Genomic DNA, 142764 nt, shown 5'->3' on the forward strand with positions numbered 1-142764 from the left:
TTCATCCTCATCTTCTCCTTGATTGGGTGGCCGGTAGTAGACTCCAACCACCATGTTCCTTTTATTCTTTGCTCCATTTATTTTAATCCAGATGCTCTCGACGGGGCTACCAAGCTCATCCTCCTGTATTTCTGTGCAGAGATAAGTATTTTTCACATACAGTGCAACCCCACCTCCTTTTCTTTTTGAACAAGTTATATCCTTCAGTTGCTGTATTCTAGTCATGAGAGTCATCCCACCAAGTCTCAGTTATAGCTATCAAGTCATAATTTCTCTCCTGTATTAAGAGTTCGTTCTGTTTGTTTCCCATACTCTGGGCATTAGTATATAGACATCGAAGACCATGTGCTTCATAGTCTGGCTTTCTTCCTACATATTTGGGAAGACTGTTATTGGGTGCTATTAGAGCTGTTCTCTCCATTGCGGTGCATGAGCCTTCGTCCATGGTTACCCCCCAACTTTACATCTCCCTTCCCCGTAGGATTCAGTTTAAAGCCCTCCTGATGAGGTTCTTCATGCTGTGGTCAAACACATTCTTCCCAGCCTTTGTGGGGCCTGTCCCTTGCCAACAGTCCATCTTCCAGGAAGTATAGCCTGTGGTCCCAGAATCCAAATCTCTCTCGGCACCATCTTCGTAGCTAGTCATTCACCTGGAGTATTTTTCTTTCCCTTTCTATCCGTCTCCTAACTAGTGGAAGGATGGATGAGAAAACTATCTGGGCCCCAAAGTTCTTGAGTTTCCTTCCCAAAGCTTCAAAGTCTGATGTGATTTCTTCATAGCTCCGCTTGGCGGTATCATTTGTTCCCACATGGATGAGAAGAAAGGGATAACTGTCAGTGGGCTTTATGAGTGCAGGCAGTCCTTCAGTGACACCTCTAATCTGTCCTCCCAGGAGACAGCATACCTGGCAAGTCCACGGGTCTTTGCGACGTACTTGGGTTTCGATCCCACGCAGCAAGGAATCTCCCATTACTACTACTCTTCTCTTCTTGTAGCTGTAGGCCTTGGTTTCATCGCCTCTGCTTGGCTGAACTTCAGCCTCTTGCTCACTCTCATGCAGGTTCCCCTGTAATTCTTCCTCTGCAGGCTGTCCTCCAGTCTCATCCGCAAGTACCTGGAAACGGTTCCATAGCTCCACTGCCTCCACTGGTGCCAAGTGTCTTCTAGTTCTGCTCCTAACTGTCACCCTTTTCCAAGGAGTATCCTCAACTTCATTTTTTCTCACCTCAGCAGTTGCCTCAGCTTGCTGTTGCTCTTCTAGCTTCTGTTCTTTGCTTTGCTGCTGTAGTTCCACCTTTCTGTCCAAGAACTCTTTGTGTTCTCTTATTCCCTGGAGGGTTGACACTCGCCGCTCCAGTCCTCTTACTTTTTCTTCCAGCAGCGTGATCAACTCGCACTTGTTGCAGATGTAGGCCATGTTGTTCTCAGGCAAGAAAACAAACATGACATACACCTTGCAGGTCACCACCACTGGAAAGTCTTGTCCTTCCATAGTCTCTTTTCCCTTTTTGTGTCTCACTTCCTGGTTGTTCTAGAGTAGCCTGTGCCTGGTCCTCTACTCATTGCAGGTTAAAAACAGAGTCCCACTGGTATGGAAGTGTGTGTAACAAGACAAATACATTTTTAAAAAAATGTTAGGGGCCTCCCCCTTGACTTCCCCTGCCAAACTCCCCTGGCCAACTCCTGTTTGCTCCCCTGTTTGCTCCCCCTGTTTGCTCGCTCTTTGGGAGCTTGCTTGCTTCTGTAGTCCCTTGACCAGCTGGAGCAGCTTCCTCTGCTCTGCTCAGCTGGGAGGCAGGAAACAGACTGACGCTTCCTGCCCACTCAGCTGTTGGGAATACTCAGGCCACACACACCCAATTCAGTTGGAGCTCTCAGGAGCTCACAGCCACTCAGAAGGACAAAGGACAGCCCTCTGGGCTTCCTCCAGCCACTTACCTCTTTGCCTTTGTCTCTTCTGCCACTGCAGCTCCCTTGGCCAACGCCTATTTGATCCCCCTGTTCGCTTGCTCTGATGGTTCGCTCTCTGGGAGCTTGCTTGCTTCTGTAGTCCCTAGACCAGGTGGAGCAGCTTCCTCTGCTCTGCTCTGCTCTGCTTACCTGGGAGACGGGAAACAGACTGGTTTTGTTTTACTTTTATTAAACTTAACAATTTCTTGGTGAGTTTAAAGAACTTGGTTGTTGTTTTTTGGAAAGAGGCTTGAACAGTTCCAAAATAACACCGTGGCGGCCAAGGTGGAGGGGAAACAAACCCATAAACAAACCTGTAAAATGTAGCAGTATTTTTCTTGTACTGCTAAGGGGCGTGTCCAACACTTGTTCATCATGAAAACCTACATTTAAACTAAGCCTTTTTCAACTCTCTGCCTGAGGTTTTCAAGAAGACTGGATGGTTTGACTACAACTCACAACATTCCTGACCATTGGCCTTGCTGACAGGTGTTGATGGGAGTTGAAGCCCAAAATAGCTGGAGGACACCCGGTTGGGGAAAACTGACCAACAACAACAAAAAGGCCATGTATTCCCTTTAAGGGAATAAATGAGTTTATTGAATGTCTAATATGGCACACAGGGTGAAAACACTGGGCCCAGTCTCATGAAACTTACTCCCAGTTCACACAAAATGCTAACCCACCATGGGTTATCGTGTTGTCTGCACACAGCATGTTTTCTGCAGGGTGGGTTAACATGTCTGAACACAGTGTGTTTTCCGCAGGGTGGATTACTGTGTTGTCTGAACACAGCATATTCCTTGCAGGGTGGCTTGTTAACCATGCAATGTAGTATTGTTCAGGGTGGTTAACAAGCCACACTGCGTGGTTAACAAGCCACCCTGCAGAAAAAGCACTGCGTTCAGACAGCACTATAACCCACAGTTCAACAACAGCCCACACTGGGTGGGTTAGCATGTTGTGTGAACCAATCCACTGTGTTGCTTTAAGTCCTGTTGAAATCACTGTGACTTAAAATTAGTCCCGAATAATTTAAGCCTTGTTGATTTTTACTGGAACTGAATGGATAGCATAACGCCATACATGTCTACTCAGAAGTAAGTTTCATTGTTTTTGTTGGTGCTTACTCCCAGGCAAGTGCAGGGGTGGGCAACCTGGTATCCACCAGGTGGTTTGGATGACAGTTGCCACAAGGTGGTTTGGACTACAGCTCCCATAAGCCCCAGCCAGTCAAGGATTATGGAGTTGTAGTTCAAAACATCTGGAGGGCAGTTGGTAGCCTAGCCCTGATGTATAGGATTGCAGCCTAAACTGACTTGAATCCAAGCCGACATTGTTCATTGCTGTTTTTAATCTGAGTGAAAGCTGTGTTCGTTGGATGATATATCAGCAAGTTGCCCCCCCCTCCACTTTCTGTTAATGATTTGATTTGCTTTTCTTCTGCTGTTTTTGTTTTAATTTTAAGTTTTCACTTCCCTTTTCCCGTTATTTACTTTTAAGGAATAAAAATATACAAATGGAGCAACATCATGTCCGTGTGACCATTCTGTGCCCGAGATTTATTTATCTGAAGTATTTTTTATGCTGCCCCTCAGCCGAGAAGGCTCCCATAGAGGCTGACGTATAATCAATTAAGCAAGACAGCCCCTGCCCACAGGCTTCCAATCTAAAAAGTCACAACACACAAGGAAAAAGGGATAGGAAGGGAAGCGGGGAGAAATATATATATGACTTTCAGCAGGGCTGGTGGAATGGCCTGGCTTCCCCCTGTCATCTCCCTCAGCCTGCTGGAATGGCTGCGAGTGGTAACAGGAGGGAGATGGTGGAGTATGGCATGCTCTATGGGGGGGAAGCAGAATGAGGTCGTGAAATGGACTGTAGTATTTGAGGCCCTTGGTGGGGGAATATATTTTGAATGCTCCCTCTGGTAAAAAAAAAAAAAACCAAAACTCCCCGCAGGTTGAAAAGTAGCACAGCAGGGAACAGGCTGGCTAGAACTTCCTTCCCTGATGAGCTTGGTTTTTTTATTTATTACATTTATATCCCACCTTTCTTCCATCATGGAAGTCAAGGTGGCTACATGTGGTTCCCAGGTAGTCTCCCCTCGAAGCTCTGCCCAGACAGACCCAAACCTGCTTAGCTTCAGCAAGGTGGCTGCCTCATGTGCCTTCAGACTATCCCCTGGGACCCTGTTTTTTAGTTGTAGGGAGCTTTTTTAAAAAAGGGGGAGGGAAGCACTCAAAAATAGAATTCTCCACCTGCAGTCTGACTTGGTACATCCAGTCCACCACCTTATTCCATTGACCAGGTCAATCGCTCTTGCGCCTCAGTTTTTAGGGGATGTTTGGCCCAGTCCACCATCCTCTTTCACACATGAGGCCAGGCTCCAGAAAACCAAACAGCGTGTTCCATGTACCTGAGGATGTCGGCTTTTGGTTTTCAAATATCAATCCTTCTGCCCCGTGTTATATGTATAGCAAATCATTTTTGGGAAAAAGAGCAGGAGGCTTTTGAAAGGATATTGTGATTTGGCAGTGGGAGGGCTGTGTGTGCACAAGCGTCTAAAGTGGAGATTAGACATTCTGAATTACATACAGTGCTCTGATATAGGTGCAAAAAAGAACTTTAGGAAAAGGAAAAATGTAAGCGTCTCTCCCCGCCCCCCAGCCCAATTAAGACTGAGCATGCTCAGCAGCTACAGAATACTGACTGATGGTTGTGGGGAAGGAACCAGAAAATTGGGGATGAGGGAATGGAGTGGTGGAAGCCTGAATGGAGGTGCTCCACACTCAGGCCCCACTTGTCGCTGGCTGCTGGCTGTGGCAGCTGAATGACACTGCCGTGGTCGGGAGTTTTACACTGCTGCATACTGGTTGCTGGGGGGCAAGCAACGAGAGGGGTCTGCTGTATTCATGCCCTGCTTGCTGGAAGCATCTGGCTGGCCATTGTTGGGACAGGATGCTGGGCCAGATCGAGCTTTGCATTTGATCCAACTAGGCTCAGCTTAAGAACGTTGTTGTGAACAGCCCAGAGAGCGTCAGCTATTGGGCAGTACAGAGATATTAATTAATTAATTGGGTAAAGAAGAGGAGCCATGCTGGATCAGTCCAAGGGTCCATCTAATCCAGCATTCTCTTCATACAGTGGCCAACCAGCTGTTGACTGGGAACTCGCAAGCGGGACAGGAGTGCAACACACCCTCTCAGCAACTGGTACTCATAGGCATATTGTCTCTGATACTGGAGGTAGCACAAAGCCATCAGGACTGGTAGCCATTGATACCTGCCTCCTCCAGGATTTGTCCAGCCTGCTTTTAAAGCCATCCAAGATGGGACTGCAACTCCCATCAGCTCTACCCAATGTCACCCTTGGGAGTTGCAGTCCAACAACATCTGGAGGTCATTCCCCACCACTGCTCTGGAAAGGCGCTGCCGATGTAGGCAGAAGAAGAGCTGTGCAGGATCAGACCACAGCTCCATCTAGTCCAGCATCCTGTTACCCAAAGTGGCCAAGCTGCATGCCTTTAGGGCAGGGTGGAGCCTCTTTCAGCCCAGGGGCCAAATTCCATTTTGGAGACGCTCTGGGGGGGGGTGCATTCCAGTGGCGGACGTGGCCAGAGGTGAAAGGGGAGGGGCCAAAACAGCCGATTGTAGCTTAAAGCTGTTCCTGCCAGTCACTATGTCTTGGGAGAGGCATTTCTATCAGAATGGGAGGAAAAACTGCCTTAACCCAGGGAACATACTAAACGGTGGGTGGTCGGGGGGAAGGGGGACCCATGGCCTGGTTGAAGTCCACCAGGAAAAGAGCCTTCAGCATGGTGGCCCCCTTCCTGTAGAATTCCCTGCCCTTGGTGGTCAGGCAAGCACCAACTTTGTGTTCCTTCCGGCGCCTCCTGAAGGCATTGTTATTTTGAGAGGCCTTCCCTCAGTGACCAGCTGAGGTTTATTAAATTCAACCTTATTGGAATTTGTCTTTTTTTAAAAAGCACATTTTAACTGTTTTAATCTGGTGTTTTATTCTTTTATCTTTGTTGTTCACCGCTCAGAAATATTCTGATGTGGAGAGGTATATAAATGTTATAAATAAATAAATGAGGTGGGTCCGTTTGGGGAATCCCAGAGGGCCAGATTTGGTTCCTGGGCCTGAGGTTGTGCACCCGTCTTCTAGGAAGCCCAAAAGCAGGACAGGAAAGCAACAGCCTCGCCTGCCTGTCCACCACAACTGGAGGCATATACAGCCTGGGAACCTTCAAAGCACCTTGGATAGCTCCTTTAGAGTTCTGACTGGTTCTGACAAACCCAGAGCAGATCCACCACCTCACTGCCATCGGAGCCACCAGCCTCCACTGGATACCAGGAGCCAGTTTTTGTAACAGACAGGCAGCACTGATGGAGAAGTACAGTCAGGGCCAGAAATATTGGAACAAGGATAACTGTTTTGGCAGTTGGCCTCTGTACACCACCATATTGAAGTTGAAAGGAAACACACCCAGATGGGAGAGAAGTCAGGACTGTCAGCTGTAATTCAAGGGGTTTGACAAAAGTGGGGCACGAACCATTCAGGAAGTACAGCCAGTGGCATACACATGCCCCCATCTTTGGTGGCTCATAAGTAATGGAATGAATGGCTGACAAGCAGCTGCATGGCCAGGGGTGGCCTGTTTCCTGGGTGCCCCATGACCAATCAAGCAGATAAAAGGCCTGGAGGTGGTTCTGAGTGTTACATTTGCATTTGGTAGCTGTTCACTGGAACTTCCAACATGAGGTCCAAAGAGGTGTCCTTGCGAGTGAAGGAGGCCATCATTAGGCTGAGGAAACAAAATAAACCCATCAGAGAGATGGCAAAAACAGTGGGAGTGGCAAGACAACAGTTTGGAACATCCTGAAAAAAGAAGGAATTAACTGGCAAGCTCAGCAACAGCAAAAGGCCTGGAAGTCCACGGAAGACAACTAAAGTGGATGACCGCAGAATTCTGCTCATGGTGAAGAGGAACCCTTTCACAACATCTAGCCAGGTCAAGAACGTTCTTGAGGAGGTAGGCATGTCATTGACAACATCTACAGTCAAGAGACGGCTTTATGAATGTAAATACGGAGGCGTCACAACAAGGTGCAAACCACTGGTAACGCTCATGAACAGAAAGGCCAGATTAGCCTTTGCCAGCAAACACCTAAGAAACCCTGCCCAGTTCTGGAATAAGATTCTTTGGACTGATGAGAAAAAGATTAACTTGTGCCAGAATGATGGGAAGAGAAAAGTATGGAGAAGGAAAGGAACAGCTCATGATCCAAAGCATACCACCTCATCTGTCAAACATGGTGGAGGCAGTGTTATGGCATGGGCATGTATGGCTGTCAATGGAACCGGGTCACTGGTGTTCATTGATGACCTGACTGCTGATAACAGCAGCAGGATGAATTCTGAAGTGTATAGGGCTATACTTTCTCCTCAGATTCAGCCAAATGCTGCCAAACTGATAGGACGCCGCTTCATATTGCAGATGGATAATGACCCAAAACATACAGCAAAAGCTACCCAAGAGTTTCTCAAGGCAAAGAAGTGGGATGTTCTTCAATGGCCAAGTCTGTCACTGATCTCAACCCAATAGAGTATGCTTTTCACTTACTGAAGACAAGACTGAAAGCAGAAAAACCCACAAACAAGCAGCAGCACAGTAAAGGCCTGGCAAAGCATCTCGAGGGAGGAAACTCAGCATTTGGGTTCCAGACTTCAGGCAGTCATTGACTGCAAAGGATTTTCATCCAGGTATTAAAGCGATCCTTAAGTTTGAAATGATGTTGGTTTGTTCCATTACTTATGAGCCACCAACGATGGGCGTGTGTGTATGCCACTGGCTGTCCTTCCTGAATGGTTAGTGCCCCACTTTTGTCAAACCCCTTGAATTACAGCTGGAAGTCCTGACTTAGCTCCCATCTGGGTGTGTTTCCTTTCAACTTCAATGTGGTGGCGTACGGAGGCCAACTGCCAAAACAGTTATCCTTGTTCCAATATTTCTGGCCCGGACTGTACGTTGTGAGCAGTGGGGGGAGAGATTTGCGTGCAAGCATCTGTTTGTGCCATTGTGGATATAGCATGGGAGTGTTCAGGCAGGTGGAAGCCTTGGTGGCACGTTTTGAGCTATCCAGGTGAAAAGTTCGGAGTAGAACAAAGGAATGCAGGGTCCTTTAGGATTTGGTTTGCTTATGTCTTTATTCATTAATATAAATTACACACATGCCTATTTAGCCAAAATGCACTTGTGGTGGACAACGCACAGCAAATAGAATTAAATACAACTAGCAGATGTTAAAATAGTTTCTCTCTCTCTCTCTCTCTCTCTCACACACACACACACACACACAGTCACTCTCATTCATACACACATCTACATGCCTTGGGTTAGATCTTGAATCTGCCTTCTCCAAGACAAAAGGCTCCACTTGCAGAATGTCCCTCTGGCCAATTTTTGGGATCATCCCATTCAGCAAGTGTCCTGACTCTCTTGTGTAGCCTTTTTAGGGAGTTGGAGGGGCTGCCATGGGGGGGGGGGAGGAAGTCCACTTCCATTAGCACAGTTGATCCAGCTTGAATCTAGCTCCAACCCCACACCAGCAATACAAGTTACCAGTGGTGTAGTGGTAAATTTGGAAGCGCAAGCACTCATCATGATGCCTCGAGAAGAGTCTGAACATTCAGGCAGCTGTGTTGATCCATAACAACAAACCAGTTCTAGTAGTTGTCAGCTCTGCCAGGACCAGATCTTTTGTAAAGCGAATGGATCTTCCTTGCCTATTCCAGACCAAGCACATTACAACAAGGAACAACATATAGTTGCTGGGAAAATTCATTCCCCCCCCCCCCTGCTATTGTGTGGATTGCTGCTAAGGTTGGAGGGAACTGGAAATCCATGGAGAAGTGGCAGATGACCTCAGCATTCCTGCTAATATAAAACGGCCAGCACTGCATCCCTACAAGTCCTGGCTCCACTACACCACTGCAAGTCACAGCAGGACCAATAGCCCAAGGGCCGAAAGCTGTTCCCCCAGAAGATCAGATGATCAGCCCGTGCTTTGCTCATGGTTCTCTTGCATTTATGTTTTTTTGCCCGCGTGGATTCTCTCATGTCTAAGAAGGTTTGACCTGCTCCTGAAGTTCTTCCCACAGTCGAAGCATTCATAGGGTTTTTCCCCCGTGTGGGTTCTCTCGTGACTAACGAGGTGTGATCGGCTATTGAAGCTTTTCTCACAGCCCGAGCACGGGTAAGGCTTCTCTCCCGTGTGAATCCTCTCGTGGATAATGAGGTTTGCTCTCCGATCAAAGCACTTCCCACAGTCCGAACATGTGTATGGTTTCTCTCCTGCTTGGTTTGCGCAGCGTGTGAGGGGGTCAGACCTGTTTCCACACCCAGCGCATGGGGACGGTTTCTCTCCTGTGTGCACCCTCTCATGTGCCAGAAGCCGTGAGCTCCGAATGAAGCCTTTCCCGCATTTTGAGCATTGGTATGGTTTCTCTCCCGTGTGTAGCCTCACATGCGCTCGGAGGCCTGTGCTGCGACTGAAGTTCTTCCCGCATTGTAAGCAGTGGTACGGTTTTTCCTTTTTATGGCTCCTCTGGTGTCTGAGGAGATCGGTACGCTGAACAAAGCTCTTCCCGCAGTCGGAGCATTTGTACGGCTTCTCTCCGGTATGGATTCTCTGATGCCTTAGAAGGGTTGAGCTCTGATAGAAGCTTTTCCCACAATCCGAGCATTTATATGGTTTGTCACTGACAGGGATTGGGATTCCCTCATCTGTAACAAGGCCATGGCTCTGGGTGAAGATTTTCCCACAGTTCGGACACACAGAAGTATTATCTGTGGTGCAGCTTGACCAGTGTTTAAGATGATTTGAGCTTTGGCTACAGTCGAGACATGTAATTTTCCTCACACCATCCTGGACTGGGGCTCTATGGATATCTTTGTTGCCTTCCTCACAAGGAAGTGTGATCTCAGTGTGATCTCCTTTTGGCTTCTCTATTTCCGATCCCTGATTACTTCCAGGCATCTCTTTCTTCTCACAATTTTGGGAAATGTTCTGGTTGGATCTTCCTGTCAGCATTCCAGTCTGTTCACTTCGCTTGGAACCTTTGTCCTCTTGGCTCTCCCTCTTGTGCCCATCACCTGCAGGAACAAAAATACAATCAAATGTTGTTTGTACTCTGAGCTCAGTAGAAAAAGCAGCGCTCAACTGGAAAGTTTGCTCTGACATTTCCGATTTCAAAAGGAGATGGAAATCTTAATAGCTGTCTGGAAGTCTTTAAGTGAGAGAGAGACCTGGTTCGGATGACACAACAGCCCATCATGGATTAATTTACCTGAGAATGGCTGCAGCATGGGCCATACAACATTTTGACTTGATGTGTCATCTGACCCTGGGCAGCAGGAGTTGAGGGCTAAACAACCCTCAAATAACGCATGGTCTGTTGTAGGGTTATTTGAAGGTTATTTAATCCTCAAACAACCCCTGCCGCCCAGGTTTGGATGTCATGACAAACCATGGCTACCCCTCACCAGGGGTTGAATATTCAAAACGGTCGCCTGCATCCACCACAACCCAATGTGGTGATCATGCAAACCAGGACGGAGAGTCGCTAAAGCTTTGTTGTTGCACTGATGCTACTTTCAAAACATAACACTCCCTGGCTTGGTGCTGCTCGCTCCTCCATGTTCAGCTTCATTTCATTTCATTTATTAGATTTGTATACTGTTTAACTGGCAAATGCCCTCAGGGCGGTTTATAATCATAAAACCAAACAACAAGAACAAGATAACCAAAAATAAATAAAAATAAAAGGTAAAGGTGTCCCCAACCAGTCGTGTCCAACTCTAGGGTGCGGTGCTCATCCCCATTTCTAAGCCGAAGAGCCAGCGCTGTCCGAAGACGCTTCCGTGGTCATGTGGCCGGCATGACTGAACACCAAGGTGCACGGAACGCTGTTACCTTTCCTGCCGAGGCGGTACCTGTTTATCTACTTGCAATTTCTTGCTTTCGAACTGCTAGGTTGGCAGGAGCTGGGACTGAAGACGGGAGCTCACTCCGTCACGCAGCACTCGGGTCTCGAACTGCTGACCTGCCAACCTTCCAGTCTGCAGTTCAGCATCTTAACCACTAAGCCACCGCGGCCCTCCAGAAAAAATAAAATACAGCAATACAATTATCAAAATAATACAATGTTAAATATTAAAAACATTAGCAAATATTAAAAACTTTGAGGGGCCAAAGTAAAATTAATAAAGCAACAAATTAAAAGTTAGATGCCTGCTTAAAGAGGAAACTCTTAACCTGGTATCTAAATGTATATAGTGAAGATGCTGGGCAGATCTCCTTGAGAGGGCATTGCAAAGGCTTTCCAAAGACAGGGGGCTAAGAGAATTCTCTTTCCCCAGTAGTCACCCCAGTAGTCACCCGTCATTGTGGGGGCTGCACCAGTGAAGAGCCTTCGAAGACGGGCTTAACAATTGGGAAGGAATGTATGGGAGAAGGTGCTCCTTCAGACTGGGTGCCTATAAATAATCTGTCACTGAAAAAACACCTCTAGGATTCTGTTCCACACAAGGTAACTGACTGAACATTCCTACGATTCTGAGAACTGAGAAGTTGCAGAACATTCTCTCATATGGCAAACTATTTCCTCTATGGGAAAATGGACTTATCGGGCCCATTGCAGAGAAAGAGGGGACAATCCTATTCACAACATCACGGGGAAAAGTCTTAAACAGGGGGCTTACTTTGAAGTAAACATGCATAAGAATGGCCTGCATGTAACATAAGGGGCTACTGTGAAACAGGGAGGTACCAGCATGCTTGAGGGAACCCCAAGATTTGCAGAAGCAGAAGAAATATTCATAATAATTTGTGATTATGAAGAACCATAAAGAAAATCTTCAAGCAGCCAATGGATTCCACCCATATTTTTGCCTGTAAAGAAGGTGTGAGGATGGGAATATATTAAATGTACTACCCTCAGTCAACAACTAGACTTAAACGTGATGTCATTTTCTTTTCTTTGCTTCTTTGTCTTTATATTTAGAAAATACACTTACATACATACATTCTCCGAGTAGGGTATGTGTCATTTGGGGAGCATTCCTGTCAGGGGAGACTTTCCGAAACTTCACATTCCCCACTCCACCTCAAATTAAAATTAGAGACACCCTTCACTCTTACACGCACACACACAAATGATTTAGAGTGTTAGACTCAGGTTGAAGTCCCACCATACAGCCATGAAGCTCCTATGGTGACCTTGGGTCAGTCACTGCCTCTCTCAGCCTAACCTACCTCACAGGAAGGGAGGAGAGAAAGAACCAAGCACCTTGGAGGAAACATAGGTGAGATAGAAATGAAAGACATCAAAGGTGTATCTTTTAAAAATTATAGACAGCAGCTATTACAATCAGGACCAGAGCAGGCTGGAGGGCGGAGTTTAACTCTTTCACTCCCTGTCAGGTTCCAGGCAGAAATCACAGCCACTGAAAGGGAGAGAAAGGGAAGGAGTTAAACTCTTTCTCCCTGCCTGCTGCGGGTCTAATCCTGAAAGGGGGCCCCTTTCAGCAGCTGCGATTTATTGGTTTTTTAAAAACTTATCAGTGACATTGAACCAACCAGTTTAACATGATGTGTAACTTGGACCAAACAGTCCATAAGAATTTCCCATACTCAAAGGAGCCGACACCAAGTAGTCACTGATTTACTAACTGAAGATGCAGAATGACAAAAGAGTTTAGAGATAAATAAATAATGGTAAAATCGACATTTAGTACTTGAATTAACACTCTGAATTCTTTACACGCCCTTCTGCTATGAAATCTTTCAACATGATACAATTAAAACATGAAGCGATTTCTTTAGCAATCAATATCTCAAGTTCCACTCAGCCAATTTAAATAATTTATTTTTAAAAATTAAAGCACTTAAATTAACCAGACTCAGCAAAAAACACCGAAAATAACTTTGGGGGCTAATTTCATCAAGATAATTGGAAAAAAATGTTTTTCCATTACATATAACTCTAAAACTGTGGGTCATAGTGATTTGGAGGTGGGGGGGGTGTTATTTTGAAAAAGCTGTAAAAACTGAACGACTTTCTCGGTTACCGTGCTAGTCTCAAATTTAATATGAAGTTGTCATATCTCAAGTTCGGGTAAAACAGCTGATCAGTGAAATTACGAAATCATAAGTTACACACACAGGGTTGTGAATTTTTTGCAACAGGTACAGGTAGTTACTCTTAATAAGAAATGAGTCGGCTTATTGAGCCTGTCGCTATCTCTACCCGTGTAGTAATAGGGGGCCCAACCCCCAACCCCCCCCGCCCCAATTGTTCTGTTTGGAGCGGCATCATTTTGCAAGTGCCGGCATTATGTTTTGGGGTAATAGAAGATGGATAAACAACATAGAAAGGAGGAAAAACACAAGACCACACCAACAAAAAATTACAAACTTTATTGAATAGTTTCAAAACTCGAGAGAAAAAAATTCATCCAAGAGAAAACCTAATTTAAAAGCCTGTTAAAACAACCTGATCACTTTGGAAACTACCACACGGCAAGAACGAGTTTTCCTCCGGGGGGGGGGGCGGCAGGGCAGAGGGGAATAGCCAAATTGTCCAGGTCAAGTAACTATATCACTTTGGAACAGTCTTGGTATAAAGCCACTTTGGCAGTGACTTTTCCCTAGATTGCTTGGGCTTGAGTAAAGATAACAGTCCAAGATGTTGGTTTTCAAATTTTTGGCCTGTGGTGAATAGTTTCCACATTGAAAGTTTAGCTGAGGACGGACGGACGCGCGCACATGCACGTGCGCACACACACACACACACAGTATCTGCGACAGAATCCCTGGGCATTGCAGGGGATTATGGGATATATTCTGTTGCAGAGGATTCTGCGGAAAAGTCCCAGGGCACGCAAGGCTCATTAAACGCTCATACATTTCCTGCAAGGCACTGGATGAGGCCTAACATTTCTTGTTAGGCCTCATCCAGTGCCCTTCCAGAAGAGAGAAGACAGAAACTACTCACTATATTAAATGTGCAGCATATCGCTGACTGTAATTTTGTCAACTTTACTGTAAGTACATGGCCCCCTAACCCAGATCAGGACCACCACACACAGGTGTGTGTGGGGGGGTAAATTTAGGTCACCCTAATTCCTCCCCACCTGCCGCCACCACTGCAGCTCACATGGGGGCTAAAGAAAGAAAACCTCCATTGGTACTAATGCAGGGTGCTTTTTCCCCGCTTTCATACATGCATGCAGTACTCTCAATCCAGATCAGGCCCCCGCATGCTTACACTAAAGTTTTTTCTAAAAGACGTTAGGATCATCTACACGCTATACATTTAACATAGTGTGTAGTTTAGCCCTCGATTTTCCCTGAATTGGCAAACTTGCGCCTTGGCGAACTTGTATGGTGGAATGCTCCCCCAGATAAAAAAAAAGATTCCCATTCAGATCAGAAGGGAGCCTTCCCCTTGATGCGCTAGTTTTCTAGATGCAGGGGATTTTTGTGCCTGGAGGCACGTTCCGTCATGCGAGCCCCCACCTGCAGTCTGAAAATAGTACATCCCAGGCTGCCTCAGGGAAAACAAAGCCTGAGTGTGGCCTCCACAGAAAATACACCCAGCAGTCCTCTGTGGCTCTGAGCGGCAGAGGAAGATGGGGGGGGAGGCATGGAAATGGTCTGTCATCTCCACCTTCACCTCCTCACTGCCTATGTGCTAGTTTCTCCCTCTGGTTCCAATCCGTAGCGCCTTCCAGAGAGGGAGCAAGTGAGCAGGCAGCAAAGAGTGAGGATGAGCAGCAGCAGCAGGGCCAGGGCGTGGTAGTGCAGGCCCCCTACTGGGGTATGGGCCTCAGCAGGTGCCCTGTCATGCCCACCTTTGCTTCCCTCCCTGTGTTTTGAAGCCAAAGAACAAGCAAGGCCCCAGCCCCAAATCTATTTCCCAGGGCCCTGGATCTATTCTACAGAGCCCTGAGTGTTGAATGGTGCTAATGAGCTTTCCTCAGCTTGATTGCTCTGCAAGGGGCATTTTTCAAGAGGGATTGCAGCTGGGGAGGAAAAAATTCATACTTCCCTTCCCACATATTGCAAACTCCCACCCCCACCCCCACCCCCATCTTCTCTCCCATGGCAACAAAACTTAGAAATAAACGTTTCCCATTGGTTTGGGATGATCTGGAGTTAGGGTGCAAATTAATGGAAGATTTTTTTATTTGAGATTATTTGGATGAGAAATTTATTTGAGATTATTTGGATGAGAGGGCTTTACTTCCTGTGAAATTTAAATAAAACCTAGTATTTTCTAAATTTGCATATACAAATGTAAATTGGCATCTGCAGATTTTATGCTGATTTGTGTCCTACAAGTCTGGGTCTGGAATATTTTAAGTGCTTAGCAATGCCCCTGAGCACACATAAAAATGGGCCAACGCTACAGGTCCCCCCCCTTCTTCATCCAGCCCCATCAGGTACGGTTTCCCCCAGTCCCCCCTCCCTCAAGCCCCACAATTCCTTATTCCTTTCTGACATGTAAAGCTCAAATACATTTACAAATAAATACATTTTCTTTTTCAGATATATATATGGAGTTCATTTAAAAATAGTACTTATTAAAAACAATTAAAAACTGAATGACATGTTCCAGGAGGCTCCAGAATATCAGGTCCCAAATGCCAGCCTTTAATAACAATTTTTAAAAAAAGATTTTAAAAGCAGATTGTTTACTGTTTCTGGCAGAGGAAGGGTTGATTTTACATATTCAATGCACTTCAGTGAAAAGGCCAGTTTTATTTAGGGCAGGTGTGAGGAACTTGTGGCCTGCCAGTTGTTGGACTCCAATTCCCATTAGCCCCAGCCAACTTGGCTAAGGGCTAAGGGTGATGGGACTGGTCTTCCAACATCTGGAAGGCCACAAATTCCTGATTTTGGGACTATCGAGCTCTGCTTGAATACAGAGTTGTCAACTGACCAGGAAAAAACAAAACTGAGCTACACCTTTTAAAGCAGCTGGATCTCCACAAGGAAAAAAAACACACCAAACTGGGCTATGTCTTAAAAGCAGCTGGATCCGCTTTTCATGACATGAAGATCAGCATTATTGCCATTTTAATGGCTGCCATTCATGCTGCTGTCAAAGGAACTGGTTAAAAGGGTGGAAATTGTATCCTTGCGGCTGGGGGCCCTGAATACAAGTCTTGCTCTCACCATGGACTCAGGGCTGATGAGGTACAGGTACAGATGTAGCAGCTTTTACATAGTCCTCCTGGACTGTACCACTTCAGGACAGAGCTGGGGGAAAGAGCATGCTTGAATGCTTACCCCAGTAAAGAAAAACTAACTGTGCTTGGGTAGCCAGTGTGTGGGGAGAAAATCCAAAGCCAGCCTTGGATTTAACAACTCGGCCTTGTACCGTTCCATGCACTAGCGAGTGGGCTAGTGGAGGGATGGATTGCTCCATTGCTTGGTTTTCATGCTAGCTTGGTTCCTCCACACCCAACACGGAAATGCAGTGTTGGCGGAGGAGGAGGATCAGAGCACAGTCCCTCTTCCTCCAGTCTGCTTGGTAGGAGGCAATTTTATTTATTTACTTACTTAGCCTACTAAGTGGCTTGCATTTTGGAGGCGGGAGACCTCCACTTCTCCACAGCCCTCAGGGAAATGCAGACTATTAGCTTCTTAGCAGGCTAGATTTTTTTTTCAGCACAGTAACTTTTGTCGGCTTATTTACAAGGTTTTGCTAGCTTAAATATTTTCTCCCTGACATGCTAGCTTTCCCCATGCAAGGAAGGTTTTTGTTTGTTTTCTTTACAAATGGGGGTGGTGGGGCAATCAAATAGGCAGTCCCCACCCCTATGGGCTAAAGTGGTGCAATCCAGGTTCCTCCTTCTGCATATCTCAGTCAGCCCCGATCTGGAGCTCCACCTCCTCCTTGATGGCATGAGGATGGAAGCTCCCTGCTCTCTGTTTCTTCCGAAGGCAGGGGCTGATGCATGCTTTTGGGATGCTCAGCTGCACTGGAGCACTTACAACAAAATGGCTGCGTTGTCCTTATTATAATTATAATTGTTATAAAGGATCGGAGTTTGGAACAAAAAGACAACCAATTCTCAGCCTCAGTCCCCCCGCCCTCCTTTCTGTAAAATGGGCGTAACAGCGATGTTCCTCATGGGCTAGCTCCAAGGATAGACTCAAGAGAGATTGTACAAGATTTTGCTTTGATGCACTGCTTTGTTTTTAAGTTTCTTGCTGGCTGCTGGTGCTTATTTTCTCTTTTCACATTATTGATTCTGTTATTTTATTGTATATTGCTGCAACATTGTGGTTCCAACTGCTGCTGGCTGACTTGGGGAACTAATATAGACAGGCTGGATACAGATTTTTTTTATAATAAATATAATAAATAAAAAGGTAACTGAGAAATAGTAGCATCAACCGGGCCTACATGGGGCTTGGGCTCTGACACAGCTTCACTTGAACACCTTTTGCTTGCTGCCCCCCTCTTTGATTGCTTGGAAAGTACAACAACCTTAATGGCGTATGCAAAATGGAGCTGAATCCATTTTGGAGAAGCTCTGCAGGGCTATATTCTAGCTCAAAGCTCTCACTGCCAGTAACTAAGACTTAGGAGAAGCATTTCAACCTTTTAGAAAAGGAAAAAAACTGTGCAAAGGCCTTTTGCACAGCTTCTGCACAAACGCTGGAAGACCAGATTGGAACCCCAGATGGGCAGGATTTGGCCCACAGGCTTCAACACCCCTGGACTACCAGAACACACTATTTCTTTGATTTCAACAGGTGAAAGAATCTTGCTTTTTCTTTGGGCAGAACTGTGTTCTGATACATTCGTTTTCAAGCTAAGAGCAGCTATTTTCAGGGCCAGGAGATTCAGCTGCAAAGCGACCCCCGCAATCTGACATTCAGAGGGTGGGCATGAAAAAGAGAGAGGGGCTTTGTTGGTGCTAGCTCCCCTGGCTGTGGAATACTCCCCCTAGGCAAGCTTTTTTGCCTCTCTAGCTGTGGTGCTTCGGAGAGGGAGGGAAGGAGGTAGGTAGAGGCTCAGAATAGCTCATATCCTGGCCTTTCCATTCCCCTCCCCTCCCCTCCCCACCCACCAAAATGCCTCCTTCTCCCTTTCTCCAAGGTTGAGTTCCCAAACTCAGAGAGCAGCTGGTGCAGCTTTTTCCGCACTGGCTGCAAGGGAGCAGGGGTTTCGAGCTCTGATTCCCAGTTCCAAAGTCGGAGACAGCGCTCCAACCTTGGAGCTGGGAATCCGAAATGTCCTATGCTGTCTAAGAGTCACAAGATTGCTCCTTATCCCTTTGACATCGATGGTGGTTTTAGCTCCTGTATTCACTGGCTATTTTTAAGTTCTTATGATCTGTATTGCATTTTACTTCGTTGATATTTGTATCATTCAGTTTTTATGCTTGGCTAGATTTTTAAGATTAATTGTTGGATTTTTAAAATTCTTATTATTGTTCTAGTTTTAATACAGTTTTTATGAAGCCTAGGGAACTTGTTTCCTGAGAGCTACAGGAAAACATAGATATACCTTTGCTTCTTCCCCCCACCATTCTAATAACTCTTCTCTATTTTATTGTATTTTAAATACATTATAAGCTGCCTTGATGACTTTGGTTAGTAGGCAGGGTAGAAATACTCCAAACAAACGAACAAGGAAGATACCTAGCTAGAGAGGTATCTACATACCCACTAGATACCTAGCAGACTGACCACCTTTCCCTATATACAGACAGCTGACCTCTAAGATCTTCAGAGGAACGCTTGCTGGTCACCCTGCAACCCACAGAAGGTTGCCATGTAACATCTCAAAAGCGTGGCCTTCTGAGTTGTGGCTCCTACCCTCTGGAACACCCTCCCCTGTACCGTTCGGGAGGCAGAAAATGTGGTGGGTTTTAAATGCCTCCTGAAGATGAACTCATTAATGCAGGCTTTCCCTGGCTTATAACTGATCATCATGACACTGCTCCATTTTACTGTTCCTTTTTATTGTTTTTTATTTTACCTTTGTTGTTGTATACTATAATTGTTATATTGTATTATATATGTATTTTAATAATTTTTTAACTGTTAAGTTCAGTTAAAAATTAAATTTTGTATGTAAACCGCTTAGAGAAGTTATTATATTAATACAATTAATAGTTATTATATCAATACAAGCACTACTAATAGATAAGAAAAACAGACAGACAGACAGACAGACGTGGGGAAGCATTCCATCCTGACTCCTATCTACAATGGTACAGCCTAGATATAGACTAGACCTCAGCCGTTCCCTCACACTCACTCTCAGTATGGATTTCTTCTGCAAAGACTTTGCCATATCACCCTGGCCTCACCCCACACTGCCACCTGACTCCCCTATGCGGCATCCCTCCTACATCTGTCAGCCCCCAGCTTCTCCCTTCACACTAATCCATAGTATTGCTCCGTACAGCTCCTAGCCTGCTGGATGCTAAACAAATATTAGCAGCCAGCAGTTGATGCCAACCCCGACAGCGCAAGAGCCATTGCAGTGCAGCTCCTCCGTGCTCCACTGAAGTAATACTTGAAGTCTACAGTCATGTCAGAAAGACTGCGAATTAAGTGACTCCCCTTCCCACTGCTGGTCCCTGTGAGGGGCGATGTTGACATGGGAAGCAGATGCATCGGCGCCCACGACTACAGGCCTCTGAGGCTACCAAGGTTACCTCAGAGGCACAGGAAGGAGCTTCCTGCACCTTTGTGCTTCCCATGCTGCTGAAGTAATGTCAGAAGGGACCCCTCTCAGGGCCAAGCAGCAACTCACCAGGTGTCATGGTTGCCATGGTTGGACAAAAAACACCGAAAATAACTTTGGGGGCTAATTTCATCAAGATAATTGGAAAAAAATGTTTTTCCATTACATATAACTCTAAAACTGTGGGTCATAGTGATTTGGAGGTGGGGGGGGTGTTATTTTGAAAAAGCTGTAAAAACTGAACGACTTTCTCGGTTACCGTGCTAGTCTCAAATTTAATATGAAGTTGTCATATCTCAAGTTCGGGTAAAACAGCTGATCAGTGAAATTACGAAATCACAAGTTACACACACAGGGTTGTGAATTTTTTGCAACAGGTACAGAGGTAGTTACTCTTAATAAGAAATGAGTCGGCTTATTGAGCCTGTCGCTATCTCTACCCGTGTAGTAATAGGGGGCCCAACCCCCAACCCCCCCCGCCCCAATTGTTCTGTTTGGAGCGGCATCATTTTGCAAGTGCCGGCATTATGTTTTGGGGTAATAGAAGATGGATAAACAACATAGAAAGGAGGAAAAACACAAGACCACACCAACAAAAAATTACAAACTTTATTGAATAGTTTCAAAACTTGAGAGAAAAAAATTCATCCAAGAGAAAACCTAATTTAAAAGCCTGTTAAAACAACCTGATCACTTTGGAAACTACCACACGGCAAGAACGAGTTTTCCTCCGGGGGGGGGGGCGGCAGGGCAGAGGGGAATAGCCAAATTGTCCAGGTCAAGTAACTATATCACTTTGGAACAGTCTTGGTATAAAGCCACTTTGGCAGTGACTTTTCCCTAGATTGCTTGGGCTTGAGTAAAGATAACAGTCCAAGATGTTGGTTTTCAAATTTTTGGCCTGTGGTGAATAGTTTCCACATTGAAAGTTTAGCTGAGGACGGACGGACGCGCGCACATGCACGTGCGCACACACACACACACACACACACACAGTATCTGCGACAGAATCCCTGGGCATTGCAGGGGATTATGGGATATATTCTGTTGCAGAGGATTCTGCGGAAAAGTCCCAGGGCACGCAAGGCTCATTAAACGCTCATACATTTCCTGCAAGGCACTGGATGAGGCCTAACATTTCTTGTTAGGCCTCATCCAGTGCCCTTCCAGAAGAGAGAAGACAGAAACTACTCACTATATTAAATGTGCAGCATATCGCTGACTGTAATTTTGTCAACTTTACTGTAAGTACATGGCCCCCTAACCCAGATCAGGACCACCACACACAGGTGTGTGTGGGGGGGTAAATTTAGGTCACCCTAATTCCTCCCCACCTGCCGCCACCACTGCAGCTCACATGGGGGCTAAAGAAAGAAAACCTCCATTGGTACTAATGCAGGGTGCTTTTTCCCCGCTTTCATACATGCATGCAGTACTCTCAATCCAGATCAGGCCCCCGCATGCTTACACTAAAGTTTTTTCTAAAAGACGTTAGGATCATCTACACGCTATACATTTAACATAGTGTGTAGTTTAGCCCTCGATTTTCCCTGAATTGGCAAACTTGCGCCTTGGCGAACTTGTATGGTGGAATGCTCCCCCAGATAAAAAAAAAGATTCCCATTCAGATCAGAAGGGAGCCTTCCCCTTGATGCGCTAGTTTTCTAGATGCAGGGGATTTTTGTGCCTGGAGGCACGTTCCGTCATGCGAGCCCCCACCTGCAGTCTGAAAATAGTACATCCCAGGCTGCCTCAGGGAAAACAAAGCCTGAGTGTGGCCTCCACAGAAAATACACCCAGCAGTCCTCTGTGGCTCTGAGCGGCAGAGGAAGATGGGGGGGGAGGCATGGAAATGGTCTGTCATCTCCACCTTCACCTCCTCACTGCCTATGTGCTAGTTTCTCCCTCTGGTTCCAATCCGTAGCGCCTTCCAGAGAGGGAGCAAGTGAGCAGGCAGCAAAGAGTGAGGATGAGCAGCAGCAGCAGGGCCAGGGCGTGGTAGTGCAGGCCCCCTACTGGGGTATGGGCCTCAGCAGGTGCCCTGTCATGCCCACCTTAGCTTCCCTCCCTGTGTTTTGAAGCCAAAGAACAAGCAAGGCCCCAGCCCCAAATCTATTTCCCAGGGCCCTGGATCTATTCTACAGAGCCCTGAGTGTTGAATGGTGCTAATGAGCTTTCCTCAGCTTGATTGCTCTGCAAGGGGCATTTTTCAAGAGGGATTGCAGCTGGGGAGGAAAAAATTCATACTTCCCTTCCCACATATTGCAAACTCCCACCCCCACCCCCACCCCCATCTTCTCTCCCATGGCAACAAAACTTAGAAATAAACGTTTCCCATTGGTTTGGGATGATCTGGAGTTAGGGTGCAAATTAATGGAAGATTTTTTTATTTGAGATTATTTGGATGAGAAATTTATTTGAGATTATTTGGATGAGAGGGCTTTACTTCCTGTGAAATTTAAATAAAACCTAGTATTTTCTAAATTTGCATATACAAATGTAAATTGGCATCTGCAGATTTTATGCTGATTTGTGTCCTACAAGTCTGGGTCTGGAATATTTTAAGTGCTTAGCAATGCCCCTGAGCACACATAAAAATGGGCCAACGCTACAGGTCCCCCCCCTTCTTCATCCAGCCCCATCAGGTACGGTTTCCCCCAGTCCCCCCTCCCTCAAGCCCCACAATTCCTTATTCCTTTCTGACATGTAAAGCTCAAATACATTTACAAATAAATACATTTTCTTTTTCAGATATATATATGGAGTTCATTTAAAAATAGTACTTATTAAAAACAATTAAAAACTGAATGACATGTTCCAGGAGGCTCCAGAATATCAGGTCCCAAATGCCAGCCTTTAATAACAATTTTTAAAAAAAGATTTTAAAAGCAGATTGTTTACTGTTTCTGGCAGAGGAAGGGTTGATTTTACATATTCAATGCACTTCAGTGAAAAGGCCAGTTTTATTTAGGGCAGGTGTGAGGAACTTGTGGCCTGCCAGTTGTTGGACTCCAATTCCCATTAGCCCCAGCCAACTTGGCTAAGGGCTAAGGGTGATGGGACTGGTCTTCCAACATCTGGAAGGCCACAAATTCCTGATTTTGGGACTATCGAGCTCTGCTTGAATACAGAGTTGTCAACTGACCAGGAAAAAACAAAACTGAGCTACACCTTTTAAAGCAGCTGGATCTCCACAAGGAAAAAAAACACACCAAACTGGGCTATGTCTTAAAAGCAGCTGGATCCGCTTTTCATGACATGAAGATCAGCATTATTGCCATTTTAATGGCTGCCATTCATGCTGCTGTCAAAGGAACTGGTTAAAAGGGTGGAAATTGTATCCTTGCGGCTGGGGGCCCTGAATACAAGTCTTGCTCTCACCATGGACTCAGGGCTGATGAGGTACAGGTACAGATGTAGCAGCTTTTACATAGTCCTCCTGGACTGTACCACTTCAGGACAGAGCTGGGGGAAAGAGCATGCTTGAATGCTTACCCCAGTAAAGAAAAACTAACTGTGCTTGGGTAGCCAGTGTGTGGGGAGAAAATCCAAAGCCAGCCTTGGATTTAACAACTCGGCCTTGTACCGTTCCATGCACTAGCGAGTGGGCTAGTGGAGGGATGGATTGCTCCATTGCTTGGTTTTCATGCTAGCTTGGTTCCTCCACACCCAACACGGAAATGCAGTGTTGGCGGAGGAGGAGGATCAGAGCACAGTCCCTCTTCCTCCAGTCTGCTTGGTAGGAGGCAATTTTATTTATTTACTTACTTAGCCTACTAAGTGGCTTGCATTTTGGAGGCGGGAGACCTCCACTTCTCCACAGCCCTCAGGGAAATGCAGACTATTAGCTTCTTAGCAGGCTAGATTTTTTTTTCAGCACAGTAACTTTTGTCGGCTTATTTACAAGGTTTTGCTAGCTTAAATATTTTCTCCCTGACATGCTAGCTTTCCCCATGCAAGGAAGGTTTTTGTTTGTTTTCTTTACAAATGGGGGTGGTGGGGCAATCAAATAGGCAGTCCCCACCCCTATGGGCTAAAGTGGTGCAATCCAGGTTCCTCCTTCTGCATATCTCAGTCAGCCCCGATCTGGAGCTCCACCTCCTCCTTGATGGCATGAGGATGGAAGCTCCCTGCTCTCTGTTTCTTCCGAAGGCAGGGGCTGATGCATGCTTTTGGGATGCTCAGCTGCACTGGAGCACTTACAACAAAATGGCTGCGTTGTCCTTATTATAATTATAATTGTTATAAAGGATCGGAGTTTGGAACAAAAAGACAACCAATTCTCAGCCTCAGTCCCCCCGCCCTCCTTTCTGTAAAATGGGCGTAACAGCGATGTTCCTCATGGGCTAGCTCCAAGGATAGACTCAAGAGAGATTGTACAAGATTTTGCTTTGATGCACTGCTTTGTTTTTAAGTTTCTTGCTGGCTGCTGGTGCTTATTTTCTCTTTTCACATTATTGATTCTGTTATTTTATTGTATATTGCTGCAACATTGTGGTTCCAACTGCTGCTGGCTGACTTGGGGAACTAATATAGACAGGCTGGATACAAATTTTTTTTATAATAAATATAATAAATAAAAAGGTAACTGAGAAATAGTAGCATCAACCGGGCCTACATGGGGCTTGGGCTCTGACACAGCTTCACTTGAACACCTTTTGCTTGCTGCCCCCCTCTTTGATTGCTTGGAAAGTACAACAACCTTAATGGCGTATGCATTTATGGTGCTTTGTGTCAGCAAAGTGCCCTGACAACCACCTTGTGAGGTAGGCTGATAATTCCCATTTTACAGATAGGCAGAGATGACTTCCCAAAGCTATGCAACGAATCCATCCCAGTGTCCTGGATCAATACAAGCTCTGGGCTATATAGGGTTCACAAGCTATCAGTGTGGGACTTTGCGTACACCTTCTTGCATAGATAGATGGGCCTTCCTGTTAAAACTGGAGGGGGGGGGGTGTCCTTGCAACCTTGCTGGCTGAGAAATGTTATGTCACAATTTGAGTACAAACTACAGTAGGGGGGAAGGAGAGTCAATGTTCATCATTCCCATGTCTTCCGTTTCATTCCTCTGTTCAGCCTTGTGCTGAGGGTACGGGAAGTGGCATCGGAGGTCGAAGGCGTGGGAGCATCTGGAGCAGCGTCCTCTCTAGGTCCGTCTGTAGGTGGTGGTTCAGGGACTGGGTCGCATATGCCGCCAGGGGGGGCCAGAGGAGGCACCGGGCATGGAATTACCGGGCCACTCATTGGCTCTGAAGGCATACCAGGCACGTGACCAGGCGGCAGGGGCGTTCCAGGCTCTGGTGGGACCCAAGGTGGGTTGTTGTACCCCTGGTAAGAACCGTAGCCAGGGTACGCCCCTTGGGGGGGAGACCTCTGGCCAGTGAATACTGCCGCGATGGCCGCCATGGTGGCGGTTTGTCTCCCCAGGAACTCCCCCAGGTCACTGTGGGAGCGTTCGATGGCATTGACCATCAGCTGGGCCGTGGCCCGGTCCTGCCGCCTCTCCTGTTTCCGGTGCTGCCTTTCCTCTTGCTGGGCCCGGTCGAAGGCCTTCAAGTCCTGCCGGTGCAGGCCCCGCATGGCGTCCAAAAGCATCGAGGGAGCCCGCGATGCCGACTCGACGAGCTGCATGCTGGTCTCCAGGCGCTGCTTCCGGTTCCGCATCCTCCGGTTCCGCATCCGCTCCGCGTTTGTGAGGGGTCTCCGGAACTCTTGGATGGGTCCTGCATGCGGAGGATTGGGGGGCAGAGGGGTGGAATATGGGGAGGGGGAGGGGGGAAAGTCACACAAATTAGGATTTCCTGTTTGAGACTCAGGTTTCGTGGCAGCATACATCACGGCACACCCAACTCTCCACCTGAAGAAAGGCACCGTCCCCTCACAACAGTGCAACGCAAGCCCTTCTAGACCAGAAGCAGAAGTGTGGGCCTCAGAGGGGGTGGAAGCGCCTATCTTCCTTTCTTCCTCCTGGGATCTCTGGATTGGGGCCCAACCCAGCCTTCTGATTGGCTGGGAGCCACGGGGTCCTTACCACGCTTCAAGACATTTCGTCCGCCAATTCAGAGCTTCTCAGCCAGTGTCTTGGCTTCAGCTCCCATCCTCCTCTGCCTTCATTTTGGCCTCCAGGAGGGACCCAATATGGATAACCAACCCAGTCATAACATAACGCAACACAGTAATGCTTCTGCTCACCCAAAGTAACACAGCCAGAAACCTCAAGTCCACACTTAGAAGATGGACAGACAGGCTGCATTTCCAACTAACACAGGTAAAGCTGACAAGCTACACCAATAACCCTCCCCTTCGCAGGTACATCCTATATCCAGTGCCATGTATATTTTAGGATTCCACAATCACACTATGCAAGGAATTGGTTATTTGGGGCAGAATGTAAAAGCATGACAATATTAGCTTTTTGTTTCTCTTTTCTAAGCATGTTTCTAGCCCTTAAGGTTGTCAGACATAGGCAGACCCCACATGCTTAGAAGCCAGAGGTGGGGGGATGGGTCTGAGCAGGACTTTCAGCAGACAGGCGACAGGAATAAAACCAACACTTCACATAGTTTTTGGGCCCTTCCAGCAACTAGCACAGTAATATCAGACCTGTTTCAGTCTAAGAGCTGAATCCATTTTGGAGAAGCTCTGCAGGGCTATATTCTAGCTCAAAGCTCTCACTGCCAGTAACTAAGACTTAGGAGAAGCATTTCAACCTTTTAGAAAAGGAAAAAAACTGTGCAAAGGCCTTTTGCACAGCTTCTGCACAAACGCTGGAAGACCAGATTGGAACCCCAGATGGGCAGGATTTGGCCCACAGGCTTCAACACCCCTGGACTACCAGAACACACTATTTCCTTGATTTCAACAGGTGAAAGAATCTTGCTTTTTCTTTGGGCAGAACTGTGTTCTGATACATTCGTTTTCAAGCTAAGAGCAGCTATTTTCAGGGCCAGGAGATTCAGCTGCAAAGCGACCCCCGCAATCTGACATTCAGAGGGTGGGCATGAAAAAGAGAGAGGGGCTTTGTTGGTGCTAGCTCCCCTGGCTGTGGAATACTCCCCCTAGGCAAGCTTTTTTGCCTCTCTAGCTGTGGTGCTTCGGAGAGGGAGGGAAGGAGGTAGGTAGAGGCTCAGAATAGCTCATATCCTGGCCTTTCCATTCCCCTCCCCTCCCCTCCCCACCCACCAAAATGCCTCCTTCTCCCTTTCTCCAAGGTTGAGTTCCCAAACTCAGAGAGCAGCTGGTGCAGCTTTTTCCGCACTGGCTGCAAGGGAGCAGGGGTTTCGAGCTCTGATTCCCAGTTCCAAAGTCGGAGACAGCGCTCCAACCTTGGAGCTGGGAATCCGAAATGTCCTATGCTGTCTAAGAGTCACAAGATTGCTCCTTATCCCTTTGACATCGATGGTGGTTTTAGCTCCTGTATTCACTGGCTATTTTTAAGTTCTTATGATCTGTATTGCATTTTACTTCGTTGATATTTGTATCATTCAGTTTTTATGCTTGGCTAGATTTTTAAGATTAATTGTTGGATTTTTAAAATTCTTATTATTGTTCTAGTTTTAATACAGTTTTTATGAAGCCTAGGGAACTTGTTTCCTGAGAGCTACAGGAAAACATAGATATACCTTTGCTTCTTCCCCCCACCATTCTAATAACTCTTCTCTATTTTATTGTATTTTAAATACATTATAAGCTGCCTTGATGACTTTGGTTAGTAGGCAGGGTAGAAATACTCCAAACAAACGAACAAGGAAGATACCTAGCTAGAGAGGTATCTACATACCCACTAGATACCTAGCAGACTGACCACCTTTCCCTATATACAGACAGCTGACCTCTAAGATCTTCAGAGGAACGCTTGCTGGTCACCCTGCAACCCACAGAAGGTTGCCATGTAACATCTCAAAAGCGTGGCCTTCTGAGTTGTGGCTCCTACCCTCTGGAACACCCTCCCCTGTACCGTTCGGGAGGCAGAAAATGTGGTGGGTTTTAAATGCCTCCTGAAGATGAACTCATTAATGCAGGCTTTCCCTGGCTTATAACTGATCATCATGACACTGCTCCATTTTACTGTTCCTTTTTATTGTTTTTTATTTTACCTTTGTTGTTGTATACTATAATTGTTATATTGTATTATATATGTATTTTAATAATTTTTTAACTGTTAAGTTCAGTTAAAAATTAAATTTTGTATGTAAACCGCTTAGAGAAGTTATTATATTAATACAATTAATAGTTATTATATCAATACAAGCACTACTAATAGATAAGAAAAACAGACAGACAGACAGACAGACGTGGGGAAGCATTCCATCCTGACTCCTATCTACAATGGTACAGCCTAGATATAGACTAGACCTCAGCCGTTCCCTCACACTCACTCTCAGTATGGATTTCTTCTGCAAAGACTTTGCCATATCACCCTGGCCTCACCCCACACTGCCACCTGACTCCCCTATGCGGCATCCCTCCTACATCTGTCAGCCCCCAGCTTCTCCCTTCACACTAATCCATAGTATTGCTCCGTACAGCTCCTAGCCTGCTGGATGCTAAACAAATATTAGCAGCCAGCAGTTGATGACAACCCCGACAGCGCAAGAGCCATTGCAGTGCAGCTCCTCCGTGCTCCACTGAAGTAATACTTGAAGTCTACAGTCATGTCAGAAAGACTGCGAATTAAGTGACTCCCCTTCCCACTGCTGGTCCCTGTGAGGGGCGATGTTGACATGGGAAGCAGATGCATCGGCGCCCACGACTACAGGCCTCTGAGGCTACCAAGGTTACCTCAGAGGCACAGGAAGGAGCTTCCTGCACCTTTGTGCTTCCCATGCTGCTGAAGTAATGTCAGAAGGGACCCCTCTCAGGGCCAAGCAGCAACTCACCAGGTGTCATGGTTGCCATGGTTGGACGAGAGCCCTTCTGTCTCGCTCTGTTGTCATAAAGCAGTAGCCACCATCTTGGTTTTCAAACTGTACCAGCAGGGCCCAACTACCAGCAAGCTGGTTATGTTAGTTGGAAGGAAGTTCTCACAGAGGGATCCATGCCCATTGGTGGACTTGGGGTTGGGGGTGTTGAGTCTTGGCGTCTGAAGTGGAGGAATGCATTTCCAGAGCCTATTGGGAAGGCTGGGAGTTAGGGGTGAACAACCTCCTCTGCCCATCATTCCTGTTCCCAGAAGAAAAGAAAGAACCCAGCCATTGCCTGAGGGGATCTACCCCTGCAAAGGGATCTGGAGGAGCAGAAATTGGGCAGGAGGATCAGTGGAAGAGAAAGAGAGAGATCTGCACAGTGAAGCCAGAAGTTGGGTCAGAAACTCCACTCGGGTGGCGGGGGGGAGAAAGTAGACTGGGATCTACTGGTAGATCCCTGGATGATTTACAATAGATTGGCAAGGATTTCCAATTCCCAATGGTTTAACAAGAACAACAAGGAAATGACTCCCCTGCTCCCCGCCCTAAATTAGACTGCTGAAATTAAGAAAGCACGGGGTAACTAGGAATGGATTTCTAGCTCTCAGCTCTGTTCTGGTACTGAAAACAAATGCTTATGACTGTTGTCCTTCTGCCGGCAAGCAAAGACGTTTTTATTCAGGCAGGCCTTTGGTATATATAAGCTGGTTTTAACTGGTTGGGTGCTGTTTATTGCTTTTATTGGTGTGTTTTTCATCGTGTTTTTAATTTATTTGTTATGTCATGTTTTAATGAAGGTTTTGCTTTTCATCTGTTTTTTAATGTTAGCAGCCATGAGCGCCATCTTTTGGCAGAAAGGTGGAATATACATTAATTTAATTAATTAATTACTTGGCAGATGCTTAGAGACACCACATTCTTTCATTTTAAGGGCGCAATCCTATGCATGTTTAGAAAGAAAGAAGTCTATGTTGGCTGGGGAATGCCGGGAGCTGTGGGACTTTTTCTGTCCAAATATGCATAGGATTATGCCCTAAGTGTATGTCTTTTGCTCCTGGCTCCAATTGGTGGATCTGGGGATTCCAGTAAAACACAAAGTAGACCCTGCAAGCTTGAACTTGGCTCTTCCCTGGTATACGCCAGGGCTGGTCAAAAGGTAGCTTGTTTTGGACTTCACCTCCCAGAAGCCCCTGCCAGCATAGCCAATCATCAGGAATGCTGGGAGATGACATCCAAAACATCTGGAGATCTACTTTCTGCACACCCCTGGTGTACACAAAACATGCAGAGTACCATAGAATCATAGAATAGTAGGTTTGGAAGGGGCCTACAAGTCCAACCCCCTGCTCCATGCAGGAGTCCATTGGCAGGACCATCAATTGACCACCTATAATCTGACCATAGTCTAATATTGTCAAATATTCCACGGGGTCAAGGACACTATTGCATGGGTGGGATCCTACCTCCACTTCCACCCAGTTATAGCATCCTCCAACAATCAGGGTGTCAGGCTCCTGGCTGACCCAAGCACAGGGGATATCTCTTCAGAGGCGGGAAACTGGGATTCCTCAGCAAACCCTATTCCCACAGAAGACAGGGGGCAACCTGAGCAGTCCTGTTGCAAGAAAGCTTTGCCTGAGGTCTCAAAAAAACCTTTCGACCCCCTCTTGAGTCCAGCCATGGTGCCTAACTCCCCCCATTCATCCCATGGCTTACCAGAGCACTGGCGGGCCAGGGAGCAGGGTGGGACACTCCGAGTCATCATTGGAGTGCCTGCTTGGTTGCCCGAAGAGTCTTTTGCCCAGGGTTTACCCAGGAGGAAGTCTCCTCGGGAACAAAGAGGAGGAAAACCCAGCTGCCCTCTGTCATTCCCCAGACTTTTGCTGGGTGAACAGCTCTCACTGAGCATCTTGTTCCAGCTGTGTGTTCAGGGCACAGGCTGGGGGAGATGGGGACGGATGGACAAAACTACCAGAGCATAGCAAAGCTTTTTCTGCTCATCACCTGTGATGACTGCAGGCATCTACAAACAGGCACCCAAGCTGCCCAGGATCCCAGACGTAGGTCCCTGGTGCCCTCCAGTTGTTCTGAGTGAATACTTTAAAACTCCCTAACCACTGGCCATGCTACCTGCAGCTGATGGGAGCTGTGTTCCCAAAGTATCTGGAAGGGACCAGGTTGCTTGCCCCTTGCCTAGGGAAAGGCCACAGATGGCCCTGGGCACAATGGCAAAAGTCACTGCCTAGGCCAGCCTTCCCCAACCTGGTGCACTCCAAATGAGTTGGACTACAATGCCCAGCATCCCCCAGCCAGCACGGCCATTTTAGAAAACCCGCACCTCAGGGCTAGGGTAAGCTAGAATTCCTCTCAATGACACATCTGTTTGTTCCAGCACATCTGGAAGGCAACAGTTGGGGAAAGCTGATTTAGGGACAAGGAAGCTGCCTTTTAACCAGTCAGCGCCTGGTATCGACGACTTCACCAGCAGCAGCTCTTCCCCATCATCACCTCCTATGACCTGACCCTAACTTTAACTGGAGATGCTGGGGATTGAGCCAGGGACTTTCTGCATGAAATGCATATGCTCTGCCACCAAACTACACCCCTTTCCTGTTCCTTGCCTCTTCAGTTTTGATCTTGCTGGCTCACCCCTCCCCTCCCTCCTTTTTCAGCACTGACGGAGCACCTCGACAGGCAAAGACTGAGATTCTCCGAGGCTCACGGAGAGCCCTGTGACGCGCGCCAGTCACGGGCTGAGAAGCCCCCGTCACAAGATGGCAGCCCAAAGGCTGCGTCTACTAGATTCTCATGGATGCTGCCCAACTTCTGCAGAGGAGGAGGATGAATGCGGGATAAGTGGCTGGGCCGGACTTGAGGCCTGCTTTGATTTCTCTTATCCATTGTCCTTTCGGGTTTTCTCTGAGGTCGCAGTTGGGGATGAAGGATGAGATCCCTGGGGCTCTCACTGTACATAAGAGTGTTGCTCTTGCATCTCTCCTGCGCTGTCACAACCTCGTTGACTATCCTCAATCCATGTTCTTCTTCCATATGCTCCTGGTGATCCATGCAAAGAGGCTGAGACGTCTTCGCAGACTCCCCCATTCCGCCTTCAGTACATCTACTGCCCTTCAAATGAAAACGACGATGAACATTTCCGCAGCAGGAGGAGGCGGTGGTGGTGGTGAGCCAGCCAGCCCACATGGGTTTGGGGATAAACAGCTGGTTGCTGTGTTGGGTTGGCGAGATTCTTCTTGCCGTGCGCAAGTCAATTTATCCCACAACTGCTTAGCAGGCAGCACCTATGGAAATATTTCACAGCAGGGAAGGGAGAAGCCAATGGAAAGGAAGTAGACATTTTGACAGACAATTTGCCGACAGCCCGTTGCAGATGGAATGCTCACAGGCTCCCTCAGCCAATCAGAATGCCGAACTCTGAGCCAAAAAAGGCTGGTGCGGTTCCTGTTGGAATATGGGGAAGTTCTACCTGTTGCAAAGTCTCCTATGCTGGCTTTAGCACTGAACAGGAAGCGAGGCTGTGGTTTCTGCAAGGGCCAGAACATCCCCAAAAGTTTTCCTTGTCCATCACCCATCCTTCTCCCTCAGCAGGGGAAAGAAGGCACTGACTCCCAGTTGTATCTACACTAATGCTCACAACTTCTCTGCAGTCTGCTGACAACTCTCCATAGCTACCACACTAGAATAACGGCCACACAAAATTGAGAACTCCCCCAATGGAGGAGGACCACCGAAAGGACGAGCCTACACCAGCCATACCACTCCCATCCAGAAGGAGAAATTCTGAATCATCAAAACAACGACCTGACCCACATGCCGCACTTGGACAACCGTATCTTGGGTTAACAAGCTGAGATGCTTGCAGGCCTTTTGCCCATGGGCACAGCCCCTTTGTGGGCCGCCTCAATAAGCTAGGAAGTCTCTGATTAACCACAGTTTTCTGTTTCTCTCAAGCCAGGAAATTATGGTTACCAGTTTCAGAACAAGCCAGGATCATAAACCAACTTCAAACTATGGTTTAAGATCCTGGCTTGTTCTGAAACTGAGTAACAAAAGGCTTGTGTATGTCTCAGCTTATTAAGCCAAGATATGGTAGTCCAAATACAGCCATTATCTTAATAAAACAACAACCATATAAGGTGGGTTAGTGTTATTATCTGTGCATTACAAATGAAGACTCAAATCGTGAAATGCACCTAGATTTTTTTTTCTTAGTGGGACAAACACGTATTTAGTACTCAGTACTTTTTGTCTGCTTTCATACACATTAATTCAGTTCCAATATGTGACAAGCAACTGCCAACTCCCTAAAGACTTTTTATCTATTTTTCAGTCCATCTCATAACTGTTTGCAATGTGTCAAGTTGTATGTAAGTACCCTCTGCCACATTTTCCTCTGCTACATTCTACCAAAAGAAAGTGCTGTTGTTGTCAATAAACACCACACGGCCTTAACCTGGGAGAATTCACCTGACTTCACTCATCCTCAGCAAATGCCACACTTGAAATATTCCATCTTCTCTGTGTTATAACTGCCACCTTGGCTATACGTCCCTTTGATCCATATCACAGCAACTGAAGAAGGTGGAAGCTGAAATGTTCTACTTTAAGATTTTAAGATTTCGGTTTTGTTAGTCACTAATAATATACTTCAAGTGATTACCTGCATCCTTCTGGGATCCAGAACAAACTTCTCTGAAGTGCTGTTTGATGGTTTAAAAATCATCCATCTATATATGACAAAAGCAAACCACACCCACAGGATATGGTTCAAATGCGTAAGCCGCTGCTCACCCCGTATTTCAAACTGACATCCTGATGTAATGCGTGACATGCCCCTAGAGGCTGTGTGGCCTGACCCCCAAGGTGGGGCAATTTCCCCCTTCCCTCCAAATTCAGCTCCCACAGATCTAGAGTCGAAGAGTCAGAAGATCATGTGGTTTAAAACCTGCCCAAAGCGGAGGACCAGGCACTCACCAGGACTAGCTCTGGACAGACTCTAATTATGCAGATTTAGGGGGTAGGTACCAGCAGGTGCCGCTAGCTCACAGAGCTTTATTTCATGAAGGAGAAAGCTGTCAGTGGCTATCAGACATAGCAGGTAAATGGATCCTCCATGTATAAAAGCAGTATGCCTCTGAGTACCATATGCTGGGGATGGACAAACATACTATGCTTGTGAGTACCTAGAGCAGAGGTGTTGAACCTGCTTTTGGCCTAGGGGCCAAATTCCAATTTAGGAAGGGTCTCGGGGGCTGCATCCCAGCAGTGGCTGGGCCCAAGGACAGAGAAAGCAAAGTGAAGAGGGCAAGATGAAATTCTGACTAATTTGGACATTTTCCCACCAAACATACAGAACACTGCTCAATTCTAAGCAAGTCTACTCAGGAGTAAGCCCCAGAGCAGCAGCTCTCATGCCTGCAAAAGCAACCGCTCAGTTACATGCAGGGCACTTAATAGATATCCTCTTATCTCGAATCACTGATTGGGTGTGGGGGCCTGAGGGGGAAATGCTGGGGACCACATTCGGCCCACAAGCTGGAGGTTTCTCATCCCTGACCTAGAGACATCTATAAAAGTAATGCTAGGCTAGAAAAACCTTGGTGCAACCCAGCAAAGTGGTACAGGATCACTTGAGAGCAGCTTATGTGTGGCTACATACCAGACCTGCTTAGCCGGTACTGGATGTACCATCTCAGCACTTCCTAGCTATATTACCCAGAAGTAATTATTTGTATCCCACCGTTCCTCAAGTGTGTCTTCAACTTCAGCACCACAACCCTGAAAGGTAGATTAAACTGAGACCACTGACATGCCCAGGGCCGTCTGATGAACTTCATGGGTGAGCAGGGATCTGAACCCATGCTATCTCGATCTAACATTCTATCTGCTACACCACTGGCTGTTGTTCTATAGAGTTTTATGAGATTTCACCAGGCCATACGCTTTCAAGTGTTAAGGACTAGAAACTTGCCTTCATTAAAAAAATAATAATGAAAAAGGTGGTTGTCAGAACGCTGCGCCTGGCAGCAGATTCTACATTGGACAGAGCAATCACAGTTGCATGAAATATGTCAGTTCTGGAGTAGGGGAACAATGGGAGCAAAACCTTATTTTGGAACTGGCAGTTTTGTGGAGGTAGTTGTCCTCTTGGCAGTTCCCTTTTCTTTAACCACCCACAATTCCATCTGGAATGAGGCTGCCTCATCACATAACACTGATCCAAAGGGAATTGTGGGTTTAAAGGAAGAGGACCTTTTCTGCTGTGGCGCCCCAGCTGTAGAATGACCTCCCTTGGGAGGTTCACCTGATGCCTACGTGGTACTCCTTTCAGCACCAGGTGAAGATCTTTTCATTTTCCCAGCATTTTAGCAGTCTAGTCTTATAGCTCTGCTGTTTTAAATCTGTATTTTAAATCTATGCATTGCTGCTGGGTTTTACTCTATTGTACTTTTATACTGTAGTCTTAAGCTTTCATATTTTATATTGTTTTATGCTATACCTTGTGGTTTTAATTTCTGTGTAATGCCCAGAAAGCTCAGGCTATTGGGCAGTATATAAATGAAATGAAATGAATATTTAAAGGTAGCCTCGAGTCACAAAGAGGAACAATGCTGGTGCTAGTAAGGTCCCCATTCCCCCCATCATCAAAATGCTCCCCACTATTTATCTACCTGAGAAAGGGGTGATGAAACTGGAGGAGGCTCATTTTTGTCTCAGCTATGTAACAGAGGAGTCTTTATACCCTTGAGCCTCAAGGCACAGAGACCAACGCAACCGGGGATCTGTAACAGGGTTTCCCTGGTCCAACATTTTATCCAATACAGCACAGGTGGTCAGAAAATAAATCTCCAGATGTTTTGGATGTTTTGTCATCTCCCAGCATTCCTGACCACTGGCCATGCTGGCAGGGGCTTCTAGGAGTTGAAGCCCAAAACATCTGGAGATCTACCTTCTGCTCATCCCTGCACTCCACCTTTGGATTTAAATACCCTCTTATCTCCAATCACTGATTGGCTCGCAGGCCCAATGGAGAACCCCCGGGGGCTGTATTCAGCCCACCGTCCAGAGGTTATTCATCCCCAAACTAGAGGCATCCGGAAAACTAAACCTGGACTAGAAGGCCTTTGGTGTGACCCAGCAAAGCAAGTCAGGATCAGCTCACAGCAGCTTCGGCATGGCTACTTACCAGACCCGTTTATCCTGAACAGGGAATGGCCACGTGTCACAGGCACAGGGCCATGCAGGCTGTGGCGGTGCCGCCCCCTCGGCTCTGCTTCCTGATCACACAGAGTACAGGTGGAACTCCTGTTCAGAGCTTGTCGCTCAGCGTGGCAAGGCTGGATCTGAGGGGGTGGGGACTGCGCCGTAGGAGGCAGAGCCAAAGTGCACAGCCCGTGCCCCTCCTCGCATGGTGCCATAGCCTGTCCAGGCTCCATGCCCCAGCAGGGCTTTCCATTTGCCAGCCTGTTCAAATGACCCACAGTAGGGAGGAGCCACAGAGAATTCTTACCATACGGCCGGAGACTCCTGCCGCCCTCTGGCACGGGCTCCCGGCAAATCAGCGTCCTCCCAGCATCCAGTGGGGCTCCGTCGGACACGATGGGATTGGGGGCCTGCTGCCCGATGGCGGGGTACTGCGTCTGCGGGGCCATGGGTGGGTACTGCATCGGCAAGGCCACAGCAGGGTAATGCACCTGCTGTGTCACAGCAGGATACGGCACCTGCTGGGCCATGGGCGGGTTCACCACCACCTCCTCGAAGGTCCACAGCACCTGGGAAGAGCAACGGGGAAGTCAGTCCAGGGCGGGCCTGGTGACTTAACTGAAAAACGCTGCATCACGAACAAGCTCTGCATCCACTCACCGCCAGATCTGCTTCAATGTGCCCTGAGGGATCAGGGAAGGGCTATCTAGCCCAGTGACCTGTTCCCAATGGGCCAGCAAGATGCTTCCGGGAAGCCCGAAACCCAGACATAGTGGAAACAGCCCTCGCCTGCTGTTCATCCTCCAGCTACTGGTATTCAGAGGTATACTGCCTCTGACACATGGAGGTTCCACAGCTATTACCACCAAGAGCAGTTTGCAGATCCGTCCCCTGTGAATTTGTCAAATCCCCTTAAAAGGTATAGGCCTGGCTTCCTCCAACTCTGGCAAATTTCCTGTCTGGAATTCAAAGCAGGGACTTCATCTGCACAGGAAGATGCCTCATACTGAGCCAGACCCGCAGTCCCTCTAGCTAGGTATTGTCTATACCACGGATGGGGAACTTCCAGCCCACTGGAGGTCCCCATCTCAGTCACCAGCTTCTCCCCCAGGCCTCACCCGCTATCCCCACAGGAGGGGAAATCTCTTATCTCTGGTCAGCAGCTGATCGGAGAGAAGAGTTTGTCCCTGCTCCCCACCAACACCCCCAAGATGCCTTTAGGATTTTTAAAAGCCTCCATTCACACCAATACAGACTTTTAAAATGCCTAATTGCATAGTGGAGGGGGGCGCATTTTCAGGAGTCTAACCCCCTTATAAAAACATAAAAAGAGCCGTGATGGATCAGACCAAGGGTCCATCTAGCTCAGCATTCCGTTCACACAGTGGCCAGCTAGCTGTCAACCAGGAACCCACAAGCAAGACACGAGCACAACAGCACCCTCCCACCCATGTTCCCCAGCAACTGGTGTACATAGGTCACTGCCTCTGGTACTGGAAGTAGCATAGAGCCATCAGGACCAATAGCCATTGATAGCCTTCTCCTCCAGGAATTTGGGTGGGTGAGAACTGCTGGGGAGAGAAGGGCTAGCCTTCCCCACCCCACTGCTGCGAACTCTCTTGAAAAATCCATTGGTGCCTCTGGAGACACTTAGAAACCCTGACAGCAGCAGGGGCATTTTCGGGAGGGTCACTGCTTGGGAAGGAAAGGCTAACCTTTGCCTCTCCAACACTGTGACCCCCTCTCAAAAAAATTGTCCCTCCCCTGCTGCATTCAGACTTTTTAAAAGCCTAATTGTAGCGGGGAGGGGCATTTTTGGGTGGGAGATTGGGAGTATGAGTGTGTATGTGTGTGTGAACATGAGTGTGTGAATGGCACCTGGGCGATCACATTGGTGGACACATGCCAGCAGTAGGACGGTCCTGCCCACGGCTAAAATGGCAGCCCCAAACATGCATGCCTGGAGCCATTTTGGCCTTCAGACCAAAAAAGGTTGCCCGCCCTGGTCTACACTGACCGGCAGCAGCTCCCCAGGGTTTCAGACTAGAGTCTTTCCCTGCCCTACCAGGAGATGCTGGAGGCTGAACCTGCGACCTTCTGCATGCCAAACAGGAGGTCCAGATGCTTTCCAGGGTTTCAAAGGAGCAGGCAAGAGGGTCAATCCCCCCGCAATGCAGTGGGGTACCACTGACCCTTTCCGCATGGACTTGTCTGCCGAGGAATCCTTACACGTTGCAGTGGATTCTGGGAAACATTGTCAGGCGGAGGTTTACAACCTCTTCCCCTCTCAGGGAAGGCCCAGCCTCATTGGCTTGTCTGTCACCATGGCGACCACCATGGAAACCCTCTTTTAAACAGCCCTCTTTTAAACGAGTCCATTAAAAGCCAGCTAAAGCAGGGGTGGGGAAACGGTGGCCTTCCAGATGTTGTTGGACATGAACTCCCATCAGCCCCAGACAGTATGGACAATGGTCAAGGATGATGGGGGTTGTAACCTAAAAAAATATTTGAGGGGCCATAGGTTCCCCACTGCCGAGCTAAAAGATCTTTATTGTTATTTTCCTCCTCAGTGCTTCAGCCAAGTTATTCATGCTTCTTACATTATTCTGCAGTAGCAAATGGGCCCGGTTTCACAGAGGTGGGAACAGCACTCACGTTTATACAGCAAAGCCTTCAAGCAAACCTACACAGCTGTCAGAGTTGGACACCTCATGCCTGCCCTGTCTGAGTAAAGCCACCCCACTGGCACTCCAAGACATGGCCCCTGCACCCTATAGGTGCACCCTATAGCCCCCTGAGGGAGGGGTCTGTCCACTGTATTCCCCTGAGGGGGGCTGTCCTATGCCAGGGGCAGGGGGACAGGCGTAGAACTGTCTCTTGACCTGCTAACCTCCCCTGGCTTCAGACTACATGGACTGCAAAGCTATGTGCTGGCTAGGGAAGTCTCCCTCCTCTGGTGGCTGAAGACGCTACTGCAAGCTTCAACCTCGCGGACACATTAAATTAATTAAAATGAATTAATCCACTTTGTAAACAAAATAACCCTGAAGTGCAGACCCATAGGTTTCCCTTAGTATAAATGCCAAGTCTCAGCTGTCTAGGTTTCATGGTGCTACGGCGCTGACGGACAGACCTTTTTTTTATTGCTATAGGTTTCTGCACCCCCATGTTTGTGTACAGTTGTTAACTGGAGCAATAAAGCCATTTCTGTACCTGCTGCTCTTTTCGCTGGGCCTCTCGCTGCCTCATCAGGAAATCTTCCGACAAGGCCACCGCCTGGGCGCAGGTCTCCGGCCCGTGCTCCCGGACCCAGTTCTGAATTTCCTGGGGCAGGATGGTCAGGAACTGCTCCAGAATCAGCAGCTCCAAGATCTGCTCCTTGGTGTGCCGCTCCGGCCTCAGCCACTGGTGGCAGAGCTCCTGGAGCTGCCGGCAAATCTCCCGGGGCCCCTCGGCCTCCTGGTAGCGGTGGTGCCGGAAGCGCTGGCGCCGGACCTCCGAGCTGACGGTGTTTTCGTTCGGAGCTTCTTCCTTCACATTCCTGTAGTTCCTTCGCTCTCGGTGGTCCGGGCCACTATAGATGGGCTGCGTGTCTCCAGTGAGGCACGGCAGGGCCTGAGTCATCCAGCCTCCTCCAGACGGCCACGGGCCAGCACTGGCTGCGGCCTCGTAGGGGGCCTGGAAAGAATTCGTGTCCCACTGCAGGGGTTTGTGCAGCGGTGGGTTTCTCCAGCCCGACTGGGGATACTGCACCGCCTTCGGGAATTCCTGCCTTGGGGGCGCCCACTGCTGCTGCTGCTGCTGCATCCCCTCGTCCGGCTCCTGCTTCACTTGCTGAGGAGATTCCCCGGCCAAAAACTCCCGCATGGACCCGACCTGAAGGAAACGTGGGACTCCTCCTCCCCCCGCGAGCTCATGGGGGGGCGGCTCTTGCGCCTCCATTTTCAGGGCCGGCTGTATCCCTGGGTCTGGAGCACCCTGGAACTGGAGGTGAAGGGCGGCCGTTTCCCCTCTCCCCGTCGCCATGTCGTTTGCCCCGAGAGAGGTCTCCGTCTTGGGTTAGGGATCGGCAGTGCAAGGCCCTTGGGCCAGATCTGGCCCTGCGAGGGCTGCCCCGTCCCAATGGCAAATGAGGAGTGTGCAGGAAAAGGGTTTTCTGGCTGGCTGCTTCAGGGGGCGGGAGGGCGGGGGCGCAGCCTTGGCCCACCCACCCCCGCTGATTTATCAAAGCGGCTCTCCGGGAGAAGGAGTTGCTGATCAGAAGTCCTCTCGCCTTCGGCCTCCTGGCTCTCTTACAGCAGCAGGGGGGAAAGGATCCAAGGTTGTGAAACTGGAGTGTCAGTATAACAAATCCGATGTGGCATAATCCAGATGGGAGTCCTCGAGGTCAGAAGAAGGAGACGTTTTCTGGTTCTTTTACACCTGGGGAATGCAAAACAATGGAGAGAACACACATTTATTTAATAGTATTTATTTACTAGGAAATGGACCCAGCTTTGTGTGGGTTGGAATTGCCCTTCATTCAGGGGTGTCGAACCTCTTTCAGCCTGAGAGCTGGATTCAATTTCAGAGAAGCTCTCAGGGGGCCACATTCCAGCAGTGGGCGAAGGCACAAGGGGCTCTGGCAAAGGCAGAAGAATGGGGCCAAAATTCCAAAAATACCAGCCTATTTTCACGTAACGCTCTTAATGCCAGTAACCAAGCCTTCAGAGAGGCATTTCAGCCTTTTAGAATGGGGGGAAAATGCACAAAAGCTGGAAAAAACCACCAAACCTTCACCAGCTGGGTGGGATGGCTACTAGTCTTGATGGCTGTGTGCTACCTCCAGTACCAGAGGTAGTAAGCCTAGGTACACCAGTTGCTGGGGAACATCGGTGGGAGGGTGCTGTTGCACTCATGTCCTGCTTGTGGGTTTCCCATGGGCAGCTGGTTGGCCACAGTGTGAACAGAATGCTGGACTAGATGGAGCCTTGGTCTGATCCAGCAGGGCTCTTCTCATGTTCTTATGAAGGGGAAGGGGGTGTTGCTGTCTGGAGAACCCCAGAGGGCCATGTTGAGACCTCAGGCGGGCCAGATTTTGGTGCATGGTGAACCATGGTGCATGGTTCAACACCCCTGCCTTACAGCGAAGCCTTCAAGCCAACATACGCACCTATCGTATGGACAGGTTGGACATGTTGTGCCTTTCCCCTAGGCATGGCTGCTGCCATGATGCATCCCTATAGCCCTCTGCGGGGGCAGGGGGAACTGCCCCACAGCAGAGAGGAGGGGGCAAACACATAATTTTGTCCCTTTGCTTAATTAATCTCCCCTGCCTTCAAAGTGCATCAGCTGCAAAGCTATGCGCTGGTTAGGGAAGTCTGCCACCTAGGGACTGTAGATGTTCCTGCTGGCTTCAATCACACAGACACATTTAAGTTAATTAAAATAAATTACTCCATTTTGAAAACTGAATAATCTTGAGATGCGCACCTGTAGGGTCTCCTTAGTATGCATGCCACGCTTCAGATGTCTAGGGTCCATGGTCTTGGCACTATGGTATTGAGAGACAGACAGACACACTTTTTATTATTATAGATTTGTATTTAATTTTGCCATTTCTAGGTCGCCTTTTGAAACAAAACGAACATAAAACTATATTTTTCACAGAAAAATAAAGACCTATAAACACACAATATCAATGAAATGCCAGGAGTCAAAACAGAAACATTTCAAAAGTCCAACCAAGCAATCCATAAAACTAAACCATTTGAAGTACAATTTAAGAACAACAGCAAAACAGCCTCTTATAATCAAAAACCAGCCCAAGTTCTTAACTAAAAAACATCTCAGCTAAAAGCAATTTGACACAAATAGTCTTCAAAACCCATTTAAAAGCCAGCACTGATGGGGCCAAATGGGAGAGTTCCACAAATGCGGGGCCACCACTGAGAAGACCCCATCTCTAGTGCCCACCAATCTAACTGACCATAGAGGCGGGACATCAAGCAGGGCCTCTGAGGTTGACCTTTAAGTCTGGGCAGGTTCACGTGGGTGAAGGAGGTCCTTCGAATAACCTAGCCCCAAACTGTTTAGGGCTGCATACCACATCCATAAAATGTTGTTAAAATGCATACAAGGCAGTATACTAGAAGTCTAATGAAGGAAACCAGTACTGCAGGGCCTTCCAGATATTGTTGGTGAGGATGCAGTCCAACAAACTCAGGAGGGCCACATGTTGCCCACCCCTGCAGTACTGCCTTCTCCACAATGAATTTTCAGGGGAAGCCTGATTTGGAGCCTAGAGCAGCAACTCAGCCAGAGACATGAAGGGCAGCCTCATCTGAGATCAGGCCATTCTGCTGCATCAGGACTGATGGAATCACCCAGTCATGCCCAACACAGTGATTTGGCAGAATTAAGAAAAAGTTCTACAACTCCCAGCATTCAGGCCTACAACTCCCAGCATTCAGGCCTACAACTCCCAGCATTCCCTAGCCAGCCTACAACCCCCAGCATTCCCTCGCCTACAGCATGAGTTGTAGGCTGACTGGGGAATGCTGGGAGTTGTAGGACTCTCCCCTCTCTAAACATGCATAGGATTGCGCCCCCAGAAAAGCATTGCTGAGTCTGACCAAAGATTCATCTCCTCCAGCATCCTGTTTCCCACAGTGGCCAACCAGATGCTTCTGGAAAGGCCACAAGCAGAACTTGAATACAACAACCCTCTCCTTGTGCTGGATCCCAACAACGCCGGTTTGCAGTGTTACACTGCCTCGCAACCTGGAGGCTCGACCAAGCCAGCCAAGTCAGAACAGTGAGAACCACACAGAGTTGCAACAGGCAGCTTCCTCTTTCATCAGGTTCTGTGGATACCCAGGAGCCTTTAATTCGGCTGCAGTCCTATACATGCTTACCTGAGAGTAAGTTCCATTGCAGTCAATGGTGCTTACTCCTGCGTGGACTTGCACGGGATTGGTCTGTTACCGTACTGATCTCCTGCCTTTCCAGTTCACAAACGAGGCATCCAAGGAGGAGGCCCTCGACGTCAGTTGAACAACAGAGAAAGAGGAGATCCACACAGACAGAACAAACCACAGCACGCAGCAAATGAGCCGCAACATACACAGGAACACAGAAAGCTTCCATATATCAGGTACGACCATTTGTCCATCTACCCTGCTATCGTCTATTCCAGCCTTCCCCAACCTGACCCCTCCAGATGTGTTGCACAACAACTCTCACTCTCTCCCAGCCAGCATGGGTGGGGGATGTTGGGAGTTGTAATCCAACACATCTGGAGGGGGTCAGGTTGGGGAAGGCTGGTCTATTCTGACAGTGCTCTTTCACATCACTTGCTACTACCTGGCCCTTTCTAACTGGAAATGTTGGGGATCGAACCCGGGACCGTCTCCACGCAAAGCAGGTGTTCTACCACTGAGCTATGGCTCCTCGCATCATAAGTAATCATCAAACCATACAAGAACTGTGCTGATGTTAAGCACACTGCAGGAGAAACGCGTTAGCCTGGCATCCAAACACCATTGCAGAGGAGGCCCATCGGATCTCACGTTTGGGTTACTGTCATGCACTCTGTGCGGGGCTACCCTTGGAGACTGGTTCGGAAGTTGCGGCTAGTGCAGAATGCAGCGGCCAGGCTGTCGAGCAGGACACGCGGCCATGCACACTTGCGCAGAAAGAATGGCACAGAGCGGTCTATTCGCTACCAAGCCATGCTCAAGTTTTCACTGCTGCTGTATAAAGCGCTAAACAACTCGGGGCCAGGCGACCCGAAAGACCACCTGAAAGACCACCTTCCCATGTACAGATCCGTTAGATCACTGAGATCTTCAGAGGAGGCAGTGGTGGCCATGACCTGTAGACTGCCAACTAGTGGCTCAACTTTTAGCAGGCTGTTTTGTTATTTTGGATGTTATTTCTTGGGTAAGTTGCTTTGGGGTGGGAAAGCAGCCTACCAAGTCACAGTCATAGACAATTTATCTGTATACTGCATTTTCCACAATACACTGTGCTCAAAGCGCATCACAAAACAAATAGCCATACTTATAATACATTACAATACAACATTAAAGGTGCAACCTTGTGTATGTTTAGACAGAACAAACTCCTACGCACACAAAAACCCTACAGAAAAAAGCCAGCTGGGGAATACTGGAGTTGTAGGACTTTTTTCTGTCTAAACATGCATAAGAACATAAGAGGAGCCAATTTGGATCAGACCAAGGGTCCATCTACTCCAGCCTTCTGTTCACACAGTGGCCAACCAGCTGCCCCAATGGGAAGCCCACAAGCAGGACATGAGTGCAACAGCACCCTCCCACCCATGTTCCCCAGCCGCTGGTGTACCTAGGCACACTGCCTCTGATACTGAAGGCAGCCTATAGCCATCAGGACTAGTAGCCACTGACAGCTTTATCCTCCATGAATTTGTGTAACCTCCTTTTAAAGCCATCACTACATCCTGTGGAAGTGAATTCCATAGTTTAACTACGTGCTGTGTCAAGAAGTCCTTCCTTTGCTCTGTCCTCAATTAACTCAATAAATAACATCGATGAAATAAACATCTGACCAAGGCTACTCCCTTTCCTCGGGGGCACAGGGGGATGCATCAACCACAGCTGCGCATACACACCCCTCGCCACAGCCCCTCCCTGGCCACCTAGGAACAAAGACGGATCCAGCCGCAGTCCCAAGCTGCAAACTTCACTCTGCCAAGGGAGCACAACCTTGTCCAAAACAGGCAATCCTGTTTAAAAAGCGCGCCAGGGATTCTCTCGCTGCACAGCCTGCGCGAACAACTGCGCTGATGCTCCATTCCACATCTACGCTCACCGCTCCGCATCTGGCAGCTGAACCCATCAACTGGCTGCTCATGAGACAATGCGAGAGGGACACGGACGCTGCTCTGCCTGACCTGCCATCGCTGCATCACACACGCAAGTCCTGACTTGCCACTGCAGGGGCTGAGCGATGGTCATGCTCAGATGCGCTCACCCGTCAGCCTGTAAACAAGAGCCAGGCCTTGCCCAAGGAGGAGCAGGCGCTTTGGATGTAGGAGGTGAAGGCACGGGACTACCCACAATCCCTCCAAGACAGCCACCGGGTGTTGACAGGATGATGCCAGTCTCCATCCACTCATTCTGTAGTGTGGGAACGTTGAGTGGGGAGGGGAATGGGGCCTCCCTTTCTGTGTATGATGTGTCACAGGTTGGAGAATGAGGCCTCCTCATCTGCATTACAGTGTGTTGCAGTGGGGAGGGGATTTGGACCTCTGTGGCTCCCTTATGATGACACACTGGAGGGATTTGGGTCTTCCAACCCATATTGCAAGTCACGGAGGGGGACCTGGTCCACCATGTCTGCACCATGATGTGCTACGGGGAGGAGCTGGACCTCCACATCCATGTTATGCTGTGCTGTGGGGTGGGGATTTGGGCCTCCCCACCCATGTGTCTCAGTGGGGGAGATTTGAGTCTCCAGGCGCATATTATGTTGTGCCGCAAGGTGGGGATTTGGGTCTCCACGCCCTGTCATGATATGTCGTGGGGTGGGGATTTGCACCTCCCTGCATGTGTTACAATGTGTCATGGTGTGGGGAAAGGATGCATTTGGGCCTCCACACCTGCATTATGATGAGTAATTGGATAATGGAAACATGTAAAGGGAAACACCGCCTCATTGGATTGGACCAAAGGATCATCTCTTTCTGCTTCCAACACTATCCTACCAGTTGCCTCTGAAAGCATCCAAGCTGAGCCTAAAGGTGGCATCTTACCCTGTTGTTTGCAGCAACTTCCTTACAAGGAAAGGTTACAGCACTTGGGCTTTTTTATTTTCACAAAAGTTTATAAAACTCTGCATGGTGTGAAGCAAATGGACAGAGAAATGCTTTCCCCCTCTCTCTTAATACTGAAACTCATTGGGTCATCCGACGAAACTGATCTATTCTCTCAGTATGCTGTTTCCAAAAGTGGTCAGCCAAATACTTCCCTCTTCTTTGCCTCAGTAGAAATCGGTATTCAGAACTGCCATTTAGCTATCATGGCTAACAGCTGCTGATAGACCTCTTCTTCTCTCTGAATATGTTTAATCTGCTCCCAAAGCCGTCTAAAGCAGCTCTCCCTGAACTGGTGCCCTCCAGAGGGTTGGAACTACAACTCCCACCACCCTCAGCCAGCATGCTGTATCTAAAGCCGTGTTCGGGTGTTAGTCTCCATGCAATTCCAGTTGTGTGGTGAGACATGTAGGCTGTCCATCCGAACTGGAACCCTGTCTCTCTCCACACAATCTGAATCATGTGGGCACTAATGTCTGAATGGGGCTCAAGCTAGCGGCTAGCGGGACTTCTTGCAGTAGCAACTTCCATAAATGAATTACACACTATGTGAAGAAGTCCCTTCTTTTGCCTGTTCTGCCTTTCCTGTATGGTCCCCCTCTTATCCTCACAACAACCCTGTGAGGTAGGGTAGGCTCAGAGAGGGAGAATGGCCCCAAATCACCCAACAAGCTTTGGAGGTCAGTAGAGGTTGGAATCCAGGTCTCCCAGCTTTAAAACCAATATCCTAAGTACTACAGTACACTGGCTCCTAATGCAAACATTTCAGGGGGGGAGCGGGGAGATGGACACCTATTCTACATGACTATGGGTTCTGCCATGGTAGCAAACACTCCCAATGCCTCTTGGTTGGGATCTGGTAGTGAACTCAGGGAGAGGGCCAGCTCTAGGTTTGAAGGGGCCCTGGGCAAAGTGTCCTCCACTGGACCCCCCTCCTCTGCAAGGGGGCCCTGAGGGCTAGCCAGGCGACAGTGGCATCACTCCAAGCAGCAACAGCAGTGCTACCATTTTATTTTCCTACAGAGCTCCAAAGCGATGCTGGGTTGGGAGCATTATGGGCAATTACAAAAGTGGCTAAAACCAGCCACCTGGTGCTGCACAGAGTGTTGGACCAGAAAAAAAGAAGAATTAAGGAGGGTCAGAGCAGGCCCTAGCAGTGCCCTCCCCTTAAGGGCATTGGGACCCTGGCAGATGCCCAAGGATGCCAGGCACTGGTGCCAGACCTGGCCAGAGAAGCGCTGTACATTTTAATTGTGTGTGTGTGTTCTCTTCATATGGACAACCCAGGAAACACACTTTTCCCACACTCTGGGTCATAAATCAGGACAGATGCAAAAGTGATGTGGAGATGGAGGGGCGAGAAGAGACAGGAAAAAGGTGCACTCAGATATTGTGTGGAACGAGAAGAGAGGGTTGTGGTAGGAAGCAGCGGGGCTGAGAGGGTCATGGCAACCCAGGGTGGAGAACTGGATTGAACACTGTTGGGACAGACCAGGGCGGGGGAGAGGAAGTAACAGCAAAGAGAGGTCTGACAGGGGTGCATGGACTGACAGAAAGCGTAGGAGCAAGCACCAATATTTATTACCACACAAACAAATCAATAAAAATACGGAGGTGCAGGCTTTCAGCAAAACCTAGCAAAGAGCTGTCAAGGAATGACAAACGCTTCTGCTTATTTGCCTCCTCTTCTCGGAGCTTCAGGCCAGGAGGACATTTCGCGAAGCTGATGTTGGAGGAGGAGGCTGGCGGGGGAGAGAGGACCTGGAGAGGCCCTGGACAGCTCCCTTTCAAGCCACAGCACGGCTGCCTGCAGCCAGCCATCCCTCCGGGGAAGGGCCGCGCACTGTATCCCGGTGTCCGTCCTTTGTTCCCAACACGCTGTCATTCCCCGCCACTCAACGCAACCCTCCTCTTTGCGCGTCTCCCCCTGGCTGGGCTGCGATCGTGGCTCCTGCCGGGCTCAGCGCCGCGGGCACCCCTTCCCCTGAGCTGGGAGGGTCCTTCGGTGGGGAGGGGGCGATGCCTTGCGCCTTCGGGGCGACACGCGCGCCCCTCCCCTGCCCCCTTCCCTCCCCCGCCCAGAGATCTCTCGACTCACCTCTTGCCAGCTGCAGGCGCTGGAAACGCGCAGCCCGCCCCAGACGCCCAAGTTCAGGCAACCCCAAATGGCTCTGGCGGCGGCGGCTGCCGCTGCTCCTCTTGCTGCTGCGGCTGGGGCTGCTTCCTCCAAGCCCAGAGGGAAGGACAGGAAAAGGAAACACCCCGCACCGCGCACACTTCCGGGCTTGTCTAGGCGTCAGAGCTCGGTCAGGTTAACCCCGCAAGGAGCCGCAGCCGCGCCTGCTGCCGCGCTCTGCGCGCCCGGGTTTCCAAAAAGGGAGGGGTGCAGTCTTTGCGGGAGTCATGCCTCCTCAGCTCGGGAAGAAGCCTGCCTCCCTGAAGCGGGGAAAGCACTCGTAAAAAAGGGGAGGCGGCGTGCTTTGCTGGTAGGGCGCTCTGCCCATGGTCAGGGACACTCTTGGTGTGTGAGCTGTGGGTTTTGTGCTTTCTCAACGTGGCTGCTCTGCACGTGTTCCGGCGCACTCTCTGGACACAAAACTGTTTGATTTATACCCCGCCTTTCCATCAAGGAAATGGCGCTCATGGTGGTTAACAGTAATAAGAGCAGAAATATTAAGTAAAAATTTAGCTAAGGGAATCATAAAACAAAATTTTCTCAGTGTGGAGGCTGCCAGTAGGGCACTCTGCACATATTCAGGGATACTCTCGGTGTCCTTCCTTAACGTGGCTGCTGGTTCTGTACTCTGCACATGTTTAGGTGCAGCTCACTGTTCAGGCTGTTTTCTGTTTCCTCAGGGGGCAGTAGTAGGGCACTCTGCATATGTTCAGAGGGATGCAAGCTGTTCGGTGCTTCCTCAAGGAGGAGGCTGCTGGTATGGCACTCGGTACATGTTTGAGGCACTCTTGGTTTGGAGCCGCTTTTGTGCTTCCTCAGATTGGGGTGGTGCTGGGCATTCCACATATGTTCAGAGTACTATTGTCATTCTTCTTCTTCTTCTGCATTTCTATATGTATATCCACGCTCCCAACCCTTCAGACAGTGGCACAAATCAGAGTACAAAGGGTGAGGGCAGAGGGGCACAGGAAGGACCGGAAAGAACAGCAAGGGAATGTGGTAAAAAGGATGTACTTGTTCTCCGTTGCTCCAGAAGGCAGGGCTAGAATCAGTGGGTAGAAATTGAGGGAAGTAGATTTCGGCCAAACATTAGGAGAAACTTCCTAATGTTAAGAGCTCTTGGACATTGGAGCAGACTGCCTCAGGAAGTGGTGGGGTCTCCTTCACTGGATGTATTTAAGCAAGACATGGGCTGTCAGTGGTGCTGAAGCTGCATCCTGAATTGTAGGTCTTGCCAGTGGAGGCTGGTGGCTCCATAGTCAGTGGGGTGGTGAGTCTGCTGCAGCACCTTGGATAGCTACTTTAGAGTTCCGAGTGGTTCTGACTGAAACCCAGAGCGGATTCACTGCCCCACTGACTCTGGAGCCACTGGCCTCCACTGGTTCTTGCATTGAGCAGGGGGGCCTGGACGGCCAAGATCCTTTCCAATTCTAAACTTGCATGGTCCTACTTTGTATCTGCAGGGAAATTACTGTAATCCCCCTCCCTCAGCCTCAAGCCACCGCCAAACATGCACAGACATCCCTGCCAGGTCTGCGATGTGGGGATGATAATAATACTGATGTACCTTTCAGGGTTATTGTAAGGATTAGAGACCATATAGGAGAACAGCCTGGAGCTCCTAAAGCCCTTCTTTTTAAAAAATGGTGTTAGTGTGCTTTTAGATCTTTGCACTGCTGTCGGCTTTTATCTTGGTTACTACTTTGGTTTTGTTTTAGATGTATGGTTTTTATTAGAGCTGTGCACAAATGGCCCCTCAAAATATTCTACCCTATTTGTGGGCAGAGAAATTAGGGGAACAATTTCACCAAATTTCTCCCGGGAGAGGAGAAATTCTCAACAGTTTCTCACAGGCAGGGCTCAACATTGGCAGAGGTTGTAGCGCAGCTTCTTTCTTTTTGCATAAGATTTTTTTTGGGGAGGGAATATGCCACGACTGCAAGTGGCAACAGCATCAGCTGTGCTGGCAGGCTGGTCCCCATTTTGCACCCACCACAATGCAGGTGTGAGGGAGGCAGTGTTGCATCTAGCTCCAGAGAAGAGGTGGAGCTAGCGGTATGCCAAAATCTGTCCTCCAATTTCCCTCAAGTTTTCTTCCCCAGGAAAGAGGCTTCTGTTTTTCTGCTTCTTTCTCAGGGTGCTTTATATTTGGGTTGTGTTATCTGATAACTGTGAGGTGGCCAAGGATGCTGTGTGTTTTTTTTTTCTTTTTATTACACATCTGTCCATTAGGGATGTCCATTGCTGGGAAATCTGGTTCTTTTTAAGCTCAACAGCAGCATGTATGACCCGATTTGCCTTTGCAAGCCGAGCTGCAGGCTTTCCCCCAAACTCTGGGATTTTTTTTGCCCATTTTTGTTTTGGTCTCGAGCCCTAATTTGCCCAAATTTCTGAACCATTTGTGCAAATTCAGCTGTAATTTGCACAAATTGCACAGAAATTTGCACAAATTGCAGAACCTGTGGGGAAAAAATGTTCAACATTCCCAGAAAATCCGCGAAGTGGCCCAACTTGCTGGAGACCGATTTGGGTGCTGCAGCAGGAACCAGAACAAAGTCCAAGGAGTCGAACCTAGGAAAACGTATTGAATGGATTTCTTCAATATCCCTACTCTTCTTTTGCTTTGCAGCCTCCCAGACTGCCTGTACTTCCTGATTTGAAAAAGCCCTATGGCAGGAATTACCTCACCATGTCTTCCCCTGGGCTTTCATTGAAGTGTGGGAAGCCGAGGAGGCTACAGGCTGCTGCAGACATGATTGTACAATGAAAAACAAGACACTTGTGCATACTTTCTAAGTAAGGTAAGCACAAGAAACCCAAATTCAGCCCATGAGAATTTCTCCAGAATTTTCTTCACCATTGAAATTCTTTTTGAAAATATTTTTTCTGTCAAATTGAATGAGGATGGTAAAAAAAAAAAATGTGGGAGAAGTTTTCAGCACAGCACTGGTTTTGATATTACGTTAAGTTTTCTCTTGCAAACTACCCAGAGAGCTTCGGCTAATGGGCAGTATAGAAATGTAATAAATAAATAAGTGCAATGTACATATATCAGTACAAACAAAATACAGTTATGTGTTTCCTTAACAGCTAACCTATCCCTGAAGCAGTTGTTTTTCATGGGTTAGATTGCCTGCTTTCTCAGATGCAGAAATGATCCACAAAAGGTGCTGCCATAATAACGGTGCAATCCTTTGAACAATCTACTCAGAAGTCCATCCCATGGAGTACAGTGGGACTTACCCCCAGGTAAGTGTGTGTTGGATTTCAGCCTCAGGCATTACCTGACAGGCATTGCTTAACTGCGGGTTTTTGTATTTTCCTTAGGGATCAATGCGGTTTACTTTGTTTTATACCAAGATCAGTGGTTGAGTGTGGGTTGTTGTTGAACTGTGTGTTATCATGTTGTCTGAATGCAGCACGTTTCTGCAGTGTGGCTTGTTAACAACCTTGAACAACCCAACAACAAATCGTGGGTTCTCAAGGTGGGTGGTTTGAGAATAATAAGCCACACTGCATGATTAACAAGCCACCCTGCGAAAAACACACTGCGTTCAGACAACACAATAACCCACAGTACCCACTGAGTGTGGGTTAGCATGTTGTGTGAACCCAGTCAATGTATTTGAAATTTATATAAAAGTAATCAGATTATTTATACGTACAAATACCAAGATGCCCCCAAATGATGTGAACACAATATTAATCTGACTGTTGTTGTTGTTGTTGTAAGGATTACTGAAATAATGTATGTGAAGCATGCCAAACATTTATATTATGATGGACTTTTTTAGGCCCCCAGTGTTGATGTATGCAAGGCCACTATACTACCACAGAGGTAACTCTGGCCACATATCATCTATATAAGGCAAATGGGACCTGCAACATAATGTTGCAGTGTAGAGTGCTGCAGTGTAATGTTGCTGTGTATCCTCTGCAGGATACTACATTCCATTCCCCCTCCCTCCACATTTTCCGTCCCACCCCCCACCCCAAGTCAGTCAGTATTCCGTCACTACGGAGCAGGGTCAGTCCTCATTAGGCTGTTTGGGGGTGTCTTGCCCAAGGGCCCTCCAAAACCTGGAGCCACCACTGCTTTCATCCATGAATTTGCCTAATCTCCTTGTAAAGCCAGCAGCAATTGGCACATCTTGTGGCAACAAATTCTGTAAGTTAATTGTGTATCATGTTATATTATCTGTCCTGAATCTCCTGCCAGTCTCCCAGTTCCATCAGATGATGCCCAAGTTCTAATCTAGTATTTTGAAAGAGAAAATATCCACCTTCTCGATACCATGTACTATTTTATAAAATAGTACTATTTCACTATGTCACTTATTCTGATTTCCCCCCTAAATTAAAAAGCCCCCATGTCTTCTATGTTGTCCTCTTATGTTTTGTAAAGACAGCTTTTATGGTGATTTCCCCCCATGTAATAAAATGCAATTGCAGCACAAGCACATCAGGTCTGGACAGGCAAAGCACTACTGAGGCTTTTAAAGGCTTCTGTGCTTTTAATTAAATACTTCTTGTTTGGAGGTTCAGCCTGCTTTATTGCTTCTTGTTGATCACAGTTGGGGGTTTATTGATGAATTGCCCCTTCACTGCCCCTTGAATAGCCTCTCTGTCTGTTGCCTCAGTGTCTGTTTCTGTTCCCATGATGGTGAGGAGGCCTTAATTACTGGTTTCCTTGCATATTTTCTCTTTTCATTTCTATGGCAAAATAACCGTGATTAACAGGAAGCAATAAAAAAACTGAACCTGCAAACAGGAAACTTTTAACCAAAGTGACAGGGACCTTTGCTGAACAGGACTGAACTTGTGAATGAAAGCAGGATCTTGGTAATTGGGCAGGGCATTGCTGGATAATCAAGTGCTATTATAAGTGCTGTATAGAACCTTAGTTTTAAATCAAAAGGCTCTAGTAGAAAAGTGGTCTGAATTTTTTACAGCCATGTTGAACCCTATAATGTTCCATTCCATTGCATTAAACAAAGATTCATTGTTTGCCATTTTTTTACCCCTATGTTTGATTTCACCAGTGCTATGTGCTGAGAGCATAAATATTAATGCATATAATGCAATGGATCCAGATTTAAGATAGATTAACTGCGCTGGTGAAAGTGGATTTCTCCATCCCCTCCTTCCCAAGGCATTCCCTGCTGCCCCCTGAAAATGCTGCACAGAGAGTTACCCTGCCAAATGGGTTGAGCTGTGCTGTGGGGGTGGAGGGACCTTTTGTGAGCAGACCCTTTCTCTCTCATGGGAGGTCTCTTCCTTTCATGGAAGGCAGATCCTGGATCCAACCCAAAGTGTAATAAAATGTCAATGTAACTTTGTGGATGACACCAAATTATTCAAGATGGCAAAAACCCAAGCAGACTGAAAAAGCTCCAACAGGATGACTCCAAACAAACTGGAAGAATGGGCAACGAAGGCACAAATGAAAGTTTAGTGTAAGTGAAAAGTGATGTACATCGGGTCAAAAGAATCCTAACTTCACACATACACTGATAGACTCTAAACTGATGGTGATTAACTAAAATATTTGGGTCATGGTGGACAATTCAACAGAAACATCCACTCCATTTTTGGTGGTGGTGAAAAAGGTCAAATCTATACTAAGAATTAAATGAACTAAAACAACCTTCATTAAAAAAAATGTTTCCAGTCCTTATGAGTGCAAAGATATGCTTGAAGGTATGAGGGCAAAGCCTGCTGAGATCTCAAAAACTTGAAAAGTGGCAGAATAAGTTTTTCAGTGCTTGGCGAGTAGGGATTTGCCATGCAATCCTATACATATATACTCAGAAGTAAGTCCCATTGAGTTCAGAAGGATTTACTCCCAGGTAAGTGGGTATAGGATTGCAGCCTTAGTGTCCTGTATAGTATTCCTATTACTAGCAAAAACATAATACATGTTGGGATATAAGATAAATTATGCAAATGTGTATAATTTATGCAGGTTGTAGAATTCAGCTTTTCTTAGTGCAGAATTTGGATGGCCCAGTTACAGAATCTTAACTTAATTTACAGAGACAGAACCCATTCATTGGCTTCATTACTAGGAGCACCTTTTTGTGAAAAAATAAATTATACCCCCACCACCGCGCACATTGATCCATTCACATGGCTTTTCCTCTTGTGCTGAATATTGTGTCTTTTTACAGTGGGAAGCTTGGAGACAGTTTCTGAGCCTTTACATCAGGGGTGCAGAAACTCTTTTACTCTGAGGGCTGCATTCCATTTCGGAGAAGCTCTTGGGGGCTGCATTCCAGTGGCGGGCATTGTCAAAGGCAAAAGGGGCAGAGCCAAAAGTACCAGTGTATTTTAGCTTCAAGCTCTTACTGCCAGTAAGCCTGAGAAGCAGCATTTCAACCTTTTAGAATGGGGGGAAAACACACGCACACAAATGTTGGGAAACCACCAAATGATTGATGGTTGGAGGAAAGGGGATGGGGCCAGGGAACCCTGGAAGGCCAAACTGGGACCCCTAGTGGGACTCAACACCCCTGCTTCATGTGCTATTCCCTGCCGTGTGGGTTCTTCTCATGATTCAAAAGGGACATGTGACGAGCAAATTGTTTCCCACACTGTGCACATTTGTATGGTTTCTCTCTGGTGTGGATTCTCTTGTGAACCACGAGAGGCGTCCGCTGGCTGAACCTCTGCCCACAGTCTGGGCACTTGTACGGCCGTTCTCCCGTGTGGGTTCTCTCGTGCATGATCAAGTCTTGCTTCCGGCCGAACCTTTTCACGCAGAAGGAGCACCCGTGTGGCTTCTCTCCCGTGTGAATCTTCTCGTGCCGCTGATGAGCTGAGTGATGAGAGAACCTCTTCCCACACTGTGAGCACAAATAAGGTTTCTCCCCAGTGTGGGTCCTCCTGTGCCGGAGAAGGTTTCGTTTCAGGCTGAAGCTCTTGCCACAGTCCGGGCACTCGTGTGGCCTCTCTCCGGTGTGGGTTCCCATGTGCGTAATAAGATTTGACTTTCTGTTAAAGCTCTTGCCACAGTCTGAGCACTGATATGGCTTTGCACCCGTGTGGATTTTCTCGTGCCTCAGGAGTGCATAGCGCTGGGAGAAACATGCCCCGCATTGCAAGCACCGGTGTGGTTTCTCTCCCGTGTGCGTCCTTTTATGTTCATTCAGCTTGGAGCTGCTACTGTAGCTATTCCCGCAGTCCGAACATTTATACTGTATCTCGCCGCTGTGGACTTTTTGGTGGCTCATGAGCCGAGAGCTGGTGTGGAAGCTTTTCCCGCACTCAGAGCACGTGTATGGTTTCTCTCCCGTGTGGGTTCTCTGGTGTTGAATGAGGTTTGACTTCTGAGCAAAGCTTTTCCCACAGACGGAGCATTGGTGAGGTTTCTCGCCTGTGTGGATCCTCTCATGTCTCAGGAGGATGGAGGTCTGTGAGAACCATTTCCCACACTGCGTGCACTGGTACGGTTTCTCTCCCGTGTGCGTCCGTTTGTGTTCCATCAGTTTCGAATTGCTACCAAAGCCATTCCCACATTCTGAGCATTTGTACAGCTTGTTGACACCGTGGACTTTTCTGTGGTTTCCGAGCTGAGAACTGGTGGGGAACCTTTCCCTGCACTCCAAACATGTGTACAATTTCTCTCGTGCCTGGATTCTCTTGTGTTTATTAATATTTGTTTTCTGATGGAGGATTTTGCTGTACTGTAAGCATTTATGTTGTTTCTCCTCAGTAACCATCCCCTCACTGATAACTATGTGCGATCTATCCTGGAAACTTTCCTGAACATGGGAGCATTTGTACAGATTTTCTCCCATGTGTGTTTTCTGATTCTCAAGTAGGCTGAAACTCTGAAGGAGGCTTGGACTGCCTGTATCTTCCACTTTAATCATGCAAATTCCCTCTTGCGAGGTACTTTCATGGAAACTTTTGTCACTTTCCTCAGAAAGGAAGGGTTGTTTTGATCTCTTCGCCAGATGCTTTTCCTGGAGACAAACTGGTTCCTGCTGTCTTCTGAGTTTCTCTGCCAACTCTGAACCCTGAAAAAAAATCCCTTTGTCTCTTTCCAGCACTATTCTCTCCAGGCTCATTTCCTCAGTTCTTCTCAGCAGAAAACTCCCCTCCTCATTATCCCATACTTGGGCATCACCTTCTGGTACAAACAGAGAAGACCGACATGAATAAAGTATCACTGAGTACCAGCACTGGAAGAAATACCCTATGCATTTACAAAGGAGTGGGTTATCTCTGTGGTGGCCCCCAAATTTGGAATGCCCTCCCAAAGGAAATTCAATGGGCACCAACTTTGTTTTCTTTTCAGCGCAAAATTAAAATGTTTCTTTTCGCCCAGCCATTTAAAAAATGTTTTAAAAATAAAATGATTGTTATGCTTTTTCTTGGTTTGCGGCTTAAATAATTTTTTTTGCTTCCAAATTTGTAATTGTATAGATTTTTTAAATAATGGATTTGTTTGTTTTTTAAATGTTGTGTATGCCGCCCTGAGATCCCCTGTGGATGAAAGCTGGTTTATAAATTTAAAAAATGAGCAAATAAGAGAGCAATCCTATGGCCACTATACACCGTCTAGACAGCCATAGGATTTTTCGGTTTCTGGAAACCGCACTCCCCGCCCCCTTGTATCCAAGGTGGTTCTTTCCATGCTGCCGCCGTCTCTGCGCTCGTAAAACAAAGCACGGAGAGGGCAAAAAGGGGGCAGTTCTGGGGGTGGGGAGGGGAGGAGGCAGCGGAAGCCGCTTTTGACAGCTTCCTATCGGGTCTCCAGGCCCTTTCCTTCCCCCAAGCCATGGCTAGACATGCAAAAACACACAGCTAGCCACAAATGCTGGGCGACTGGAGCACGGAGAGGAGGATTCCCTCCATGCTCCATCAACCCTGCCTTGGATAGGCAGCAGCCTCCAAGTTCGGATGCTGACATCTATCTTGATAGGATCGCGCCCTAAATCAATAAAAGTATGGCAGCTTCAGACATAGAGAGAAGAGCTTCTGCTGGAGCTGATATCCTAACATCCAGTTAATTCTGTTTCTTTTAAAATGTTTTAATTGTTTTCATGTGCTGTTTTATTCTTTTACCCTGTTGTTCACCACTCCGAAATTTTTGATGTGGAGCAGTGTATAAATATTGTAAATAAAATAAATAAATGTCAGCCCAATTAAGCTTTACCAAAGAGGCTGGATTCCCCATTCTCCTCCTGTTTGTCCTTTGGGGTGAGTTGGATCTTCACAATGTCCGATAGGTCCTGATCATGCTCTAACTTGGGGGCATTAACAGATGCTCCCTTCAGCAGCCCTGGTACCTAAAGGAGAAGGAGAAGAAGGAAGAAGAAAGAAGAAGGAGCATCAAACATTCCTGTTCATAGAGATTTGGGAGAAGAGGATCTCTTTCCAGATGATCAAAGAGCATACTTTTCCTCCCTTAGCACCACACTTGTGCTACTGTGGATCTGACGCCAGTGGGGTGAAAGCCCATCGTACAGCCTTCCCCAACCCACTCCCATCATCCCCAGCCAGCACATCCAAGGGGCGCACTGGCTGGGAATGATGGGAGTTCTAGTCCAACACACCCACAGGATGAAGTGCTATGTTATGCAAAGCCGGCTAGTGAAGTCTGCTCCTGATTGCCATACGTGGATTTGTCTGTAGCCAGAGGCAGGCAATATCAGTCTGTCTGCAGTTTGCATAATAAAGGTGTTGAAGTAGAAATAGGACTGGGCATTTGACACAGGGCACCAAAGTTGAGAAAGGCTGCTGTAGAAAGTGGATAGGGAGACACTTTTTCCCCCCTTTCATAATACTAGAGCCCAACGGGGTCATCCTATGAAGCTGATTGGTGGGACATTCAGGACAGATAAAAGGAAGGACTTCTTCACACAGTGGAGAGTTAAACTGTGGAATTCACTTCCACAAGATGTAGTGATGGGCACCAACGTGGATGGCTTTAAAAGGAGGTTGGACAAATTCCTGGAGGAAAAGGCTATCAGTGGCTACTGGTCCTCATGGCTCTGTGCCACTTCCAGTATTAGAGGCAGTATGCCTGTGTACACCAGTTGCTGGGGTACATGGGCGGGAGGGTACTGTTGCACTCATGTCCTGCTTGTGGACTTCCCACTGGGGCATCTGGTTGACCACTGTGTGAACAGAATGCTGGACTAGATGGACCTGATCCAGCAGGGCTCTTCTTACGTCCTTATGTAGAACTTTTTTTGCATCTGTGCCTGATGAAGGGCCTGGGTGGCCAACAACATTCCTCAACCTAATACCCTCCGTGTGTTGGACTGCAAGTCCCAGCATCCCCAACCAGCAATAGCCATGCTGGAGGGCACTGGGTTGGGAAGGCTGGCTTAAAAGGTCCCAGGTGGGTCAACTGGCTAGGCCGCAGCCTGAGCCTGTAAAAGCCCCCGACCTGGGTGAGGGCTGTGCCACAAACCTGGAACCAGCTTGGCCCTTAAGATGACTCCAGTTACCCAAACTCTCACCTTTGGTTCCAGCCTCTCCGTTTCTTTCAGGCTCTGCTGGAAACCCTCAGCTAGGGCCACAGCCTGGGCCGTACTTTCTGGTCCCCATTCCCTGACCCAGCTCTGCACTTCCTGGGGCAGGATGGCCAGGAACTGCTCCAGGGTCACCAGCTCCAGGATCTGCTCCTTAGTGTGTCTCTCTGGCTTCAGCCACTGACAGCAAAGCACCCACAGCTGGTCGAAAGCCTCTCGAGGCCCCTCAGCCTCCTGGTAGCAGAACCGCCGAAAGCGCTGACGCCGGATCTCCAAGCCTTCCTGGTCCAGAGTCTCTTCCTTCACATTCACAGAAGAGGAATTCAAAAGGCTGTAGGCCTCATGGTTTGCTCCACTGTGGCCTGGAAGGGCTGGCGTCCTCCCCGTTCCCCTAGGCCACACGGAGGCCTCAGCGACTGCCTCGGAGGTTGCTTGTGAATCCTTTGCACCCTCCCCTGACTGGCGCTCAGGCCGTTGGGGGAGCCACCCTCCCAGCTGAGGGGCCTGCATTGACTTCAAGAACTCCTGCCACAGGGCTTCCCAGCACTGCTGCTGCCCCTCGTCCAGTTCCTGCTTAACGTGGGCTGGAGACGCTCCGAACCGGGTGCTGCGAGGGGCTAACCCCACACCCTCCTGTTGCTCCCTTGGGTTTGGTCTCTCCGGGTCCTGCGCCTCCTCCATCTCTGCCCCTGGCGGCAGCTCCTAAATCTGGAAAGCAATGGTAGGAACATAGGACGCTGCCTTATACAGAGTCAGGCCCTTGATCTATCTAGCCCAGTATTGTTGACACTGGGCCGGTTTGCACGATCACCACCGTGGCTTGTTAACTACGCTGTGGGTGCCAGTCACATGCAGGCCGGATTTGCATAATGACCCTCTCCAGCGCAACTTCTTGTGTCGTCTGAATCCGGTGAGGGTGGCTTGTTGCGGTGGGTAACAAACAACCCCACAACCCTACAACAGCCCATGGGTTCTGGATGGTTTCTTAACACCCCAACAAGCCACCCTCACTGAGTTCGGACGACACGAGAAGCCACGTGGGGAGGGCAATTCTTATTGCTTTTTAATTATTTTTATTATAAATTTCAACAGAACAAAACAAAACAAAACCATAAAAGAAAAAAAATTGACATGATTGAATGTATCAATTTCACTTAATACATGTGAAATGTATATGTGCATAGACAGACAGACAGACAGACAGACAAGTACAGCTTTCATAATAAAAACCAAGAGATTATACATAAACTTCAACAAAGGCAGACCAAATATCCCTATACGTATATATTCACAGGTGGCGCCTGTATACCACCCATTCAAATGTTGAAAGTGTTATTAAGTCCTTGATCCATTGCATTATAGGAGAGGATTTATCAAGGGTAATTATGCAAATCCAGCCAGTGTGCAACCAGCAGGCAAAGGATGGTTAACAAGCCATGGTGGCTTCTCAGGGTGCTATCCTATGCATGTTTAGACAGAATGAAGCCCTACAACTCTCAGCATCACCAAAAACAAGCTAGCTATGGCTGGCTGGGGAATGCTGGGAGTTGTACGACTTTGTTCTGTCTAAACATGCATAGGATTGCACCCTTAAACACCCTGTGATTGTGTAAACCCAGCCACTGAGTGGCAGCAGCTCTCCAGGGTTTCAGGCAGTTCTTTTTCCAGCTCTACTTGGAGATGCTGGGGATCGAACCGGGGACCTACTGCATCTAAAGCACATGCTCTACCACAGGGCTACAACCCATCCCTAAGGGCGCAATCCTATGCATGTTTAGACAGAAAAGAGTCCTATGATTCCCAGCATTCCCCAGCCAACCATGCTGGCTGGGGCATGCTGGGAGTTGTAGGACTTTTTTCTGTCTAGACATGCATAGCATTGTGCCCTAAACGTTGCTGGTTTTGCTCAGCGTAGAAAGGTGCACATTATATAGGGTGGCTGTTTACACATTGCCAAAATGAGGAAATGCATCACCAAAAAAGAGGACATAGATCTCATTGGCATAGACTATATGTATAGATGCAAATGTGGAAATAATTACTAAAATTGAAAGAGAAGTACAGTATGTAAGACCATTGTGAAGAAGGCTATGACCAGGTGACCTGTGTGCCCGGCTGTTCAGTCTGCTGTCCAGTTTCCACCTGTGGGTGGGCAACTTCAAGGCCCCGGCTTGCGCTCCCTCCCTTCTTCTGGTTCTTCCTCTTTATAACAGAATTGAACTACACAGCCGTTTCAATAGATGACTGGTCCTCTGTCAGCCCTCTCCTCTGTCAAGTAGGACGCATGGCCACCCTCCGCACATACCAGTGTGGTGTAATGGTTAGAGTGTTGGGCTGCAACTCCAGAGATCTGGGTCCTAGTCCCCAGTCGGCCATGAATTTCACTGGGTGACTTTGGGCCAGTCACTGACTCTCAGCCTAACCTACCTCACAGGGTTGTTGCTGTGAGGATAAAATGGAGAGGAGGAGGAGGGCCATGTGAGCCACCTTGCAAGAGGAAAAAAGGCAGGATAGAAATGTAATAAATAAATGAATAAATAAATAAATACCAGATAATATAAAACCCAAACAATATTGCATGGCTGTGTCAGGGAGGGGCGGGGCATCATCACAATGCTGCTCTCTCATTGGCACCCTTCAGCGGAATTGTCCTGGACCTTGGGGTGTGAGTGGCTGTTGGACCTGCGGTCATCTCTGCTGTTTGGCATTGCTGTTATGTCCTTGTCTAATGCTGCTGAGAATCCATAGGGCTCCCCACTAACAGACCAATCCTTGGGGCGGGGGGGGGGAGGCAGGGGAGAAAGAATCCGTGGTGGAAGAACCACCACATCCAAAGCCCAGCCAGACTTGCTCTGTGGTGAGCTGGTGTGGCGTAGTAGTTAGACCGTTGGACCGGGACTCGGGAGACCCAGGTTCTAGTCCCCGCTCAGCCATGAAGCTCACTGGGTGGCTCTGGGCCTTTCACCGACTCTCCGCCTAACCTCTACCTCACAGGGTTGTTGTGAGGATAAAAATGGAGAGGAGGACCACCATGTAAGCCCCCTTGGGTTCCTTGCAAGAAGAAAAGGTGAGAGATAAATAATAAATAAATAATATTATGAGGGGCTTTTTTGCTTTCCCTTTAAAAAAAAAGTTTTTCTGTCGGCCATGGGCAAGCTTTTCAAAAATTTCCCTCCAATTCTTCCCTAGGAGTGAGGAAACAGCTACATCAGCTAGTGTGGCCAGGTGTCCTACTTTACAGAGGACAGAGGTATTTATAGAGGTATTTGAAGGCCTCCTCACCTGATTGCAGTTCTTCCCCACTATGGTGAGATATACTGTATTTGTATTTAAATTCTAATAATTCTTTCTAAATTTGCATCTATACATATAAATAAGCATATGTAGATTGTATGCAAATCTATCTTCTCTTTTGTCCTCTATTCTGGCAATGGCTTTAAAAAGAAGTATTAAAGTGGGGACAAGATGCATAAAATTCCCGCCTATGTGTCTGTCAAAAATGTCTAAGGAGCAACCAAATCCAGGCCTATTAACAATGGTGTCATATTAGTCAATACACTAAGGGTGCAATCCTATGCATGTTTAGACAAAATAAAATCCTACAGTTCCCAGCATTCCCCAGCCAGCATAGCTGGCTGGGAAACGCTAGGAATTGTAGAACTTTTTTCTGTCTAAACATGCATAGGATTGCACCCTAACAGTGCATACGTTTACATGTCTACTCAGCAGTTATGTCCCATTGAACTCAATGGGGCTCAATCCCAGGCCAGTGGATGTAAGATGGCACCCTAAAAGTTTCAATCCTAGTTAAAAAATGTATTTATCTATTATTGATTGGTTGATTGACTGCATTTATATCCCAGCTTTCTACCAAACAATGGCACTCAAGGCAGAAAAACCGAGAGAACATTTTCTAAACATTCCCATTTTCTTTCAGAAATCAACAATTCCAGATGTTTCCCAGTTCTTTCCAAGTAGAGAGTACTCTTCACCCTGTCTCATGCCCTCAAAATAGCAGTCAGTTTCAATTTCCAGAGAGTAACTGTGTTAATCAACCACAGCAAAAAACAGCAACACAGAGTCTTGTGGCACCTTAAAAACTAACAAATTCATTTTGGCATTGAGCAGAAGCTTTTGTGGTGGACTATAGAGTTCACAAAAGCTTCTGCCAAAATAAATTTGTTAGGGTGTTTAGGCCATTAAGGGTGCAATCCTATGCATGTTTAGACAGAAAAAAGGTCCTGCAACTCCCAGCTGGCTTTTTTCTATAAAACGTGGGGGGGGGGGGGCTTATTTATGTCTGAACTTGCATAGGATCGTGTCGTTAATGTTACATTGGAATGTAGTATAATTATGGCTATTTGTTTTGTGATGCTGGCTGGGGCATGCTGGGAGCTGTAGGCCTTGTTTTTGCCTAAACGTGCATAGGATTACACCTTAAGCCCAGCATCTATGGTCACCTAACTGGCCCCGCTAAAGGGGTCCCACGTTACCTCTCTGCTCTGCCTTTCTTCCAGCCACAGAGAGTTCCAGCCTTGTCTCCAAGGTTTTTTTCTTCGTTCCCCCAAATCCTGAGCGTCACGTTTGGTCGCTGCTCACTCTGCCTATTTGTGGCTCCCCTTGCTTTCTAAACCTGGAGTCGGCAGCCCTCACAATTGCTCCAGCGCTGTGGGAACCCCAAAGGCAGTTTCTCTGGCTCTCAGTCCAGGAATGGAGAGACTCAGCAGGAGAGGGAGGCAGCTTCACATTTCCAGAACTCCCCTTCTCCAATTTCTTTTTTCTCTCTCCTTGGGCCTCTCTAGGCACAAGAGCTCAGCCTGTACATTTTAACCCCGTCGGCTGTGTGCCATCCTGTAAGAGAGTCGTAAATCCATCCTGCTATAATCTCCTCTGAGCTGATGGCACGCGACCCGCAGGAGAGGATGCCCGTTGCTTAATCGCGTGATTCATTGCTCCCTGGTCTTCGCTTTTTCTAGTCAGTCTCTGTTGGAGCCGGTGGTGCCATCAGGACAGGACTTATGGGGCAGACGTCCAGGGCCCGACTCAAGCAGAATGTGCAGGAGGGCCCCCCCAGTCACAACAAGACTAGCATACCACTTTTTTTTTTTAAAAAAAGGCAAAATCATACACATTACAATCTAAAGAGTAAGAACAGTAACCCCAGAGTCTTAATTTAGTGAACCGCAGCAATGACTTACAAAGCATAATGAGCCAACCTCAAAGGAGCTTGCCCGTTGCATCTCTGTGTGAACTGCTGTTCTTGGCTTGTCTCTTTCCAATTCGCCTCCACTAATGGGCATGTGATTCTGCCATTTCTCTGCATCAGGTATGATGGGCTCACTCAGTCATTTCCAGTGTAGAAACATGGACATCAGACTTAACTGTTCTCCGGGGAGGCTGCCTGTTGCATCTCTGTGTGATTCTGGGGGTGGCTCTTTCCAATCAACACCCACTGCAGGGGCAAGGGATTCTGCAGCATGTGTCATTAGTGGAATCAATCACTCCAGACAGGAGGCATGCAGCCAACACTGACTTACACAGAAATTTGGAGCGGGGGCAGCACTTTGAAGATGAATAATACTAAAAGTGAACCTCTCTCAGTATAAGAGTGATCTTTTTCTCCAGTTTTATTTCAAGAGAGGGGAAGGGATGCTTCAAGTTGAGTTCTCACTGAGGTAGTAAGCCTATATATGGACGGTACCACTCCAGGCTTCCGTGTGGGCGATCATAACAGTGAATGAACATGCATACAAAATGAAAATTCCTTGCATACAGAAACCTAGCATATCATGGTGGAAGGTTCTTCTACCCTATCTTTCTCCCTTGGCTGCTAGTTTTCTATGGGCAGGAATTTATTTTGCTTTACTAGTGTAGTGTGAGACTATTGTACAGTCCACAAAGAGCCTTACGGCCTCAGTGATGAGAGGTTTGGGGAACACTGTTCTAAGTTGCTTGTTCTAAGATCAGCCCTTATTTGTAAAAAAGAAGATGATGATGACGGACAATCTACACTGCCAGAGTTTTTCAATACATTTTAAGGAGCACATGCTGTTAACAAACACCTTGAATGGGTTAAATTCATAGAAATCACAGGCCTAGAGTGGAACAAGAAGGAATTTGAGAATATAAATCAGCCTACAGTACAGTTACCTCCTACCCCTGCCCACTCTTATTGGTAGGAAAGTCTGTGGTTTGTATCGGACTGTTGAAAGCTACAAAAGGGCTGAAGAAAAAACACATGTGTTATTCTTAAAAGTATTTCCACCTGATGCTCTGCAAATGTAACCATCTTCATCTGAGGCAATTATTTCTTCTTTATCTCTTGGTTGAGGAGTAACTTTGTTTTTGGACAGCATCCATTTTTTGTTTGAAATTGGTGCTGTCTGCAATTTCCCCAGATTTACTTCTTGCTGAAATTTCCCCTCCCTCTGTCATATGTAATATCTAACCACCTTTCATATGTAATTTCAAGACACCAACAACACCAAACTGCTCAGTTGAGCCACAGGATGCAGCCGGCTCACAATGTTTTGAGCGGGACAATAAAACTAGAGGATTTTTCTTTACTTCAGGAACAAGGGCTGAGGAAATGGGGAAAGCAGAAACATCTTCAACAACTCCTCCAGAAAAAAAGAGTGATGAATCTCAAAAGGTGTTCAAGAAAATGAAAATAAATTGGGTTTTTGGCAAAAGGTTACAAGTTGACAACCCTAATGCATTTTGAGATTATTGATGATTTCGGAGAAAAAGAGTTCAACAATAAAAAATTAGCCATTATCAAATTTACACTATACATTACTAACATTCAAAACAAATTTCACAGATATTTGTAAATAGGATTCTATCCAGTCTTAGTCCTACATGGAGACGACAGGTTGAAATGATTCAGACTTCAGTAAGACGGAAGGCATCAAACAAATTCAAATTCTTTATATGATATAAATAACACAATTTGCACTTCTAGGTTGCCTCCTTCCATCTGCCAACTTGTTTCCTCCACCTGACACCCATGTTGGCTTGTGTGCTTGATTTGGCCTGTCTGGGAGACAAAGGTTGAACAGGTTTGTCAATGTGGCTCAAGATGGCCTTGTCAAAGACCTCTGGGGCCAATTCTCTCTCTCTCTCAATCCAGTGGCTGAGGGACAACACACCCAAGGTGGGCAAGGTCCCATCTTCTTAGAAACCCATGGCTTGAAAGAAGACCAAGAATGATGCTGGAGGTCCCAGCCCTTCCATGCTGAGATATCTTCTAATGGGCAAGAGCAAAAGGGGGACAGGAGGAAGAGGACACTTGGAAAGGAAGGAGAAAGGGAAGGAACTGTCCTCACCTGGATTAAGCATTGAGGCCCTCTTCGTCGCTTGCAGGGGTTGCCTGGAGAAAACCTCTCCAGGTTCACACCTGCCTGGAAGGCAAACACACACATAGTAAGTGGGACAGCTCATCCGCTACTATCTGCCAGCATCACCCCAGGCACTTCCACAGGCTTCTGTCTGGCGACATCTTCTGCCAGGTACCACCAGCCGACTTCCACTGGCTTCCATCCATGAATATCTATCGGTTTCCTTGCACCCTGCATCAGGAGGCTGACTTCTGCCAGCCTCTGAATGCGTAATCCCCATCCACGCCACGTCTGGGGGCTGACCTCCACCAGCCCCTGAACGCACCAGCACTTGCCACGACCACATTCTCTGCTTCACAGGCATGCACACAAATACACCCCAGGCAACATCCGTTGAGGGACGTACACCAGATAACATCCACTCCATCAGACACTCTTCCATCCATTCACAGACGTGCCCCGGCTTCCATCCACAAATATCCACTGAGCTTCTGTCAGCTGGCTTCCACCAGGTCCGTCGGCCTGACATCAGCCAGCTTCCAGCCGTGGAATATCCGCCGGCTTCAGGCCGCAAACTCGCCTCCCACTTACCAAATCCACCTGCTTTCGCTAGTGAACTTGCCTTCTCACCACGGCCCCCGCATGACCCGCTTCGTGTTCTGCTCTGCTGGGCTCCTCCTTCCATCTGCCAACTCGCCTCCTCCACCTGACATCTACGTTCCTTTGTGTGCTCAACTCGGCCACTGTAGGAGGCAAAGGTTGAAGGCGAACGTCCATATGGCTCAAGATGGGCTTCTCAAAGACCTCTGGGGCCAGTTCTGCTCCAGTCCAGTGGCTGAGGGAAAAGACACCCAAGGTGGACAGGGTCCCAGTGCACCCATCTTCTCTGCAACCTGTGGCTTGGAAGAAGACCAAGAGGGACGATGGGTGTCCCAGCTGTTCCGTGGTGAGCTCTATTCTGTTGGGGAAGATTAGATGGGGATCAGGAAGGGGAAGGAGAAAGGGAACTCTCTTTACCTTCCTTCAGCCCTATTGTGCTCTTTTTCTTTCTCGAATTGCACCACTGTCCTTTCTTGTTTTTATTTGTTGTTCCACGACCAACACAGTGTTGTCCAGCAGCAGGATCTAACCGGGCCTTTTTGGTAGTGGCACTGGCACCACCCTCTGGAACACTCCCACATGTGGTTTGAGAGGTGGAAACTGTGGTTAGCTTTGCCCCTACTTAGGTTACGTGGTGGTTTTCTTGATTTCCCCTTTCTGCTTGCACAACCCCACTCTTCGACTTCATTTTTCCACCACTCATATTTGTCTGCAGGTAGATCACTCTCCAGGTGATCCATTGCCACCTGCTGTTGCTACGGCCCCTCCTCTGAAGTGGCAGTTAGCCAAGTGAGTAAGCCCTTCGCCATTGGCTGAGACGGGCCTGTGAGGTCACAAAGACCCAGTAGCATGAGCTACCAAGGCAGCATGAGCCACAGGGATTGGCTGAGCTCTAGTGATGTTAACAATCCCTCAAAATCAGGAGCCTGAGCTTCCCATGGTGTTCTTGGGACACTGGCATAAGTATGCAGCAAACACACAGCAAGAAATATTTATTCATTTCATTTCTATACTGCCCAATAGCCAAAGCTGTCTGGGCAGTTCACAAAAATATGGAGCCCAATCACACCATCTTGGCCTTTGACTCCAAGAAAACTTTTCTCTCTTCGACCACATTTCTCTGGCTACTGTCATGTATGCCTCAGTGTTTTGTGTAGCTAACCCCTGTGAGCTCTTTTCCTTTTCCCAGTTTGGTATTCCCGTTGCCCAAGCCTTTCTTTCCCTTTTTCCTAGTTTGCTCTGGGCTCCAACTTGCTTAGCCCCAACTCCTGTGATTCCCTTAGAAGCTTTGTCCAACTCATTCAGACCAGGATTTATTTTATTTTATGTATTTATTGAACATTTTTTATGAATCACATATATGAAAGGCATTTCTAAGTGATGCACAGAGGGCAAGATTACTTTCCTGGGAATGCCTGTTGGAAAATGCATGATTTAGTCAGCACCGAAAACCCGGAAGGGATGGTGCCTGGCTAATGTGTACTGATGGGACTTCCTGAGAGTGGGCACGGTGACACCAAAGGCCCTATTTGGAGCCATGATGTCCTGAACTGCTCAAATTTGGGTCCCACCAGGAGTGTATCTCCTTATCACGCAGGCCCTCTGTGTACAGCAGCCCTCAGTTTCGATGCTGAGAAAAACGGACACCAAAACTCAGGGTAGTTATGGTTTCAGATTTGGAAAGCAGGATGCTGGACTAGAAAGGGCTTTGGTCTGATCCAGTAGCTGAGCTCTTCTTATTTGTAGTCTCTGCATGCAGAAGATCCCAGGTTTGATCACTGCAGACGGTGACTGTAGCCATGAAATTCAAAGATGCTTGCTCCTTGGGAGGAAAGCTATGGCAAACCTAGGCAGCATAGTAAGAAGCAGAGACATCACCTTGCCGACAGAGGTCCGTCTAATCAGAGCTATGGTTTTCCCAGTAGTAACGTATGGCTGTGAGAGCTGGACTATAAGGAAGGCTGAGTGCCGAAGAATTGATGCTTTCGAACTGTGGTGCTGGAGAAGACTCTTACGAGTCCCCTGGACTGCAAGGAGGTCAAATCAGTCCATCCTAAAGGAAATCATCCCTGAGTGCTCATTGGAAGGACAGATACTGAAGCTGAAGCTCAAATATTTTGGCCACCAAATGCGAAGAGAAAAGTCACTGGAAAAGACCCTGATGCTGGGAAAGACTGAAGGCAAAAGGAGAAGGGGACGGCAGAGGATGAGATGGCTAGATAGCATCATGGATGCAATGAATATGGACTTGAGCATGCTCTGGGAGAGAGCGCAGGACAGGAAGGCCTGGCGTGCTATGGTCCATGGGGTCACGAAGAGTTGGACACGACTGAACGACTGAACAACAACAACGATCTCCAGGTAGCGCTGCGAAAGAGCCACTGGCTCAGACCCCGGGTAACCGCTGAAAATCAGTGTAGTTCAGCCTTCCCCGACTACAAGCCCCATCATCCCCACCCAGCACACCCACTGGCCCTGCTGGCTGGCGATGATTGGAGTTGGAGTCCCATATCTCTGGAAGGCACCAGGCTGGGGCAGCAATACTGGGCTAGCGGGCCTGCCTCAGCAGAAGGCAGCCTGCTGTGCTCCTCCGACCAGAGGAAGTGTGGCAAGGAGACACATGGAAGAGAAGCCAGGGCGGAGGCGGGCCGGGGGGATAGCCCCTCTGCCACAGGGGAGATGCTCCAGAATCAGCTCTTGCGCCTGGCCGGAGGGCTTGGTGCCATTCCCTCGGCTCGTGGGCATGGAGGCAGGCTGCTCCCTGTTCCCGCACAGGGTGCCGGGGGCACCGGGTGCCCAGAAAGAGGGGCTCCAGGTCCCGGGGGGCCTCCAGCCCGTGAACCGCCATCTCAGCCACTCAGCCAGGCCTGGGGGACCGTGGCCCTCCAGGCGCTGCTGGACTCCAGCTCTCGGCAGCCAGAGCCACCGCGGCCATTGGTCAGGGATGATGGGAGTGGTAGTCAAACATCCCCCGGAAGGTCGCACGTTCCCCATTCCTGGGCTAAGCTATGGGCCTTTCCGGGATCTGACTTTTAGGGCTCTGGCCACAAGATGGCAGCAAAGGCCCGGGCAAGTCTGTAGTGCTGCCACCGGGGCGAGTGGGGCAGGGTCTCCACCGGACTCAACCAGCCCGGGGGTGGCGGGTGGGCTTCAGGCTGCCGGAGGTGTCATGACAGAGCCTAGCCACGCCGGACAGGGGAGCAGCGGCACTGGCGATGTCTCCAATCAGAGCTGCGTAGCTGCTTGGACTCCAGGTACAGTGCCAGCAGACCAGCTGGCTCCGCTGCTGGGCATCTCCTCCTGCTCTCCGTGGCCCTCCAGGCGCTTCTGGACTCCAGCTCAGGGCAGCCCCGGCCACCGTAGCCAGTGGTCAGGGATTATCCTTTGTGTTATCTGAGTCTTCCCATAGACCCCTGTGCATCCTCATGTGAGATGTTTCCTAAGGGGTGTTTCCTTACTAAAGCCACCACCTGTCCACAGGTACCCTACATCTGCATGAAGTTCTCAAAGCTCTTACTAAGCCCCCTTTATAGCCTTTGCAATGGCTCTTGCTGACCTTTCTCGCCTGGAAGGTTCTTTTCTCTCATAGCCATCACATTGGCCTGCAGGATATTGGCTAGAAAGGAATTAAGCTTTTTCTAGCAGGATGCTGTCATACTTCACTTGGAGCTGACTTTCGTTCTTAATAATAATAATAATAATAATAATACTCCATGTTCCACAGGGCAAAGGAGGACTGTGAAGGTATCCACCAGCAGGATCGGCCACAACCTCCCTGCAAGAGAGGACCGCTCAGAACCTGATCCCGGGATCCCCTTCCCCAAAACAGGACTGGCCAAACCTGGCATTTCAGTCCTCCAGAATACCCAGTAGCCACCCTCCTAAGCCAAGAGGCACTGAAATTAGCACTGAGGTTATGCAGAAAGATAACACCAACTAAAGGTTGGATAAAGGTTTATTAAGGTTTATTAAGATCAAAATTGCGAAGAGAAAACTCCCTGGAAAAGACCCTGATGCTGGGAAAGACTGAAGGCAAAAGGAGAAGGGGACGGCAGAGGATGAGATGGCTAGATAGCATCACGGATGCAATGAATATGAACTTGAGCACGCTCCGGGAGAGAGCGCAGGACAGGAAGGCCTGGCGTGCTATGGTCCATGGGGTCATGAAGAGTCGGACACGACAACAAGATCAAAATAAAAGGGGTAGAGGGAAAGGGAAGAATGGAAGTAGCAAGTTACACAAGAAGGTAAAACAAAACAAAATCACTTAACTATAAACAGAGAGCTTCATGAATGCACACCCAAGCAAAAAAATAGATCTACCTGGCCTATCCTTACACACCTAAGTATGGATCTCCCTGGATAGCAAGCAGCCATGTACAGGTCCAGGACCACCAGGATGAAAGGAGACACCATGCCTTGACCTCAGCCCTCTTAAGGCCCAGCCCTGGCAACCCAAGGCAGATTTTCCTTCAGAACTTCTAAATAACACACAATCCCAGGTGGTTACATCTGACGTGACAGCCTGACCTAATCTTATGGTGGAAAACAGGCCGTTATTCTTGACACTCTCCCATTTGGGAAGATGAAATCTCAGGGTGCGTACCCCAGGTTTTCCATCTTCATCTAAATAATAAGCTCAACCCCAAACTTAAACCAATTAAAACTAAAAAAACAATAGAAGCACAATAAAAATGAAAAACATGTACAAGGCATACACAAATCTCTAGCATTACAGTTTTTCATGGACATACTAGTTAAAATCATCCCCTTCTTAGTTTAATAAAATTTATTTTATTTCTTTAACCAATCTAAGCCGAAGGGGGGAAAAAAACAATTATGACTACAACTCTCCCTTGGTAATAGCTAGAGCTTCTCTGGATTAAATAAAACATTTTGCTTTAACAAGCAACAGAATGAGGTTACCGGGCCAAAATAAAATTTAAACAGCAAAAGATCCCCGATCAGGACAGAATGCTGAGCCAAGGAGGCTCACTCAGGCCTGAAAAAGGGCACACTGTGGTGGTCCTTAGCCAATTCCCATAGCTGGCACAGCTGAGTGAATGACAGTGAGGAGAGGAAAGCAACACCGGCCCTTAACAGATCTAGTGGGCCCCAAAGCTCCCTCCCCAGCATCAATTAAGTGGGGGTGGGGGACTCGAACTCCCTAGAGGCACATCTTCATCAGCAAGAAGCAAAAACTGCAGGGCTGGGTCCCCATTGACAGGAAACCTCAGGAAACCTGGCAAGGCAATCTTGAATTACCTCGCCTAACGTCTGACAAGGCCATGCAACCAACACAGCAATCAAAAAATAAGAGGGGACACTGCGGGAGGTTCCCACCCACCCCTTTCACAGCAGCCCCCAAACAAACCCAGAGCCCTGATTTGAAACACTAGTCTGGGGCATTCCCAGGCGAGAACAAACAAAAAGCAAGGTTGTAGCCAGCAGCATCACAGTAACACAGAACAGAGGGACAAGTCCTTCCCTTGTTGACTGTCGTAGGGGCTAGAGGAAAACCCAACGTTCCGAGGGAACCTCAACCAGAGGGAGGAGGTAGAATAGTGCCTCCAAGTGATCACAAGTAAAGCCCCTGGGTGGGCAGCCCATGCCTGCAAAAGGCTGGAACTCCCCACCAACTCTAGCTGTTACCACTTCCTGGACTGTGCCTGGCCTTGAGCAAAGGGGCCAAGGAGACTCTAGGTAACACACAATCCCAGGTGGTTACATCCAACATGGCAGCCCGACCTAATCTTATGGTGGAACACAGGCCGTCATTCTTGACAAGGGCATTCCGCCGTCCTTTTGTTCTAGGCCAAGTCAGCTCCTGGAAAAGGAATAGCACGTGTTGGACGTAAAACGTGCAGTTAAGACCTTTCTCAAAAGGACTAAAGACTTCCCTGTCTTTGATTTCCTTTCTGTTTCATTTCAGCCTTCCACCGTGGGCAAGGAGGTCTCCTAGTCAACATTGGCACGGTGGATTACGGCGTGCATTTTCCTCCGTGTTTCACTTCTGGTTCTGCTTGGCCACCATTTTCTTCTTCCCCTTCTTTAGGTGCTCTGGGGCCCTCTGGAGGCAACTTTTAGGCACAGCAAGCTGTAGTCTCCTCGGAGGCTATCGCTCTAGGCAGCACTCAACCTTGACACAACTGTGTACAGAATAGCATTGCGGTTAGTATGTTTTTATACGAATGCACACCTGTGCGCTTGCTCTTTGGTAAAATCTGCACGAAAAGGATCAAGATTTCTTTTATTCTGTTTTGTGTAAGTGTACACATGAACATCGGTAATGTAGGGACAAGGGGGAGTGTTAGATAAAAAGTCCTTGCTTTCGGTTTAGAAGAAAAGAATGCCAGGCAGGCAGCAGTGGATCCAACACTATTTTATTGAACGTTTTGCAAAACGGGTGCAGAGCAGTCTGGACCCCGAGACACGTGTGCAAAAGCCCTTTATATCATATCGCTTCTATTGTTCTTACCAGTAACCAATGAAACAGTTAGTACATCGGCTCACTAAGTTAATATCCAATAAACAGTCACTATCAGCTTACCAAGCCGTTAGTCATGAGTGCGTCAGTATGATTCCCTTTTTGCTCCGCCTATATTTTCCCGCCACTCGGGCTCTTACGTAACTTGAGACGCCAATGGTTATGGAGTCTCCTTTTTTTTCTAACAATTCCCTCCTTTAAGTCTTTATTCACGTCTTAAAGCATTTAAAACGGAGTTTCTTTATCAGCACAATAAAGCAAGAGCATCTGTTTTGACAGAGCGGTTTCAATTAACCGCTGGGATAAGCCTCTAGCGCAGGGGATAATGCAACAACCAAATAACACTAAAACTCCTATCATCACTACAAGCGAAATAAGGATTGAGGCTGCTAGGTGTTTCCATTTTCCAAACCATCTCTCCAACCAGTCAGTCACGGGGTTGTTAATCCCTGAATTCTCGGCTAATTCTTCAGACAAGGCGGTGAGACCCTGCAAAGCCCTTGTTACCGTGCCATCTGGGGCAGTGTTGTTAGGGATGAAGGTGCAACACCGTCCACCTAGCATGACACAAACCCCTCCTTTTTCTGCTAACGTCATATCAAGAACACGCCGATTTTCCCAAGCCATTTGGCTGGTGGCATCTAGCTGCTCAGCCAATCCTTTTACAGCATCTCGAGTATAGTTTATAAACCTCTGTTGATTATAATAAACGTAACTGATCCAATCTACATTTTTGTTAATGGTCACCCACCAAAACAGGGTAGATTCAAATCCTGCAGAAATTTGATTTCTTCCTTTGAACTCATCTGGCACTCCCCTTGGTGCTCCTATGGAGTCAATATATATTTGATCATCAAAAGGGGTTACTGATCGTTTCTGCCGGGGTTGGCCAGTCTTCTCTGCTGGATGGTATGCAATTGAAAAGGGGACTGCCAACTGAACTAACCCACAAGCTCCGGACCAATTGGAGGGCAATACCTCATACAACTCTAGGCCACCACAATACCACCAGAGATCAGCTCGTGGGATTGAAAGGGAATTATTCCTAAAGCGGGTGGAATTAAGACATCTCACTTTACTCGTCAGGTTCCCTATACGCCCCTCTGTGTCTGCAAGGTTTCGGTGTATGCATCCGGTATGGTTTCTTCTTTGCAGGAAGACTGTGGAAGGTCTGACACGATCCTTTGATTTGAGGGTTTGGCATTCCTCCTCTCCCCATGCATCAGGGTGTTGGAACAAACGGATCACGCAGGTGAGGAGGGAAGGAGTGTCCCATCCCAGTGGAAAGGGCAGCACCTTTGCTACAGATCTCCCTGTGGCACAAACAAAACAGTCAGACTTATTTAAAGACTTGGCTGTATACTTTATCCACTCTAACCACACATTATCAGTTTCCTCTGTTATTGGGATCCCTAACCTGGTTCTCCAGGGACGCCTCTCTTTCTCAGGGATCTGTACCAGAAGTGGTCTGAGGGGTGTTGGTGTGACATTTCGGGGTTTTATCTTAAAGCTGTCAAGCCCAAGTCCTTGAGGTATCACCATCCACGTTAATATTTCTTTAACCAACATTACCAACACCACCCACAATACTTGCTTCATATTACAAGTTTTTTGTAATTCGAACCCGAGCTTTTCCCAGATGTTGTGACTTGTATATTACAGGCGATTGTGGCTCCTGGATGGCTTCTTCGCCTGTGTCCTTGGCAGCTTCCAGAGGGGTGCCAGGGAGCAAAGGACCGTTGCCTGTGTCCTCCTGTTCTTTCCAAGTGACAGAAGGAAGCGAGGGTCGCTTAAATGGCTTTATCCGGCTGCAATGTGTCCATTTACTAGAACCCACAAGCTTTACACACGAGTGGCTGGTTGGTCCCACCAAATAAGGCCCCTCCCACCCTTCCTTTAAAGCTTCTTTATTCCACTTTTTCAGCAACACCTCGTCTCCCGTCTGGAAGAGATGGATAGGTGCATCTAACGGCAGTCTCTGAAACGGAACGGAATAAGCTCGTAGCTGTGAAAGAACAGACTGTAGAGAAGTCAACTGATCCCTTAGCATCTGATCACCCACCTCCCACTTGACTTCCTCCCTCCTTCCGCAGTGTACCCGAGGCGGGAACCCAAACATCAGTTCAAAGGGGGACAATTTTATGTCCTTTCTTGGCATCCTTCGAAGCTTCGTTAAAGCTATTGGCAGAGCCTCAACCCAAGTGAGCTTCACCCCTCGTTGGAGTTTGGTTAAAGTCTCCTTGAGGCTCCGATTGATTCTTTCAACCTGTCCACTTGCCTGGGGCCTCCAGGGGCAATGTAAATGCCACTCTACTCCCAGAGCTTGTGCCAGCCCCCGTGTAATAACTGAGGTGAAATGTGAGCCCTGATCGGACTCTATAACTTCGGGCAGGGAGAACCGGGGCACCACCTCCTGTAACAATTTAGCAACAACAGTTTTAGCTTGGCAGTTCCTACATGGAAACGCCTCTACCCACCCTGTCATTTGACATACTATTACAAGCAAATACCTGTAACCCCTACATGGTGGCATCTCAGCAAAATCAATCTGCGCCCTCTGGAAAGGATAGTAGGCCCATGGTCGCCCTCCTTTTGGAGGAGGGGGTGCCCTGGGAGGGTTGGTTTTCTGGCAGACTTCACAGGTTGCGGCTAGTCGGTGGGCGCATACAGTTAAGCCAGGGGAGACAAACAGCCTCTTGCAATAGTCGATCATGGCTGATGCTCCAGGGTGTCCAAGAGAATGGTGAACTTGCTCTAGAACAACCCTCTGCAGGGTCTGTGGAAGAAGCAGTCTTCCATCTGTCATCTGGATCCATCCGTCATCGCAGGGACTTATTCCGTGTTCTTGTGCCATCCGTAACTCAGCAGGGGAGTATGTGGGGCGCTCTTTTCTTTTGGGTAGAATGAGGAATGTTCCTTGGATTCCCTCTCTGGCTGCTCTTTTTGCGGCCTCATCTGCCTTCTGGTTTCCCTGTCTCCATTTTTCCTCTTTTTCTTTCCCATGGGCTCGGACGTGGACAACAGCTACTTGTGAGGGTAGCTGGAGGGCATCCAGAAGATCCACTATTAGGCCGCCATTAGCCACTGGAGATCCGTTTGCTGTAAGGAATCCCCTCTCTTTCCACAGTTGCCCATGAGCATGCACAACGGCAAAGGCATTTTTGCTATCGGTATAAATATTTACTCGCTTTCCCTTGCTGGCTTGCAGGGCTCTTGTCAGGGCTACCAGTTCAGCGGATTGGGCGGAGAAATGAGGAGGCAGCCTTTCCTCACGCACACTCTCCTCTAGAGTAACGACAGCCGCGCCTGTGTAGTGCCTTCCATCCAGCATATAGCTAGATCCATCTACAAACAGATCTCTGGCTCCCTCTATTGGTTCATCCTCAAGGTCCGGTCGGCCTTTGGTGTCTAGGTCTAATACTTCAAGGCAGTCATGATCTGGGAGTCCTGATCCGTTTGTGCCCAGTAATGTTGGCAGTAGTGTGGCGATATTAAAGCTGGAGCAAGCCTTAAAAGTGAGGTTTTCGTTTGTTAGTAAACCTATTTCATATCGGGAATGCCGGGCTGGGTTGAGAAATTTGCTTCCTCCTCCTGATCCCAAAATTTGTGGCACTCCATGTGGCACTCAAACTTCAATGGGTCCTCCCATTGTCATTTTCTCGGCTTCGGTACAGATCAGAGCTGTTGCCGCTACTGCCCTCAGGCAACTTGGCCATCCTCGTGCTACGACATCTAGGACCTTGGAGTAATATCCCACTGGTCTCCAAGAGGGCCCTTTTCGCTGGCAAAGCACTCCCGAAGCTATGCCCTTGTTTTCATGCACATAAAGTCTAAATGGCCGGCTGGGATTTGGTATGGCTAGAGCAGGTGGTGACACAAGAGCAGCTTTAAGACTGAGAAAAGACTTATTCATTTCCTTAGTCCATTTCCATTTATCCAGTCTATCTTTCTGCAGCGCCTCATACAGCGGCCGCGCTGTCTCCCCATAGTTTGCTATCCATAGTCGGCAGAATCCGGTCAACCCCAGGTAGGCCCTCAATTCGCGGGGGGACTTAGGGACAGGAGTGTTACGGATGACTTCAACTCTTTCTTGCCCTAGGCTCCGAGTCCCTGTAGTTATGTGGTAGCCTAGGAATTTTACAGTTGGTTGGGCCAACTGTACTTTTTCTTTTGACACTTTATACCCCCCCCCCCGCTAGATAGTTGAGGAGGGAAACCGTCCCACTCAGGCACGCATTCTTGGCCTTGGCTGAAATCAGGAGGTCGTCACAGTACTGGAGGAGATGCACCTCTGAGTGCTGCTGGACCCAGGGTTCGAGATCCTTTTGGAGCTGCTGGCCAAAGACCACCGGTGAGAGATTCAGCCCCTGAGGGATGACTGTCCATGCTAATTGAACTTTTGACCCCCCCCCCGGGCTTTCCCATTCAAAGGCGAACAAAGGCCTTGAATCAGGGTGGAGGGGGATGCTGAAAAAGGCGTCTTTTAGGTCTATGACAGTGAACCAGGCGTGCTCTTCCGGAATTCCTACAAGGAGGGTGTGTGGGTTGGGGACCACAGGATGGGGGGGCCTCGATCTGCTGATTAATGAGCCAGAGGTCTTGCACTAAACGAAAGCCCTTGCCCCCCCTCCCCTTTTTGGCACAGCGATGATGGGCGTGTTATAGGGGGACATTATCTCAATGAGCCGGCCTTCTTCTCGGAGCTTTGTTATTACTGGTTGTAGGCCCTCCTTTCCTTGGCGGGAAAGGGGATACTGTTTCACATGAACAGGCCTTGCTCCCTCCTTGAGGGGAATTTTGTATGTTGCTGCCGACTTGGCACGAGAGGCCCCTCCAATCCCGGCCCAAGCTAGAGAGTTGACTCTGTTTTCTATTAAGCTCCAGTCCTCGGTGGCCTCTGGGGTGAATTCTTCTGCAACCTTCAAAAGGGCCATTTGGTAGTTACTACTCTGCTGTTTAGGGAGCTGTATCTCCATCCTTCCGTCAGGAGTAAAAGCAATCTCAATTTGGAGTTTAGTCAATAAGTCCCTCCCTAGCAATGCCACCGGACAGGAGGGGGTACAGACAAATGCATGTTCTAGGTGTGTTTTCCCAACCTTGGTGAACAGGGGACGAGAGAGGGGCACTTGGGTTGCCCTTCCCTCGACCCCCATTATGGTGGTGAACCCCCCACCTCCCGTTGGGGGCTCACTGAGGGGGAGGACGGACAGGGCGGCCCCTGTGTCCACAAGGGCTTTGTAGGAGCGGCCCCCAACCTTTATTTTGACCATGGGGTCCCGTCTTGCCTCAGAGACGGCTAAGAGGGGGCCGGGCCCCAGTCTGTCCTAATCTCTTTCCTGTTCATACAGAACTCTCTGCGCTTCTCCCGTATTTTCCCCTCTCTCTTTCTGCTTCAAAGCCTCACAGTCACGCTTCCAGTGCCCCATTTTCTTACAAAAGGCACATTGATCTTTCCCCAGGGGAGATCCTTTCCTTCCCCCTTTCCTCCCCTTCCTAGCTCCTTCCTTGTCAGGTTTAAGAACCGCAGCAAGGAGCTTGGCCTGCCTCTTGTCTTTTTCTTTTCCTTCTTCTTCGTCTCGCCTCTCATAAACCTTTTGAGCTACTTCAACTAAAACTCCTAGGTCAGCTGCCAACCCTCCTTCAACTTTTTGCAACTTCTTTCTGATGTCCTGGCAGCTATTTCCCACGAACTGAGTCGTGAGGATCCTTAAATTATTTGGATCATTCAAGTCAATGTCAGTATATTTAGCGAAGGCTTCCCTCAGCCTTTGGAGGAACACAGCAGGAGGTTCGTTTTTGTCTTGCTTTAGAGTCAGGACTTTTTGCAAATTGGGGGCCCTTCTCGCGGCTTGCTTCATGCCTGCTAAAATGAGTCGAAAATAGTCAGCATGTAAGCGTCTATGTGCCGCTGTGGCCACCCCCCAATTGGGTCGCCCTGTGGGCAGAACCTCCACCGTCTCCTCCTCAGTTGCCTGGGGATTTTCCTCCCTATACTTGGCTCGTGCCCCCGCAAGGATGGTTGGCTTTTGGCTGAGAAAACAGGTGTTCAATAGCATTTGTGTATCGTCCCATGTGGGGTTGTGAGTAAGCCTCACATTCTCCATCAGAGACAGGAGTGGCCCGGGATCCTCTTCAAAGGAGGGGTTAAATTGTTTCCATTTATACAAATCAGATGTTGTGAATGGGACATAAACAAACATCGTCCCTTGAGGATGTTGGGCGGTAGGGTCGGGGACTTCTCTGATGGGGAAGGTGAACTTCACCGGTGGTTGGGGGTCCTTTCGCAGGTTGTAGTTAGGTCCCCCTTTTGCCTCTCTCTGTAGGACCTCCAATCTTTCCTCTAGGGAATATAGACGATCTTGGAGAGTGTCCTGGCGTTCAACTAGAGGGGTGGGGTCCTCTGGTACTATTTCATGAGAGGGGTCCTTCTCGGGGGCATCTAACCGCTGGGCGGGCCCCTCAGGAGAGGGTGGTGGTTGCAACGAGCGCCCTGCGACGGCTGTCCCGTAGGGAGGAGGAAGCAGTAGGTCCTCCGGTGCCGTGGCCACGACCCTGGGTGGTCCTTCTTTTGGTGGTTTCCTTTTGACCACCATGGGAAGGGCAGGGGACATGCATTTAACAACCCACGGAGCAGGCCTGCCGCCAAGGGGCACACAAGTTGCCCACGAATCAATATAAGGGAACTGGTCCCAACTTCCCCTCTGTGCTACTATTGTTCGCACATCAGATACCAAGGTTGGGTCAAAAGACCCCTTGGGTGGCCATTTGGGTTCTAATATTGGCCATTCCCGGGTGCAAAAAAAGACAAGACGATCCTTTGTCATCTTAGTTCCATAATCCTGCTTAAAATGTGACCAATTGCGCAAACAACACTCCAAGGGCGTATGGGACTTCTTCGCAGACTTAGATTGGGACCCGCCCATGACGGTGGGAATTTCAGTCAGCAATTCTTGCGCTTCGCCCTCCTCTGACCTAGCCCGTCTCCGGGGTAAGGAAATGCAGATCGGGGCTCCTCACTCGCTTCGCCCGTAGGCGTCTCACACAATCACAAACACACCACCGTCCCGCGTTTATCCCCTAATGTAAGCTGTTTCACTTACCCCAAAAGCCTCTTCTGTCCCGCCCGCAGCTGCGTCCAGCTGCTTATTGATCCACTGCCGGTGCCTAAAAGGAGTGATCACGTCTCCCTCTTCCTCTGGCGTTGGTCCCCAGGCGCTTCTGCCGCCACCGTCGTGAGGAGAAGGCAGTATAAAACAACCGCCTGTGGCCACTTCTCCTCCGCGGCCCCTCGGCTCAGCGCGAAGGGGACGCGCCCCGAAGCAGGATCCGAGTCACGGCACCAAATTGTTAGATAAAAAGTCCTTGCTTTCGGTTTAGAAGAAAAGAATGCCAGGCAGGCAGCAGTGGATCCAACACTATTTTATTGAACGTTTTGCAAAACGGGTGCAGAGCAGTCTGGACCCCGAGACACGTGTGCAAAAGCCCTTTATATCATATCGCTTCTATTGTTCTTACCAGTAACCAATGAAACAGTTAGTACATCGGCTCACTAAGTTAATATCCAATAAACAGTCACTATCAGCTTACCAAGCCGTTAGTCATGAGTGCGTCAGTATGATTCCCTTTTTGCTCCGCCTATATTTTCCCGCCACTCGGGCTCTTACGTAACTTGAGACGCCAATGGTTATGGAGTCTCCTTTTTTTTCTAACAGGAGGACACGGATGAACCAGACGAAATGACAGCTGCAGGACACTATGTGTGCAGGGTACTCTGAACAAAATTTAGAAGACAAAACAACAGGGGATTGTTCCATTCCAGAAACTGGGCCAGGTAATTTTGGACTCCAATGAGAATGATTTCAGAACCACCCCAAGTCATACTCACAATACTGTTGTGAGGATAAAATGTACACTGTCTTATCTATCGAATCTTGGCTATTGAACTCAGGGCCCAAATGGGTGTTGGTAATTTAACTGATTCATTTACGAGGTTATATACAACTCCAAACAGGGCTCCTAGTACAAGCCTGCACAGAGGTTCTCCTATTTGAGGAAGGAAGACAATGAGAGTATTAAAAATGTATCTGTAAAATATTTGCATAACGCCCTTCCTGGAAAGTGATTTCAAGGTGGTTTGCTGAAAAGTATAAATCCACACTAAGTCAGCCTTCCCCAACCTGGTGCTCTCCAGATGTTTTAGATTACAACTCCCAGAATTCCTGCCCATTCCCCACGTTGGCTGGAGTGGATGGGAGCTGAAGTCCAAAACTTTTGGAGGGCCCCAGGCTGGGGAAGGCGGCACTAAGAGCACAATCCTGTACATGTGTACTCAGAAGTGTGATGTTCAGGCCCGCTGCTCTTTCTCAGTGTTGTAGCACTAAGTTTTGTAGGAGATCTTTTCTTGTCTTGCCCCTCCCTCCATTCTTTTCTTCATTCTCAAGCGTGAGGAACAGTTCTGTGAAATCTGAAAGTCAGATGGAAGTTCAAACTGGGTGGAAAAAGTAGGGAAATAAACAGAAGAAAAACAGAAACAATGTCACCACATAGTCCGTCTCCAAGCCAGAGTCTCTTAGGGCCAATCTACATTGTGCCTGCCATCGCAATGAATTCGGTGTCCCGTCAGGTTAAACTCTTCTCGCATTAAAACGTGATTATTCACACTCACCCATTTTCCCCATTGCAGTGCTTCATCCTTCAGCAAAGGAGATTGTTACCTTGTCGTGGTGCTACAGCTTGAGCACCTCAATGACGTCATGAGCTAAACCGTGAAGGGACACCCAAGACGGGAAGGTCATGGCAGAGAGGTCAGACTAAATACGATCCCTGGGGAAGGAAACGGCAACCCAGCCCAGTATTCTTGCCATGAAAACTAAATGGATCAGTACAACCAGAGATATGTCGGTATACCATCGGAAGATGGGACTCCCATGTCGGAAGATGGTCAAAATGCTACTGGGGAGGAACAGGATAAGTTCAACTAGCCCCAGATGTGATGACGCAGCTAGCTCAAAGCTGAAAGGACGGCTAGCAGCCGATGGTGCTGGTGGTGAACGACGAATCCGATGTTCTAAAGATTAACACACCATAGGAACCTGGAATGTAAGATCTATGAGCCAGGGCAAATTGGATGTGGTTATTGGGGAGAGGTCAAGATTAAATATAGACATTTTGGGTGTCAGCGAACTGAAATGGACTGGAATGGGCCACTTCACATCAAATGACCACCAGATCTACTACTGTGGACAGAGGACCACAGAAGAAATGGAGTAGCCTTCATAATTAATAATAAAGTGGCTAAAGCAGTGCTTGGATACAATCCAAAAAATGACAGAATGATCTCAATTCGAATTCAGGGTAAGGCATTTAACATCACAGTGATCCAAATATACGCCCCAACCACAGATGCTGAAGAAGCAGAAGTAGATCAGTTCTATGAGGATCTGCAGCACCTGCTGGATAGTACGCCAAAAAAAGATGTGATTTTCATTACAGGAGACTGGAATGCTAAGGTGGGTAGTCAAACGACACCTGGAATTACAGGCAAGCATGGTCTGTGAGAACAAAATGAAGCAGGACATAGGCTGATAGAATTTTGTCAAGACAACTCACGGTGCATAACAAACACTCTCTTCCAACAAGCTAAGAGACGACTTTGTACATGGACTTCACCAGGCGGTCGACACCGAAATCAGATTGACTACATCCTTTGTAGCCAAAGGTGGCGGCCATCTATGCAGTCGGTAAAAACAAGACCTGGAGCTGACTGTAGTTCAGATCACGAACTTCTTATTGCACAATTTAGAATCAGACTCAAGAGAATAGGGAAGACCCACAGATCAGTTAGATATGAGCTCACAAATATTCCTCATGAATATGCAGTGGAGCTGAAGAATAGATTTAAGGGACTAGATTTAGTAGATAGGGTCCCGGAAGAACTATGGACAGAAGTTCGCAACATTGTTCAGGAGGCAGCAACAAAAAACGTCCCAAAGAGAAGGAAAACCAAGAAGGCAAGATGGCTGTCTGCTGAGACACTGGAAGCAGCCCAAGAAAGACGGAAAGCAAAAGGCAACAGTGATTGGGGGAGATATGCCCAATTAAATGCAAAATTCCAAAAGGTTAGCCAGAAGAGATAAGAAATTATTTTTAAACAAGCAATGCGAGGAAGCGGAAGAAGATAATAGAATAGGAAGGACAAGAGACCTCTTCCAGAAAATTAGAAACAGCGGAGGTAAATTCCAGGCAAAAATGGGTATGATCAAAAACAAAGATGGCAAGGACCTAACAGAAGCAGAAGAGATCAAGAAAAGGTGGCAAGAATATATGGAAGATCTGTATAGGAAGGATAATAATATCGGGGATAGATTTGACGGTGTGGTCAGTGAGCTAGAGCCAGACATCCTGAAGAGTGAGGTTGAATGGGCCTTAAGAAGCATTGCTAATAACAAGGCAGCAGGAGATGACAGTATCCCAGCTGAACTGTTTAAAGTCTTGCAAGATGATGCTGTCAAGGTGATGCATGCCATTTGCCAGTAAATTTGGAAAACACAAGAATGGCCAACAGATTGGAAAAGATCAACTTATATGCCCATACTAAAAAAGGGAAGCACCAAAGAATGTTCAAACTATCGAACAGTGGCACTTATTTCACATGTCAGTAAGGTAATGCTCAAGATCTTGCAAGGTAGACTCCAGCAATTCATGGAAGGAGAATTGCCAGATGTACAAGCTGGGTTTCGAAAAGGCAGAGGAACTGGAGACCAAATTGCCAATATCCAATAATGGAGAAAGCCAGGGAGTTTCAGAAAAACATCTTTTTTTTATTGACTATTCTAAAGCCTTTGACTGTGTGGATCATAACAAATTGTGGCAAGTTCTTGGTGGTATGGGGATACCAAGTCATCTTGTCTGCTTCCTGAGGAATCTGTATAACGACCAAGTAGCAACGGTAAGGACAGACAATGGAACAACGGACTGGTTTAAGATTGGGAAAGGAGTACGGCAGGGTTGTATACTCTCACTCTACCTATTCAACCTGTACGCAGAACACATCATGCGATGTGCTGGGCTTGGTGAAGTCAAGGCTGGAGTTAAAATTGCTGGAAGAAACATTAACAATCTCCGATATGCAGATGATACCACTTTGATGGCTGAAAGCGAGGAGGAGCTGAGGAACCTTATGACGAAGGTGAAAGAAGAAAGTACAAAAGCTAGGTTGCAGTTAAACCTCAAAAAAACCAAGATGATGGCAACCAGCTTGATTGATAACTGGCAAATAGAGGGAGAAAACATGGAGGCAGTGACAGACTTTGTCTTTCTAGGCGCAAAGATTACTGCAGACGCTGACTGCAGTCAGGAAATCAGAAGGCGTTTACTTCTTGGGAGGACTGCAATGACAAATCTTGATAAAATAGTTAAGAGCAGAGACATCACACTGACAACAAAGGTCTGCATAGTGAAAGCAATGGTATTCCCTGTAGTAACCTATGGCTGCGAGAGCTGGACCATAAGGAAGGCTGAGCGAAGGAAGATAGATGCTTTTAAACTGTGGTGCTGGAGGAAAATTCTGTGAGTGCCTTGGATTGCAAGAAGATCAAACTAGTCCATGCTCCAGGAAATAAAGCCAGACTGCTCACTTGAGGGAAGGATATTAAAGGCAAAACTGAAGTACTTTGGCCACATAATGAGAAGACAGGATACCCTGGAGAAGATGCTGATGCTCAGGACAGTGGAAGGCAAAAGAGGGGCCGACCAAGAGCAAGGTGGATAGATGATATTCTGGAGGTGACGGACTCGACCTTGGGGGAGCTGGGGGTGGCGACAGCTGACAGGAAGCTGTGGCATGGGCTGGTCCATTAAGTCACGAAGAGTCGGAAGCGACTGACTGAATAAACAACAAAAAAAGTGCTTCATCAAATGCACGAGCTCGGTTCATGCTCAAGTGCTGTTCTGTTTTCCTACTGTTTTCCTGCGCATGCTTGTCTGATTTTGGAAGCTAAGTGGGGTCGGCCCCGGTCAGTAGTTGGATGGGCGACCACCTGGGAATCAGGCTTCCTGCACTGAGCAGGGGTTTGTCCTATCCCTTCAAATGAGATTAGGTTTTACCCCCTCCTATCCGCCACTCCAAATGTTTTTTTTTAAATTAAGGCATTATCCTTGCAGAATTGGGGCTTCTCCACAATGTTTTTTTTTTCTAATTCAGGCATTATCTTCGAAGATTCGAAGTTGTGAAGCTGGAGTGCAGTGGCAGAGGGGCCATGTCTGAGCATGTGGGTGGGCCCACGTTGGGATGTGACCCCATAGACTGTGGCCATGTGCCCCCCAGTATGTTTGCTTGGAACTAATTTGGCCCTGCTTTTAATGTATTTATATGGTGCCTAGAGAATTTCATTTTATTAGATGTTTAATTACGTTTATTAAAGATCCTGGGAGAAAATGAAATGCAAGACAACAACAGTTGGCTGAAAAGCTTCGATTTTATTGCATTTCAAAGAAAACTAGCACGACAATGGAACCAATTCCCTAGGGAGGTGGTGGGCTCTCCCACACTGGAGGCGTTCAAGACGAGGCTGGACAGCCATCTGTCAAGGATGCTCTGACTTGGATTCCTGCATTGAGCGGGGGGTTGGACTCGATGGCCTTGTAGGCCCCTTCCAACCCTACTATTCTATGATTCTATGATTTCTATGTTATGGAAAGCCACTGAGAGGTTCAGAAGAAGCAATGAGGGTGCATCCCCCCTGCCAAGTTCCAGCATGGGTCACCCATCAAGCTGACCAAGGCAGTCCCAAAACCGAGCCCAGTCCTGAGCCCAGATTGGAAGATGGGAGTTGCAGTCCAACAACAGCTGGAGGGCCAATGTTCCCCATCCCTGCTATAGATCAACATGGTTTTATTCAAGCCTCCAGAGGTTCCTGAGTGTCCGTAGCAAGTAAACACTGCATAGAAGTGCAAAGCGTTTCCCTTTCTGCATAGGCATTGCAGACAGACCAAGGGATAGGAGCAAAGCCTTGGTTTCTGTATACAGTTGGATCTTCATTGGCATTGTTCTGGGCAAAGTGGACATTTCCAGAAGGAGTCCTGAAGGGGCTCAGCTTGCCACCACCTGGATCCTGGCATGGACAGAAGAACGTCCTAAAAATCCAATCAGAGAGAGCCACAATGAAGAACCTAGGAAGCTTGTACAGAGAGAGAGTGCTGGTTTGGATGACATGACAGCCCATCATGGGTTAATTTACCCCTGAGGAGCTCCAGCATGTGCAGGCTGCTATGGTCAACATGCAACCCACAGCCGGGGCTGTCAGGAGTGGTCGTGTTATGTGAACCGGGGAAGGAGTTATAGGAGGACTAACCCTTGCATAACCCATGGCCCATAAAATGACACTGTTTCGTATACCTAATCATAACTGGAACTTCTATGTTAACCTTATCTGAGGTCTAAGCAAATCAGAAGTCCTATCTGTAATGCAACCAAAACATCAACAGGAGAAACAGCCATGCTAACAGGGAACTCCGCAAGGGCTCTCACAATCCATCAGCCCCAGGGAGAGGACCACTCTAAGTGGTCCGTTATGAGAAGCCTAGTCCTCCCCCAAAGGGAACACACCATCAATAGGTAAATATTTCATTTGGAGTCTGTGGGCATTTCTACATGAGGCTTTTATCCCGCACATTTACCGGGGCTCCCGCTTCTGGATGCTTTCCGGGACTAAGATCAGCTCCTGTTATACAAGCTTTTTTCTGGGGGGTTTCTTTCTCTGCCTTTCTATATATTTCATTATAAAGTCACTAAGTGGCACTGTGGTATAGCGGAATTGTGCAACAACATAAAAGTTCTGTGGCATTATAGAGGCCATTCAGAAAAAAATACCAGACTTCCCCCATTAAGAGACAAGCCGCGACAATGGTCGCAAAGCATGGGAGAGACCTGGAGGATGACAATGTCATGTAAAGGATCCAAGGCTACTGTGAGTGAGCAAACAGGAGCGCACAATAAAAGCCTCATCTAGAAAGCCTCTGTATGCTCCATATCATCTCTTCTGCATGGATGGCATGATGTGCTACTATCATTGAAAAGGGACTTGAAGGAGTTTCAATTTTGTTTCGTTTTGCTTTGAGATATACTCCTGAACATTCTGGACCATATCTGAGCATATCTGATCCCAGATCTGGCGGTCCATTCAATGTAAGGTGAGTTGTTCCAAAGGAGTTCTGCTGCCAAATTCGTAGCAGTAGTTGCCCCAGCCCAGGAGGGTCTGGACAGCTTCAACAGCACAGTGACGTTTGTGGTTATTTGCAAAGTGGAATTTTGATCTCACTCTGCCTGACAGACAGTAAGTTACAGGAAGATCTCAACCTCCCAATGACTTACCAATAAATCTGGGGAGGTTTGTCTGGAAGCAATAGAGCATTTGGAAGCCTGGAAGCCTCCTTGACCTGGAGAAGAACAAAAGGGAGACAAGGTGAGGCACACGGACGTGGAAATGAAAGTGGAGTGGAAATGAAATCGCTCAAAAACACCTTCTTTGTGGGTTTTGACTGCAAATATTCTCCAGGTGTTCTCTGGGTACTCAAATACTATCCAGAAAATAATTTGACACCAATGGCATTTGGTTTCACAGTGTGGTATGTTCCTGCCCATGCCTGGAGATCGTCACCTGAGTGCCCCCACATACTGAGAGCCAGTGGGTAGCAACTTGTAGTGCCCCTCAAACGGTGAATGCCCCCCACCAGAGAGGTTCACGTGGCGCCTACTTTCTTGACTTTGGGCCGCCGGGCAGAGGCTTTTTTATTCTCTCAGGCCTTAAAAAAGAATTTTTAATTGCTGCTTGTTTAATTTTTCATGCCAAGTTTAATGCTGCATTTTAAAATAACATTTCCCCATGGTTTTTAGCTGCTTGACTATCTCTTCTAAGATTATTTTATTATTGTTATTGTTGCATTTAAAAAAATTTTTTTACAGAGCTTTTCTGTGGTCCCTGGGAAAGTGTCCCAGGGATCATAGGACATTTCAGATTTGCCCTCCCAAGACCGTATACGCTCCTGGGGGCGCGGGGGGATCTGACATCAGATCCTAACCCCCCCCCAAGGAAAACACCGCAGCTTGGAGGACCCCGTAAAATGCCCAAAGGGGGCATTCCAGTGGGTGGGGAGGAGAGAGGAGGGTCCAGGGTCTGCAGGATCCTGTGGCCTCTCTTCTGCCTGTCCCCCTTCCCCCAGTACGTGAGCTGGAGGGGGTCCGAGGCCCCGCTTGCTGCCTGGGCGGCAGGTTCAGCCCTGTCATTAGCCAGGCTGCTGCGCCTGCATCTGACCACAGAGTGTGGGATGAAGGGCGAATTGCACCGCAACCCCGCTGGCTGGCTGGCTGCTCCTGCCCGCCAGGTCACTGCTCCAGCCTTGTGCCCCAGCTGTGGGGCCCCTGGAAGAGGCCAGACCTCCCGGGATTGTTCTCCTGACCTCCCCCAGGACCCCCGCAGCTGGGGCACAGGGCGGGAGCAGCGGCCGGGCAGGCAGGAGGCTGGGGAGAGCCGGCTTGGGTGGCCAGGCGGGTAGGGCACGGTACTGTGGGTGGGTGCGCGGAACACAAGGCTGGTGGGGAGTGCAGCAGTGGCCCCCCGCCCGCCTGCCTGGTGGCGGCGGCACTGCTGCGTCCCTTGAGGCAGCAACATTCCCTGGGCTGGACCTGTTCGGGGACTTGAGGGGAACCAGGACGTGACTTCCCCTTCGTCCTCCTCCCGCCTTGCCTGGCTCTTGCCAGCAGAACATAGGGAGCCTTTTACAGGGGGCGGCGCCCTTCATGTGTTTTATCTTTGCTCCTCATCGTTGGCTTTATTGTGCTTGTTTTATTATGTATGTCACCCTAAGAACCTCAGCTGTAGGGCAATGCATACGTTGAAGGAAGGGGCAAATGAATGAATAGAATCTCGGACCGTTCCTCTTTTGCAGTATTTGAGAGCTTTGTCAGATTTCCTGATCATACGGCTTCTACTTGCATTCAAGCGAAAGCAGGAATAGGCCATCGTGCATGGGAATGCCGGAGGTGGGGCCCGTCCGCACAGCCCCGTGCTGCTTACTGATGTACCCTGGTCGGTCATGATGCCTGAACTGGGCTTGAGGCAAGCTAGGCTATCACACAGGAGTGGCTGGAACTGACCTCTCTTTCAGTCAGGGTGTCAAGCAAAACAAGGACGGGTGGCCTGGAGAGAGACGAACGCGTTTAGGGGCAGGAAGAAAAAGCTCCAGTGTGGTTCCTGTAACAGCAGTGAAACCCAGGCTTACAACAAGAAGAAGAGAACAGTAGTAGTAGTGGGAGACTCCTTGCTGCGTGGGATCGAGACCCAAGTATGTCGCAAAGACCTGTGGACTCGCCAGGTATGTTGTCTCCCAGGAGGACGGATTAGAGACGTGACTGAAAGGTTGCCTGCACTCATAAAGCCCACTGACAGGTATCCCTTTCTTCTCATCCATGTGGGAACAAATGATACCGCCAAGCGGAGCTATGAAGAAATCACATCAGACTTTGAAGCTTTGAGAAGGAAACTCAAGAACTTTGGGGCCCAGATAGTTTTCTCATCCATCCTTCCAGTAGTCAGAAGAGGGATAGAAAGGGAACGAAAAATACTCCAGGTGAATGACTGGCTACGAAGGTGGTGCCGACGAGAGAGATTTGGATTCTGGGACCACGGGCTATACCTCCTGGAAGATGGGCTGTTGGCTAGGGATGGGTTGCACCTCACAAAGGATGGGAAGAATGTGTTTGGCCACAGCATGAAGAACTTCATCAGGAGGGCTTTAAACTGAATCCTACGGGGAAGGGAGATGTAAAGTTGGGGGTAACAATGGACGAAGGCTCATGCGCCGCAACGGAGAGAATAGCTCTAATAGCGCCCAATAACAGTCTTCACAAACATGTAGGAAGAAAGCCAGACCTAGGAAGAAAGCCAGACCGTGAAGCACATGGTCTTCGATGTCTATATACTAATGCCCAGAGTATGGGAAACAAACAGAACGAACTTGAACTCTTAATACAAGAGGGAAATTATGACTTGATAGGTGTAACTGAGACTTGGTGGGATGACTTTCATGACTGGAATACAGCAACTGAAGGATATAACTTGTTCAAAAAGAACTGGAGGAACGGAAAGGGAGGTGGGGTTGCACTATATGTTAAAATACTTATCTCTGCACAGAAATACAGGAGGATGAGCTTGGTAGCCCCATTGAGAGCATCTGAGTTAAAATAAATGGAGCAAAGAATAAAAAGAACCTGGTGGTTGGAGTCTACTACCAGCCACCCAGTCAAGGAGAAGACGAGGATGAAACTTTTGAAAAGCAAATAGCCAATGTTTTAAGGAAGCATGATGTAGTAGTAATGGGGGACTTCAATTTCCCTGATATTTGTTGGGAGACAAATTCTGCAAAACATGGCCCCTCCAGGAAATTCCTGACTTGTGTGGTGGATAACTTCCTCCTACAGAAAGTAGAGGAAGGAACTAGACGATCGGCTATCCTTGACTTGATCCTAACCAACAGAGATGACTTAGTGGATAAAGTAGCAGTTACAGGAACTCTGGGGGAAAGCGACCATGATGTACTTGAGTTCTTGGTTCTAAGGGAAGCAAAAGCCGAGTGTAGTCAAATGCATACCCTGGGTTTTAGGAAAACTGATTTTAATAAACTCAGAACAATGATCAGTAAGGTCCCATGGCAAGCGACTCTAACGAGAAGGTGAGTCCAAGATGGGTGGGAGCTTTTAAAAATGGAAATTCTCAAGGCACAATTACAAACAATTCCAACAAGAAGAAAATATGGAAGACAACAGAAGAAGCCAATGTGGCTTCACAAAAAGCTTAGAGATGACCTGAAAACAAAAAAGGACACATATAGGAAGTGGAAAGAAGGCCAAGCAACAAAGGAAGAGTACAGGCAGGTAACACAGAATTGCAACGTTGGTGTCAGGAAGGCTAAAGCTGAGAACGAGCTGAGGTTAGCAAGGGATGCTAAAAGCAACAAGAAGGCTTTCTTCTGCTACGTACATAGTAAAAGACAGAGGAAATAAATGGTGGTTCAGCTATTAAATAAGGATGGCAAAATGATAACAGATGACAAAGAAAAGGCAGAGGTGCTCAATTCCTACTTTGGCTCAGTGTTCTCCCAAAAGAGGGTCTATGACGCCCCTGGTAAAGGTGAAGTACAGGCTGAAGGGGCAGGATTGCAGCTTGAGATCGATAGGCATATGGTGAAGGAACACCTAATTACTTTGAATGAGTTCAAACCTCCAGGGCCAGATGAACTGCATCCTAGAGTAATAAAGGAACTGGCAGAAGAACTCTCAGAACCACTGTCTATTCTCTTTGAGAAATCATGGAGGACGGGGGAAGTGCCAGATGACTGGAGGAGGGCTAATGTTGTCCCTATCTTCAAAAAGGGTAAAAAGGAGAAACCTGGGAACTACAGACCAGTCAGTCTGACATCAGTCCCTGGGAAAATTCTGGAGCAGATTATACAGCAATCCATCTGTAATCACCTTGAAAACAATGCAGTGATGACTCGAAGCCAACATGGATTTGTCAAGAACAAATCCTGCCAGACGAATCTGATCTCATGTTTTGATCAAGTCACCTCCCTTGTGGACCATGGGAATGCTGTAGACATCATATACCTCGACTTCAGCAAAGCTTTCGACAAAGTGCCCCATGATATCCTGAGGAGCAAACTAGCTCAAAGTGGGCTAGATGAAACAGCTATCAGGTGGAACCACAGTTGGCTACAGAATCGGACTCAAAGAGTGCTTATCAATGGGGCCTTCTCAAACAGGGGAGAGGTAATGAGTGGGGTGCCGCAGGGCTCAGTCCTGGGCCCAGTGCTCTTCAACATTTTTATTAATGACTTGGAGGAGGAGGTACAGGGAATGCTGATCAAATCTGCAGATGACACAAAATTGGGCAGGATAGCTAATACTTGGGAAGACAGAAACAAAATTCAAAGTGATCTTGATAGACCGGAGCGCTGGGCAGAAAACAACAGAATGACATTTAATGGGGATAAATGCCAAGTTCTGCACCTAGGAAAAAGAAACCAAATGCACAGTTACAAGATGGGGGATATGTGGCTCAACAACACTACAAGCGAGAAGGATCTTGGAATTGTTGTCGATCACAAGCTGAATATGAGCCAACAATGTGATGTGGCTGCAAAAAAGGCAAATGCCATTTTGGGCTGCATTAATAGAAGCACGGCTTCCAAATCCAGGGAAGTACTAGTTCCCCTCTACTCAGCACTGGTTAGGCCTCATCTGGAGTACTGTGTGTCCAGTTCTGGGCACCACACTTGAAGAAGGATGCAGACAAACTGGAGAGGGTTCAGAGGAGGGCAACAAAGATGATCAGGGGACTGGAAACAAAGCCCTATGAAGAGAGACTGAAAGAACTGGGCATGTTTAGCCTTGAGAAGAGAAGGCTGAGGGGAGATATGATAGCACTCTTCAAGTACTTGAAAGGTTGTCACAGAGAGGAAGGCCGGCATCTCTTCTCGATCATCCCAGAGTGCAGGACATGGAATAATGGGCTCAAGCGACAAGAAGCCAGATTCCAGCTGAACATCAGGAAAAACTTCCTGTCAGAGCAATACGACATTGGAACCAACTACCCAGGCTCTCCCACACTGGAGGCATTCAAGACGAGGCTGGACAGCCATCTGTCGGGGATGCTCTGACTTGGATTCCTGCATTGAGCAGGGGGTTGGACTTGATGGCCTTGTAGGCCCCTTCCAACCCTACTATTCTATGATTCTAGGAAGCGGTACGTTCGGCCACTCTGAGCTGTGTCTTAAGGATTGTACCTCATTAATCCCTGTTCGGTTTAGGGTGCTTCCAGACAGAGCTCGTGCTGCTACCCATCAAAAGACATTCTGCAGCTTTTCCATATTTTCCTACTTAATGGTGTTTGTTTGTTTTGCAGTAAGAAAAAAGATAGATGACATTGTGGGATGACGTGGTGCAGGGTGGTTGCAGGATAAATGTCTCCCCTGGAAGCACTCATAGAGATAGGTACTTTAGTGTGCTTTCCATGTAGAAATGCCAGTCGAGGCAATTTATTAAGCAGCGACCCTGTAAGCTGCCTTCTCTCCAAAAATATAACCCAGTATTGGGCGAATCTTTACTTTTACGTTCAGTTCCTTGGAGATTCTGGGTCAGATACAGACTCCGTTCCCATTGAAATCAATGGGACAAGTTAGATACGATTTAATTTCAGTCCCATTGAGTGCTCTGATTTGATATTTTATTTCATTTTGTGTTTTTCATTGTATTGGAATGGTACTTTAATGCTGCTGTTTTAGCTCAATGCTATACCTAAAAAAGAAAATTAGGAATTTGAAAATAGAAGAAAATGGAGAATGAAGGAAAATGGAAAGTGAAAAACTGTTTCATGTTTTTGTTTTGGGAAAGCTTTTACCTTTAAAGGAAGTATAAAAATATTTTAAATAAATAAATAATGACATTTCACAACTGAACTAAGCGCAACTAACATCCTATCCCTTTCTCATCTCTTCTGATTGCATACGGGCAACATTCCAGTTTGGGTTTGTTCAGACCCATTGCTCAGTAGGACAGTAGACATTATAAGAGCCAAGATTTTGAGGTCAATAAAATTTAGGGCTCAATTTTGCCAACAGTTCTATGATTCTTGGAATGCTGGTATCTAAAAGTATCATCCTGCCAGATACAGAGCAATTACCACAAATGGCAATGTTCCCAAGAGCCTTTCTACACACATTTATTGTGCGCCCATGATTCCTTACTCATAGTTTGCATGTCCTTTACACAATGTTGTCATCCTCCAGGACTTCCCCTGCTCTTTACAACCATTTCCATGGCTTTTTTAAGATCTAGGAAAGTGTAGTATTATTCAGAAATGGTGGAATGTAGGGATGGCTGTCAGAGGGAAATCCTCCTGGCACCCGAGTCACAACTTATGACTAGGGATGGACGAAAGTCACTTACCTGATCCCGAAGCTTGCTTCGCAGTGGGGGGAGGCGCTCCGTCCCTCCCCCCGAAATTCTGGGCGGGGGGGAGGCGCCCCATCCCTCCCCGCAGAAATGCTGGCTGGGGGGGAGTGCCCCGCCTCTCCAGCCGCGAAAGTTCTGCTCCTGCCAGGACGCAAATGGCGGCAGCCGTAGCCGCCGCCGTTTGCGTCCCTTGCCTGCAGTCAGCCGTGATAGGCTACGTAAATGTTTATGTAGCCTATCACAGCTGACTTTGAAGAAAGAAAAAAAAGCGCATACGCAAATGGCGGCGCCCATGGGCGCCGCCATTTGCGTTCCTTATTTTGGCACGGGTAGTCTACGTAAATATTTACGTAGACTACCCGTGCCAAAATAAGGAATGCAAATGGCGGCGCCCATGGGCGCCGCCATTTGCGTACGCGCTTCCCCCCCCCCAAAGTCAGCCGTGATAGGCTACGTAAACATTTACGTAGCCTATCATGGTGTTTTTTGAAAATCTAGCCGTGATAGGCTACGTAAATCTTTACGTAGCCTATCACATTTGTTGTTGTTGTTGTTGTTTTACTTGGAAATAAAGCCGAACCGCCGCCGGCAGCCGCCGCCGCAAGGGACATTCGCACAAGGTAAGTCCCATCCTGGGGGGGGGGGGCGGACCGTTTCTCCACCAATTTTGGGGGGCCGAATGCGTTGGCATTCGGCCTCCCGGAGATTCGTGGAGAAATTCTCTGACATCCCTATCTCTTGTGTAGTTGCTTTACCACAGCACCACCTGGTGGTTGTGTAATGAAACATATAGAAAGGCAGGGAAAGAAAAAAAACTTGTAAAGGAGCCGATCTTAATACCCCAAAGAATGCAATAGCAGAAGCCTCAGTAAAGTCGCAACATAAAAGCCTCATGTAGAAAAGTGCCAAGCTTGAGAGTGGTTTCCTGACGGCTTACCATAAACCGTGAAGCATCCTGAATGCATGGTAAAATATGTAGAAGCCTTGGATCCATCTTGGCCTGTGTCAGAACAATAAGGAGACAGCCTGAGGCACCTGGATTGCCTCAGTTGCTCCAAACGATCTGTCACTGTCAGGAAGCTGTGATTTCCCTAAATAAGACTCATATGCCAGTTACTCCACCCCAATTTGCCCACCCCAGTAGAATGACACAAAGGACAAGACCTTCAGCCCTCCTTCTGGTCAAGGATTATTAGAAGGATACAGGGTTGAACAGATCCCTCAGCTATCACTCACAATGGATCCTCCCCTTCTTGAGCCTGATGCTCTTTCTCTGGCAGGCTTACTTCAGTTTTCCCCGAAGTCTTCCATCTGCTCAGGCACTTGGGGACCACGATGCAGCCAAGATGTCTCAGTTGTCTCCATGGAGGTCTTCCCATTTGCCGAGCTGAGCTCCCTTATATTTTTTTATTCTTTTTTTTTTATATTGCCACTACATTTAACAATGTTTGACCTCAGACTTTGATTCTTCACAGTCACAACTAGCTTGCTCCACTGATATCAATGGGCCCGCTCTAAACGTGGCAACGGGCTGGTTCACACAATCACCGCAGCCAACCGTGGCTTATTTAAGTCACAGTGGGTGGCTGTGCAGGCGTGTGGCCGTATTGAATATTCACCCCCTAGCCAGGGGTTGCCATGGTTTGTGGGTTATTTGAGGGTTGCTTAATCCTCAAAACGAGCCCTGCTGTCCGGCTTTGGATGACAAAACAAACTGTGGCAACATCCACACTCAGGGCTGAATACTCAAAATGGCTGCCCACATGAGCCGCAACCGACTGTGGCTGAAATAAGCTGCAGTAGCCGTCAAAATCTGGATCCAACCCATGCTAAATATCACAAAGCATCCTGAGGACTTACCATTGACAGTGAAAACTGAAACAGAGAGCTGCCTGGAATCTACCGTGAGCTGCAACAAAATAATGAGGGGGGGGGGGAATTTGAGGCACCTGAATGTACCATAGGAACACAGGAAGCTGCTTTATACCAAGTGAGACCCTCAGTCCATCGAGACTAGCATGGCCAACACTGACTGGCAGATGCTCTGCAGGGTTCCAGGTAGGGTTTTTTCCAGCCCTACTTGAACCCGGGACCTTCTGTGGGCAAAGTAGGTGCCCTCCCACTGAGCAGCGGCCGCCACCTGGACTTTGAACGAACATGCTCCAAAACCTCTCCTCTGTGGCTATTGGAAAATATTCTCCAATGTTCTCTGCAAATAATATCCAAATAATGGATATCAGTATTTGACCCACAGGCATATTTCATTTCATTATTTGGTACTTATTTATTTACTGTACTTTTAAACTGCCTAACAACTGAAGTTCTTGGTTGTTTTCTCATAGTATTTTTATACTGCAGGGCAAGCAATCCTATGGCATCATCTGAGGGGCCACAGGATACTTTGAGTTCCCTGAACTTGATCCTGGAGAGAGGGGAATTGAGGCATTTTGGTGGGCGGAGAGGAGGGGAAATTGGAAAAGCCAGGATACAAGCTACCCTGCAGCCTCTGCAGCCTCTGTCCTTCCCCCTCCGAAACATTTTCTCTAGATTGGCAAAAAGGCCCGTCTATTGAAAAATGCAGGGTGGGAGGATAGTTAGGTGAAGACTGCACGGGATGACCATAAGCCTCCAGGGTCAGGGCTTACAGTCATTGAGGGCACGATGCATAGGATTGCGCCCTTAATATACCAAAATCCCTAAGTGGTTCATGTTAAATATACAAACAAGGCAAATTAATAAATAATTAAAAACATTAACCAAAATAACAATAAAATAGCACTAACATAATCCATTATAGATCATGTAGAATATATGATCTATACAGAATTGGACTCAAAGAGTGCTTATCAATGGGACCTTCTCAAACAGGGGAGAGGTAACGAGTGGGGCACCGCAGGGCTCAGTCCTGGGCCCAGAGCTCTTCAACATTTTATTAATGATTTGAAGGAGGAGGTGCAGGGAATGCTGATCAAATTTGCAGATGACACAAAATTGGGTGGGATAGCTAACACCCGGGAAGACAGAAACAAAATTCAAAGTGATCTTGATAGACTGGAGCGCTGGGCAGAAAACAACAGAATGACATTCAATAGGAATAAATGCCAAATTCTGCACCTAGGAAAAAGAAACCAAATGCACAGTTACAAGATGGGGGATACATGGCTCAACAACACTACAAGCGAGAAGGATCTTGGAATTGTTGTCGATCACAAGCTGAATATGAGCCAACAATGTGATGTGGCTGCAAAAAAGGCAAATGCTCTTTTGGGCTGCATTAATAGAAGCAGAGCTTCCAAATCCAGGGAAGTACTAGTTCCCCTCTACTCAGCACTGGTTAGGCCTCATCTGGAGTACTGTGTCCAGTTCTGGGCACCACACTTTAAGAAGGATGCAGACAAACTGGAGAGGGTTCAGAGGAGGGCAACAAAGATGATCAGGGGATTGGAAACAAAGCCCTGTGAAGATAGACTGAAAGAACTGGGCATGTTTAGCTTTGAGAAGACTGAGGGGAGATATGATAGCACTCTTCAAGTACTTGAAAGGTTGTCACAGAGAGGAAGGCCAGGATCTCTTCTCGATCATCCCAGAGTGCAGGACACAGAATAATGGGCTCAAGTGACAGGAAGCCAAATTCTGGCTGAACATCAGGAAAAAATTCCTGATTGTTAGAGCAATATGACAATGGAACCAACTACCCAGGGAGGCGGTGGGCTCTCCCACACTGGAGGCATTCAAGACGAGGCTGGACAGCCATCTGTCAGGGATGCTCTGACTTGGATTCCTGCATTGAGCAGGGGGTTGGGCTCGATGGCCTTGTAGGCCCCTTCCAACCCTACTGTTCTATGATTCTATGATTCTATATGTGCATAAATATGTTTTCAAGAGACATTTAAAACTTGCCACCATTCTGGCTCTCAAACAACACAAGGGAGAGTGGTCCAAAGCATCGGTACCGCCACTGAAAAGGCCTGCTTATGTGCGTGACCAGATGATATTCCATCGGTTGCGGAATGGCTAGTAAGGCCTCCACAGAAGTTCTCAGCGGTCGAGTGGGTGCACATAGGGAAGGGCAGTCAACTAGATATCCTGGTCCCTAGTTGCTTAGGGCTTTTTAAGTCAACAACAGAACCTTGAACACAGCTGGATAGCTAATAGGCTGTAGTTCTTTTAACACAGGTGTAATATGTGCATATCTAGGTGCTCTAGGGAGCATCCTAGCTGCTGCATTCTGCACTAGCTGCAACGTCCAAACCAGGCCCAAGGGAAGCCCCACGTAGGGTGCATTACAGTAGTCTGAGTGTGAGGTTGCCAGTGCGTGGATCACGATGGACAGGCGCACTGGCATTTGGTACGTGACAACACTGACAAGTCATACGTAGTGGTATAGTCTAACAGTTATCAGACTTTGAAACTGATGAGCCCCTTACGCTATTATTCCAGAAAAAGGATGTGCAAGTCCTGGCAACATCTTTAATCAGGGTGGTTCCCTAATTGCCTTACAATGATCTTGCCACCTGCACCAGCCCACATTGTCACAGTAATATGATGCAAATGTGAAGGACTGTGTGTCAGCAAAAGATGGACTTGTAGAAAGCACAGTCTAAATCATACATCCGCTTGTTCTGAGTGTTGTGGTGTGTCAGTTATTTGAACTCACCTCCTCCAGAATAAAGTGATGATGACAGTGACAGTGTTTAAAGAGAAAATGTAATTGTATGTGTTATTAAGGGAGCAATCCTACGGCCGCTAGACAAGGTTTTAGACGGCCATAGGATTTTTTGGTTTCTGGGAACTGAGCTCAGTCCAGGGCTCCAAGCTCGGTTCCCAGAAACCTCACTCCCTGCCCCTCCTCCACCCCCTCGTAGGCAGGGCGGTTCATCCCCGTCTCCGTGCTTGTCAGTGCAGGGTGGGCAACAAGGGGGAGTTCCCAGGCGAGGGGAGGAGATGCTGCCTATGCACCATCCAGCCTCCCCCCCCCCACTCCAATGTCCCAAGCTAGACAGCTGAAATCGGCTGTCTAGGCACAAATGCAGGGCGGCCAGAGCACAGAGGAGAGGGTCCCCTCCGTGCTCTGCATGCCCTACATTGGATAGTTGGAGGCGGCCAACTGTCCCCACAGAATTGCGCCCTAAAGGACTCAGTCATGATATTTTAACTTTTATTTAGAAAAAAAAACAAACAGTTTTGAACAAGGTGACAAAAAACATTTTTAAAAGTTTTTTTCACAAAATGAAAACAATAAAAATAATGTTACCTTTCAGTTTATTTTGATTATATATTACTTGAAAAACAAGTTTTAAAAATGCCAATATAGTTCGATTATAATGCTATTGTTCCTTTCAATTCCCTATTCTTAGAAAAATCCCGAGATGACTATCATACTTTTTTTTACTCATGAAGAAGCTTTAAAAGATGGGATTTAATTTTTAATTAATTACCTGTATGAAGTAATGACCATTCCTTTTCAAAATTACCTGTAACTTATGATTTTACATGCACACCGGCCATTGGGGGGGGGGGGAATTATGTTTCTTGGGATTTATTGAACAGATTTTAGTTTTTTAATGTGGTTTGAAAGCTTCATTGAATACGAATAAAAAAATTATCACAATTTTTTTTTATTAGACCGATTTTTTAGTGATGTGGCAAAACGTGCTGTCATGTCCTTAGGAACAGCCACCATATTGAATCCGCCATTTTGAACGTGTCCCCCTATCTATATTTTTCTAGATTTTTCGTATGTTGTTTTTAATGGTCTAAGGAACATAACACCGAGGGAATCATTTCTGTTACAATTAGTTCTACGTCAAACCCTATTTTTACTAGACTATCGGTCTTAGCACCAACTGGGGAATGTCGAGATAGCATCATAAAATACGCAGTGCCCTGGAATCCATCTTGAGCTGGAACAAAACATTTGGGAGTCAACTTGAGGTGCCTGAACATCCCCACGTTAATTCATTTAAAGTGCCTAAAGTTCTCCTTTCCAGATCTGGGTAACAAAGGTACTCTGAGGGCTTCTCTAAACCAGCCTAAAATCCTGCATTTAAAACAGGGCTTTCTGATTCCGGTTTAAATGCAGGATCACAGCAACTCTCTTCTTCTTCTTCTTCTTCTTCTTCTTCTTCTTCTTATTATTATTATTATTATTATATAATATTATATTTATACCCCGCCTTTTTCCCAGTACACATACTCCCCTTCCCACTCACTCCTCTTCTTGCCGCTTTTCCTCTTTTCACGGAGGGAACTCAAGCGGAACACAACAGGGGAAATTTGATAGCTCATTATCTGAGACCTATTTAAAAATGGAACAAAGCCCATTTAGTGCAGGAGACGCCTTGGAGGATCACGGCATCATGTAAAGAGCTTGCAAACTTCCGTGAAGGAGCAATCTCGATCGCAGGATAAAAGCTCCATGTGAAGAAAGCCTGAGTGAGCAAAAAGTTGCCTGGCACCTACGTTGTACTCCTTCCAGCGCCAGGTGAAGACCTTTTATTCTCCCAGTATTTAAGCATTTTTAGATTCCTAATCTGCTAGCTTTGGTGTTTTAAATCTGTTTTTTAAATCTCTGCATTGCTGAGTTTTTATTCTGTTTGTACCATTATACTGTGGTTTTAAGCTTTCATATTTTATATTGTTTTATGCTGCAATTGTGGTTTTAATTTTTGTGAACCGCCCAGAGAGCTTTGGCTACTGGGTAGTATAGAAATAAAATAAATAAATAAATGTTCTCTAAATATTGGTTAGTTTAAAATGAAGAAGCCATTCATGCACATGGAGTCTTTTTTTCTTTTTCCTCTGTTTCCTAGCTGGGCGGTGGGGGTGAAGGTCGATGCTCATGGGGGTGAGAGGGGAGAGGTTTAAGCCTTCCATCTCCCCCTGCAGCCCCATAAAGATTGCCCGCTGCACTAGGGAGCACCAAATAAATGTGGCCTCTGAATCCTACCCTCCCTTAGGGTGCAGCCCTAAGCATGTTTAGACAGAAGAAAGTCCTACAATCCCCAGCATTTCCCAGCCAGCTAAAATAAACTAAGCTAAACTAAGCTAAGCTAAACTAAGCTAAGCTAAGCTAAGCTAAGCTAAACTAAACTGGTTGGGGAAAGCTGGGAGTTGTAGGACTTTCTTCTGTCTAAACATGCATAGGATTGCGCCCTTAAAGACCTAAGTAACTCCCTTAAAAATTGACACAAGTCATGTTGTCATTTTGAGAGAGGCGACAGCGGCGGCTCGCACTGTGCCCACCCCACGTGTCGCTACTTTCCGTCTCTAGCCCCACGGGCCAAGCTCGAGACAGGGCAGGGGGTCAGAAAATCAAGTGCGGGACGGGGCTGCCCTCAGATGAACAGGCAGCCGCTGGGATAGGGAGCCACCGGCCCACGGGTCTAACAGATGGGCGATTAAGAAATTTAATAAATAAATAAAATAAACACAGCCACCATTCCCTGCCTTACTGGTCGGAGGTAAGGCTGTTTCCCTGCTCACGCTGAGCTAAGCCTGTTTAGAAGCCTCCATTGGTTCCAAGGGGGCTTTTTTCAAGACTAGCTGCATATTCGGGGAGGGGGGGTTGGCAGGAAGACAAGGGCTAGCCCTCCCCTCCCTGATACTGCACACCCTCTCCTGGAGAATCGCCCCCTCCCTGCTGCAATCGTGCTTTTCACAGGCCGGAGTGCAGTGGTGGAGGGGCCTTGTGTGAGCATGTGGGTCCGCCAGTTTTTAGGATTTATTACACAATCCTGTGTGCGTTTACTCAGAAGTCAGCCCCACTATGTTCAGTTGCCAGTTGGGGTTTCTCCCAGGTAAGTGTGCATAGGATTGCAGCCTTAGCTGCCTTCCCAAGATCTTTGTAAATGTAATTCGAAATAAGACCTAAGCTAACTCCCTTAAAAATCGACACAAGGGGGAAAAAATCTAAACTGAAAATAAAGATAATGGAAACAGTTTTCCTACCATTATATCTAAGTAGAAGGAAAAATGACACTGGATAGAAAATACTGATTCGTATTTTGCTACTTTTTATGTTATGGATGCCTTCTTTGTGTTATATAAAAACATGTAAAACCCCCAAACATGTTCTGTATGCTTATAATTGATTTTTTTTTTTTTTAAGTTTGGGTTCAGTTGTGACAATGATGTCATGCTCCCACATCCTCTGTAGTAATTGCCCAGCCCAGGAGCGCACAGTCAGCTGCCAAAGCAAAGTGGGAGGGAGCAGCATCGTCCTGTCAGTTCACTGTCAAATATCAAGCAAATACCTTTCCCAGTCTTACCTGAGCTACAGAAAGTCCGAATTGCAGGGTCAGTCCCGCAGCGGCGCGGGAGTCACATCGGCCTGCAAGAAAACAGCAATGGGGCCGTCTGAGCGTCCCTCGGTCTGGCCAGTGGTGAAACCAGTCCGCTCCCAAATCCCCCACCCCCGGAGCCTCTCCTGTGACCCTTGCGGGCAAGTATCTCCCCGCTGCTCCCCCGCAGCGCTGGCTGTGGCGCTGCGGCCGCGTCCCCGCCGCGCCAGCGAACCCCGTCCGCTGTCGTGACAAGGAGCTTCTTGGGGCAGGGCCTGAGCCTCCTCAGGGCGGCAGCGGACGGGGCGGGAGCACGGGGAGGTCTGCCGCCGCAGCCAGAGCACCCGCGTCCCTCTCCTCCGGGCACCAGCAGGGCGAGGCGGCCCCTGGGCTCCCCTCCCACGCAGGGAGGGGGCCTTCCAGCAAACCCTCCCCAAGCAGGCCGCGCTGCTGCCGGTGGGGCAAGAGCAGGGCGCCACGGACTGACGCCTGAGGGGGACCCGAACTAGCGGAGCCCGCGCCTCCAACCGACGCACGCGACAGCCCTCCCTGCGAGGGCTCCTCCCAGCGGGCCCAATGCAGAAGTCTGGGCCAAATCCTCCCCCCTCCAGAATGTCCCGACAACACGGCCAGGGGTGGGTGTCGCCCCATCCCGCCCCCATACAGCCATTTCCACCACCATACTGCCATTTCCACCACCACCCCCACCACCCCATACAGCCATATCCACCACCATACAGCCATTTCCACCACCACCACCCCATACAGCCATTTCCACCACCATACAGCCATTTCCACCACCACCACCACCCCATACAGCCATTTCCACCACCATACAGCCATTTCCACCACCACCACCACCCCATACAGCCATTTCCACCACCATACAGCCATTTCCACCACCACCACCACCCCATACAGCCATTTCCACCACCATACAGCCATTTCCACCACCACCACCCCATACAGCCATTTCCACCACCCCATACAGCCATTTCCACCACCACCACCCCATACAGCCATTTCCACCACCATACAGCCATTTCCACCACCATACAGTCATTTCCACCACCATACAGCCATTTCCACCACCACCACCCCATACAGCCATTTCCACCACCATACAGCCATTTCCACCACCACCACCCCATACAGCCATTTCCACCACCATACAGCCATTTCCACCACCATACAGCCATTTCCACCACCACCACCCCATACAGCCATTTCCACCACCATACAGCCATTTCCACCACCACCACCCCATACAGCCATTTCCACCACCATACAGCCATTTCCACCACCATACAGCCATTTCCACCACCACCACCCCATACAGCCATTTCCACCACCATACAGCCATTTCCACCACCACCACCCCATACAGCCATTTCCACCACCATACAGCCATTTCCACCACCACCACCCCATACAGCCATTTCCACCACCATACAGCCATTTCCACCACCACCTCCCCATACAGCCATTTCCACCACCACCACCCCATACAGCCATTTCCACCATCATACAGCCATTTCCACCACCACCTCCCCATACAGCCATTTCCACCACCACCGCCCCATACAGCCATTTCCACCACCATACAGCCATTTCCACCACCACCACCCCATACAGCCATTTCCAACACCATACAGCCATTTCCACCACCACCACCCCATACAGCCATTTCCACCACCATACAGCCATTTCCACCACCACCACCCCATACAGTCATTTCCACCACCATACAGCCATTTCCACCACCATACAGCCATTTCCACCACCACCACCCCATACAGCCATTTCTACCACCATACAGCCATTTCCACCACCATACAGCCATTTCCACCACCACCACCCCATACAGCCATTTCCACCACCATACAGCCATTTCCACCACCATACAGCCATTTCCACCACCACCACCCCATACAGCCATTTCCACCACCATACAGCCATTTCCACCACCACCACCCCATACAGCCATTTCCACCACCATACAGCCATTTCCACCACCACCTCCCCATACAGCCATTTCCACCACCACCACCCCATACAGCCATTTCCACCACCATGCAGCCATTTCCACCACCACCCCAGAGCCATGGCAGATTCCACAGCAGGGCTATGCCTCCCCGAGGACTCACCGCGGAGCACCGGTCTCGGCTGCCGGAGAGCCAGATGCACAGAAGCCTGGAGCCTCCCTCGACCTACGACAAAAAGGACAAGGGCGGTCAGGCGTGGCGGTCCACGCGGCGAACCCGACTCGTCCGCCCCGTCCCATCCCCCCCCCCCGGCACTCCGCTGTCCGAACGCGCAGCTCGGGGCTCCGACGCCGCCGATCCGGGACGCGCTTCTCCCACGGAGGCTCCCCGCCCAGCCGCGGGAGCGGGTCCGCTCGCGCCTCCTCCTACGCCGCCAGGAGTTCTCGCTCTTACCGTTGCCTGCCTGCATGGCTCAGGGGTCCCGCCCGCACACCCGCCCTCTCGGCGCGCACGGACGCGTGGACCGGCCGGCCGTGTTGCGAGCAGACAGGTGGGAAGCCTCCCCGGGAACAGGGCTGGGGAAAGCTGCTCCGCCCGCGCCAACCCTGTTGTGGGCGTCGGCTTGACTGCCTCAGGCACCGCCGACCGCCGCGCACCCTCGAGCACCTCCTTCGCCGGGCAGACGTCACCTCCCAGGAGCGGGACCGGGCTCCCCTTGGCCGCAGCTCCCCTGCCTGCCTGCTTCCCCCCCCCGCGTGCCAGGGCATCTGCGCAAGGGGGGGCAGGTGTCCCCCCCTCCAGTCATGATGCCATTTTGAGAGTGGCGACGGCGGCGGCTCACGCTGCGCCCGGCCCGCCTGTGGCTACCTTCCGTCTCCAGCCTCGCGGGCCAAGCTCGGGACAGGGCAGGGGTCAGAAAATCAAGCGCGGGGCGGGGATGCCCTCGGATGAACGGGCGGCCGCTGAGGCGCCTCCCCGTAAGGCCAAGAGGCCGCGGCGGCACGGCCGGGCTCCTTCACACCCAAGTCGCTGCAGTCTCCGAGGTGCAGTAGCACCTTGCGCTGGGCATGCTCGCCCCGTCTGCCTCGAAGCGCCAGTTTCCTGCCAGTTTTCTGGGCGAGGCCCAGGTTGTGGCCGTGCTGGGAACCGCAGAGGTAGAGGAAAACGTCCACCAATTTCAGATGCCAGGAAACACAAAGTTCAGATTCCAGGAACACACAAAGTTTCAGATCCCAGGAAACACAAAGTTTCAGATCCCAGGAAACACAAAGTTGCAGTTGCTGCAAAAAAAGGCGACAGTTTCAGATGCTAGGAAGGATAATGGTGCAAAAAAAAAAAAAAGGCAACAATTTCAGATGCTAATTTGCAAGGCTAATTTGCACTGAGTTCAGTTGAGCTCAGGGGTGCTTGCTCCTGACTGCAGAGGTTCATCTTCCAAAACTCAGTGAAAGAGATTTTAACACTCCTGCATTTTTTCTCAAATGTCCAGTTGAAATACCACTGCCTTACTCTCAGCTGCACTGTTTTTGGATGCCAGCTGAAGGCTGTATATCTTACAGGCTGTACAATCTGAGAAGGGGGCGTGGCTGTGACCCTGCACTTCCGAATTTGCCACCACACTACTGCCATTGTAACATGTTGAGAACTGCAATGCTGCATGGGCTTGACAACTTGAATGCCTTTCAAGGCTGCTCTGCCCTTTACTCTGTGTTTTACCACTGCTATGGTTCGAGAGATGCTATACTGCATGGCCTTAAGAACATAACATAAGAAGAACCATGCCAGATCAGACCCACGGTCCATCTAGTCCAGCATTCTGTTCACACAGTGGCCAGCCAGCTGCCCACAGAAAACCCACAAGCAGGACACAACGGCAACAGCACCCTCCCACCCATGTTCCCCAGCAACTGGTGTATACTGCCTCTGGTACTGGAGGTAGCACATAGCCATCAGGACTAGTAGCCATTGATAGAATTTTCCTCTAGGAATTTGTCCAACCCCCTTTTAAAGCCATCCAAATTGGTGGCCATCAGTAGTAAAGGAGGGGGGCCCACATCAAACTCTAAACCATGCCCCGTTTGCGAAGGTGACAGTTGCGCCGCCTCCCGTTGAGACGGGAAGTCCCACCCTAGCCGGAAGCCCCACATATGACCTTCAGGGTCACCTGAAAGGGGTCATGTGACCCCTCTACGAACTTGCCATGCCACCGTGGACCCATAGGAATTGGTTTTAGAGCCCTAGGGGGCACAGGAGCGGAAATGGCCCATGGTGCCATTTCCAACCCGCACCCGGAGTGGTCCTGCGGGGGTCATGTGACCCCTCTACGAACTCGCCACACCACCGTGGACCAATAGGGATTGGTTTTAGAGCCCTTGCGGGTACGGGCACAGAGATGGCCCGCAGGGCCTTTTCCAAGCCACACCCGGAGTGGTCCTGCAGGGTCATGTGACCCCTCTACGAACTCGCCATGCCACCATGGACCAATAGGAATTGGTTTTAGAGCCCTAGCGGGTACAGGTGCGGAAATGGCCCGTGGGGCCTTTTCCAAGCCACGCCCGGATTGGTCCTGCGGGGTCATGTGACCCCTCTACGAACACGCAGCGCCGCCGTGGACCAATAGGAAGAGGTCTTAGAGCCTAGCCTTGTAAGGTCACACCCCGCAACCCCATTGACCAATAGGGACCGCCTTGCCCCCAGAAAAACAGCCTTTTATCATGCCCAGACATGTTTTCTGCACAGAGAATGTGGCGCAGCCAAGAGTGACTGAGGGACTTACAGGTTTTACTCATCTCCCAGTACCCTTGTGCATTCAGCCCAGAAAGATGGAAACTGCACCTATGAAACCTGGAGTCATAAACAGTAAACCAGGGAAGGGAGCTGAAGTCACAGCGACTGTAACAAACCGCTTACCTTTAGCTGTATTTCCCATGGGGCAAAGAACTTTTCCTGAAACCAAGTTACATGCCGCTTGGAGTATGGATAGTACTGAGGTGAAGCCTGTTGAAGACATGGATGGTGGGGTGCTTATGAAAATAACCACCTCGCCTTTAGAGAAAATGGTGCTGGAGGATTCTGACACAACCTGGTCTACTTTCCGCACATCCCTTGAGGATCTGGAAGAGGAGATGGAAGTTGTGGCAGAGAAAGGAGGCACACCAGTAAGTGTTTATTTCTGAGATTTGTTCTTAATAGTATATAGACAGCAATTCCAGGGGCAGGGGTGGGGGTGGGGGTACATGCTGCTGACTCTAAGCTTTTCATTGTTTTACACAGGAACATGGAATGTGCGGTGATGTTGAGAACCTGAACATCGAGAGTTCACCGACAGTCAACATTTCCTGCCTGTCATGTATTGCCCCAGACACAGTCATAGAAAGATAATGTTTTCTGTGGTGGTGGTTTCTTTTGCACCAATAAAAATGCTTTGTAGTAACCCTAAGCATCCATTCTTGCGTTAACCTACAAAATGTCAGAGCATGAAGAAATCCTAAAGAAGATTTATTATAACCCCGGTGAAGTTGGGAGTTTGGGTGGAGTGAACCCCTTATTTCAGGAGGCAAAGAAACAGAGCAAAACGTTGCTCAGAAAAGAGGTTACCAAGTGGCTCTCAGATCAGGAGGCTTACACATTGCATAAACCAGCCAGGATCCATTTTAAATGAAATAGGACCATAGTGTCTGAAGTGGATGCACAATGGCAAGCTGATTTAGTCGACATGAAGCAATTTTCTCAATACAACAACGGTTACAAGTATATTTTAACAGTGATAGACATTCTGTCTAAATATGCCTGGGCTTGCACTCTAAAAGGCAAAATGGGCAGGGAAGTGTCTGGAGCTTTTAAAGCGGTTTTCACACAAGATGGAAGGCAGCCTATCAAAATACAGACGGACAAAGGAACGGAGTTCCTAAACAAGGATGTGGGTCGTCTATTCAAAAAACATGGGGTACACCATTTTGTTTCCAATACTGAGGTAAAAGCAGGGGTAGTTGAGAGATTCAACAGGACATTAAAAACAAAAATGTGGAGGTATTTCACAGCCAACAATACCTTCACTTATATAGACGTGCTACCGCAATTCCTAAAAAGTTATAACCATAGCTTTCACAGAACCATCAAAGCTAGTGTTAGAAAAAAAAAGGAGACTCCATAACCGTTGGCGTCTCAAGTTACGTAAGAGCCCGAGTGGCGGGAAAATATAGGCGGAGCAAAAAGGGAATCATACTGACGCACTCATGACTAACGGCTTGGTAAGCTGATAGTGACTGTTTATTGGATATTAACTTAGTGAGCCGATGTACTAACTGTTTCACTGGTTACTGGTAAGAACAATAGAAGCGATATGATATAAAGGGCTTTTGCACACGTGTCTCGGGGTCCAGACTGCTCTGCACCCGTTTTGCAAAACGTTCAATAAAATAGTGTTGGATCCACTGCTGCCTGCCTGGCATTCTTTTCTTCTAAACCGAAAGCAAGGACTTTTTATCTAACAATTTGGTGCCGTGACTCGGATCCTGCTTCGGGGCGCGTCCCCTTCGCGCTGAGCCGAGGGGCCGCGGAGGAGAAGTGGCCACAGGCGGTTGTTTTATACTGCCTTCTCCTCACGACGGTGGCGGCAGAAGCGCCTGGGGACCAACGCCAGAGGAAGAGGGAGACGTGATCACTCCTTTTAGGCACCGGCAGTGGATCAATAAGCAGCTGGACGCAGCTGCGGGTGGGACAGAAGAGGCTTTTGGGGTAAGTGAAACAGTTTACATTAGGGGATAAACGCGGGACGGTGGTGTGTTTGTGATTGTGTGAGACGCCTACGGGCGAAGTGAGTGGGGAGCCCTGATCTGCATTTCCTTACCCCGGAGACGGGCTAGGTCAGAGGAGGGCGAAGCGCAAGAATTGCTGACTGAAATTCCCACCGTCATGGGCGGGTCCCAATCGAAGTCTGCGAAGAAGTCCCATACGCCCTTGGAGTGTTGTTTGCGCAATTGGTCACATTTTAAGCAGGATTATGGAACTAAGATGACAAAGGATCGTCTTGTCTTTTTTTGCACCCGGGAATGGCCAATATTAGAACCCAAATGGCCACCCGAGGGGTCTTTTGACCCAACCTTGGTATCTGATGTGCGAACAATAGTAGCACAGAGGGGAAGTTGGGACCAGTTCCCTTATATTGATTCGTGGGCAACTTGTGTGCCCCTTGGCGGCAGGCCTGCTCCGTGGGTTGTTAAATGCATGTCCCCTGCCCTTCCCATGGTGGTCAAAAGGAAACCACCAAAAGAAGGACCACCCAGGGTCGTGGCCACGGCACCGGAGGACCTACTGCTTCCTCCTCCCTACGGGACAGCCGTCGCAGGGCGCTCGTTGCAACCACCACTCTCTCCTGAGGGGCCCGCCCAGCGGTTAGATGCCCCCGAGAAGGACCCCTCTCATGAAATAGTACCAGAGGACCCCACCCCTCTAGTTGAACACCAGGACACTCTCCAAGATCGTCTATATTCCCTAGAGGAAAGATTGGAGGTCCTACAGAGAGAGGCAAAAGGGGGACCTAACTACAACCTGCGAAAGGACCCCCAACCACCGGTGAAGTTCACCTTCCCCATCAGAGAAGTCCCCGACCCTACCGCCCAACATCCTCAAGGGACGATGTTTGTTTATGTCCCATTCACAACATCTGATTTGTATAAATGGAAACAATTTAACCCCTCCTTTGAAGAGGATCCCGGGCCACTCCTGTCTCTGATGGAGAATGTGAGGCTTACTCACAACCCCACATGGGACGATACACAAATGCTATTGAACACCTGTTTTCTCAGCCAAAAGCCAACCATCCTTGCGGGGGCACGAGCCAAGTATAGGGAGGAAAATCCCCAGGCAACTGAGGAGGAGACGGCGGAGGTTCTGCCCACAGGGCGACCCAATTGGGGGGTGGCCACAGCGGCACATAGACGCTTACATGCTGACTATTTTCGACTCATTTTAGCAGGCATGAAGCAAGCCGCGAGAAGGGCCCCCAATTTGCAAAAAGTCCTGACTCTAAAGCAAGACAAAAACGAACCCCCTGCCGTGTTCCTCCAAAGGCTGAGGGAAGCCTTCCTAAATATACTGACATTGACTTGAATGATCCAAATAATTTAAGGATCCTCACGACTCAGTTCGTGGGAAATAGCTGCCAGGACATCAGAAAGAAGTTGCAAAAAGTTGAAGGAGGGTTGGCAGCTGACCTAGGAGTTTTAGTTGAAGTAGCTCAAAAGGTTTATGAGAGGCGAGAAGAAGAAGAAGGAAAAGAAAAAGACAAGAGGCAGGCCAAGCTCCTTGCTGCGGTTCTTAAACCTGACAAGGAGGGAGCTAGGAAGGGGAGGAAAGGGGGAAGGAAAGGATCTCCCCTGGGGAAAGATCAATGTGCCTTTTGTAAGAAAATGGGGCACTGGAAGCGTGACTGTGAGGCTTTGAAGCAGAAAGAGAGAGGGGAAAATCCGGGAGGAGCGCAGAGAGTTCTGTATGAACAGGAAAGAGATTAGGACAGACCGGGGCCCGGCCCCCTCTTAGCCGTCTCTGAGGCAAGACGGGACCCCATGGTCAAAATAAAGGTTGGGGGCCGCTCCTACAAAGCCCTTGTGGACACAGGGGCCGCCCTGTCCGTCCTCCCCCTCAGTGAGCCCCCAACGGGAGGTGGGGGGTTCACCACCATAATGGGGATCGAGGGAAGGGCAACCCAAGTGCCCCTCTCTCATCCCCTGTTCACCAAGGTTGGGAAAACACACCTAGAACATGCATTTGTCTGTACCCCCTCCTGTCCGGTGGCATTGCTAGGGAGGGACTTATTGACTAAACTCCAAATTGAGATTGCTTTTACTCCTGACGGAAGGATGGAGATACGGCTCCCTAAACAGCAGAGTAGTAACTACCAAATGGCCCTTTTGAAGGTTGCAGAAGAATCCACCCCAGAGGCCACCGAGGACTGGAGCTTAATAGAAAACAGGGTCAACCCTCTAGCTTGGGCCGGGATTGGAGGGGCCTCTCGTGCCAAGTCGGCAGCACCATACAAAATTCCCCTCAAGGAGGGAGCAAGGCCTGTTCATGTGAAACAGTATCCCCTTTCCCGCCAAGGAAAGGAGGGCCGACAACCAGTAATAACAAAGCTCCGAGAAGAAGGCCGGCTCATTGAGATAATGTCCCCCTATAACACGCCCATCATCGCTGTGCCAAAAAGGGGAGGGGGGGCAAGGGCTTTCGTTTAGTGAAAGACCTCTGGCTCATTAATCAGCAGATCGAGGCCCCCCATCCTGTGGTCCCCAACCCACACACCCTCCTTGTAGGAATTCCGGAAGAGCACGCCTGGTTCACTGTCATAGACCTAAAAGACGCCTTTTTCAGCATCCCCCTCCACCCTGATTCAAGGCCTTTGTTCGCCTTTGAATGGGAAAGCCCGGGGGGGGGGGTCAAAAGTTCAATTAGCATGGACTGTCATCCCTCAGGGGCTGAATCTCTCACCGGTGGTCTTTGGCCAGCAGCTCCAAAAGGATCTCGAACCCTGGGTCCAGCAGCACTCAGAGGTGCATCTCCTCCAGTACTGTGATGACCTCCTGATTTCAGCCAAGGCCAAGAATGCGTGCCTGAGTGGGACGGTTTCCCTCCTCAACTATCTAGCAGGGGGGGGGGGGTATAAAGTGTCAAAAGAAAAAGTACAGTTGGCCCAACCAACTGTAAAATTCCTAGGCTACCACATAACTACAGGGACTCGGAGCCTAGGGCAAGAAAGAGTTGAAGTCATCCGTGACACTCCTGTCCCTAAGTCCCCCTGCGAATTGAGGGCCTACCTGGGGTTGACCGGATTCTGCCGACTATGGATAGCAAACTATGGGGAGACAGCGCGGCCGCTGTATGAGGCGCTGCAGAAAGATAGACTGGATAAATGGAAATGGACTAAGGAAAAGTCTTTTCTCAGTCTTAAAGCTGCTCTTGTGTCACCACCTGCTCTAGCCATACCAAATCCCAGCCGGCCATTTAAACTTTATGTGCATGAAAATAAGGGCATAGCTTCGGGAGTGCTTTGCCAGCGAAAAGGGCCCTCTTGGAGACCAGCGGGATATTATTCCAAGGTCCTAGATGTCGTAGCACGAGGATGGCCAAGTTGCCTGAGGGCAGTTCGGCAACAGCTCTGGTTTGTACCGAAGCCGAGAAAATGACAATGGGAGGACCCATTGAAGTTTGGGTGCCGCATGGAGTGCCACAAATTTTGGGATCAGGAGGAGGAAGCAAATTTCTCAACCCAGCCCGGCATTCCCGATATGAAATAGGTTTACTAACAAACGAAAACCTCACTTTTAAGGCTTGCTCCAGCTTTAATATCGCCACACTACTGCCAACATTACTGGGCACAAACGGATCAGGACTCCCAGATCATGACTGCCTTGAAGTATTAGACCTAGACACCAAAGGCCGACCGGACCTTGAGGATGAACCAATAGAGGGAGCCAGAGATCTGTTTGTAGATGGATCTAGCTATATGCTGGATGGAAGGCGCTACACAGGCGCGGCTGTCGTTACTCTAGAGGAGAGTGTGCGTGAGGAAAGGCTGCCTCCTCATTTCTCCGCCCAATCCGCTGAACTGGTAGCCCTGACAAGAGCCCTGCAAGCCAGCAAGGGAAAGCGAGTAAATATTTATACCGATAGCAAAAATGCCTTTGCCGTTGTGCATGCTCATGGGCAACTGTGGAAAGAGAGGGGATTCCTTACAGCAAACGGATCTCCAGTGGCTAATGGCGGCCTAATAGTGGATCTTCTGGATGCCCTCCAGCTACCCTCACAAGTAGCTGTTGTCCACGTCCGAGCCCATGGGAAAGAAAAAGAGGAAAAATGGAGACAGGGAAACCAGAAGGCAGATGAGGCCGCAAAAAGAGCAGCCAGAGAGGGAATCCAAGGAACATTCCTCATTCTACCCAAAAGAAAAGAGCGCCCCACATACTCCCCTGCTGAGTTACGGATGGCACAAGAACACGGAATAAGTCCCTGCGATGACGGATGGATCCAGATGACAGATGGAAGACTGCTTCTTCCACAGACCCTGCAGAGGGTTGTTCTAGAGCAAGTTCACCATTCTCTTGGACACCCTGGAGCATCAGCCATGATCGACTATTGCAAGAGGCTGTTTGTCTCCCCTGGCTTAACTGTATGCGCCCACCGACTAGCCGCAACCTGTGAAGTCTGCCAGAAAACCAACCCTCCCAGGGCACCCCCCCCTCCAAAAGGAGGGCGACCATGGGCCTACTATCCTTTCCAGAGGGCGCAGATTGATTTTGCTGAGATGCCACCATGTAGGGGTTACAGGTATTTGCTTGTAATAGTATGTCAAATGACAGGGTGGGTAGAGGCGTTTCCATGTAGGAACTGCCAAGCTAAAACTGTTGTTGCTAAATTGTTACAGGAGGTGGTGCCCCGGTTCTCCCTGCCCGAAGTTATAGAGTCCGATCAGGGCTCACATTTCACCTCAGTTATTACACGGGGGCTGGCACAAGCTCTGGGAGTAGAGTGGCATTTACATTGCCCCTGGAGGCCCCAGGCAAGTGGACAGGTTGAAAGAATCAATCGGAGCCTCAAGGAGACTTTAACCAAACTCCAACGAGGGGTGAAGCTCACTTGGGTTGAGGCTCTGCCAATAGCTTTAACGAAGCTTCGAAGGATGCCAAGAAAGGACATAAAATTGTCCCCCTTTGAACTGATGTTTGGGTTCCCGCCTCGGGTACACTGCGGAAGGAGGGAGGAAGTCAAGTGGGAGGTGGGTGATCAGATGCTAAGGGATCAGTTGACTTCTCTACAGTCTGTTCTTTCACAGCTACGAGCTTATTCCGTTCCGTTTCAGAGACTGCCGTTAGATGCACCTATCCATCTCTTCCAGACGGGAGACGAGGTGTTGCTGAAAAAGTGGAATAAAGAAGCTTTAAAGGAAGGGTGGGAGGGGCCTTATTTGGTGGGACCAACCAGCCACTCGTGTGTAAAGCTTGTGGGTTCTAGTAAATGGACACATTGCAGCCGGATAAAGCCATTTAAGCGACACTCGCTTCCTTCTGTCACTTGGAAAGAACAGGAGGACACAGGCAACGGTCCTTTGCTCCCTGGCACCCCTCTGGAAGCTGCCAAGGACACAGGCGAAGAAGCCATCCAGGAGCCACAATCGCCTGTAATATACAAGTCACAACATCTGGGAAAAGCTCGGGTTCGAATTACAAAAAACTTGTAATATGAAGCAAGTATTGTGGGTGGTGTTGGTAATGTTGGTTAAAGAAATATTAACGTGGATGGTGATACCTCAAGGACTTGGGCTTGACAGCTTTAAGATAAAACCCCGAAATGTCACACCAACACCCCTCAGACCACTTCTGGTACAGATCCCTGAGAAAGAGAGGCGTCCCTGGAGAACCAGGTTAGGGATCCCAATAACAGAGGAAACTGATAATGTGTGGTTAGAGTGGATAAAGTATACAGCCAAGTCTTTAAATAAGTCTGACTGTTTTGTTTGTGCCACAGGGAGATCTGTAGCAAAGGTGCTGCCCTTTCCACTGGGATGGGACACTCCTTCCCTCCTCACCTGCGTGATCCGTTTGTTCCAACACCCTGATGCATGGGGAGAGGAGGAATGCCAAACCCTCAAATCAAAGGATCGTGTCAGACCTTCCACAGTCTTCCTGCAAAGAAGAAACCATACCGGATGCATACACCGAAACCTTGCAGACACAGAGGGGCGTATAGGGAACCTGACGAGTAAAGTGAGATGTGTTAATTCCACCCGCTTTAGGAATAATTCCCTTTCAATCCCACGAGCTGATCTCTGGTGGTATTGTGGTGGCCTAGAGTTGTATGAGGTATTGCCCTCCAATTGGTCCGGAGCTTGTGGGTTAGTTCAGTTGGCAGTCCCCTTTTCAATTGCATACCATCCAGCAGAGAAGACTGGCCAACCCCGGCAGAAACGATCAGTAACCCCTTTTGATGATCAAATATATATTGACTCCATAGGAGCACCAAGGGGAGTGCCAGATGAGTTCAAAGGAAGAAATCAAATTTCTGCAGGATTTGAATCTACCCTGTTTTGGTGGGTGACCATTAACAAAAATGTAGATTGGATCAGTTACGTTTATTATAATCAACAGAGGTTTATAAACTATACTCGAGATGCTGTAAAAGGATTGGCTGAGCAGCTAGATGCCACCAGCCAAATGGCTTGGGAAAATCGGCGTGTTCTTGATATGACGTTAGCAGAAAAAGGAGGGGTTTGTGTCATGCTAGGTGGACGGTGTTGCACCTTCATCCCTAACAACACTGCCCCAGATGGCACGGTAACAAGGGCTTTGCAGGGTCTCACCGCCTTGTCTGAAGAATTAGCCGAGAATTCAGGGATTAACAACCCCGTGACTGACTGGTTGGAGAGATGGTTTGGAAAATGGAAACACCTAGCAGCCTCAATCCTTATTTCGCTTGTAGTGATGATAGGAGTTTTAGTGTTATTTGGTTGTTGCATTATCCCCTGCGCTAGAGGCTTATCCCAGCGGTTAATTGAAACCGCTCTGTCAAAACAGATGCTCTTGCTTTATTGTGCTGATAAAGAAACTCCGTTTTAAATGCTTTAAGACGTGAATAAAGACTTAAAGGAGGGAATTGTTAGAAAAAAAAGGAGACTCCATAACCATTGGCGTCTCAAGTTACGTAAGAGCCCGAGTGGCGGGAAAATATAGGCGGAGCAAAAAGGGAATCATACTGACGCACTCATGACTAACGGCTTGGTAAGCTGATAGTGACTGTTTATTGGATATTAACTTAGTGAGCCGATGTACTAACTGTTTCATTGGTTACTGGTAAGAACAATAGAAGCGATATGATATAAAGGGCTTTTGCACACGTGTCTCGGGGTCCAGACTGCTCTGCACCCGTTTTGCAAAACGTTCAGTAAAATAGTGTTGGATCCACTGCTGCCTGCCTGGCATTCTTTTCTTCTAAACCGAAAGCAAGGACTTTTTATCTAACACTCCCCCTTGTCCCTACATTACCGATGTTCATGTGTACACTTACACAAAACAGAATAAAAGAAATCTTGATCCTTTTCGTGCAGATTTTACCAAAGAGCAAGCGCACAGGTGTGCATTCGTATAAAAACATATTAACCGCAATGCTATTCTGTACACAGTTGTGTCAAGGTTGAGTGCTGCCTAGAGCGATAGCCTCCGAGGAGACTACAGCTTGCTGTGCCTAAAAGTTGCCTCCAGAGGGCCCCAGAGCACCTAAAGAAGGGGAAGAAGAAAATGGTGGCCAAGCAGAACCAGAAGTGAAACACGGAGGAAAATGCACGCCGTAATCCACCGTGCCAATGTTGACTAGGAGACCTCCTTGCCCACGGTGGAAGGCTGAAATGAAACAGAAAGGAAATCAAAGACAGGGAAGTCTTTAGTCCTTTTGAGAAAGGTCTTAACTGCACGTTTTACGTCCAACACGTGCTATTCCTTTTCCAGGAGCTGACTTGGCCTAGAACAAAAGGACGGCGGAATGCCCTTGTCAAGAATGACGGCCTGTGTTCCACCATAAGATTAGGTCGGGCTGCCATGTTGGATGTAACCACCTGGGATTGTGTGTTACCTAGAGTCTCCTTGGCCCCTTTGCTCAAGGCCAGGCACAGTCCAGGAAGTGGTAACAGCTAGAGTTGGTGGGGAGTTCCAGCCTTTTGCAGGCATGGGCTGCCCACCCAGGGGCTTTACTTGTGATCACTTGGAGGCACTATTCTACCTCCTCCCTCTGGTTGAGGTTCCCTCGGAACGTTGGGTTTTCCTCTAGCCCCTACGACAGTCAACAAGGGAAGGACTTGTCCCTCTGTTCTGTGTTACTGTGATGCTGCTGGCTACAACCTTGCTTTTTGTTTGTTCTCGCCTGGGAATGCCCCAGACTAGTGTTTCAAATCAGGGCTCTGGGTTTGTTTGGGGGCTGCTGTGAAAGGGGTGGGTGGGAACCTCCCGCAGTGTCCCCTCTTATTTTTTGATTGCTGTGTTGGTTGCATGGCCTTGTCAGACGTTAGGCGAGGTAATTCAAGATTGCCTTGCCAGGTTTCCTGAGGTTTCCTGTCAATGGGGACCCAGCCCTGCAGTTTTTGCTTCTTGCTGATGAAGATGTGCCTCTAGGGAGTTCGAGTCCCCCACCCCCACTTAATTGATGCTGGGGAGGGAGCTTTGGGGCCCACTAGATCTGTTAAGGGCCGGTGTTGCTTTCCTCTCCTCACTGTCATTCACTCAGCTGTGCCAGCTATGGGAATTGGCTAAGGACCATCACAGTGTGCCCTTTTTCAGGCCTGAGTGAGCCTCCTTGGCTCAGCATTCTGTCCTGATCGGGGATCTTTTGCTGTTTAAATTTTATTTTGGCCCGGTAACCTCATTCTGTTGCTTGTTAAAGCAAAATGTTTTATTTAATCCAGAGAAGCTCTAGCTATTACCAAGGGAGAGTTGTAGTCATAATTGTTTTTTTCCCCCCTTCGGCTTAGATTGGTTAAAGAAATAAAATAAATTTTATTAAACTAAGAAGGGGATGATTTTAACTAGTATGTCCATGAAAAACTGTAATGCTAGAGATTTGTGTATGCCTTGTACATGTTTTTCATTTTTATTGTGCTTCTATTGTTTTTTTAGTTTTAATTGGTTTAAGTTTGGGGTTGAGCTTATTATTTAGATGAAGATGGAAAACCTGGGGTACGCACCCACAAAACGGGTCCAGACTGCTCTGCACCCGTTTTGCAAAACGTTCAATAAAATAGTGTTGGATCCACTGCTGCCTGCCTGGCATTCTTTTCTTCTAAACTGAAAGCAAGGACTTTTTATCTAACACTAGGCCTGTGGATGTTAATCATTCTAACTCTCTGGCCATTTGGAAAGTAGTCTATGGGAGCTCTGTAAAAAGGAAACATGAGGCACCCCTGCTCAGAAAAGGGGATCATGTACGGATTTCTAAAAGCAAGGGTGTCTTTGCAAAGGGTTACGAACAGAATTTCACCACAGAGTTATTTATAGTGGATCAAGTCATCCAAAGAGCAAAGAGACCTGTCTACCAGTTAAAAGATTATGAAGGAGACACAGTAGTGGGGGCCTTCTATCCTGAAGAATTACAGAAGGTTAATGCCACGGAGGATAGGGTGTACAGGATTGAAGAAGTCCTGGCTACAAAAGTAGGGGTAGGAGAAAGTATCACCTAGTGAAATGGTTAGGCTGGCCTAGCAAGTTCAACAGTTGGGTGCTCGCTTCTGATCTTTGTGAACCTGTATAGAAGGGCAGAACAGGATGGGCGACAGTGGGTTTTACATTACCCTGCCTAGTAATGCCTGTGCAGAGGTTTTCCCACAGAACACCATCTCTGCATTTACTATACGCCTAGCAAGATCTCTGGACCTTCCAGGGTCATGGGAAGTGGGTCTGGTTGAAATAAAATACCCTCACAGCTGGTACACTCTAACTAGCAATGCACACATTGAAATTCATCAAGGGAAAAGCAAGTGGACCTTTTTTCTGCACAGTGGCTATTATCCGAGCATTCCTGATCTGGTCGAAAACATAAACAAGCTTATACTAGATAAACCAGGTGGCCCGGAAATGACTGTGCACTACGATGTGGTGTCTGAAAAAGTTGTTGTTAAAGCCACAACACCGTATAGCGTAGAAGCCAGTACAGAGCTGATCCACATATTGGGGCCGTTAACTGGAAATTCTGATATTACCAGTGGTTTTAACACCTTATATATCTACACAGATATCGTGGAACATCAGATTGCTGGGGACTTTTATGTACCTTTACTGCGTTGTGTGCCGGTGCGTGGACAGAACAGGGAATGTGTCAATATTGGGTATGACAAGCCTCGCTACATACCTGTGAGTAAGCATCACATCGACACCATCACTGTTGAAATAAAGACAGATCAGAACAAAAGTGTACCATTTGGTTTTGGTAAGGTTGTTGTGAAGCTGCACTTTCGCCCCCGGAGATCCCAGGTATTTTAAAGTTAAAATGGTCATCCTAAAAACATATGGGGAACCTACCCTGTATAGGGGATATTATAAGGCCCAGGCCGGAAATGCGTTGCCAGGATTCCATGGTGCCCCTGTTATGTACGGGACCGGTATTGGCGGGATTTTCAGGAGCCTTTTCCGAAAAGCAGTTCCCCTTTTGAGAAGAGGCTTGGACATCATCAAACCCCACGCGAAGACTGCTGCACGTAATATTGCTAAAGATGTGGCTGGTCACGTTACTCAAGCAGTTCTGAATAGAGTGAACAATCCACTTTCTCAAGAGGGGTCAGGCCTAATGTATATTAAAAGGAAAAGTAGCCGAAAAAGAAAAGCATCACGGGTGAGATTGATTGGACCACCGCACCCCCTTAAAAGAAAAGTTGTGAGAGGAAAGAGATGTCAGAAGCGTCGTGTTGCAAGAAAGAAGAGACGTCCAGCTGCGTCAAAAAGAGATATATTTTAGACTCAATCATGGCTTTTATCCACTGCGGCTCTGAAGAATGCACTAAATCTGAACTGGATCTATTCAGCATTGATCCTACGCAGACCAGTATTGAGAGAAGTTTATTTATTGAAGTACCCCCCTTGTCAGCCCTGACAGAATCTGCACCCCTAGACTTCTTCATCGCAGGAAATGGTGAAGATTATATGGATCTAAATAACACCTTGCTCTATGTGTGCTGCAAAATTGTCAATGAAGATGGAAGCAACATCGCTGCAGATGCGGCAGTAGGCCTGGTGAATTACCCCATAGCATCCATCATTAGTCAACTGGATGTAACGGTGGGAGATCGACTTATAAGTCAGAGTAATAATTCTTACCCTTATCGTGCTTTCATTGAATCTGTGCTGAACTATAGTGAGGATACTCTAGCAACACAATTCTCAGCAGGCCTATTTTACAAAGATTCAGCTGGGGAACACGAATCTGCGGGTCTGGACGGAAACAATCAAGGCTTCATTAAAAGAGCAAACCTAACAGCTCAAAGCTGAAAAATAGAGCTAATGGGACATCTTCATACTGAGCTGTTTTTTCAGGAAAAACTGCTGTTAAATGGAGTTGATGTGAAAATTAAACTTACATGCAGCAAAGATGCTTTCTGCTTAATGACAGAAAACGCAGCAAGACGTTACAGACTGCAAATTTTGTCAGCCTTCCTATTTGTGAAAAAAGTGAGGGTGGCCCCTGGCGTTCGCTTAGGCCATGCAGAGGTTCTGTTGACAGCCAACGCCAAATACCCCGTGGATCATGTGAGTATGAAAGTGTTTAGCATTCCCAGAGGAAGCCGCATTGCCAATCAGGAAAACCTGTTTTTGGGGCAACTGCCTAAACAGGTCGTTATAGGCCTAGTGGATAATGATTCCTTCAGCGGAGCTTTTAATACAAATCCATTTAATTTTCAGCATTATGATATTAATTTCTCAGCTCTTTACCTGGATGGAGAGCAAATCCCCACGAAGCCACTCCAACCCAATTTTGAAGATGGAAACTGTGTAAGAGAATACATGAGTCTGGTACAAACAGCTGTCAAACATATGAAAGATAGGGCCCTTTTAATTAACCGTGAGGAGTATGCGAACGGTTACACACTTTTTGCATTCGACCTGACGCCGGACCAAGAATGTGGAGATCACTATTCTTTGATTAAAACTGGGAACCTGAGAGCAGAATTCCGTTTTGCTAAAGCCCTGGCCGCCACGGTCAACATGATTGTTTATGGTGTTTTTGACAATATGATAGAAATAAATCACCGGAGAAATGTGCTGTTTGACTATATGTAACATGGACAGCGTGCAGCTAACTCGTGTGCTATCTTCAAGCTCCTACACCAGAAAGATTTTCTACGGCGTGTTTCCTTGTGACATGCTTCCCAGTGGGAGGGTACACCAAAGGCCTGTGGGATTAGTAGACAATACCCACCCCTACAACCTACCTGGAGAACACTGGCTGGCCATCTACTTGACAGAGGATAAAAGTGGAGAGTTTTTTGATTCCTACGGGCACCCGCCCAACCACCGCCTCTTCCCTAAAACCATCATGAATTTTTAAAGAAAAAATGCCAGGAAGACTGTGTTTCAGCCCAGGCAACTCCAAGCCGATGAGTCCGTGGTTTGTGGCTACCATTGTGAATTTTTCCTGCAGCAGCGTTGTAAAGGCCTAACATTTAAACAGATTCAAGAACTGTATTCTCACAATTTAGAAAGAAATGATCAAATGGTGGAACATTTTGTGAAAAACAAGAAGAATATGTCCAGGCACGCCTTAGACATGTTCCAACCTGCCCAACGCTGTAGATCATGCCGTGATTTTCATACCTGTATTTCCCAATAAAGTAACCTCTATTGGGTTTTTTTAAACAAATAATGTCTTGTCTGTATGTTTTCTAACTACCCTATTCTCACAATTTAGAAATAAAGGATCAAATGGTGGATCATTTTGTAAAAAACAAGAAGAACATGTTCAGGCATGCCTTAGACAAGTTCCAACCTGCCCAGGCATGCCTTACACAAGTTCCAACTTGCACAGGCATGCCTTAGACATTCTCCAACCTGCCCAACGCTGTAGATCATACTGTGATTTTCATAGCCGCATTTCCCAATAAAGCACCCTCTATTGGGGTTTTTAAAACAAAGAATTTCTTGTCTGTATGTTTTCTAAGTATTTACCCTTAAAGTAGACAGGCACAGTGCAGATTACTTTAAGTTTTTTTATAAATACTAATTTATTTTTTAGTCCTGATAAAACAAAAACCACAAAAGGTTACATCATAAGCTGAACCAGGTAGGAGCATCAGAACGCTTTTGTTTTTTAGCACTCGTAGAGGTGTGCAACAATATTGGCGTCGCGCCTTTGGGGTTCTTTAGGTAGTCCAAGGTTTCTCTATGGGTAGGATTACCCACTACAGATGCTGGGACATTTAGTTCAGCCAGAGCACTCATAAAAACATCCCATCCTTTTGGGGTACGCTTGGTTTTCAGGGTCTGCGTGATCCCCTTCACCAAATCCAGAATATTGGAACCAGGTACAGCCACCCCCTTGTACACAAAGGCTCCTTTCTCATCCCATGAAGAAACATCTCTGTTTTGCTGCATTTTGATCAATAGGAGCCTTGCATTGTTCTTATATCTAGCAGGAAGACTGTCCAGTACTTCTTGGAAGACATTGTCAGAGTCTACTGACGCTTCTACAGAGGCTTGTTGTGGCTGAGGTAGAAACAGGTTTAGGTTTTCTTTCTCCACCTCCCTCTGTCTAACATGGGTCAGATATTTTTGAAGCAAAGAAGCATAACGTTTAAGTTTTTCATGTTCTGTTAAGTCGCTCCTGTGGAGAATTCCCTGCATCTCAGTATCTAGTGAGCTGATTGCTGCAGTTCTGATGTTTTCCTCCTTAGGAGGTGGCCCCTTTAATTTTTCCAGCTGGTGGCTAGGGACCAAATACATCTTTTCAGCATACTCCATTACTGATTGGCTAAAATCCCGGTGAGCAGGGGGACTGCAAAACTTAGTAACGGTCCAAGAGACCCACCAGATTGTCTCACCAGATGCTTCTTTCTTCTCAGAGAGACTTTCTTGTTACTCAGGCTTTTCATAAGGTTACGTTTCTTTCTTAATGTTTTAATGTACCTGTTGGGGAGATAGAGGAATGTTGCCTTTTAAAGTATTGAGTGCTATTTCTGAGATGGCCGCAATCAGATCATCAGATGCTGCACATAAAATGGCTTTCCTCTGGCGTGGCGGTGCCTTAATAAGAATTTTTAAGAGTGCCAAATTTCTCTTTACACGGTTAGACATGTTGCCTTGCAGAGGAGCTGGGCATCAGTAGCTGGGCTGGCACTAAAGGCGATGCCTTTTGTAGCCAGCTGGAGCTTTTTTCATGGTGTACACTACAGGCCAGTCTGGTGGAAAAAGACCTGTTCTTAACCTGTAAGTTTCTGGGGTAGATGCATTTAAATCTACCACCAGATAACCATAAGGTTTGCTTGTAGAATCTGCAAACGCCTCCATGAAGAATTGACTGTTTTGCGGGTACATTTGACGAGCTAAAATCGCAATTTGTAATTTATCCCTGGGGTTTTTGAACAGCACCATATATTTTGCATTTAGGCTGATGGTACGGTTGCTTTTGCCCTTGCAGAAAATATTCTGCGTGATGAAAAAAATACTCAAGTTCCTGTGGTGTACATACTGAGTAAATGCCTTTTCGACTTCACAGCTCTCAGACGCCGACAACATCACGTCGTCTATCACCAAAAAATTTACTTTATTGAGGGGTAATAAATCATTATCATCAAATTTTGCAGGCAAACCCTCCACAAACTGAATAAATCGGTATTTACACAGCAGATCTTTGTACAGAGGCTGCCAACAACCATAACACCACACAATATTTTCAGGTACAACCGAGAACACACTGTGAGCATTGTCCAGCATATTTTTGATGAAAAAGCTTTTCCCACAGTTGCTAGGCCCCGCTAGAATGGCTGAAAAGGGGTGTTGCCAGCGTGTATTCATAGTCAAAATCCGTAAGGCAGTGTGTTAAACCCTTCAGTAATAACTCTTTTATCATATACCACCTTTCGAGTTTTCCTGAGAGTCTTAGTTTCCAGAGTCCAACGGCTTTTGTTCCTTACAATACCGGGCTGCTGTACGGCAATCTCACAAGGCGGTCTGTGCTCCCTGCCTGAGACGTAGGCAAAAACTAAGTCTTTGAGACTGTTGAAATTAATTTTTTCACAGTTAGTGGTGTTCAATGTAATGCCTTTGACCTTCAAAAAAACTTTCCCTTCTCCTGAAAGTTTAAAACCATAGGACTTAGGACCAGCCGACACAAACTCTGTGATAAATTCATCTGCAGGGATTTCACTTGTGAGGTCTCCTAAGTAATCACCGAGAGGGGGTATCCACTGCCCCTCCCTACTCACAAAAATCACCGAATCTGTATCGTGATATAAACATTGATCTTGAAGGCCATCTAGCAAAGTGTAGAGCTTCAGCCGAGCATATGCTGTTGTAAAGGCAGCTATGAACACATTCTTCCTACCTAGAGTTATCATGCGATCTTCAGAATGTTTCCAGGACACGCATGCGGCATCAGTATCGATAAATTCACACATTGAAACCTCATAAGCATCAGAAAACAGAATGTGAAATAACTCATCAGGGTCTGTCACCACTTGTGTGTTAGGCAGGTTTGTACTCTGGCCAAATTTCCCCCACAGAGAATTTAAAAATAATTTTGCAATTTGCCATTTTGCGGGGTTCACGGCAATCTCATTGGGGCGCAATGCCACCCCTTCATTTTGGAGATAATCAGCAATGTATCGCTGTTTATCTTCTGTGCTGACACACCAGTGTGGGTACCCTGAAGCCTCCTGTTTTTGGCGAAGGTGCATGTCAATGTAATCTGAAAACAAATGGGTGGTCCGCTTTTCAAAATGCCAGACTTCATAAATTTTCACAACCTTGTATCCCTTTTCTACAGCTGCATTCAGCTTAACAGCGCACCATGTTCCTAGCAGAGCCCGTTCCTCATCAGAATGTTTACACGTTTCCTGCTGATGCACTGCTGCACAAGCTGCACACAGGGCAAACATGAGCTTACCGCCCACCTTGGTAGGGAGGACCTGGAAGAAAAGACCTTGGGGCGGGTAAACTTTAACCTTTGCAATCCCGAAGTAATCTGAGAGCGGCTTAAAGTTCTCATAAATTATTTTGGGGTGATCACAAGGGTATGCTTTATTCTTGTTCACATAGGGATACAGGCTTGTGAAATCATAGTAATGAATCCGTTCCCCATCTTCAGGTTTATAATACAGACAGACTGCATTAGTACACCCCCCAAAGAGAGCGTCTCTAGGTTCTAGAGGGTCTGGAAAATGAGCACCAGCAAGAAAACTCTTGAGGCCCTCATCTGTTTTTAACATATGCCTCCACTCGTGTTCCCATATAGTCCTGACTTCAAACCCCATCAGTTTCAGTTCAGCATCCCTTTTTTGTGTGGAGTTGTACAGGAATTCATATGTTTTACCCTGCAGAGGGGGTTTATCCTCCGGAGAATAACGCACTAAACACCCATGCCAAAAGCAGCCGTGAAATTCAAAGGCTGTCTTCTTATTATCTATGACCGCATAGCCATCTAGAAAATAAGGGCCAGCTTTGAATTCCCCACCCTTTAAGGCGTGCTGAATCTGAATGTTTTCTTTATGCTCTATGTAACTCAACCACCGAACTGCAGGGGTAGAAAACCGTTTACAGTGCCGGTGATAATTATCTGGTGGGGGTATGGCAATGGTGTATTCCTTCAGAAATTTAAACCTATACATTGCAAAACAGGTACTAGCCAGAGTGGGGTATTGGAATGGATCTATTGCTAACCTTTTGTTCACGTACTTCTTACCATTCCAAAACGCTCTCACTGTCTGTGTCAGTTCCATGATTTCATGTCGGTACTTGGTGCATGCCTGCTCCAAAATATTAACATCTTGCCTGCAGTAAAACATCAACTCCTTCTGCATTTCAAACGTTTTTGACTTGTTCTCATCATACCATGCTAAAAAAGCATCTCTCTCTCCAGGCATCATGTATTGGGCACCATAGTCCTCTGCTTTAGGCAGCGGGCCCACATAGTCCCAATTCTCAGGTTTGTTAAAATAATGTGGGAAGTAGCCCTTGGTGCTGGTAAAACCCAAGGCTTTTGGTAGCTTTGAGAGGGCCATGGGTAGATGACAGAGTGAATCGATAAATTTTATATCTAGCCCCTTCACGGTGATACACAGCAATTTTCCCCCTTGAGTGATAAGATCTACAGTAAGTTTCTCTTTTATCAGCTGGCTGAGAATAAAGTAACCATCATACCCCTTTGAGTTATGGGCTATAAAAGTGCACCCTTTGAACTGCACACTGTCTGTGAAAGTCTTGATAAAATCAGAGAGACAGGAATCACCCTTAAACTCCCACGTTTTGCCAGCCATGGCCCACGGGCTTACATCCCCATGCGCTTTCACACGCCGCTTTCTATTCTTCTTACTCTTACCTGGTTTATCCTTAAAGCTTTCTACAGTTTCACCTGCAAACGCTTTTGCAAAGCAGAAATTAGGAACATGAAATCCTGAAGACTGGTGCGCTTCAAAGTCATAACACACATATTTCACAGACACTTTAGGCTTCTTAAGATGTCCCATATAGCACTCATGCTTATCACCATATATGATAAACCCCCAACAGACAGTGCACCGCCTTCCTGGACAACGCTCAAAGTCATGATCACGTTTCTGGAAAGTCTGACAATATTCAAAATACTCTCTAAAGACACATTTTACTTTACCCTCTAAGGCCAATTCTCTATGTCTATTTAAGCAGGCGCTGGATCTGCAGTTCATCCGACAACGTCCGCACCTCTTCATTTTACCAACATTTACAGCACAATCTGCACTCAAGCAGAGCCTGCACATATATAGACAACTGTGACTATGGGTAAAGATTGTACTGCATATTTCACAATAGTTTTGAACTCCAAAAACCGCCTTTACATTACGCACACCATAATAATGATCATCGTGTAGCATCATAGTATAGGTTTTGGGGTACCTAGGCCCTGGTACTTTAAATAGCCCCCAACCTTTTTTTGCGAAACGTATGACTTTAATGTTGACCCTTAAATGGTTTTCAATCAATGAAATGTCACTGAGGGCTACTTTTTTCTGTTCACACCAACCAAGCTCCGTATGTAACTGTCTGGCAGCAGTCAACAATTCTGCATCTGCGGGTGTCCTCTTTGCCATTACGCCTAAAAGACCCCCAGCAAAGCAGAGATTGGTGCCTGTGTAATTTAGATCTACCAAATGTTGTCGTTTTCTAAGGATGATTTGACTGTTCGGGAGAGAACCTATTTTCCTACTTGGATTCCCACCGCCCTGTGGAGCCCTCACAATTGTAACAATCAACCACAGCGTAACATCCCCACATATTTCAGCACGGCTTTGCAGGAGATTACTGATATGGGACAGAAAATATTCTACATGTAAAACATCCCTATGTCTTTTAACTGAAAAAAGAGGATAAGCTAATCCCCCGCGGTCCAATCGTAGTTGGACAAAATCTTGAGGAGAGATTCTCCTATTAACATCATCCAGGATTTGCTGGATTGTTGTGTATAATGCAGTCACAGCCTGTGAGAATGATGTTACATGTTCTAAATTAACAAATCTAAATTCTTCACCTATGTGCATTGACCTGTAACGCTCATGTTCCCACTCCCACCTATGCACAAGTTCTGCATATACTTGCGGGGGTTGGTCCGCATTTGTGTTATTTGTGGGTGGGGTTTGGTCCAACCCTGCGGCATCCCTGGAAGCTTCAGAAGACTGTGAGGTATCTTGAGACGCCACCTCTGGAGGGTCACCCTCTATGCATGCTTCAGAAAACTGTGAGGCATCCTGAGAGTCTGCCATTGGAGAGCAGCTTTTCTTAGGAGGCCTTTGATTTTTACAGGCATAGAGTGTTTTTTTAGCCCTGTTTAATATTTTACTAACCCTCCTCTGCCAGTAAAATCGTGCTTTGTTGAATGTGTTCTTCCTATGCCGTCTTTTCCAACACCTCTGGCGTGGTTTACCACCCCCAACTTGTACGTGTCTAAAGAATGTGTTGCCATGTGCAGGATACTTTGTATGCATTTTAATATTCTGAAAAGAGCTTACTTCAGATAACCCATCATTATCAGCACTTAAAAACTTGCATATGGCTGCTTCAATCTCTGTATGGCACTTCATGAGCTCATAGCCTTCTTTCAGTCTTTTAGAAGCATGTTCAAGCCAATTAGCAAGGCCCCTCCCTGGTTTAGAGATTGCAGACTCTGGGTGCCCTTCATATCTTGATCTCTTTGCCTTTGGTCCTCTGGGTTCTACAGAGGTACTTTTCACAGTTGCAGGTTTCTGGTCTAAAACCAAAAAAATAAAATAAAAATGAGAAGGGGTAGGGCGCATCCTTATTAATTAGGTACAAACCTCTCTCTCACAGACAACCCGTCAATGCCTTACCCGTGCCTGCTGGCGGTCCGGTAGCCTTTCGAGTTTTAAAAGGAGCTCTAACAGGCATCATGTTCATTGTCTTGGCCTTTGGCCCTCTTGGGTCATGTGGTTTTACAGAGACACTTTTCACAGTTGCAGGTTTCTGGTCTAAAACCAAAAAAATAAAAAATAAAAATGAGAAGGGGTAGGGCACATCCTTATTAATTAGGTACAAACCTCTCTCTCACAGACACCCCGTCAATGCCTTACCCGTGCCTGCTGGCGGTCCGGTAGCCTTTGGGGTTTTAAAAGGAGCTCTAACAGGCGTTATGTTCACTGCAAAAAGCAATAACCACTTCAGTAGATTCTTACTTTCGATATGACCCCCCCCCCCCAATCCCTTACCATCATTAACTTTTTTTTTTTTTACCTATTTTATCATCAGAAGGTGGTGAGTCTATGTGCTTGGTTTTTCTTGTGCATTTCTTTGGGGGATTAATCACAGCAGCCTCCTGAACATTAGTTGTAGTTTCTAAAAAAGAAAAAACACACACACTTCTTTCAGCTTGACAGGAAACCTTAAAAACCACAAGACAATTATTAGAACAATTCTGTTTTATCTGCGCTACCAGATGCCGGTGTGAGTGCTGTCCTGGGCCTTTTCTTGCAAAAAGTATGGCTGGCCATAAAGTCTTCTATAACAAATATATATAAAAATAAAACATTATACACATAGCCTGTACTTTCAGAAACAGCATGTTGTTTTTACATTAAAAATACCCCACCCCCAAAAGCCTTACCCAGTTCTTTATCATTTGACTTAATTTTGGTGCATTTCTGCACCAAAAACTTCAGACGTGTGATTTCATGAGATAGTAAATAAGGAGAAGGTGCTAGTTTGATCACTCAAAGGTATGTAGAGTCTTGTCTCAAGATTTTGCTCCCCCCCACACACACACTACGTATGGTGTGAGAGCCTTTTGACCATTTCTAGCAGACCCCTTGAGAAGCATGGAGAGGGAAACAGCTATGCTAGTTCATGCTTATTTAAGCACAGCTTGTGGGCAAATACCCTATAAAATAGGAAAATGATCTGATCTGTCAAATCCCCGTTGACAGATCAGCACAACCCTAAAAAACAAAATTAAGAAAATACTTTTGGTGTCTCCTAAACACACACACAGCATGTCTTTAATAACGATGCTACAAATAATCACACGTACCTGTGATTATCAGTTTCCTACTGAGGCCATCTTCTATAATGCCACCGGTGATGGCCCCTCTGCTTTAATTTCAACAGTTTTTCCAAGACCTTCTGCACCAATGTTATTCACACAGGGGTCCTGAAAAAATGGTACAATCTATTATTAAGCTGTATCCTGCCTGTAACCCTTTTGCAAACTTCGGAAACCACCATAAAATATCCCCTCCAACCATCCATCCATACACATAGATAGAAACATTGAAATCTTACCTGTGCTACCATGTTCTCTAGTGAAATGGCTTCCAACATGTTCTGTCACATTTGGGAAACCTCGGCCTCCTCCTCGCGTAGAAGTTTAGGCGGTGGAAAAGCAGAGTCATCAGAACAGGTACTAATATACTGTTTTCGGGGGTCACGTCCTGCAGCTGGTGGCAGAATACCAGATGGCCCTGGAGAGGTGCTTGGCTGCGCCATGTTCTCTGTGCAGAAAACGTGTCTGGGCATGATAAAAGGCTGTTTTTCTGGGGGCAAGGAGGTCCCTATTGGTCAATGGGGTTGCGGGGCGTGACCTTACAGGGCTAGGCTCTAAGACCTCTTCCTATTGGTCCATGGCGGTGTGGCGAGTTCGTAGAGGGGTCACATGACCCCGCAGGACCACTCTGGGCACGGCTTGGAAATGGCACCACGGGCCATTTCCGCACCTGTGCCCCCTAGGGCTCTAAAACCAATTCCTATGGGTCCACAGTGGCATGGTGAGTTCATAGAGGGGTCACATGACCCCTGTCAGGTGACCCTGAAGGTCATATGTGGGGCTTCCGGCTAGGGCGGGACTTCCTGTCTCAACGGGGGGCGGCACAACTGTCACCTTCGCAACCGGGGCGTAGTTTAGAGTTTGATGTGGGCCCCCCTCCTTTACTACTGCCATCCCTACATACTGGTAGTGAATTCCATAGTTGAACTCTGTGCTGGGTGAAGAAGTCCTTCCTTTTATCTGTCCTGAATCTCCAAAGAGAAAACTCCCTGGAAAAGACCCTGATACTGGGAAAGATTGAAGGCAAAATGAGAAGGGGATGGAAGAGGATGAACTAGATAGCATCACCGATGCAATGAATATGAACTTGAGCACGCTCTGGGAGAGAGCGGAGGACAGGAAGGCCTGGTGTGCTCTGGTACATGGGGTCACGAAGAGACGGACATGACTTAACGACTGAACAACAACAACAACAACAACAATCATGCCTCCCCTTATCCTCCTCTTTTCCAAGCTAAACAATCCCAGCTGTTGTAATCTTCCCTCATAGGGATACTCCAGCCCCTTGATCGCTTTAGTTGCCCTCCTCCTCACTTTTTCCAGCTTTACAATATCTTTTTTGAGGTGACCAGAGCTGTACACAGTATTTGAAGTGGGGTCACACCATAGACTTATATGTAGGCAGCCTGATATTGGCTGTATTATTCTCAGCTCCTTTCCAAATTATTCCTATCATGGAGTTTGCCTTTTTTACAGCAGCTGTACACTCGGTCGACATTTTTATCGAGCTGTGTACCACAATCCCAAGGTCTCTTTCTTAGTTGGTCGTTGCTAGCTCAGATCCCACAGGCTATACTTGAAACTGGGATTTTTTTTAGGGCTCAAAGTCAGACAAAAGTTGATTTATTTATTTATTGCATTTTTATTAGAGCTGTACACAGCACCACCACCCCCGCTTCACTTCGGATGCCACTTCAGACCTTCCAAAGCCGCCCTGCTTCACTTTGGACTGATTCAGACCCCATCCACTTTGCTTCGGATTTGGATCCAAGGCGAGATTTGGACAACTGAATCATTCTGATATGACATTTTCCCATTGATTTGCATTGGAAAATAGAAACAGCCATAATTTTTTCAATTGTCATGATAAATATATGAAATTTGGAGTCCTGTCAGCTGTCATGGAGGGTATTCCCCCTGCCAAATTTCAGACAGTTTGGCCCAGTAGTTTTTGTGCTAGGTGGAGTTAAAATTTGATTTTTTCAACAAAAACTCTCAAAGAAAAGAGCTGTAACACAGTTTTCACAGAAGTGCATAAAATTTGGGGACCTCTCAGCCCATATGGGGGGAATTCCACCTGCCAAATTTTAGACAGTTTAGCTCAGTAGTTTTTGTGCTGGGCACAGATAAAATGTTCTGTTCTCAGAAACTCAAACCAAAGGTCATACAGGGAAAATCAGAGAAGTTAGGTGTTCAAGCAGTGATTAGGAGGAGGTCACTATCCCTAATCTCTGCTGTAGGTTTCCTTGAAGTGCAAATAACCCCTCTCCCCTAGTACTACTAAATTTGCTAATCTGCGGCCAGATAAAGTTGGCATCAAGGCTGTGGACTTCCAATTTACCATCTTGGATTTAAGAGATGATTAATTCATGTAACTGCCCTGTGGTTAAAAAAAAAAAAAAGGATTTCTAAACTCTGGTCAACTTAATGGGCCTAGCCCCATCTTTTCTAAATCCATATAACTTCCTTCTCGCTCTCTCTCAAGTACTCTGTTTGATTGTAACAGTGGGGAAGTTGGAGAAATCTGCAATGGATTAAATTGAGTTCAGATTTCTTTAAATCCAACCCATGGTTTTTGCAGTGGACAGCTTTATCTGCGTCACACAGACCATTTTCTTCCTTTTTAAATGTCAAGCTGTTTTTCATTTCCTTACAGAAATTCAATTTTGCTTTATAACTGCATGCCTTTGGCCAGGTTTCAGTCATTGCCTACTCACGTCACACAGGTTTGCCCCTCAGATACTACTGCAGTTCTTTTCATAAGAGGACTGTTATAAGGTGTTATCTGGATGCATGATGAACATTCATAGTAGTAGCAGTCTACCAGAGGTTTTTATACATTTTAAAGCAAAACTCAGTGTGTCCCAGTCCATCACACTCTCGAATCTCTCCACAACCTATGATGTAATTCTGCAATTGTCCTTACCAATAAGCTTTACAAAACAGACATTTGCAGAGTAATCCTATATACCACTTATGCCTCATATTGGGCTTGCTTGCTTTGCCACACAGTGGGTTATTATTTAAATAATAGATGTAGTGCTTTGCCTACTGTATTTTGAAATGTGGATGTGTGTAGTGCTTTGACCACAACACAAGCACGCAAATACACAGAGACAGACACACACACAAGAGCAAAAGAAAAACCAATATACAGAACTACCTACAAGCAAAGAAAAGGGTTTTTAATTTGTTTTGTTTTAGGGAAAAGATATAGAGTTCAAAAATGGAAAGGGAAGGAATATAGGAATTGAGAGGGGCGGGGAGGGGCGGAGGGGGAGGGTATAGTAAAAAAATAAGGCAAGGAAAGGAGGAAACTAATGGTTTTGGTTTTTTAAATAAATTATCTAGAAAGGAAAGAAAGGGAATAGTTGAACTGAAAAGGGCTGGGTGGGAAAGAGTCAAACACACACACCACAGATCTAGCCAAATAACTTCAGAGCTGTCTCCAGTAACACCACCAGATCTCTCTCTTGAAATGAACAAATGCAAGCTTTTTTCTCCAATATATCCAGTATTCCACCCACCCATCACCACCACCACTGTCGCTGATTGGAGACTGCTGGGTTACGTTCAGCCCTAATTTGGCAACTAGAGGTGCCATTCGCCAGAGCTCCCTCCCTCCTCCTCCTCTCCTCTCCCCTCCCTTTCCCTGCTCCCTCCTCCCACTCTCCCCCTCCCTGACCTTTCCAAGTTGATACATTTTGGAGAGAGGCTGTCTGGGCTTCAGCAGGCATCAGAAGAGCTCCGAATCTCCAAGGTGGACCGAGGCACTTATTTGGTGACCCACTTCACCCACTTTACTTCAGAGAACCTTGGTGCTGGCCTGATTTGCTTTGGATCACACCGAGGCACCCCCGAAGTGCCCCAATTTGCTTCAGGATTTGGATTTGGCACGGAAGCGATGCACAGCCCTAATTTTTATACTGTCCATTAGCTGAGGCTGTCTGGGCAGTTCACAATTAAAACCCTTAAAATACAGTTTGAAAAACATAATATAACACGGTTAAAAGTTTTAAAATGCCAGGTAAAGCCAAGGTAAAAACCCAACAGCAGTTACAGCCCAGGGAAAGCCTGTATGGAAAGATGTGTTTTCAGGAGGTGCTTAAAAGATGTTACATTTTCTGCCTCCTGAACTGCATGGGGGAGGGCTTTCCAGAGGGTGGGTGCCGCTACCAAGAAGGCCCGCCATCGGGGTTCTTCACGGTGACATTCCATTCATTTTGGAATGACCAGCAAGGCCGCCTCTGATGATCTTAGATGTCACTTGGGTATGTATAAGGGAAGACAGTCTGCTAGGTACCCAGGTCCCAAGTTGTTTAGGGCTTTATATGATAATATAACCTTGTATATGGCTTGGTAGCAGATAGGCAGCCAGTGCAGTTCTTTTAGCACAAGTGTTATATGAGCATAGCTAGGTGTTCCAGGGGACATGACAGCTGCTGCATTTTGCAGTAGCTGCAGCTTCTGAACCATGCACAAGGGCAGCCCTACATAGAGCACATTGCAGTAGTCTAATCGTGAAGTTACCAGTGCATGGATCACGGTGGCTAGGCTATCCCTATCCAGGAATGGGCATAGTTGGCATACCAACCAGAGTTGGTAATGGGTTGTTGGGGCCACCGAAGCCATCTGGGCCTCCAGTGACAGAGACAGATCCAGGAGAGTAGTGAAAATGAGTACCTCACATCAAACTCTAAACCACACCCCTTTTTCAAAAGTGACAGGTGCCCTGACTGCTTTGGAGACCAGAAGTCCCACCCTAGCTGGAGGTCCCACCACCGGAAGTCCTGCCCGAGAAGGAGCGATCAGCTGGCCAGGTCATGTGATCGTCAGGCCATTGTGGACCAATAGGAAGAGGTTTTAGAGGCCTAACAGGTGCGGGTGCAGAAGTGGCCTGGAGTCATTTCCAACCCCTCCCCGGATTGGCCCAGGGGGGTCATGTGACCCCTCTAAGAACTCATCATACCACTGTGGACCAATAGGAAGAGGTTTCAGAGCTCTGACATGTGCAGGAATGGGAATGACCTAACAGGTGTCATTTCCAACCTCTTTCCAGATTGGCCCAATGGGGTCATGTGACCACTCTATGAGCCCACTCCATCACAGTGGACCAATAGGAAGAGGTTTTAGAGCCATAACATACGCAGGAACCCTGGACTGGGCCCCGCAGGGACCCTGGACCATATACAGTCACATCCCCCCCCCCCCGGCCAATAGGAACAGGTTTAGGCCCAGAAACATCCTGCCCCATCAGCCAATCAGAAGAGGTGCAGCTAGATTTGATCAAAGCAGCCATTTAGCTCGTCCAGACACGCCTCCTGCACAGACAACATGGAGACACTGAGCACCTTTGAATACTGAATCCTAGAAAGGCTGTAAGCCAAGTCATGCCTACATACTTTTAGAAAGAACTAAAAGGGGAGAGCCTGCTACAGCTCCTGCGAATGTAAGAAGAAAAGATGCAGCTGTGGCAGAGAACATGCCTGTGGACATTTTTACAGAGTTCCTGGGAAATTTGAGGAGGCTATCAAGTGCAGGCTGTAAGCAGCCCATGAAAACAATGTAGACCACCCAGCCCCTTCATGGATCACTGCCTTGCTGTGGCGACGGGGCTTGCGCAACTCAGCGAAGCCAGAAGCTATGCCGTGCAGGGCCACCCAGGACGGACAGGTCATGGCGGAGAGTTCTGACAAAATGTGGTCCACTGCAGAAGGAAATGGCAACCCACTCCAGTATTCCTCCAAGAAAACCCCATGGAACGTATCACAAGGCTAAAAGAGATGACGCCAGAAGATGAGCCCCTCAGGTCGGATGGTGTCCAATATACTACTGGGGAAGAGCAGAGGGTATTTCCAAGTAGCGCCAGAAAGAGTGAAGCGGCTGGACCAAAGCCGAAAGGACACTCAGCTGCGGATGTGTCTGGTGGTGAAAAGAAAGCCCGATGCTGTAAAGAACAATATTGTTTAGGAACCTGGAATGTCAGATCAATGAATCAAGGTAAGCTGGAGGTGGTCAAACATGAGATGGCAAGACTGAACATCGACATCTTGGGAATCAGCGAACTAAAATGGACAGGCATGGGCGAATTTAATTCAGGTGACCATCATATCTACTATTGTGGCCAAGAATCCCTTAGAAGAAATGGAGTAGCACTCATAGTCAACAAAAGGGTGGGAAAAGCAGTACTGGGGTACAATCTTAAAAATGATAGAATGATCTCAGTACGAATCCAAGGCAAACCATTCAACATCACAGTAATTCAAGTCTATGCCCCAACCACCGAGGCCAAAGAAGCTGAGGTTGATCGGTTCTATGAAGACCTACAACACCTTCTAGAACTAACACCAAAAAAAGAGGTCCTCTTCATCATAGAGATTGGAATGCTAAAGTAGGAAGTCAAGAAATCACTGGGATAACAGGCAGGCATGGCCTTGGTGTACAAAATGAAGCAGGACAAAAGCTAATAGAGTTGTGCCAAGAGAACACGCTGATCATAGCAAACACTCTTTTCCAACAGCACAAGAGGCAACTCTACACATGGACATCACCAGATGGTCAATATTGCAACCAGATTGATTATGTCCTTTGCAGCCAAAGATGGAGAAGCTCTGTACAGTCAGTAAAAACAAGACCTGGAGCTGACTGTGGCTCAGATCATGAGTTGCTTCTTGCAAAATTTCGGCTGAAATTGAAGAATGTAGGGAAAACCACTAAACCATTCAGGTATGATCTAAATAATATCCCTTATGAATATATAGTGGAGGTGAGGAATAGATTTAAAGGATTAGACCTGATAGACAGAGTGCCTGAGGAACTATGGACGGAGGTCCGTAACATTGTTCAGGAGGCAGCAACTCAATCCATCCCAAAGAAAAAGAAATGCAAGAAAGCAAAGTGGCTGTCTGATGAGGCTTTACAAGTAGCTGAGGAAAGAAGGGAAGCGAAAAGCAAAGGAGAAAGGGGAAATATATCCAACTGAATGTAGAGTGCCAGAGAATAGCAAGGAGAGACAAGAAGGCCTTTTTAAGTGAACAATGCAAAGACATGGAGGAAAACAATAGAATGGGAAAGACTAGAGATCTCTTCAAGAAAATCGGAGATATCAAGGGAACATTTGTGCAAAGACGGGCATGATAAAGAACAAAGAAGGCAGGGACCTAACAGAAGCAGATGAGATTAAGAAGAGGTGGAAAGAATACATAGAAGAACTATACTATAGGAAAGATCTTAATGTCCCTGATAGCCATGATAGTGCGGTCACTGAACTTGAGCCAGACATCCTAGAGAGTGAAGTCAAGTGGGCCTTAGGAAGCATTAGTAACATCAAAGTTAGCAGAGATGACAGTGTTCCAGTTGAGCTATTTAAAATCCTAAAAGATGATGCTATTAAAGTGCTGCACTCAATATGCCAACACATTTGGAACACTCAACAGTGGCCACAAGACTGGAAAAGGTCAGTTTACATTCCAATTCGAAAGAAGGGCAATGCCAAAGAGTGTTCAAACTACCGCACAATTGCGCTCATTTCACATGCCAGCAAGGTGATGCTCAAAATCCTACAAGCTAGGCTTCAGCAGTATGCAAACCGAGAACTACCGGAAGTACAAGCTGGGTTTCGAAGAGGCAGAGGAACTAGAGATCAAATCGCCAACGTTCGCTGGATCATGCAGAACGCAAGAGAATTCCAGAAAAACCTCTATTTCTGCTTCATTGACTACGCTAAAGCCTTTGATTGTGTGGATCACAACAAACTCTTGCAAATTCTGAAAGAGATGGGAGTACCAGACCTCCTTACCTGTCTCCTGAGAAACCTGTATGAGGGTCAAGAAGCAACAGTAAGAACCAGACATGGAACAACCGATTGGTTCAAAATTGGGAAAGGAGTACGACAAAGCTGCATATTGTCACCCTGCTTATTTAATTTATATGCAGAGTACATCATGAGAAATGCTGGGTTGGATGAATCACAGGTCAGAATTAAGATTGCTGGGACAATTATCAACAACCTCAGATACGCAGACGATACCACCCTAATGGCAGAAAGCGAAGAGGGTCTAAAGAGCCTCTTGTTGAGGGTGAAAGTGGTTTTGAGGTGCAAAAGCTGGCTTGAAACTCAACATTCAAAAAACTAAGATCATGGCATCTGGCCCCATCACTTCCTGGCATACAGAAGGGGAAGAAATGGAAGCAGTGACAGATTTTATTTTCTTGGGCTCCAAGATCACCACAGATGGTGACTGCAGCCATGAAATTAAAAGATGCTTGCTCCTTGGGAGGAAAGCTATGGCAAACTTAGACAGCATAGTAAGAAGCAGAGACATCACCTTGCTGACAAAGGTCTGCATAATCAAAGCTATGGTTTTCCCAGTAATAATGTATGGCTGTGAGAGCTGGACTATAAGGAAGGCTGAGCGCCGAAGAATTGATGCTTTCAAACTGTGGTGCTGGAGAAGACTCTTACGAGTCCCCTGGACTGCAAGGAGGTCAAATCAGTCCATCCTAAAGGAAATCAACCCTGACTGCTCATTGGGAGGACAGATACTGAAGCTGAAGCTCAAATATTTTGGCCACCTAATGTGAAGAGAAAAGTCACTGGAAAAGACCCTGATACTGGGAAAGACTAAAGACAAAAGGAGAAGGGGACGGCAGAGGATGAGATGGCTAGATAGCATCACCGATGCAATGAATATGAACTTGAGCACGCTCCGGGAGAGAGCAGAGGACAGGAAGGCCTGGCGTGCTCTGGTCCATGGGGTCACAAAGAGTTGGACACAACTTAACGACTGAACAACAAGACCATCCATAATAAGCAGTTTAATAAAACTTTAAGAAAGAAAGGAATTTTACATCTGTATAGCTGTGCAGCCACAGAAGTTATAATGGCAGCTTTCACAGACCTACCAGGGGTCAAGCCTTATGGAGACAGAAAAGGAGGTTTCCCAGTCAAAAAAAGAATTTTATATTAAGCTGCCTAGCAGCAACCTTTTTCGTTTTTGTTTGTTTTCTACAGAGAACTTATTGTTATGTTCAAAACCTGTTTTAAAACTTATTACAGGCTTACCTGTAAGCTGGCCCTTCACACCTAACCACACCTAAAACCTTGGCCCCATCAACATGGGGCTTTTACTCCAGTTCTACTCCAGCCCCAATCTGGATATAAATGTAATGAAGGAATGAATGAATGAATGAATGAATGAATGAATATGTGGTGGGTCGAACAGATGCAAGCGTCTTGTCCACATCCTCAGGCTCCAAAAACTGAACTTGATCCCACAGAACAGGATAAGAAGATGTACTGGACACCTGAGTCAATAGTGGTGTTCAAGTCAGCATGACTAAATTCAAAAATTTGCTTGAAAGGGTAAGGAAATAAATGCTCAGAAGAAGAAAAACAACCTCACCTCATAGTCGGGCTCCAAGCCAGAGTGTCTTAAGGTACTTATGTTAGTACTTATGTCCCTTTGACTTCAGTGGGTCTACTCTAAGTATGACTAAGTCTGGCTCCAAACCCTAACTTCCTGTCTAAGGGCTCCTCTATGTTAAAGAAAAAATTGGGAGCCCCGCAGAGCATTTTACTTCCCTTTCCGCAGCGCGTTGACAGTTGGCTCTTTAGACAGCGAACACCGAATGTCCCATCTCAGCTGCAGCCCGCATAACAGTGGATGAAAAACAGCGCCATCAAGGGGCTGAAAAATAGCAGTACACCACGTGGTGTTAATGCAGTACCCCCAAATTCTGCTGACCTGGGAAGATGTGGCCTGTATCTGGACGGGGACTAGGGTTTGTTGGTCTTGGAGAAGGGCAGAAAAGCAGGTCCCACGGGATATTAAGGCCTTGCACAACCCCTGACTGCTGGGAGCATCGTCATCTCAAGCGACAGGCTAGCAGGGCTCCTGGGCGAAAGAGTGCGTGCCTCCAGAAAAAGTCTCGGGAAAGACTCTGGAAAGGCAGCTTTGATTGCTGTAGCTGAGCTCTGGGTGGGGTCCAGCAGGCTTTGGGCTTAAAAGCCTTCTCTGCAAACCCAGCCAGGGCTGGAACAACATTGCTCACCCAAACTCTGTATCGTGTACCTTGCCTCCTGAACCATGCCCTGTGATTGATGTTCTGTTTCCTGACCTTTTGGACCACCCAACAATCCTGCTTCTGGACTGCGTAACGTATCCGACTGATTTCCTGTGTTTGACCTCTTGCTTGTCACCCGGACCATTCTGATCCTCTTCGTCTGACTTCTGCCTGGCCTCTGATTTCTGCCTGGCTTTAGAACATCTCTGTTGTAGCCTGAACCTCACTGAATAACCACCTGTACGCTTTAAGGTTTGCTGACTGTGTTGAGGGACGCGCACCAGATAACATCCACTCCATCAGACACTCTTCCATCCATCCACAGATGTGCCCTGGCTCCCATCCACAAATATCTGCCGAGCTTCCGTCAGCCGGCTTCCGCCAGGTCCGTCGGCCTGACATCAGCCAGCTTCTGGCTGTGGAATACCTGCCGGCTTCAGGCCTCAAACTTGCCTTCCGCTTAGCAAGTCCACCCACTTTCGCTAGTGAACTTGCCTTCTCACCACGGCTCCCACATGACTCGCTTTTTTGCTTTGCTCTGCTGGGCTCCTCCATCCATTTGCCAACTTGCCTCCTTCACCTGACAGCTGTGTTGGTCCGTGTGCGCAACTCGGCCTGTCTGGGAGACAAAGGTTGAAGGCGTACATCATTATGGCTTGAGGTGGGCATCTCAAAGACTTCTGGGGCCAGTTCTCTCTCAATCCAGTGGCTGAGGGAGAAGACACCCAAGGTGGACAGGGTCCCAGGCACCCATCTTCTTAGAAAGCCCGTGGCTTGGAAGAAGACAGAGAGTGATGTTGAATGTCCCAGCACTTTCTTGCTGGCATGTCTTCTGTTCTTTTGGGGAAAAGCAAAGTGAGGATTGGTATCTTTGCCCTGGAAGGAGTAAGGACATTTTCCCCACTTGGATTAAGCTAAGTCATGTTATAGGCTTTTTTTTGGAATTACATGTAATGTTCCTTATACCACCATGTATCCCCACCACCTCATAGGCGGCATGGTTCTTCCCCATCTCTATGCTCAGAAACAGAGCACGGAGATGGCAAAAACAGTGCGTTCTGGGGGTTGGGAAGGGGAGGAGACCACGGAAGCATTGTTATGACTCTTCCCATGCGCCACACGACCTCCCCCATTCCTGCTCCCAAGTCCCTGGCTAGACAGCCAAAATTGGCTGTCTAGCCTTGGATACTGGGCGGCCAGAGGAGAGGATCCCCTCCATGCTCTGCCTGCCCTGCATTGGATAGTTGGCTGCCTCCGAGTTCAGAGGTGGCCGACGATCCCGATAGGATTGCGCCCTCAGTTTTTTTCCACAGTGCTTTCTTTTTCTTTTCTTTTATGCTATTTTCTGTTCCTTTGTGAAGCCCAGTCTTCAATACTTAACATTTTCTTTCTAGTTTTACCTGAACTAGTTTTCCCATTTGGATTTTCCTGGATAAAAATTTTCTTATATAGTGGATCCTGGATCAGTCTTCCTCAGCTTCCACATAAGTCCACAGGAACATGCCTCTGGGATAAGTAGCTCTTAATTTTCCCTTCTCTCTCTCTCTCTCTCTCGACTCTGAAAAGACCTATAATGAAGATCTTAGCAATCAGGCAGGTAGATATGAGAGCGGGTGGTCCTTCAGGTACCCTGAAAATGCAAAACACACGACAAGGGAGCTAGTCACCCACCTGCCTCCATCCACATTGCCTGGTGTGCTTCCCTCTGTCTGTCTCTGACCCATTTCCTTTTGGTGGGTCGCCAGCTTTTGCCCACCAACTGGCTTCCTGCATGTGACGTCTTCATCCGTCAACGTGCTTGTCCCCGATCTTCAATATGAGGCCATCATGTTGGGAAGCTAGGAAACAGCCTTACACCAAGTCAGACCCACTGGTCCATCTAGCTTGATATTGACTTCTCTGGCGGCAGCTTTCTAAGGTCTTAGGCACAAAATCTTTCACAGCCATGCTGGGGGTTGAAATTGGGACCTTCTCCACTGACCTACAGCCCTTTCAAGTTAGCAGGCCGTCTTTTACCATTGGCTGAGTTCACCCTACTGCTGCCCCCTTGCCCATCAAAATGGATTATTTTTCAGGTGGGGGAAGGGAAATAACAGCGTGCCCCCTCTGAGCAGCTGTGGGTCAGGAGTAGTTCCTCCAACTCTGGACACCCCTGACGTCTGGGGTTCTTGGGTTATGCTTCCCAGCTTGACTGCTGTTAACTGATCAGTGGATGAAGGTGTTGTCATAGCAAGAGACATGACAAAAACAATCACTGGGAAAGATGAGACCTGATTGATCAGTCACTTCAGAATTCTCTCCCTAGGGAAGCCCACCTGGCAGCCAATTCTGATGTCCTTTAACAAATTCCATTTTATTCTCCCTGACCAGTTTATGACACTGATCTTATGCTGTCTTCAGTGTTTCTTTTCAACATTCTATGTATAGTTTTTAAAATTAGTATTGTTGTTGTTGTTATTGTTTGTATATCTCATTTTTATATTGCGACAAACAACACTTCTTGCCGTTCAAGGATGAGGTTACAAATGTGTCAAACAAATAAATAAAATGAATAATATATTCCATGTAGCTAGTCCCTGTTAAGTGTTGGGTGCCTGTTAAGTTTTGGGTGTGATCAATGAGGAGAGGTGCTTAAGTAAACCATTCAACTTTGGGTTGCTCTCTCTAAAGTGTCAGCAATCCCCCCTGCCCACAACAACTCTTACACATCTCAAAGGGCTCTGGATTCAGGAAATGTACTCTTCTGCTTCCCCAAAAAATAGACTAGGGGTGGGGAACTTCAGGACCAGGGGACAAATCTAGCCCAGGTCCCCAGATGGCCATGCCTTTTTTTCCCTAGACCCACCCCCTTTCAGCCAGCCACTGATGGTTTCCTGGCTTTGGTGCCATTTTCTCATACTTAGGGAGCAATCTTATGGCCGCTAGTCAGCGGCTAGACAGCCAAAGGATACATCGGGAACCAACCTCCCCCCCCCCGCTCCCATGCTGCCTTGCAGGCAGCTCGGAACGGCCCCGCACTCCGTGCTCAGAAGAGGAGCATGGAGCGGTGGAAATAGGGCGCTCCTGGGGGCGTTCTGGGGCAGGGAAGGTTGAAATGCCGGTACGACACATCTTATGTGTCATCCGGCTGCCGCCTTCCCTGCTCCGCCTTCCCGCGGCTAGACAGCTTAAATCAGCAGTCTAGCCGCAAATGCAGGGTGGCCGAAGTGAAGAGGGGACGATCCCGTCCGCGCTTTTCCTGCCCTGCATTGGATAGGATTGTGCCCTTAAAGGTTGAAATGCCTCTACTAAGGCTTAGTTACTGGCAGTAAATGCTTTAAACTAAACTATGCTGGCATTTTGGCCTTTGGTCCCACCCACCATTGGAATGTGGCC

General features: G+C 47.7%; 3 protein-coding genes and 3 long non-coding RNA genes across 10 annotated transcripts; 2 read left to right on the top strand and 4 right to left on the bottom strand.

The window, feature by feature from the left end:
• Nucleotides 1-8820: 8820 nt before the first annotated feature.
• On the bottom strand, nt 8821-47991 carry LOC146355742 (uncharacterized). 3 transcript variants are annotated; one of them, XM_084830783.1, is made up of 5 exons: nt 47799-47932; nt 41338-41398; nt 39079-40287; nt 36173-36434; nt 8821-10112 (listed from the first exon to the last, which is right to left on the bottom strand). In XM_084830783.1, the coding sequence occupies exons 3-5, from the start codon at nt 39889-39891 to the stop codon at nt 9046-9048; spliced, it is 2142 nt and encodes a 713-aa protein (XP_084686909.1). In that variant the 5' UTR covers nt 39892-40287; nt 41338-41398; nt 47799-47932; the 3' UTR covers nt 8821-9045. The 3 variants fall into 3 exon arrangements, 2 of the variants coding, with proteins under 2 accessions (XP_084686909.1, XP_084686910.1); XM_084830784.1 differs by lacking the exon at nt 8821-10112 and adding an exon at nt 17784-25461 and having other exon boundaries at nt 47799-47991; XR_014787192.1 differs by lacking the exon at nt 8821-10112 and adding an exon at nt 25472-31943 and having other exon boundaries at nt 33323-36434.
• Nucleotides 47992-47998: 7 nt separating this feature from the next.
• LOC146355743 (uncharacterized) lies at nt 47999-57853 on the top strand. Of its 2 annotated transcripts, XR_014787240.1 has the most exons (4): nt 47999-48186; nt 50506-50677; nt 50967-51125; nt 55928-57853. It is a non-coding gene; the product is annotated as an uncharacterized LOC146355743 (long non-coding RNA). The 2 variants fall into 2 exon arrangements; XR_014787239.1 differs by having other exon boundaries at nt 47999-50677.
• On the bottom strand, nt 53313-63151 carry LOC146355744 (uncharacterized). Of its 2 annotated transcripts, none has more exons than XM_084830730.1 (4): nt 62857-63151; nt 58352-59071; nt 57040-57172; nt 53313-56007 (listed from the first exon to the last, which is right to left on the bottom strand). In XM_084830730.1, exons 2-4 carry the CDS (start codon nt 59042-59044, stop codon nt 54401-54403), a joined length of 2433 nt encoding a protein of 810 aa, XP_084686856.1. In that variant the 5' UTR covers nt 59045-59071; nt 62857-63151; the 3' UTR covers nt 53313-54400. The 2 variants fall into 2 exon arrangements, with proteins under 2 accessions (XP_084686856.1, XP_084686855.1); XM_084830729.1 differs by having other exon boundaries at nt 53313-56010.
• A 2115-nt stretch (nt 63152-65266) lies between these two features.
• Nucleotides 65267-73625, bottom strand: LOC146355745 (uncharacterized). The gene is made up of 4 exons (XR_014787245.1): nt 72052-73625; nt 66326-66661; nt 65692-65766; nt 65267-65402 (listed from the first exon to the last, which is right to left on the bottom strand). It is a non-coding gene; the product is annotated as an uncharacterized LOC146355745 (long non-coding RNA).
• LOC146355746 (uncharacterized) lies at nt 69346-73228 on the top strand. Its single transcript, XR_014787252.1, has 2 exons — nt 69346-69557; nt 70028-73228. It is a non-coding gene; the product is annotated as an uncharacterized LOC146355746 (long non-coding RNA).
• An 11624-nt stretch (nt 73626-85249) lies between the features above and the next one.
• On the bottom strand, nt 85250-102730 carry LOC146355747 (uncharacterized). Its single transcript, XM_084829966.1, has 4 exons — nt 102424-102730; nt 102068-102360; nt 87162-87226; nt 85250-85924 (listed from the first exon to the last, which is right to left on the bottom strand). Exons 1-4 carry the CDS (start codon nt 102728-102730, stop codon nt 85687-85689), a joined length of 903 nt encoding a protein of 300 aa, XP_084686092.1. The 3' UTR covers nt 85250-85686.
• Nucleotides 102731-142764: the final 40034 nt, after the last annotated feature.

Source organism: Heloderma suspectum, chromosome 2, assembly GCF_057233095.1.
Source record: "Heloderma suspectum isolate Gila_16-S chromosome 2, 16-S_ref, whole genome shotgun sequence".
In the NCBI taxonomy this organism is placed as follows: domain Eukaryota; kingdom Metazoa; phylum Chordata; class Lepidosauria; order Squamata; family Helodermatidae; genus Heloderma; species Heloderma suspectum.

What these genes read in the sequence shown, in the direction of transcription:
- LOC146355747 (XM_084829966.1), bottom strand. Translation starts at nt 102,730, where the DNA reads ATGGGGCGACACCCACCCCTGGCCGTGTTGTCGGGACATTCTGGAGGG. An exon ending in TCGGACTTTCTGTAGCTCAG is followed by an intron (nt 87,227 to 102,067) that starts GTAAGACTGGGA and finishes GTTCTTCTCCAG; the next exon opens with GTCAAGGAGGCTTCCAGGCT. An exon ending in AAACCTCCCCAGATTTATTG is followed by an intron (nt 85,925 to 87,161) that starts GTAAGTCATTGG and finishes TTGGATTTTTAG; the next exon opens with GACGTTCTTCTGTCCATGCC.
- LOC146355742 (XM_084830783.1), bottom strand. Translation starts at nt 39,891, where the DNA reads ATGGCGACGGGGAGAGGGGAAACGGCCGCCCTTCACCTCCAGTTCCAG. An exon ending in CCCAGCGAAAAGAGCAGCAG is followed by an intron (nt 36,435 to 39,078) that starts GTACAGAAATGG and finishes TGCTCTTCCCAG; the next exon opens with GTGCTGTGGACCTTCGAGGA. An exon ending in CAGGAGTCTCCGGCCGTATG is followed by an intron (nt 10,113 to 36,172) that starts GTAAGAATTCTC and finishes TTGTTCCTGCAG; the next exon opens with GTGATGGGCACAAGAGGGAG.
- LOC146355744 (XM_084830729.1), bottom strand. Translation starts at nt 59,044, where the DNA reads ATGGAGGAGGCGCAGGACCCGGAGAGACCAAACCCAAGGGAGCAACAG. An exon ending in CGGAGAGGCTGGAACCAAAG is followed by an intron (nt 57,173 to 58,351) that starts GTGAGAGTTTGG and finishes CTTCTCCTTTAG; the next exon opens with GTACCAGGGCTGCTGAAGGG. An exon ending in TGGGGAATCCAGCCTCTTTG is followed by an intron (nt 56,011 to 57,039) that starts GTAAAGCTTAAT and finishes TGTTTGTACCAG; the next exon opens with AAGGTGATGCCCAAGTATGG.